This window comes from Miscanthus floridulus, chromosome 18 (assembly GCF_019320115.1).
Source record: "Miscanthus floridulus cultivar M001 chromosome 18, ASM1932011v1, whole genome shotgun sequence".
In the NCBI taxonomy this organism is placed as follows: domain Eukaryota; kingdom Viridiplantae; phylum Streptophyta; class Magnoliopsida; order Poales; family Poaceae; genus Miscanthus; species Miscanthus floridulus.
In genome coordinates, this window is record NC_089597.1 from 105,580,403 (window position 1) to 105,724,581 (window position 144,179).

At 45.9% G+C, this 144,179-nt stretch overlaps 2 protein-coding genes, 2 long non-coding RNA genes and 1 pseudogene across 8 annotated transcripts; all 5 read right to left on the reverse strand.

Moving 5' to 3' along the window:
* Positions 1-26,360: 26,360 nt before the first annotated feature.
* LOC136522436 (uncharacterized) lies at positions 26,361-36,018 on the reverse strand. 3 transcript variants are annotated; one of them, XR_010775896.1, is made up of 10 exons: positions 35,771-36,018; positions 35,644-35,700; positions 33,734-33,810; positions 28,737-28,836; positions 28,419-28,580; positions 28,201-28,341; positions 27,778-27,899; positions 27,446-27,691; positions 27,272-27,344; positions 26,361-27,172 (listed from the first exon to the last, which is right to left on the reverse strand). It is a non-coding gene; the product is annotated as an uncharacterized lncRNA (long non-coding RNA). The 3 variants fall into 3 exon arrangements; XR_010775895.1 differs by having other exon boundaries at positions 33,043-33,810; XR_010775897.1 differs by having other exon boundaries at positions 33,043-33,828.
* Positions 31,660-32,816, reverse strand: LOC136522437 (uncharacterized). Of its 2 annotated transcripts, XR_010775899.1 has the most exons (4): positions 32,678-32,816; positions 32,522-32,577; positions 31,804-32,437; positions 31,660-31,723 (listed from the first exon to the last, which is right to left on the reverse strand). It is a non-coding gene; the product is annotated as an uncharacterized lncRNA (long non-coding RNA). The 2 variants fall into 2 exon arrangements; XR_010775898.1 differs by having other exon boundaries at positions 32,522-32,816.
* Positions 36,019-63,110: 27,092 nt separating the features above from the next.
* LOC136524318 (GDSL esterase/lipase At1g28600-like) lies at positions 63,111-82,731 on the reverse strand (annotated as a pseudogene).
* Positions 82,732-96,967: 14,236 nt separating this feature from the next.
* Positions 96,968-100,787, reverse strand: LOC136520598 (formin-like protein 16). Of its 2 annotated transcripts, none has more exons than XM_066514151.1 (7): positions 100,602-100,778; positions 100,409-100,513; positions 98,252-98,378; positions 98,095-98,166; positions 97,979-98,027; positions 97,489-97,903; positions 96,968-97,390 (listed from the first exon to the last, which is right to left on the reverse strand). In XM_066514151.1, exons 1-7 carry the CDS (start codon positions 100,633-100,635, stop codon positions 97,353-97,355), a joined length of 840 nt encoding a protein of 279 aa, XP_066370248.1. In that variant the 5' UTR covers positions 100,636-100,778; the 3' UTR covers positions 96,968-97,352. The 2 variants fall into 2 exon arrangements, with proteins under 2 accessions (XP_066370248.1, XP_066370249.1); XM_066514152.1 differs by having other exon boundaries at positions 96,971-97,390; positions 97,489-97,906; positions 100,602-100,787.
* Positions 100,788-135,264: 34,477 nt separating this feature from the next.
* Positions 135,265-141,343, reverse strand: LOC136520410 (probable E3 ubiquitin ligase SUD1). The gene is made up of 9 exons (XM_066513913.1): positions 140,960-141,343; positions 139,551-140,228; positions 138,054-138,821; positions 137,743-137,954; positions 137,282-137,653; positions 136,798-136,955; positions 136,523-136,686; positions 136,233-136,379; positions 135,265-136,082 (listed from the first exon to the last, which is right to left on the reverse strand). Exons 1-9 carry the CDS (start codon positions 141,194-141,196, stop codon positions 135,561-135,563), a joined length of 3,258 nt encoding a protein of 1,085 aa, XP_066370010.1. The 5' UTR covers positions 141,197-141,343; the 3' UTR covers positions 135,265-135,560.
* Positions 141,344-144,179: the final 2,836 nt, after the last annotated feature.

The following is a 144,179-nucleotide window of genomic DNA, read 5'->3' on the forward strand; positions in this document are numbered from 1 at the left end:
GCCCGTTGGCCTCCCCTCAACGAAGATTCTGTGGGCATGGCTCGAGGTTAGGATCAAACAAGAAGGTCAAGATGACCCTGTCCGCTTTTGAGTGGATCAAGCAAAGGCCGCTAGGGCTCATTTGTGTTTTCTCCCCTAGCACTGTTCAATGCGAGGCGTCCTCGAGCCCTTCATGGGCTGGCCTTCGAACCTCGGTCGGTCGCCGCTCATGTTGAATGAGATGACTATTGCTTCATGATGTGACGCAAAGCGTTATGATGCAATAATTGCATATGCGATGCTTAGATGAATGAATGCTCATGCACTAGAAAGGTACAGTGGGGATTGGTAAAGTTAGCTCGATGGCTTGAGTGATAGGTTCGGGGAGCTCTTATCGGATATGTCCGAGTGGAATCCGGGTCCATCATTCATGACAGAGTCGGCATAACCCACTAGGGCATCCTACTTGTCATAGAACCAAAAATTTATAAGAGCACCAGTACAAAAACAATCACCGAAACGATCAAATTCTCGCACTTGAGCCCATATAAACCCGGTAGTCAACTGAAACCATGAAGGATTTCAAACCAACTTGCATAGGACCAAGATCATACGTTACAACATTTCACAGACGGCTAGCAAATAGATTACATCACCTCAGAGTCATCGTTATTACAAAACAAGTGTTGTAAAGTATGCGGAAGCAAATAGTTTAACTTACACACCCGAGTTCAAATACGAATACTGGTTTGCTTATCACAACCCGCAAAAGCATTCGGATAAGGGAACAGAGATCATGCCCATGATCTAGTCTTCGTCACCCGCTGGGTGGAGACAATACTTACAGAAGCCCTGATATAGAAGGTCATCTGCAACAAGAGGGAATAAACCCTGAGTATGAGAATGTACTCAGCTAGACTTACCCGTCGGAAACCAAAACAAATGACACCAAGGATCATGCATAGCTTAATTTAGTGGATCTGGCTGACACTCTCTTTTTGCGGAAAAGCATAAGTAATAATGATCAATTCTTAACCTGATCTAGCAGTGACTTTTAGCCATTAACTTGTCATCTATATTAGCACATGTACTAAGCAATCATTTGATTAAGATGCAAACATTAATAACCATAGCAGGTATAAATAGTGGCAACATTATCATCATCATTCATTTAACCATATCATTAGATTAATTGAATCTATGTTGTCGCTGCTTAATCAAGTTCTCACTATGTGGGAGAGACGGTGATTCGAATCGATTCCTATCCAGCTGGAGGGGTATTCCTAAACACAAACCCTGCTTCCCCCGTCAGGGTCGCAAACAAGTCACCTTTGGCATAATTTAGGAGTCGCGAGTTCGAACAGATCGGCATTCTCAGAGAACCACTCTGCCAAGGTTACTCGGGACTCTAACCCGCCTTGGACTTATGCAATGGCTCTCCGCACATCCCTACTACCTCTAGAATGCACGCCACTGCTCGCGTTCCTAGCCTGAGTCGAGCTACTAGGCTTCACGGTCGGAACGACTTATCCGGCCAGCTAAGTGTTAGGCTACATTCAACATGACATGAGGACGTACAGCATATCGGTCCTTAAACGACACAGACGAAGTCACTATGTCCAACCCTGCACAAGACTCCGCCCGGTCTTATTCATTATTACATGGTTCTTTTCCATGATAACAAATATAGCCAACCATGATCCACCTCATCCTAAAGCTCGCAGGTGATATGAAATCACCTGACTTCTACCGCACTAAGCATGGCTAAGCATTTAACCCGTTCCTGAACTTAAATAGGATTCCAGTGCGATATCTGGGCAAGGATGGATATATAATGCAACAATTGGTTCCAAACCAATTCCTATACTTAATGCATCATCAACGAATAAAAGATACTCAAGGTATTTGTAAAAATATGGGAGACTTAATATGCTCTGGGGCTTGCCTTTTAGGAAAGAGAAAGGACAGTGGTCAGGGCACTCGGGCAACTCCTCCTCGGTGGCTGCTTCATCGATTTCCTGCACCTCGGGCTCCTCCTCCTGGCTTGCTCCTTCGAACTCCAGCAGTGTCACTCCCTCCGGCACACCTATTGCATGAATGCACAAGATAAATATCATGGATGCACATGAATGAAGTTAGGGATGCTCAGGGAATGCACATGCTTACTGCAGTCCGCATTTTCCAACATAGGCTCTATTCAAATCATTTTACTTACCAAGTTTATACAATCTAATGTATAATTGCTCACCTTTAGTTAAGGACCTAGCACCTACACCTAAGCATGTTCTCAAGTTAGGCCAGCACCTAAACAATCAACAAGAATATTGCAACAAAGCATGCCCACAAACATTCATATTTCAGCGAAACAAAGACTATACAACGGTACGGTAAAGTGACCATAACTGAAGATCTACAATTCCAAATTACATGAAACAAGACAATTTGGAAAGCTTATGAAATCACCTACAATTCATTTTTAGACCTCAAGGCATGATTCCAAACTTTACTAGGTCGAATTTACAGAATTACATGATCAGGTCCAAACAAGACAGAGAACAAGCAACTCTGTGATCCAATTTTGAATGACTGTAACTCCTAAACTACCAGGCCAAATGCTACCAAATTTCGACAGGAGCTAGATACATAAGTTATCTACAACTTTTGTATTCACCATATTCCCAGCAAACAAATATATCAAGGGGAACTTTGTAAAGTCCCGAGAACCATCCATAGAGACATAATGCCAGGAATTATTTATTAACTTACATTGCAAACAAATAATTGGACAAAACCAACTCTACTCACTTATCACACATGTCACAAGAACATCAGAGAGTAAAGTGCTCACCACCAATTCATTTCTTTTAATGCCTTTCTTAATTTACTTAATTAATTAAGAGAAATGATAAACCTATATGAGAACTACACCATTTAATCTACAAAAATTACAATAGGTACTACATACTCCAAGTAGACTACTATAAAAATTTCACATTATTTGAGCAAGTATAACCTCCTACACAAAAATGACAAGACATAAAGGCTTAAAATGACATAATTAGGAAACCCTAGTGAAAAGTGTCAAGCAACAGATTTTATATTTTTTCTAGCATCCTTAAGGTACTAGGACACTCCCCACAAAATTTCATGGCCATTGGATTCCTAGATAAATTACAAAAATTCACACAAGGATCATTTAATGATAAAAGGAAAATCTATAACTCAAAAACCATACATGCACTGATTCTCAAATTCTTACCAGAGCTTCTACTAAGCAAGAATAGCTCACCAACAAAATTTCATAATTTTTGGAGCACTGGAACCCCAGATATAATTTAAACAATTTTGCTTGAATTTAAAAACACATTTCAACTTCCTATTTAATTCATCCAAAAATTCCACTACAAGTGTTCATGTTATATTTTTGCTAAATACTACACTTCACTATGATCCTAAAAAAATTGGAACCACCCAATTTGGATCTACAAAAATGGAGATACAAATTTTACAAAACAGCATTCAAAACTAGAAATATTTGAACTAGCTTCTAATACTCAGTCACTGACAAGTAGGGCCCTCGGGTCAGATGACCCCACAAGTCAGCGAGAGGAAACAGGGGAGGCGGCTATGACGGCGCGGCAGCGGCGAAGCTCGCCGACGATGGCTTCACCGGTGATGAGGAGGGTACCTCTGTGCTCGCCATGATCTCCCGCATCGATTGACCTACTAACCCTAAGCTCTAGCGGACTCTAGGTAGGGCGGCCATGGCGCACGGTGGCTCGGCAGAGCTCTGGTGGCCGTGCTAGCGACGGCGAGCCCCCATTGTCTCTTTTGAGCTCAGTACAAGCTTCATGAGATCACAACGGAGCTAGCAAGGAAGGAAAAGGAGGATGAGAGGGACACTAGCTATCCCGACCACGGCGGCCTCGAACTCCGGCGAGGTCACGCTCATGGCGGTGGAAGCAGAAGTGACAAATGTGCCCTCACCTCGACTCGATAGGCTCAGCTAAGAGGTGGAGGAGGTAGAGGAGGACACAGCGGAGGTTTGCGCGGGAGTTTGAATCAAGTGGAGACACGACGACGACGGTGTGTGAGCTCGGCGTCAATGGCGGAGAGCTGCGCTGCTGCTTCGGCGCTGCGGCAAGCGAGTGGAGGCGAAGGAGGAGATGAAATGACGAAATGAGACGCTGGGAAACACGGGCGGACGCCGGGCCATATGTTGGCGTGTGGCAGCCCGATGTGGCCAGCGCGGTCAGGCGGTCGGTGATGCACGGCGTACACGCGGCGGTGACACTCTGAAGACGGTCGGGTCAATGTAGCTTTGTTTCAGTGAAACCAAGGGAGCTTGATAGCGAGATTTGATTAGCTTCCAACTCCCAAACGGTGGCTAGTTAGCAAAATCAGCTTGAAGCAAAAATGTAGAGCTATGATAGGGCTACAACAATGTTTGAGAAATTATCAGCTAATTCTCAAAGAATCACGAGTTACATCAAGCCAAAGTTAGCTCCTTCAAACTGTAATTGCAATCCATACTTAGAAATTTTTCTAAGTGCTGAATCAGCCCTCAACACTGACTTGTGGGCCCTTTTTGAGCATGTTCTGCATATTTTCATGAGTTGGTCATAAAATAACTTTTGTTCCTTAGATAATTTACTACAACTTTTCTTTAGGTTGCTCAGACATGCAAACACTCTAAGTTGTGCTTTTTAAACAGTCAAACAAAAGAGTCCTAGGGTGAATACAAGTCAAACCATCACTTGAAAGCATAATTAGACAATATGGTCAACATGAACAATGTTCCTAATGACATTCTAAGTGTAGCTAAATTGTTTAAAAGGATAATTAGCCACACCACATATTGATCACACCAAATCAAGTATCACAAGCATTGAAACAAGGAAGAACACGTGAACTGTTGCCTTTGTTTCAAAGCCATGTTTCATGATTTTGTTGCATAGTACTAACTAACCATGTTTCACTAAAGTGAGTTGCACATGTTGCACTTGAGTGTTGCACACTATTCATTTCATAAAACACACACATGAAATATAACAATATGTTGCAATGTTTCACAAGCATGTTTCATGCAATATAAGCTCATGAATGGATGAATGATGCTCATGTTTATGAAATGCAAGTGCAAATGTGGAAGACAAACTCCTAGGGTATTACAGCCCTCCCCCCTTATAAAAATCTTGTCCCGAGATTTGACAAGCGTACAATTGTTGATAGAATTCCTTATAACCGTCCCTCAAATAATCTTTTCTTTCCCACGTTGCATCGCGTTCACTACCCTGATTACTCCACATGACTTTATAAAACTTGACCACCCGACTCCGAGTCACCCGCTCCCGAGTGTCAATTACTCGGACCGGTTTCTCTTCAAAGGTCAAATCCAATTTTAACTCGATATCTCCTAGTGGAACTCTCTCTTCAGGGATACGAAGACATTTCTTCAATTGGGATACATGAAAGACATTGAAGATAGCACTCATCTCAGGAGCTAATTGGATCATGTATGCTACCTTACCACTTTGTCCAATGATTTCAAACGGACCAACATATCTCGGCGCAAGCTTTCGCTTCACACCAAAGCATTGGACACTCTTCATGGGTGAGACTTTCAGATAAACGAAGTCTCCAACTTTGAACTCAATAGGTTTCCTACGACGATCAGCATAACTTTTCTGCCTAGCTTGAGCTACGGCCATATGGGTTTGGATAGTACGGACTTGTTCTTCAGCCTCTTGAATAAAATCAATTCCATAATATCTCCTTTCACCGGCTTCTACCCAATTCAACGGGGTTCTACACTTTCGGCCATACAAAGCTTCAAACGGTGCCATCTTGATACTCTCTTGATAACTATTATTGTACGAGAATTCAGCTAGGGGCAACCACTTTTCCCATGAACCCTTAGCCGAGATGACACATGCTCTCAACATATCTTCTAAGATTTGATTCACCCGTTTAGTTTGCCCATTGGTTTGCGGATGATAGGTAGAACTTCTTACTAACCTAGTTCCTAATAATCCGTGTAAGTGCTCCTAAAAGCGAGCAGTGAACTATGATCCTCTATCAGAGACAATAGTATGAGGTATCCCATGAAGTCGTACTATCTGATTAAAGTACAACTCCGCATAGTCAGTTGGATAGAAATCTATGCGGGCAGGAATGAAGTGTGCAGACTTGGTTAGACGGTCTACAATCACCCAAATGGAGTTAAAATTTCTCTGAGTAGTAGGGAGTCCAACAATAAAATCCATACTTATCTCCTCCCATTTCCAACCTGGAATAGAGAGTGGCTGAAGCAATCCAGCTTTCATGTGCACCGCTTTGACTCGACAACAAGTGTCACACCTAGCCACATAAGTGGCTATCTCTTTCTTCATTTTGGTCCACCAAAAGCGAGGCTTCAAATCATGATACATTTTGCTACTACCAGGATGAATAGACAATTTCGAGGAATGTGCTTCGGATAGGATTTGATTTCTAAGCTCTCTATCCTTCGGAACCACTAACCTATCCTTAAACCATAACACGTCATTCTCATCTACCTAAAAATACTTGGTTTCTTGCTCTTTCATCTTGCGCTTGATGTGGAACACACCTGGATCTGTCTTCTGTAGCTTGATAATTCGACTCTGTAGAGTAAACTGACAGTGATGTTGTAAAGGACTGTAGGATGTAGGAGTTTCAACAAATGGAAGTCACTTTCAATCAAAGAGTGGCAATGAGATTTCCTGCTTAAGGCATCTGCGACGACATTTGCCTTGCCAGGGTGATAGTGCACTTGGAGGTTATAATCCTTGATCAACTCGAGCCATCTTCTCTGATGCATATTCAACTTAGGTTGAGTGAAGATGTACTTAAGGCTTTTATGATCAGTATAGATATTGCACACATTGCCAAGCAAATAATGTCTCCAGGCCTTCAAAGCATGAACAACTGCAGCGAGTTCTAAGTCATGCGTCGGATAGTTCACCTCATGCTTTTGAAGTTGGCGAGAGGAATAAGCAGTGACTCTACCCTCTTGCATAAGAACACCTCCTACACCTGTACCTAATGCATCGTAGAACACATCAAAAGGTTTCTCGATATCCGGTTGCGCCAAAATCGGAGCCGAGGTTAGAAGAGTTCACAGGGTGTGAAAAGCCACGTCACACTCGACAGTCTAGACAAACTTCATGTCTTTTTGCAACAATCGAGTCATAGGATTGGCTATTTTAGAGAAATCCGGGATGAAGCGACGCTAGTAGCCAGCCAATCCCAAAAAACTCAGAACCTCGTGCACCGAGATGGGAGCCTTCCAGTCCAACACTTCTTGCACTTTGGTGGGGTCCACCATAATTCCACCATCGGACAACACGTGTCCGAGAAAAGGTACCTCACGAAGCTAGAATTCACACTTGCTGAACTTTGCATAAAGCTTGTGTTCCTGCAATCTAGTGAGAACCACTCACAAATGTTCAACATGATCTTCTTCATTCTTAGAATAGACCAAGATATCATCTATAAATACCACCACAAATTTGTCCAACTCAGGCATAAACACCGAATTCATCAAATACATGAAGTGTGCGGGGGCATTGGTCAATCCAAAAGACATAACGAGATACTCATACAACCCGTATCTGGTAGAGAATGCCGTTTTTGGAACATCCTCAGGCCGAATTTTGATTTGATGATAACTAGATCTCAAATCAATCTTGGAAAAGACTTTTGCTTTAGATAACTGATCAGATAAGATATCTATATGTGGCAGAGGGTACTTATTCTTGATGGTGACTGCATTCAAAGGCCTATAATCTACACACATGTGTAGTGATTGATCATTCTTCTTCACAAAGATAGCTGGGCACCCCCACGGGGATGAACTAGGACGGATAAGGCCTTTCTTTACAAGTTCATTCAACTGGGTCTTATGTTCGGCTAGTTCATTGGGAGGCATTCTATAAGGCCTTCTAGAGATGGGCATTGTACCGGGTAGCAACTCTATCTTGAACTCCACGTCTCGATCCAGGGGCAATCCAGGCAAATCATCGGGAAACATATCCGGAAAATCACACACGACAGGGATATTTGCCATAGCCTTTGCTTGCACCGCATTAGCCGTACAAGAAAGATTGATGTCTCTGGGTAGCTGTACTAGAAAACCTTACTGATTACAAGGATCTCTAAGCATGACTACTCTAGTCGACGTATCAATAAGCACTCCATGACTACTCATCCAGTTCATTCCCAATATCACGTCGATACCCAGCCCCGGTAACACTACCAGATCAACCAAATAACTTCGCCCCTCTATTTCAAATTGCATGCCCCCAACTACAAGCTTGGTTGGGATAGTACCACTGGCATCCCTAATACAATAACCCTCACCCTCAATAGTGTATGTTTTCTGCATAAACTTGGATGCAAATGCAGGACTAATAAAAGAATGCGAAGCACCCGAATCAAATAGTACAACTGCGGGGTGTTGATCAACCAGGAACTTACTAGCAGTTACTACCTCTCTTGAAGGAATATCAGCAATATTAGTATGGTTCACCTATCCCTGACGGCCACCTTGGTAGTTATTCTTTTTAGGGTAAGGGCACTCCCTTGCCCAGTGACCTGTCTTGTTGCAGTTCTAGCATGGCATGTTGCTTGGAGGAGCCTTGGAACTACCTTGACTAGTAGTGCCCTTGGGAAGAGCAACTATAAAAGCCTTGTGAAATCCAGTCCTACCTGGATTCTTCTTCTGTGGTGGGTGGAATTTAGCAGCTGATGCTGGAGGGCGGAATGGAGCCCTTTGGGTGACTGGAGCCTTGGATTGTGAGGCACCCACCTCATAGGCCCTCTTACGACTTTTCGAAGCGGCATATACAGCATTGTTGTTCTCTTGTGATAAAGCATCACTCACAAACTCATTAAAATGAGCACACTTGCAATTTCCCATGGTCTTCATCAATTTGGGGCTAAGTCCCCGCTTGAAACTAGCGATCTTTTTGGCATCAGTGTCAACAAACTCAATAGCATAGCTTGCAAGGTTATTGAAAGCCTATAGGTATTCATTCAAGCTCTTATTCCCCTGGGTTAGCTTCATGAACTCTGTATGCTTGATTGCCATGAGACCAGGAGGAACATAATTTCCCCTAAAAGCAGACTTGAACTGATCCCAAGTGATTTGGGCATTAGCGGGCATAGTGGACCGATGATGAATCCACCAAATACTAGCTAGCCCATGCAGTTGGTGAGATGCATACTCAGTCTTCAGCACCTCAGTCAAGCGAAGCAGACATAACTTCTGCTCGAGAGTGTTCAACCACTCATTAGCTTAGAGAGGCTCTTTAGCCTCCTTGAAGATCGGTGGTTTAGTGTCAAGGAAATCTTTGAAGTCGCTATACTGATTTGGTTCTAGTCCTTGGCGTGCACCACGACCATCATGATTTGCAATCGTGTGGAGAGCCTCAGCCATAGTGCGCTGTCCTTCCACAAGAATTGCCATCAATTCCGTTGGTGTGGGTGGTGGTGGTGGTGGAAGATCATCATCATCACCAGCCGCACTAGTGGAACGAGTGCGAGGCATCTGCAATCATGCGCAACCAGCAATTATTGGTGATGTTAGCACATTGGAGAGGAACAATGTAATTACGCCAAACTGAATTTACTGGAGAGAATGAAAACTTTATACAATAAATAGAGGCAATAATTCATTCTCCAATCACCACATCATCAATTAGATTACTAGCGCCATACGCAGTGCATTCCAACATGACAAGTTTTAAACTTAACCAACAAGATACGCATCCCGACGGGAGTGGATTAAAGTACCTTACATGCCAAGTTCAAATTAAAATGTACATCCCACATCAGTCATAGTACTAGGTCCATTACACCAATGACCGCAAAAGCTTAAACTAGTGAGACTTGCTAACTAACTACCCATCGAAGTGATCGCTGTCCACATCAGAGATGCCTTGGACTTCTTCCGCATCTTCCTCCTCTTCTTCATTTGCAGGTTCAGCTACATTGTCATCCATCTGCAAGTCCTCTTCTTCTTCATCGGCCTCAATCACTTGAGGTCCACCCACATTAGGATACCTTGGTATGGGGTGAGGAATAGGAAACAGACGGTTGTTCAGTTGATGGTGTTCAACCTGAAGCTCTTCAAGCTACTCTTGGAGCTCATGCTCCCTTTGGAAAGCATTATGGTTAGCCATGATCCAGCCCTAACGTCTTTCTTCTGCCAACTCTAAAGCTGCATCTCTATGACGGGTCACACGATCCAACTCCTATGCTGCCTCATCTCTGTCTATAGTGAGGTTCATCAGCTCGTTATGAAGCTCGTCTCTCTCGCATGCTGTTTGACCCCACTGTTGCAGGCGATAATTTGCAATACCCCGAATCTCATCTACTTCTTACTGAGCTCGCCCACATGCATCTGCCCTACAGTGATATTTGCGGGCACGTAACCAGAACTTGTGCTGGGCTGCCATTGCCTTGCCAGCTTCTTCTAACACACTAGAAAGGGTGTCCTGCCTGACTCAACAAAGCTTCAAGATGGCCATCATAGCACTCATTCCAGCATTATCGCTCTGAACACGTTCACCACGGCCTCGAACTAAGGCCTGGCTAGCTTCTTGAGTCCACTCAGCCTCAGTAGGAGCCACTCGGGGAATGGATGAAGCTGGTCCACCCACTAACTCATCCCCGAAGCTCTATGATATATCCATAAGCACATCAAAGGCAACAACTTGAGCGGCTCCCCATGGGCTTTGCCCATCAGTCTCAATGCTCCACCCATGCCACAACGGTCTCGTGGGGTTCTGCGGTACTATAAAGGTCACAACGTACCAAGGTACACCTCCCAATGGCACCGCCTGCCTCCACATGTAGCGGGGTGCCTTCGGGTACCCAACTGAACTGAGCACCCTCCAGAGCAAGGTGGGCATACCGAACCGGTCCAAAAAGGTGCTGCTACCAGTAGGAAACACGGGCACGGCCATCTGTATCAGAAAGGGATGCAACTCACGTGAGAGGATTATTTTGTTAAGAGATTGAACTTAATACTTGGGATAAGCAATTATAAGGGAGAGAGTAATGCAATATGAATGACATGAGTGAATATGATGCATGCTCATTCCGTACGTCCTCACAAACCTAAGAAAATTTAAGTTTTAGTGGAATATACGGTGGCATACATACGTTCTCTCAATTAGCGGTAACTAGTCGATCTACATGGTGCGTTGTTAGCGTACCTGCAGAAAACTTCATTGCAGCCCAACCCAACAAGATATAATGCTAATAACAAAAGTAGTAACTAAGATACTCTCCATATATACATCCCCAGATATATATACTTTGGTATCCAAACTACCCAACAGATGTACCCACAATTAAGTACCTTCATATATACATGTATGCAACATGTAAATACTCTAGTAACCACAACTAACTCTCCCCTAGACCGACGGTTGGATGGTCATGCTCTCACAACTCACACTTACCTTAGCATAGTGGCAAATAATCCATACATTACCATTCAAACGAATGGCACCCATGCAATAGCACGCCGCATGGATGACAAAATAGAAACAATCAATTTCCCCCAAGTTAGTAATTATATATAAGCCACCTAGAAGTCCTTAAGTGGGCTACAAGGGATGTGATCACCAGAACACCATAAAATTTTTGAATTTTGAACACTTATATATAACTATAAGTTGGAAAACCGTTTTCATAACAAAAGCTTTTGTTTTAAATACCCGTATGACATGTTTAGTGTTGAATCTAGCTCTGATGCCAGCTGTCATAGAACCGACCAATTTATAAGAGCACCAGTACAAAAACAATCGCCGAAACGATCAAATTCTCGCACTTGAGCCCATATAAACCCGGTAGTCAACTGAAACCACGAAGGATTTCAAACCAACTTGCATAGTACCAAGATCACAGTAATTCAACATAACATATCATACGTTACAACATTTCACAGACGATTTGCAAATAGATTACATCACCTCAGAGTCATCGTTATTACAAAACAAGTGTTGTAAAGTATGCGGAAGCAAATAGTTTAACTTACACACCCGAGTTCAAATACGAATACTGGTTTGCTGATCACGACCTACAAAAGCATTCGGATAAGGGAACAGAGATCATGCCCATGATCTAGTCTTCGTCACCCGCCGGGTGGAGACAATACTTACAGAAGCCCTGATATAGAAGGTCATCTGCAACAAGAGGGAATAAACCCTGAGTACGAGAATGTAATCAGCTAGACTTACCCATCGGAAACCAAAAAAATGACACCAAGGATCATGCATAGCTTAATTTAGTGGATCTGGCTGACACTCTCTTTTTTGCGGAAAAGCATAAGTAATAATGATCAACTCTTAACCTGATATAGCAGTGACTTTTAGCCATTAACCTATCATCTATATTAGCACATGTACTAAACAATCATTTGATTAAGATGCAAACATTAATAACCATAGCAGGTATAAATCGTGGCAACATTATCATCATCATCCATTTAACCATATCGTTAGATTAATTGAATCTATGTTGCCGCTGCTCAGTCAAGTTCTCACTATGCGGGAGAGACGGTGATTCGAATTGATTCCTATCTAGCTGGAGGGGTATTCCTAAACACAAACCCTGCTTCCTCTGTCAGGGTCGCAAACAAGTCACCTTTGGCACAATTCAGGAGTCACGAGTTCGAACAGATCGGCATTCTCAGAGAACCACTCTGCCAAGGTTACTCGGGACTCTAACCCACCTTGGACTTATGCAATGGCTCTCCGCACATCCCTACTACCTCTAGAATGCACGCCACTGCTCGCGTTCCCGGCCTGAGTCAAGCTACTAGGCTTCGTGGTCAGAACAACTTATTCGGCCAGCTAAGTGTTAGGCTGCGTTCAACATGACATGAGGACATACAGCGTATCGGACCATAAACGACACAGATGGAGTCACTATGTCCAACCCTGCACAAGACTTCGCCCGGTCTTATTCATTATTACATGGTTCTTTTCCACGATAGCAAATATAGCCAACCATGATCCACCTCATCCTAAAGCTCACAGGTGACAGGAAATCACCTGACTTCTACCGCACTAAGCATGGCTAAGCATTTAACCTGTTCCTGAACTTAAATAGGATTCCAGTGCGATATCTGGACAAGGATGGATATATAATGCAACAATTGGTTCCAAACCAATTTCTATACTTAATGCATCATTAACGAATAAAAGATACTCAAGGTATTTGTAAAAACATGGGAGACTTAATATGCTCCGGGGCTTGCCTTTCAGGAAAGAGGAAGGACGGTGGTTAGGGCACTCAGGCAACTCCTCCTTGGCGGCTGCTTCGTCGATATCCTGCACCTCGGGCTCCTCCTCTAGGCTTGCTCCCTCGAACTCCAGTAGTGTCACTCCCTCTGGCACACCTATTACATGAATGCACAAGATAAATATCATGAATGCACATGAATAAAGTTAGGGATGCTCGGGGAATGCACATGCTTACTGCAGTCCGCATTTTCTGACTTAGGCTCTATTCAAATCACTTTACTTACCAAGTTTATACAATCTAATGTACAATTGCTCATCTTCAGTTAAGGACCTAGCACCTGCACCTAAGCATGTTCTCAAGTTAGGCTAGCACCTAAACAATCAACAAGAACATTGCAACAAAGCATGCCTACAAACATTCATATTTCAACGAAACAGAGACTATACAGCGGTATGTTAAACTGACCATAACTGAAGATCTATAATTCCAAATGACATGTAACAAGACAATTTGGAAAGCTTATGAAATCACCTACAATTCATTTTTATACCTCAAGGCATGATTCCAACCTTTACCAGGTCAAATTTATAGAACCACCTAATCAGGTCCAAATAAGACAGAGAGCAAGCAAAATTGTGATCCAACTTTGAACGACTGTAACTCCTAAACTACCAGGCCAAATGCTACCAAATTTCTACAGGAACTAGATACATAAGTTATCTACAACTTTTATATTCACCACTTTCCCAGCAAACCAAATTATCATGGGGAACTTTGCAAAGTTCCCAGAATTGTCCACAAAGACACACTACAAGGAATTATTTATTAACTTATGTTGTAAACATATAATTGGACAAAACCAACTTTACTCACTTATCACACATGTCACAAGAACACCAGAGAGTAAAGTGATCACCACCAATTCATTTCTTTTAATGACTTTCTTAATTTATTTAATTATTTAAGAGGAATGATAAACATATATGAGAACTACACCATTTAATCTACAAAAATTACAGTAGGTACTACATGCTCCAAGTAGACTACTATAAAAAATTCACATCATTTGAGCAAGTTTAACCTCCTACACAAAAATGACAAGACATAAAGGCTTAAATTGACATAATTAGGAAACCCTAGTGAAAAGTGTCAAGCAACAGATTTTATATTTTTCCTAGCATCCTTAAGGTACTAGGACACTCCCCACAAAATTTCATGGCCATTAGATTCCTAGATAAATTACAAAAATTCACACAAGGATCATTTAATGATAAAAGGAAAATCTATAACTCAAAAACCATACATGCAATGATTCTCAAATTTATACCAAAGCTTCTACTAATCAAGAATAGCTCACCAACAAAATTTCATAATTTTTGGAGCACAGGAACCCCAGATATAATTTAAACAAGTTTGCATGCATTTAAAACACATTTCAAGTTCCTATTTAATTTATCCACAAATTTCACTACAAGTGTTCATGTTTTATTTTTCCTAAATACTACACTTCACTATGATCCTAACAAAATTGGAACCACCAAATTTGGATCTACAAAACTGGAAATACAAATTTTACAAAACAACATTCAAAACTGGAAATATTTGAACTAGCTTCTAATGCTTAGTCACTGACAAGCGGGGCCCTCAGGTCAGATGACCCCACAAGTCAGCGAGAGGAAACAGGGGAGGCGGCTGCGACGGTGCGGCAGTGGCGAAGCTCGCCGACGGCGGCTTCACCGACGACGAGGAGGGTACCTTCGTGCTTGCCATGATCTCCCGCATTGATTGACCTACTAACCCTAAGCTCTAGCGGACTCTAGGTAGGGCGGCCATGGTGCACGGTGGCTCGGTGGAGCTCCGATGGCCGTGCTAGCGACGGCGAGCCCCCATTGTCTCTTCTGAGCTCGGTACGAGCTTCACGAGATCACAACGGAGCTAGCAAGGAAGGAAAAGGAGGATGAGAGGGACCCTAGCTATCCCGACCACGATGGCCTCGAACTTCGGCGAGGTCACGCTCATGGTGGTGGCGGCGGAAGTGACAAATGTGCCCTCACCTCAACTCGATAGGCTCATCTAAGAGGTGGAGGAGGTAGAGGACACGGCTGAGCTTTGGGCTGGAGTTTGAATCGAGTGGAGATGCGACAACGATGGTGCACGAGCTCAGCGTCAGTGGCAGAGAGTTGTGCTGCTGCTTTGGTGCTACGGCGAGCGAGTGGAGGCGAAGGAGGAGACGAAATGACGAAATGAGACGCTGGGAAACACGGGCGGACACCGGGGCCTGTGTTGGCGTGCGGCAGCCCAACGTGGCCAGCGCGGTCAGATAGCCGGCGACGCACGGCGTACACGCGGCGGTGACACTCTAAAGACAGTCGGGTCACTGTAGCTTCGTTTCAGTGAAACCAAGGGAGCTTGACAGCGAGATTTGATTAGCTTCCAACTCCCAAACGGTGGCTAGTTAGCAAAATTAGCTTGAAGCAAAAATGTAGAGCTATGATAGGGCTACAACAATGTTTTAGAAATTATCAGCTAATTCTCAAAGAATCATGAGTTACATCAAGCTAAAGTCAGCTCCTTCAAACTGTAATTGCAATCCATACTTAGAAATTTTTCTAAGTGCTGAATCAGCCCTCAACACTGACTTGTGGGCCCTTTTTGAGCATGTTCTGCACATTTTCATGAGTTGGTCATAAAATAACTTTTGTTCCTTAGATAATTTGCTACAACTTTGCTTTAGGTTGCTTAGACATGCAAACATTCTAAGTTGTGCTTTTTAAATAGTCAAACAAAAGAGTCCTAGGGTCAATACAAGTCAAACCATCACTTGAAAGCGTAATTAGACAATATGGTCAACATGAACAATGTTCCTAATGACATTCTAAGTGTAGCTAAATTGTTTAAAAGGATAATTAGCCACACCACACATTGATCACACCAAATCAAGCATCACAAGCATTGAAACAAGGAAGAACAAGTGAACTGTTGCCTTTGTTTCAAAGCCATGTTTCACATGTTTCATGATTTTGTTGCATAGTACTAACTAACCATGTTTCACTAAAGTGAGTTGCACATGTTGCACTTGAGTATTGCACACTATTCATTTCATAAAACACACACATGAAATATAACAATATGTTGCAATGTTTCACAAGCATGTTTCATGCAATATAAGCTCATGAATGGATGAATGATGCTCATGTTTATGAAATGCAAGTGCAAATGTGGAAGTCAAACACCTAGGGTGTTACACTACTTCTCCTTACCCGTCTCTCGGTAGTGGCCTGAGCTGTCTGATCAACTTGGGTGACCCGCTGGCCTCTCCTCGATGGAGATTCCACCGGTGGGCCCCTCCAAACCCCTCCTGGGAAGGCGGAGGCTAAAGCTTGGGGTGCGGGTAAAAAACTCTGATCATGTTGGTGAGCAAAAATGTCGTAGCTGCTGGGGCATAGGTTTCTTGCGGTCCGACCAGTTTTACTCAGCGTTTGTTTCCACAAACCTTGCCTTTTGTTTTTAACATGATAAAGGGTCAGGCACAGAGAATGTCTACCAAATAGATATACTCTTATTAGCCCCCGAATGAGGTTCGACTCCTTCCCATTGCTGGGGTCGGGCGTCACTTAAAGATTGAGGAGTCGATAGCAAAATTAATAAGAGAAAACATGCTTAAATTAAGGGTGACCTATCTCTCGGCAGCGGCTTGAGCCATCCGATCGACTTGAGTGACCCACTGGCATTGGACTTATCTTGATGGCTCGAGTGACGGGTTCAGGGAGCTCTTATCGGATATGTCCGAGTGGAATCTGGGTCCATCGTTCGTGACGGAGTCGACATAACCCACATGGGGCATCCTAGCACTCCTTACCTGTCTCTCAGCGGCGGCCCGAGCTGTCCGATCAACTTGGGTGACCCGCTAGCATAGGACTTACCTGCGGAGATACAGGATGAGATCATCCCCCCTAAGAAATTAGTTATGCAGATAATCCAGGTGGCGAACTCGTAATAAGTGGATGAGCTCTTAAATTTCGTTATGGCTTAAACTGACTTTTAGCCATTCTCCCCTTTTTATATAAAAAGGTTAATGCATTCTGGCCCTTTCTGTCATTAAGGCTATAAAGTCCGGGGTGCGGGTGAACAGACTCTAATTACACTGGTGAGCAAAAACATCATAGTCGTTGGGGCGTAGGTTTCTTACAGTCCGACTAGTTTTACTTAGCATTCGTTTCTGCAACCCTTGCTTCTAGATCTTAACGTGAGAGAGGGTCGGGCATAGAGAATGTTCGCCAGGTGGACACACTCTTAAATGCATTCTGAGTCTTTCTGTAGTTAAGGCTTAAAAAGCTCAGGGTGCGGGAAAAAACTCTAATCACGCTGGTGAGCAGAAACGCCATAGCCACTGGGGCGTAGATTTCTTGCAGTCCGACCAGTTTTACTCAGCGTTTGTTTTCGTAAACCTTGCTTCTAGGTCTTAACGTGAGAAGGGGTCAGGCATAGAGAATGTCTACTGGATAGATATGCTCTTATCAGCCCTCGAGTGAGGCCCGACCCCCTACTATTGCTGGGTTCGGGTGTCACTAAAGATCGAGGAGTTGATAGCGAACTCGTGGTTTCTCCTCACCCGTTCTTCTAGGGTCTGCTACACCATTATTAGATCGAGCTATAGCACTTGAACTCCAACGGGATCTAGCACATCACGGCCTTCATCGCGATGTGTGAGGGGTACCTAGGGATCGAGCCCCACTTTGAGCTCTGGACATATTTCTTCTCCATCTCCTTGATGAAGAAGAAGGAAAGATGCCGGGAGACCCCAGTGCCGATGGGATGCGCGTGCATCCACCTCCGAGGGCAACGGGCGGCCGACTACATGCCCTGGTAGCTCTCTAGATCCAACAAGGGGTGGCACTCGCATTAGTTCTACCTAAAGAACGACCCTGCCGCACCCTTGCCTGTCTTCTCTAGGTGTTTGATCGAAGAGGTTCCACCGTCATGGCCGTGGGGGCCACCCGTCAAGGAGAAGAAGAGGATGCGCGACCTCCTTGAGGCCATCGTGTTCCTAAAGACCCATGGCCTCCGTGGGGCCAACGTCATCAGAGGGTATCATGCGAGGAGGGTGGCGCCCCTGATTCGGCAAGCTATTCTTACGCCATAAAGGTAACCTCTAACAAGTTAGAAAAGGTCCTCATACTGAGCTATAGCCAGACCCATGCGGCCATCATAGATGTACTGTAAGTCTTGGATGATCACTTACAGATAAGTCCTTAGGAAGAGAAATCTGAATAATTTAGAAATTAGCTAAACACTCCAGCCCCCTGTTTCCAAGTTGCTAAAAAGTTATGTTTTAATGTTTATTGCATATACCATTAGTCAAGTTACAAGATCATGGTTTGATTGAGCACTAGCAAAGCTACCCAATGCATATCCCATAAGAGACAAGGTATAAGTCTAATTCTAGGGAATCCCTATCAAGGTGACACATGCAATATGAATTAAATGTATTAAAGTTGATAGGAAACAAGGATAATCCCATGCTATACTTACCTTGAACAAAGTGTTCTTGCTGATCCTGCTCGTCAAAGTAGTACTCTTGATCACACATGAAATGCTCACCGTCTATACTCGATAATCACATCAACATACAAGCATCTAGAAGCAATCATGAATAGCAAACAAAAGCTATAGATTAGAACAGTACACCAATTAGCATAAAATCAAGATGAAAAGTTTGTAAAATAAATCTACGTCTTGCTTCGAACACACAGACGCGAAGATCACAAAAATCGAAGCTAAAACAAAGAAGTTATGAATTAAACAAAATTTCCTTTAATAAAATAATAGATTAAATCTAACCTTGAATTTTAAAAGTTGAAAACATACCTAACTATAGTATAAACATGTAGATTACATAATTACGAACCTAATGCAACTTGAACGGATCAAATCGGAGTTAAAACAAAGATTTTAGGGCTAAAACAAAATTAGTGGCAAAACTGTAAATAGAGAAAACAAATTTTAGATCTAATCGGCAAAACTATGTTATCAAATGAAGAAAATGTATTTTAGGAATACGCTTTGGATCGTGGATTAACACATAGAAAACTTCTGGGGTTCTTTTGCAAATAGGCCGGGCGAATCGGTATGGCGAGATAACGGCCGCCAGATCAAGATCGGACGACCCAAAACAGATCGGGAGGGGATGACCGCCGGCGACGAGCAAAGCGGCGGCGGCGCCATGACAGGTCATGAAAACTCACCGACGATCTTGAAGAAGGGCCCACGGGCCATAGAATAGCAAACCAAAGGCACTGGGAGATAGAGGAAGAAACGGCGAGCTCGGCGACTTAGCGAAGACGGCTGTGACTCCGAGGCTTGGGATAGGGCAGCAAGAGCGCGGGCAGCTGGTATTTAAGGCCCGGGGAGCCTTGGGCTACACGGCAAGGATCAAGGCGTAGGTGGAGCGAACTCTGGGGCAGCGGCGGTTGTGTCCGAGGCGGAGACACACGGGAAAGAAGAACAGTGTTGCTAACGCGTGGGGCCGGCTGGCAGCGGCACAGGGCGTGGGAGAGGGGAACGGCGCAGATGCAGCTATGCCGGGCCAGCCTGCGGGATGGACCGCGGGGAAAGCGGTAAGGGCGAGCTGGGCCAGTGAAGGAAGAGAAGGCCGAGCGGGAGAAGTGGGCCGCTTGGGCCAAAAACCGAGAAAGGAAGAAGAAAATAAAATATTGTTTCCATTTTTCTTAACATATTTTCAAATCCAATTTAAATTCCAATTTAGATTCTTTTGTAAATTTCAATCAAACCAAAGCATTACAAATAAAATATGCAGTAGCATGTATGCACATACATATATGTAGACCTTATATTTGATTTTAATTTTAACAAAGTTATTATTTTTCTAAATTTAAATGCTCACAAAATACATAATTAAATCTAATTCACCTATTTTAAAATGATGTAATTTTTAGGGTGTTACGTGGAATGTGCGGGTCTTAACTCTAAGGCACGTCAAGACACTGTGCGCACTCTCGTCAATTCCTCCCGGGTCGACGTTGTCTGCATCCAAGAAACAAAAATGGCAGCAGTCTCTCGCAGTAGCATCCTTTACAGTTAGGACTCGCCAGGGAAGTAATCCATTAACTTGAGATCGCCCAGGACAGTCGTCCTCTCTCTAGATTGGAAAAATGGTTGCACAATCAACTTAAGAGGCATGCTTTAGCACTGTCTTCCCTGCAGCGAACAGTAGCGAGAAGTCGCTCCCGGATTAGCTGGCTCAGTGAAGGGGATGCCAATACAGCCTTGTTCCACCTGCATGCCAGACATCGAAAAAGGAAGAACTTCATCAGTAAACTTATCACTGACGATGGTTTGGTACTCTCCAAGCATGAAGATAAACAACAGGTTGTCAATGACTTTTACAGTAATCTCCTGGGTGTTGGTCTGGACAGAAACTTCACCATCAACCTGGAGGCCCTGGATATTCCTTCTCACGATTTAACAGAACTGGATGCCCCCTTTTCAGAGGAAGAGGTTTGGAAGACAATTAACTCATTGCCATCAGATAAAGCTCCGGGTCCTGACGGTTTCACCAGCAAATTCTATAAAACCTGTTGGCAGATCAAGGTGGATATGATGGCAGCAATATCAGCTATTTGGAGTTGAAAATTTTGTAACTTCGAACAACTCAATTCTGCATATATTACACTCCTGCCCAAAAAGGAACAGGCCACAAGTGTCAAAGATTTTCGGCCAATTAGCTTGGTACACTCATTTGCAAAACTAATTACAAAACTTTTGGCCAATAGGCTTTCGGGCCGGCTGGACCAAATGGTGTCACCCAATCAGAGTGCATTCATTAAAGGTCGCTTCATACAAGATAACTTCATGCTTGTGCAGCAGACTGCCCGATACCTTCACCAGCAAAAACAAGCTCGGATTTTACTTAAATTGGATATCACAAAGGCCTTTGATTCTGTGTCTTGGCCTTTCTTATTGGAGGTCATGAGACACATGGGCTTTGGACCTATTTGGTGTGATATCATCAGTGGGTTGCTAGACTCTGCCTCCACACAGGTGCTGCTCAATGGTAGCCCTGGAGAAACAATATTACATCGACGGGGACTTCGCCAGGGTGACCCGTTGTCCCCAATGCTCTTCATATTGGTCATGGATGTCCTGTGTTTTATGTGCAAGAAAGCATCTGGTGAAGGCTTGTTGCAACCACTCGCCAGACGGGCCTTGCAACACCGCATTTCCCTCTATGCTGATGATGTGGTAATTTTCTTACGGCCTTCAGCTAGTGACATTGGTATCACTTTGGATCTCCTGCAACTTTTTGGAGACGCCTCCGGGTTGAGAACAAACGCACAGAAGAGTAATGTCTTCCCCATACAGTGCTCCGCAGAGGACAACACCACTATACAAGAACATCTCCCCTGCTAGTTATCTGATTTTCCCTGCAAATATCTAGGAGTTCACTTGGCTTTGCGCAAACCGACAAAGCAGCAGCTCCAGCCAATAATTGATCGGATTGCAGACCAGCTCCCTGCTTGGAAAGTAGAGCAGGAAGGAAAGTATTGGTTCAGTTTGTATTGACATCCATGCTTGTATATTTGGCTATGGCAATGGATCTTCCCCCTTGGGCTCTCAAAGCCATTGATAAAATTAGGAGAGCTTTTCTTTGGAGAGGAAGAAAAGATGCGAGGGGTGGCCATTGCCTGGTGGCTTGGCCTAAGGTTACCCGGCCACCTGAACTTGGAGGACTTGGGATTTCTAGTTTTCAGCAGCTAGGATGGGCTCTCCGGATGCGATGGTTGTGGCTGCAAAAAATTGAACCTGATCGGCCATGGGCAGCCTTCCAGATTCAAGTCCACCCATCAGTAAAGGCTTTCTTTGCGGTGGCCATAATTTCAGAAGTTGGCAATGGCAGGAACACTGTTCTGGACTGACCGATGGTTGCATGGTCAGAGCTTAGCTCAACTTGTGCCTAATCTCTATGGTTCAGTGCCTAACAGAGCAAAGAAGAGAACAGTTTTTGAAGCAATGACAGAACTGAGATGGGTTCGAGATATCAGAGGGGCTATTACAGTGGCAGTTTTGGCAGAATATTTTAGGATGTGGGATCTCCTTTCAGAGGTGGTGTTGCAACCTGATGTTGATGACTCTCATGTTTGGAAATTTTCTGCCTCAGGTTCTTATTCAGCAAAATCAGCGTATGAGGGGTTCTTCAATGGTGCTGTACAATTCAGGCCATGGGAAAGAATTTAGAAGAGTTGGGCACCAGGCAAATGCAAGTTTTTCATGTAGCTGGTTGCACATAATAGGTGCTAGACCGCAGTCCGCCTTGCTAAAAGGGGGCTGCCTCACCCTGAACGTTGCCCATTGTGTGATCAGGCTGAAGAAACAATTAACCACCTGTAGGGCCTTTCTCCCCAGCCCGAAGACATCTCCTTTGATGACTGGTGGGCAGGCACGAACAGTGGAATCGATGGCCAGGCAGGAAAGGGGCTAAATTCTCTCATCATTCTAGGAGCTTGGTCTATTTGGAACCACCGTAACAAATGTGTGTTTGATGGGATTCAACCCGGTCTTAATGGAGTTTTAGCTGTATTTAAGGACGAACTTCACCTCTGGAGTTGGGCCGGAGCTCGAGGAGTTTCCCATCTCCTTGCTCTTGAGCCAGCCAATGGGTGAGTTCTCCAACTACTAGTGGTCGAGGGTCAGGTCTTTGTTCAGAGAGAGATGGATTGTGCCTTGTGAAGTGTGTTGGGGTGTGTATGGCATTGTAAGGGGTTCCTAAACCCATTTTTTTCTTCTTATTTTTTCTAATACATATATATATATATATATATATATATATATATTCTTTAAAAAAAAGTAAGAGCTCTGACGTTCAATTAAGGAAGAAAAAAGAGGTTTAGGTACGACTGCACCCTAGGTGCCAAACACACTGGTCATAGGGAAATCTACACGCCGTCTAGCGGACAGCGCGGTAAGGGGAAAAAGTTCAAGTCCCTGTCGTCGCCCATTTCTAGCTTCAAAAGAACACAAGCATGGAGAGAAGAGGAGAAGAATCTTGACCTGCAAAGAACATTTGCAGATTGCCGATTCCACAAACAATCGACACTTGCGAGCTCGCGAAAGTGGAAATGGGCGGAGAGCGAGTGAAGATGTCCGCTCAAATCGAAGAGGATGGGGAGCCATTGTTGCGGGAACAGGGGCAAGCTCCGCCGCCTCTTCTGTGGCAAGCTGCTGCCGCCCTGTAGACAAGCAGATCAGCTTCGCCGATGTGGCGACCCAAGTGCAGCAGGCCGCGCGCCCTTCCATGGCGGAACAGACAGGCCACAGCGCTGGAGGATCAAGGGCTACAGTGCAGCGCTGAGAGAATACTGTAAGTGTCCATCTAAATATTTTTTTTGGGAACTTGTGTTCCAGCACTTGTTTCGGATTTTGAAAATGACAACCTAAACACATGTTCAGCTAATTTGTCCAACTGAAGACAACAGGCATGTTAGGCTGGTATTAAAGTCGGCTGATAAGCCAGATAAAACTGTTTTTGCTGTGAGAGAAAAACACTATAGCACTAAGTTGTGGACTAATTAGACTTAAAAAATTCGTCTTATAAATTAGTCTCAACCTATGCATTTAGTTTCGTAATTAGTCTATATTTAATACTTCATATATGTATAAAATATTCGATATGACGGGGGCTAAAATTTAGGTGGGGAAAATAAACAAGGCTTAATCATTGTGTTACATACATGTGCATCTATCAGTCTTTGCATTTCAGATCTGAAAAGGCGTACAGTGTGATGGTGGACTGGATGTCGAGTTTTAAAACTTACTGCTTGTAGCCTTCAATCCAAAGTGAGTTGCCCTGGCACTCAGATCTTCATCAGTGCTTTGGTCAAGACTTACATCTGTAAAATGGCACCAGGGTTAATTACTAGGTAAAACCCCGTGCTCAGCAGAAATGAAATGGCGAAGAGTATTATACCTTTTGGTACATGAGAAGACGAACATCATCGTGATGAAAGTTCTTTATCAATATACATGTCTTACATCTTAATTCATCAGTAGCTTGAGGTACTTTCCTGCTAAATGTTTCAGTGTATTCTTCAAATGCTGCGTGTGCATCAAATGCTCCCTGGAACTAATATTAAATGTGGCAAGTTATACTGCAAGAACAATTTAATTATCAGCACAATTATGGCTGACCTCTATCCTCCTTGTTTGATCTTGTGATGAGATTTCTGAACTTTGAACATTTACAAACTTTTCATTCCGAAGTTTCGAAGTATGCTGCTGTTCGGTTACTGGTGAGTCATTGATAAGAATTGAAGACCTCCTGCGTGGATGAATCTAAAGGAAAAATTATACTTGAGAATGATCTAGTTTTATATGACATTCAGAGAATAGAATACAGTGGACATTTTACCTTGCACCGTCCAATGACATGCTGCTTCTGCGGTCAAATGAAAGAAGCTCTGACGCAAGGCGGGGTGTATACTTGCTAATCCTTGGTAGTATGTCGTGATGTGGAGTCATAAATCCAAAATTTAAATTATATAGATAAAAGACCTAACCAAAACAGAAAAATCATAAGCAAGGAAATAAACACACGAGCAGTTACTTTTCAGCTCATTTTATCAATTGTTAGTTGCAAAGGGAAAAGAGAACTACCGTATGTTCGTTTCGGCTGGATTGACTTATAAGCCATGGCTAAAAGTATTGCTGGCTGGTTTGATGTGAGAGAAAAATAGTTCAAGCCATAGATTATAAGCTAGATACGAGCAATCCAGCCAAAACGAACATGCTACTGGCCACCAGAAATAACAAACCACCCTCAAGAATTACAGACTTGTTGGCGAGCATAAAGGATATGTACTGGTATGTAGTACATCAATTGTACGACGGGGGCGTGGAGAAGAATTGGAAGATAAATCCCGTTCGCTTGGAGCGATTTTGGAGAAATTTAAAAGAATTTAGATGAATTTGTGAGAGAAAAATACGGTTTCGGATGAAAAAAAAGAAGCGGATCAAATCAGGTTTAAGAGCACACGAGCGGGGCCAAGAACTGTGTGAATACAGTAAAGGATTTGTACTCCTAGACTAAAAAAACAGCCTAAGGGACATATGTTGAAGTTTTTTTTAACTCCACATATTTTGAAGTGTACGTAGCAGTACTCCCTCCATACTCAAAAATAAAGTCGTTTTGAATAGCGATACAGTCTCCAAGTATTACTTTACTCCTTGTTTTTTATAAAAATATTTATCAAAAAGTGATATATGTATATTTTTATGAAAGTATTTTTCAAGACAAATCTATTTATATGGCTTTCACATTTCTAAACTGAACAACTTAAAAGTTATTCATGATTTATATTTTCAATGTTTAACTCAAGCCTTATAAAAAAAATGACTTTATTTTTTAACACGGAGGAAGTACAATTTATAGAGTTATGCTGTTCTCCAACTTATGTACTTGTATGAGTTAAGCAAGTGAAATGACATGAGATGGAAATAATTCAATTCAATAAGGGGGTGTTTGGTTTCTTAGTTCAGATTTTAGTCCCTATCCCATCGAATATTTGGACACATGTATGGAGTATTAAATATAGATTAAAAAATAGCTAATTACACAGATTGCGACTAATTTGCGAGACGAATTTTTTAAGCCTAATTAGTCTATGATTTGATAATGTGGTGCTACAGTAAATATGTGTTAATGATGGATTAATTAGCCTTAATAGATTCATCTCGTAAATTAGTCTACTCCTGTGTAATTAGTTTTTTAATTAGCTCATATCTAGTCCTCCTAGTTAGCATTCAAACATCCGATGTGACACGGACTAAACTTTAGTCCCTGGATCCAAACACCCCTTAAATTCCCGTTGGACGACCATGTGGACATGTACAGTCTGTATGTAGCTGAAATGAAAGGAGCTAGGCCCCGTTTAGTTCCCAAAAAATTTTGCATAGTAACCATCACATCAAATCTTACGGTACATGCATGGAGTATTAAATGTAGACGAAAAAAAAAACTAATTACACAGTTGATCAAGAAATCGCGAGACGAAACTTTTGAACCTAATTAGTCCATAATTAGACACTAATTACCAAATACAAACGAAATGCTACATTGAGCCAAAATCCAAAAAATTTTGGATCTAAACGCACCCCTAATGCCACTCACACTAACGACAGCTAGGACTGCTTAAGTACACTGCAGATGTACTTGACTTAACAGGGCCTCATGGCCATTGACAGTAGCTGGAGGACACAAGTATGAAGTACATGAACACTTCTCCATGAAATATTGCTAGGGGAAGAACCACATAACATTACTATTCAGACAGTGCACCAACAACGTCCACGTTCGTCAATGATAACATTTTCAATAATACTACGATATTCTTCTTAAGACTAGTGAAGTTACAAAAGAAAGAGAAAAAATCTCAAAAGCTACTACTAAGATACTGAAGGTTCAGTAGTTTCCCCGTTTAGATCCAAATTTTTTAGATTTTGGCTACTGTAGCACTTTCGTTTGTATTTGGCAATTAGTGTCTAATTATGGACTAATTAGGTTCAAAAGTTTCGTCTCGCGATTTCTCACCCAACTGTGCAATTAGTTTTTTTTCGTTTACATTTAGTACTCTATACATATGCAGCAAGATTCGATGTGATGAGTACTACGCAAAATTTTTTGGAATCTAAACAGGCCCTTAAACAAATTGACCGACGTAGTAGGGATGCTACTCATCATCAGTACAAGATGCAGCGTGCACCAAAATAGTAGTCTACAGTGACTGCTTATATTGTAGTCATCGATGGTGATGGTGAAGTTGACAGGTGACTTCACGTGATTGTCAGAGAGGCACATCAGTTCATACAGCATCAGCTTCTTGAACTCAACAAATGATTCCTGAGGAAAGAGAAGAAGGCATTAGGACAATTATTAGATTAATTTCAAGTCTAAAGATTATAGAAAATCGCACAAATGACATTGCAGTTAGATAAATACCCTATTAGAATTGCGGATCTTGCAGCCATCAAATTACCGAATGTACAACAGAGTCAAAAGACATGTCACATCTCTACGAAAATGAAAAGAATTCAGTAATCACATTCTTCCAAATTCTTCACAACCAAGAGGAAATTTCAGGTATTATAACTGAAAAACGAAATAGGAGCTTACGAGGTTGGATCCATAACAGTCGGCTGTACAAAATTTATAATCTAGTCCTGCATCTTATGATGCCAATTTTCAAAGAACATTTCAATACAGTTACAAACTGATGCTGCCGACATTTGGATGATGCAATTGTTCAAAAATCAATGATTGATCTTTGTTGTATACAGGGTCAATAACATGGACACATTTGTGTTTGAAATCAAAGAAGTAGCACGACCAGTTCAGCAATATAAAGTCAGGAACGACTATCTGCAAAATGGATGGATGAATCAGTCCAGGAGGAAACTGTGGAACAGAATTCTGGTTGCTCATCATAAGATGATTAAAGGATTTACCATGCGGCAATCTTCAAGCCGATATGCTATAGAAGAACCAATGAACTGCTCTATGATAGATTTGTGGTTGTATGGTTACTCACCAGCCAAACTGAATTACAGATATTAAAGCATGAAAATACCTGACATTCAAATAAAAGTAAGGTACCGCAAACTCAAATTCACGTATATGACGCCAATGAGCAGCAGAGGTGTTTGCATGTGGGAAGCAGAAGAGCTAAAACGTTTTGCAACCAGATCAATTGTGTCCTGCTGTATATTAAGCCTCAATTGATGATGATGATGTGTGCATCTATCATGGAAACAACTAAGTGCTACAGGTTGCTCGGGTGATAGCTTGAAAGGACAAATAGAATGGACCATTATAACCCACCATGAGTTAAATAATAAGCTAAATTGCAACTTAGAAAGTAATGTGCATACCTTGTCTCCAAACTTGTTCCTCACAAAATTTCCGAAGTCTTTGATAATATGATTCTCAATGTATAATTCAGTGTCGCCTTCACCAATAAATGTATGTGAAGCCAATTGAAATGATTCATTGTTTGCATTAGGCAAACGGCACTACACTCAGAAAGGAAAATGTATGAACACAATGACATGTGGTATAAGAACGCATACTTCCTAAACTCTAAACATACCACACTGCTAGCCCAGGTGCCATTTTCGGCTCCAGATGCAGGCGAAGCTTTGTCTACAGCAATCATTAGGCTCAGTGACTTGGAATCATAGACTTTAACACGAGGCAAGATTCCTCTTCGTCTATTCAGAGTACCCGTCTGGATAGATTCAAAATACAGAATCTGCAAAAAGAAAAGATCTAAAAGTAAGCACAAAAACACACACATCTTTCAGAGTACCATTCATTTTAGTGAGCTAACAATATATGATTCCAAAAATAGTAACATTAGCTGTCTATTGGATAGTAATGCCAAAAAAAATATGGCACTGAGCCTCACCTTGCCAGCTAAGTCAAAGAGGATATACAGGAGCACCAGATGTCAATGCCACATCCTCTGCCCCAGCACCAACAACCACATCAGCAATAATATTTTTTCCCTATGCAAAAATCAAAATCAAAGAGTTGGTATTAGCACTAAAGGATCTGAAAGATGCCAGATTTATGTATAAAAATAGATCAACCTCGTTGGCAAGAAAACACTGATCTTTGATGATGCACGCCCACCGCCGTTCCATGTTTCAGCACAGTAAAAACTACTTCTCTCGGCAACTTTAACATTTCTTATTCACATAATTCGATGCAGATGCCAATGGTACCCGTGGTAGTACTAAAAAACGCGAGATCGGACCAGCAAACAGGTAATCTCCAAATCCAGTTCCAGTTTTTGTGTAAGTTGCCTCTACATTTTTAGCAACTTATCATCGACCAACTGGTTGCTGCAGAATGCATCTATGCATTTAACGCACTCATCTGTGAGATTTGCAAAAGCCGTACAAGATATAAAGCAACCACACAAGGATGCTATTGAGGCTATGGGATTTGGGGGGCTGCTTCATATGCCAGACGTGTCTCATGAGAAACATGAAACTGGACCTTGCAGACGCATACCAAGTCAGCAACCAAAGTTTCAATATATGTGATCAAAATATTACTATTCATCCAGAGGATGTCAGTAATATAATGGGACTACTGATTGAAGGCTATGGTGTAGACAAATATGTAAAGAAAACAATGCAGAGTGAAGAGAAAACTGTGAACATTGAATTGTATAAGAGGTATGCCAATGGAAGACACAAGCTCGAGTTAAACCGGCTGGAACAAATGATTTCTACATCAAAAACTCTGGATGATGACTTCAAAAGAGCCTTTGTCTTGTTCACAATCGGTGTCATTCTAGCACCAACTACACAAACCCATGTTCATTGGAGTTATATACAAGTTGTTCGAGAAGTATCAGTTTCCAAAACTGAATTGGGGCCAATTCACTCTGACCCATTTATTAGACTCATGCCATAATTACAAGACACGTAAACAAGCCACCCTACAGAGCAATTTGACTCTTCTACAAGTCAGTTCTATATGATACAACCAACACCTATAAACAGTGTTTATTTTCGGTCTTACGTATTTTCTTCATAGTTTTGGTACTGCGAGCGTGTCATTGTGGCCAGCAAATACGGGGTCAAGTACGACAAGATAATCCAACCACCACTGATGGTGATCTTGAATGAAACCAATGCTATTGCCCGAATGAATGTTTTTCTGAAAGGAGGGGATAAATGGAGGAACTATAAGTTTCCAAACATAGCATCAATATGGTGTTGTTCTTATGCGTACAATCTAACTATCTTAATTGTTTGCATCTTGTGGTGCCCCCTGTTGGTCACACCACCCAGCAAAAAAATGAACCAACGATTAGGGATCGAACACTTCACCTTCTTCACAAACCGCATCCTTCGCCTCCACATTTACCTCGCCTAATCCTCCTCCGCCTCCTCATTCATCTCCCCTCCTCGTCGTCCTCCTCCTCCACCGCTATCCGAGATGACAAAGTCAGCAAAGTTAGTCGCCGCGAAGTCATCCTCCTTGGCCGCGAAGAAGAAGCCCTCTTCCTCGGCCACGAAGAAACCCGCGACCTCTTTCTAGGCCGCGAAGTATAAGCCCTATAAGACCACGACGAAGCCGGCGCCCTCATCCACCGCCGGGGGCACCAAGAAGCCCGTGAAGAAGCGCGAGCCGCAAGAGATTACTGGCGGCGGGGATACCTCATGGGGGAGCGACTGCGTCGCGATGTGCCGCAACTGCTTGAACGAAGATTTGCTGTCTGAACTGGTTGAATGGTGCCGAGAAATGCATGCAGACAAGCTCCTCGGAGACGAGCTCCGACGCGTCAACCTACAACGATGTAATGTCTCTGAATTATCTGATTGAAAGAGTAGGGTTAATTACTGTGCTCAATTATGGAACGGCGCCGGGCGTCCATGGCTTGAACCTTGACATCCAAATGAGTCTACAGAACCAAATGAATGTGGCAACTTTGGGCTTAAGTTTTAACTCTCTTACAAGATAGCAAGTTCCATACCAAAAGGGTTGTAGGTTAAAACTTAAGCTCAAAGTTGCCACATTCATTTGCTTCTACGGACTCATTTGGAAGCCAAAGTCCAAGACATGCACGCCCGCCGTCGTTCCATGTTTCAGCATAGTAATTAACCCTACTCACTCAATCAGAGAATTCAGAGACATTACATCATTGTAGGTTGACGCGTCGGAGCTCGTCTCTGAGGAGCTTGTCTGCATGCATTTCTCGGCACCATCCAACCAGTTCAGACACAGTCCGTTCAAGCAGTTGCGGCACATCACGACGCAGTCGCTCCCCGATGAGGTATCCCTACCGCTGGTAATCTCCTGCGGCTCGTGCTTCTTCACGGGCTTCTTCGCGCCCCCGGCGGTGGACGAGGGCGCCAATACTCCGCGGCCGAGAAAGAGGCCGTTGACTTCTTCGCGGCCGAGGAAGAGGGCTTCTTCTTCGTGGCCGAGGAGGACGGCTTTGCGGTGACTAATTTTCCTGGCTTCGTCATCTCGGACGGCGGCAAAGGAGGCGGAGGAGGAGGATGGGAGATGAATGAGGAGACATCGGAAGAGGATTAGGCGAGGTAAATGTGGAGGCGGAGGATGTAGTTTATGAAGAAGGTGAAGTGTTCGATCCCTAATCGTTGGTTCATTTTTTTGCTGGGTGGTGTGACCAACAAGGGCACCATAAGCTGCAAACAATTAAGATAGTTAGATTGTACGCGTAAGAACAGCACCATATTGATGCTATGTTTGGAAATTTACAGTTCCTCCATTTATCACCTCCTTTAGAAAACCATTCATTCGAGCAATAGCATTGGTTTCATTTCAGAACACAATCAGTGGTGGTTGGATTGTCTTGTCGTACTTGACCCCATATTTGCTGGCCGCAATGACGTGCTACCAGTACCAAAACTATGAACAAAAGAAAGAAAATACGTAAGACCGAAAATAAACATTGTTTATAGGTGTTGGCTATACCATATAGAACTGACCTGTAGCAGAGCCGAATTGCCCTACAGGGTGGCTTTGTTTACGTGTCTTGTAATTATGGCATGAGTCTAATATATGGGTCAGAGTGAATTGGCCCCAATTCAATTTTGGAATGACTGATACTTCTCGAACAACTTGTATATAATAACTCCAATGGACATGGGTCTGTGTAGTTGGTGCTAGAATGACACCAATTGTGAACAACACAAAGGCTCATTTGAAGTCATCATCCGAAGTTTTTGATGTAGAAATCATTTGTTCCAGCCTGCTTAGCTTGAGCTTGTGTCTTGCATTGGCATACCTCTTATGCAATTCAGTATTCACAATTTTCTCTTCACTCCGCATTGTTTTCTTTACATATTTGTCTACATCATAACCTTCAATTAGTACTCTCATTATATTACTGACATCCCCTGGATGAATAATAATACTTTGATCACATATATTGAAACTTTGGTTGCTGACTTGGTATGCGTCAGCAAGGTCAAGTATCATGTTTCTCCTGAGAGATGTCTCTGGCATATGAAGCAGCCCCCAAAATCCCATAGCCTCAATAGCAACCTTGTGCGGTTGCTTTAAATGTTGTACGGCTTTTGCAAATCTCACAGGTGAGTGTGTTAAATGCATAGATGCATTCTGCAGCAACCAGTTGGTCGATGATAAGTTGCTAAAAATGTAGAGGCAACTTACACAAAAACTGGAACTGGATAGTGAGATTACCTGCTTGCTGGTCCCATCTCGCGATTTTTTAGTACTACCACGGGTACCATTGGCATCTGCATCAAATTACGTGAATAAGAAATGTTAAAGTTGCCGAGAGAAGTAGTTTTTACTATGCTAAACATGGAACGGCGGCGGGTGTGCATGACGGCCTACCTCCCCCGATTTCCCCTTCTAAGGCAGCCGGATTTGGAGAAGAGAGGGAGAGGCCGGAGAGAAAGGACGCGCGAGCAAGGAGAAATCGAGTGTTCGGAAAACATTTTCTTGCGTTAAATATGTAGTAGAACATCGCCAAGCGCCGCCACCGCCAGCCGCCCCAGCCATCGCCCCGCCACGGCGCGGTAGGGTGTGGACGGAGCTCCGACCACCACTACCGCGGCCACCGGAGCTCCGTCCACACCCCACCACGTCCGCGGTGACCGCCATCCCCCTCCACCCCACCATGAGGACAGATCAAGAGAACCTCGGAAAATCCCATCCTAACCACATCAAACAATACCAAGAGAATGCACGATGGTTACCTCGGAAAACAGATCAATCAAAGGTGATCCATCAGCAGCACCTTTCTTGGACGGATCCATCTCGAACTATATTGTAGGAACTCGAAATAGCCAACCATCTGAGCTCCGTGAACAGGAGGTGCCGAAGAAGAGAAAGTGTCGCAGGAAGAAGATAGCAAGTAGAAGGTGGGGAAAGTGCAAGGCGTGCCTAAATGAGGACGACGCCGAACTCTTTCTATACCTAAAATGCCCCGACCAACTGATCGGGTAGGAACAGAAACTATTAAACTCTCCAACTGTACCAACTAACATTGTGGGTCCCGCAGCCGAGATGGACGGTCAGGATAGCCCATGCGGCCACATACACAAGCGGCGACGCTTTTCCCGGGCTACTTTGTGTCTCCCACTTCTAAAAGACATGGATGCAGCCAAACTATAAAATTCAGCAAATAACTTGAGTAGGCACTGCGTATTTCAAAAACAAGTGAAAATAGGTGCAGAAAGTAGAACGTAGTTTATTGCAGCACAACATAATTTAGGGGGGAATATTGAGTGACAGGAAATGCTAAGTGATCAACTTTAGAAAAAAGCACCATAAAATAGATTAGTGCATCAGCCTAAACGGTTCACAAAGAAGTAGTCATCTAGAGGGGAAAAGACTGTCATTTGATAACGATGCACCTGGCTGGAAAACCCTCAGCTCCAAACCAACCTTATAGGTAAGCAATTCAACATCTAGCAGCCTTCTTCAAGATCATCCAGTTTCAGAGCTTTGACAACAATAATTTCCTGAAAAAGGAAAACAGCCTAATCAATCAGAGCATAAAAGCATATTTTACCATCTTGCAAAGTACTCCCTCCGTTCCAAATTATAAGTCGCTTTGACTTTTTTGGTTCACCCATTTTGCTATGTATCTAGACATATTATTTATCTAGATGCATAGCAAAATGGATGTACCAAAAAAGTCAAAGTGACTTATAATTTGGAACGGATGGAGTAGTATACTTCTAAGATCTATATCACCGACACAAATAATGTAATGTTCTTCCCAGGTCCACAAGATAAAGTTAACTACCAAAAGAGCAGACTAAAGTAAGCAGAATCATTATTGCTAAGCTTGTCAGCAACATTATCAGTATAATATTTCTAGTCTAAAAGCTCAAAGTGTCTCTTACACAATCAAAGGAGTGTTTGCTGTTCTTGAAAAACAAAGACAAATTTATTTAAAACAAATTCATCAACCAATCAGCATTGCAATGATTAAATGCTGATTTGCTTTGTCCATGTAAAACCTCCACAATCTGGGTACCCTTTTCATTGATATCAAGAGTAGTATTCAAGACAGTGTGAAGCCTTGAAACTCAAATAGCAGAAATCACATCTAAATAACACCTTTCGTCAACTGGTTAGTCAGAAAGAAGAAATTAGCAATACAGAGAGATCAAAATAGTTGAAATTCACGCCCTCCCAATCCAACGAAAATTTTAAGGTGTTAATTAAGAAATATGAGCAATTTTGCCTCATCGTGTCAACTTCCCTTCAAAAGTTACATCTAGGTTCAACCAACCCTAGACTTGATACAACCTGTGGCTGTGACCTCTGGTTTCATCTTAGTACCTTTTAACTACTACAAAATTCTATGGTGTTTCCAAAGAAATGTAGCAGGAGCTATCTTATTCCATAGAGAGTTTAAAATAGGTAGTGGCACAAAAGGAAAACCGCTTATCGGTTGAAGAGTAATTATTGCCAACTTGTTGCAAATATGACAAATGGCCTGTCACTACCGGATACACAAGAGCCATTTGATTGATGTGCTGATGTTTGGACAACTTTTGCAAGGGCTTCTCTTCTGATTTTTTTAATCAAAACATAAAGTGTCAGTTAAAACTTCTTGCTGCCACAAATCCTTATGATTTCTGAAATCTGCAGGTGTGATCTGCAGGCTGACAGTCTGACACATGTTGATAGAAACCATTCTCTTTAGCTGGTAGACATATCATTCTTTCAATACCCATAGCATGTTGAATTTTATGAGTGGGCAGTTCACCTAATAGCTTAAAATTTTAGGGAAATTTTGATGAAGTAACCGAGTAACCATGGTTTATACCCAATACAAAAATGAGAAAAACAAACAACTGTTTCTGAAGGGTTCTTTTAGAGCTAACATTTTCATTTCATAGTAATTCAACAAAGCAATGCCTGTTACTGAACTTTTCTGCAGTTCACAGTTATTAACTACTCCATCCGTTCCAAATTATAAATTGTTTTGACTTTTTTGGTACATCCATTTTTGCCATGCATCTAGATAAATAATATATCTAGATACATAGCAAAATAGATGAACCACAACAGTCAAAACAACTTATAATTTGGAACAGAGGGAGTACAGTAGAACAACGAGAGAAAATAAGAGAATTTCGTACTGCACACAAGTTTTTTTTATATAGAGTTAATAGAGAAAGTCAAAAGAATGACCACATGTGCAGGTAGCTGGTAGATAATCCACCCGTACAGAGACAGCCAATATAACATGTGCACATCAATCAAACTAACACATAAACCGAACAAAAACACTTGCACCAAATCAATTACGAAGGATGTCCTGCGCTGAGATTACTTACAGATCAAAATCCTGACATTGGTGCTATTAACCAGCACCAGCAGTTTTGCGCAATCCTCTGAAAATACAACAAAATATTAGAATGATAAATACTTTGATCAGATCAATCTCCTAGGGATTAATTATACCTCCCAAGACGATTGGCATCGTATCTGACTCTGAAAGGGGACGAGCGGCCGCCATGGGCCATGGCCATGGTCGACTGCGTGGGCGAGGTGAATCGCACCGGCTTTGCGCTTCTGGGTTCTGGCTGAAACGAAACGTGGGGGCTGGGGAGGGTGGCGGCGGGGCGAGAGAGACGATCTGGGCGAGTTTATTTATGGTTCTTTTAACGGAGCGATTAATAGTCTGACCCAAATTAGGGGGCCGTTTTGCAAATATTAGGATACGGTTAGCAAACGACCTAAAATAGTGTTCGGAACTATAAAATACCCTGATCGCAATAAATAATCACGATCCGAATCAGGAGCCTATTTTGAAAATACACGCAACATGGCTGAAGACCATCTAGTTCCATTCAGAAATTTGGCAATTACAGTTTCCCGAAGGAAAAAAAAAGAGCGAATCAGGCAGCGCATGCTATTGGTTTTTCCTGTAATTGCAAGGTATTGTATGCTTTAAGTTCTGTATCACCCACACGAATTGATGGTGTAACGTTTTTACAGAACCACAACCACTAGAAAAAGTTAGCACTACGATTCTACTGAAGTGAAAGGGAAAAGTACAAAGAAGCTTGTCAAAGACTCAAAGTTCGCATCACATCATTATTTAATTTGTTCAGGAAGCCTGTCATGAACATTATCAGATCTTTCCCGTCTAAAGGCCCAAAGTGTCTCCTGCACTAACGAAGACATGTTCCTTATTCTCTCATAAAAACAAATTAAATACAAGCATACTCCTATTTTACTTGAATTCACAAACACATGGACACCACCTGGATTGACTACTAATTTGCCTTTTCCATGTAAGATCTCTTGTGTTGACGTCAGATTGATCTCAGATCACACGCCAGCTAGGGCTATGTCGCTCGGGCTGCCACGGACTGAAGAACGAAGAACACAGCAAGGATATCACACTTACGTGGTGAGTCGTCACGAGAGGTTTATGAGCAAACCACCAAAGAATAGCTATTGCGCTTACGTGATGAAAAACAACTAGTTTTCGAGCAAACCATAGCAAAGGAACCGTCGAAGCACTCGTCCGGGACAGACTCCGTGGGGGCAAGGACATCGCCAGGTTGCCCTAGGTCGGCCGGCAAGCCTAGGAGCCATCTTTGGTTGTCAGATCAAGCGATGAACAGTAGCATGAGGTTGGAAAAGACGTAAAGGAGTTGTAGATGAAAAAAGATGATAGATTGTTGGATGTACTCAATCGCCCATGATCCTATCATATATAGGGCGGGATGGTCAAATCCCAGTAGAAAACCCTCCCAAAACTTATTTTTCAAGTTTTCCACAAGTTTGGAAGAGTTCAGATCGGAATCCATAAGTCCAAATCCGAACAAAGTCTTTTTTAGTCGTTCGGAAGTACTTGTCGGAACTTCTAGCACTTGTCGGGACTTCCGACATAAAGATGACCACGGGCACTTCGCGTAGGTTTGTCGGAAGTTCCGGTGATTGTCGAAACTTCCTGTCGACGAAATCTGGTCGGTAGTCTACCAAGAGGTATACCCGCGGTAGTAGATGATCGGTGGAGGTGCGCGTAATACAAATCGGATGGTGACACAAGGCGAAGAGACAACGATTTAGACAGGTTCAGGTACGTCATGTGTCTTTGTTGGATTGTATTGTATATGAGATGAATTCGAGGGGGTCCCTGCCCGCCTTATATAGTCTGGGGGAAGGGTTACAAGTCGGTTAGATCTAGATCTATTTGGTTATATGGTAAGTATTTACAAGGAATACAATATCTATCATATCTGAACAAATCATTCTCTATCTTCAAGATTCTTTCCTGAAACTATATGAAGCATGCTGATCGGTGTCTTATGTCACACGCCTTCTCCTTATGGGTTGGACCTACCCTAGTGGTGTGGCCCATGTCTACTGCCGTGGGTACCTAGGGTTATATCCCCCACAGCTAGTCCCCGAGCGTCTTGTATCCGCTAAGCAACGCCGTCTTGAGCAAGTTCGAGAAGTTTAACTTGGAGTCAGCCAGCAAATCTAACAATCTCACCACTTTAACTAATAATCCAATCAACAAAACAAAGTGCTGACCAGTTTAACTAGAAATCCGATCAGTTTGACTAGTGATCCGATCGGTAGAAATTAAAGCTAGCCAATTTATCAGGTGACCTGATCTCGGACTTTAGCCAAGCAAGGCTTGCCAGAAGGATGTAAGGAGCTCAAGTTTAAAATTTAAAAATTCTCTGCCTTAGGTGAAGTGTACACACTTAGGCTTCGTTGGCAAAGTCAGATGATCATCATCCATGACTTAGGCAAAGAGGGTATTAGTACTGATATATGCACCGCAAGGTGCAATATATACATTATAGTCTTTGAGTCTGACAGGAGGTGAAGAATGCCCCTGGTGTCAGGGTCAAAGAATATCAACGACTGAAAAGAAAAAAAAATAAGAACTTAGCCAACCATTAAATTTGATACCAGCACCGTGTGGCAGAACCGCCTAATCTAACGCCTCTTAGGAGTACCGTCTTTCATTAGACACTAAGCACCCAAGGGAAAACACCAAGTTACTCGATTCCGTCGGGCACACCCCAGGAGAGAACCCGAAAATCCATATTTTTCCATCAGGATCACAAATAAGAGAATAAAGTTTACATCATTCTTAACCATTTCTTACATCACTTTTAATACAACATCAGAGTATAATATTTATTATTATAACAGCGGAATGTAATCATATTATCAGAGTTATGAATAATTTAATTAACAGCAGAATATAAACATGTGATCAGAATTATAGCAGAAATAATTATCTATTCATGGTATGATGAAGCATTGATAAATAAACTATGACAACAGATTATAAAACTTTCCTTTATAAAATATTTGGTGAGAGTTATAATTAAAAACTACGATCACAGCGTAAAGAAAATCCTCTCTGAGCCCACCAGGAGAAATCCACACACAAGGGTCAGCTCTAGCATCCACCTATCACCTGCAATAGGGGGAATAAAACCCTGAGTACTCAATTGTACTCAGCAAGACTTACTCGACAGGAGGAAAGAAAAAGACTCCAAAGATATGCATGGCTATCTGGCTTGTGGGTTTATTGCATCTGCAAGAGCATTACTATAAGTGTGTCCTTATATTCAATTTTTATTAGCAGTGCATTAGTTCATTAACTAACCATTCTATGTAAGCACGTGTGCTACTTTCAAGCAGGTGGTAAGCAATCCGATTTTCTTTTTTCATCTTCCATCTTTTATCTTTCAGTTCTTACTACGATGCTAAACCGTAGACAAGTCGTACCGGATCGCCCGGCGATTCGTGAATCAATGCCCCAGCGGGGTACCCTAAAAACACACGTCCTGCTTGTATCCAAAGCACAAGCAGGACCAACCCATCATCCTCCTGTCCTGGATGTCTAGGTCCCCGTTCAAACTGGGACTTGGGCCCTGGGTCCTGGACTCAGTGCGGTGCAAGGACCTCCTAACCCAAAAACCACTAAGACAGTCGGTCCGGAAAAGAGTCGGATCCACGACAAGAGAGCAACAAGTCTTCTAAGCGCCCATACCCAAGTATGTGCTCGGGATAATAAGTCTGTGACTTGCCTAGAGCCTTATGCAATGGCCGGTCCTTAACTGACACAGACAGGGAAAACAGTGTAACCAAGCCATGCCCCGTGTCTACGGCGACAACCTCTTACACCCACCAATACCCAAACTATATCCCTGGCCGGTCACAATTTTTCCTTTCCACCATTTATATTTATTCCAAGTGATAATAATCCAATAATATATTTCCTATCTCTCGCGAGCGACAGCCATCACTCGACTTCTACCGGAGTCCTGTAGCATTGCAATCTACATGATCCTGTCATACTAGTAAGACTCATAGGATAAAGATATATATATGCAAGTGGATTTCATTCAACTCCTTAAAACTTAATGCACAAATATAATTTAAACTGCAGAAAAGTAGGGGTTATGCACCAGGGCTTGCCTGAGTAAAATATAACTAAAAGTTAGTATCTGCATCTTTAGATCATCCACCGACAACTGAATAGAGAACCCATTGCATCATCTTCTGGAGAGAATACCATTACACCATCTTTGGGTTCCCATTCATCCTTCAATTGATCTGTTGATCCATCATCGTACCTATATGATATGCATTGATGCAAATGCATAGATGTAAATAACCAATGACAGCCGAAACGCTTAGAAATCCGATCGCGCCTCACAAGCTAACAAGATAGCTCTAACGATGACCGTACTTAGGCTACATATCTATGTTGTCGAAAAAGACGTTATTTCTCAATAATTATTTTAGTTATATAAACTCAAGTTGTTTCTTTATTCGAAATAGGGCATCATCATCTATCTAGCAACTAATTATTCTGGAGCTACAAAAATTACAGTGAGTACCTAATATTGCTAAGAGCCTACTGTAAAAATTTTAGATCCAACACTATTACCAATTTATCACAACAATTCCTACAAGTTTATGTTTTTACAATATTAAGTACCTTAATTTAATTATATAGCTTCTAAGAATATTATCAAACTATGTGAACAAAATATATTAACAGGTAGATCATGATTTTAGAAACTCAACAAAACTTGTTTCACAATTTTTGGATTCCTATACCATTTTATATTGATTTTACAAGTTAAACAAGAAACTAATTTTAGAAAAGCATTTCGGAAATGAAAAGGGTCGGCGGCCACTAAACTGGCCCAGCTGCCTGGTTGGCATCGGCCGGCCCGTGCGGGCGAGCCCAGCACGGCGATGCTGAGACCGCGCGCGGTGACGGTGCCCATAGGCCAAACTGCCTGAGGCCAAGCTCGTGCACGAAATTTAAAGCACGTGCGAAAACCCATCTAACTCATTTTGGGTTCAATCATCTAAACTACGCTCAAGAAGGTGCATCGGACTATCAACCAAAGCTAAAACATGCCACTACTCATTAATTAGATTTCACGAAATAAATTCATGAACTTGGTGTCGTCAAACCGTTTTTAACTTGAAAGTTTTCTAAATCTTCGAGCTGGGTTAAGAAACACTGGCTAACCATATTATGTTGCTAAAACAAAAGTTGCATTATTTTCTACAAAATTTATACTTTAATTTTTATTAAAATCCCAAACACACGTTCTATATTATTGTCGCTCTATAAAAATCACTTTTCAAATATGTTTTAAATCGAAAATCTGAGAAACTCATTTCGAAAAATTTTCTTAGGCCTAAATCGCGGTGCTAAACAAGCTTGTAACACTAGGGGTGTTACACACTGCTAGGTGCAATGTATACATTGTAGTCTCCGATCCTGACAGTAGGTGAAGAAGACACCTGGTGTCAGGATCAAAGAATTTCAATAATCACTTTAATCAAAACAATCAATTTCTAGCTTAGCCGTGCACACAGCTAGTCCCCAGCTTAGCTGAAGAATCAGTAAGAAGAAAAAACAGTACATTCACCGCAAGGTGAAGTGTACATACTTAGTCTTCAAGCCTGTTGTAAGATAGAAAATATCTTGTAGCAGGATCAAAGAATTAAGTGTAAAGGACGAAGTCCCCACACTTAGCATTGGACATCTGGAGTAAAACTTGATAATATCGAGTAGTAAAACATGAAGAAAACAAAAAGTGCTTAGCACTAGATTGTTACGATAGATATACTTATCGAAGCCTTTGACGTGCCGCCCAAGATCAGCACCCTGATCTAGACAGTATGGAAAACCTTGATATCACACATAACATGCAGCGTCGGCAAAACATAGTAAGCCAACAAGCGAATCGGCAGACGAAGTCCCAGCATAGCTAGCGAGCCCCCAGTGTAACTGACGATGAAACGATAGACAATCCGACCAGTTGGTTGGCGAAGAATCAAGTACCGAGTATCCCAACCAACTAGTCGGCAGCGAAGTGAGCGCCGAGTAGAAGTGAATGTCGAACGGTCCGACCAACTAGTCGGCGATGAAATCATGAACCCAGTGATCCGACCAGTTGATCGGCGAAGAAATCCGAAGGCCAGATGGTGCGGCCACCCAGACGATGATCCTGCAATACAAATATGTAGGACGGGTAGTACATGGTTTAAAAATAAAATATATCAGGAGCAATATATCGGTGAATTTTATATCCTGCAGAACAGTTTATGTTTATTTGGAGTTTGTTCATATTTGTAAAAAGAATAAAATCCTTAAAATTTGGAGAGTGCTGAGCACTTAAAAATGGAGAAAAATTGGAGAGCACAGAGAGCATTGGAGAACCATGGCGAAAATAGAGAACATAGCGAAAATGAAGAACCATGACGAAAATTGGAGACCGTGGCGAAAATTAGAGACCGTGGAGAAATTTGGAGACCATAGTGAAATTTGGATACCGTGACAAAATATGGAGACCGTGGCGAAATATGGAGAGTGCTTAGCACTATACTGTGGCGAACATTGAAGAACATGGCAAAATTTAGAGAACATGAGGAAATTTGGAGAACATGGAGAGTGCTTAGCACTATACCATGGCAAACATTGGAGAACATGGAGAAATTGAAGAACACGGAGACATTTGGAGAGCATGGAGAGTGCTTACGACTCAAGCGACTCGCTTAGCAGCTCGCTTGGCGGCTCGGCGGCACGATGGCTCGAGCGGCTCGACGGCACGGCGGCATGGCAGCACGGCAGCACGACGGCTCGAGTGGCTCGGTGGCACGGCGGCATGGCAGCATGGTGGCACGGTGGCTTGAGCGGCTCGACGGCACGGCAGCTCGGCGGCTCAGGGGCTACATAGAGTCATAGGCAAATGGGCGTAATCGGAGCCTGGCAGAGTCAATTCATGTGGGGAGGCGAAGACCTTGAGCGTGTTCGACCGAGGCGAGGGCGCAGTCTGATTTGAATGGCGATAGTATACATCATCTTAAAGATGTTTAGCATGGAGAAATAAGTAATTTGAGAAAAAAAATATGGAAAACAAATGGAGAAAGCATAGGGCCGCCGCTGCTGTTGACATCACGGATAGAATCATTATTGAAATGCATATATACATAAAAATGTACATATCTTTAGTAGAACGTCTCAAGGATAGAAACACCTAAGGTGTTCAATGCGCCATGAATTAGGGGTGTCGACGCCGTCTTGATCGCAGAGCCTATATGACACTAGTCGGGTCATAGCTTTTATATGTATGGACCTTCTTAGAGTCGGCGATGCAAGCCTCCATTCTGGCCGAGAGGTCCATCGCTTCGGCGATGGTGAGTCCTTCTCTTTCGCATTTGTAGGCAGTGGAGACGTTGATGCGTAGGGTGAGGACTGGCAAGGTGATCTGCACGCACTCAGTATGGAACTGGTGGATGCTGCCAAACTAGACTGGCAAGGTGATCTGGACCAAAGGTTGGGATGCTCTGCTAGGTACAATACCCCAGAATGGAGAATCAATAGGAACGAGATCATCCTTAGTGAGTCCTAACTCAGTTAGGGCTCAGGCAAAGAGGATGTTGAGGGCACTCCTGCCATCAATTAGGACCTTCTTGAACCGCACGTTGTGGATGGTTGGATCTAGCACGAGTGGGAAATGCCCAGGGTGGGGATATCTACCCACTGGTCGGCCCTACTGAATGTGATAGGATGCTCCGACCAGTATAGATATTTAGGATTAGCGACTGTGTCATACTTGGTGACCGACATGACCTACCGAGCGGTGAGCTTCTGCTAGCGTTTGCTCTCGGAGGCAGCGCATCCTCCGAAGATTGTGGCGATCATCTTGTTGGCATCTTGGAAAGCAAGTCATGCATCCATAGGATGTTCCTCCTCCTTGCCATCATCAGACTCGTCGTCCTTGTGTGTCTGTCGTTTCTGCTGTTCATCGCGGAAAGCTTTGGCCATGCCATAGCATTGCCGCATGGTGTGCTTGCTATTCTTGTGAATTGGGCATGGACCATCAAGGAGCTTTTCGTAGGTAGCATTAAAATTGCGCTTAGCGTGTGGCTGCTCTACATTGTTGATGAAGTTTTCTGGTCGACGGCGACGTGGCTGTGCAGTCCTCGATCCCTCTGGGCGATCATTATGTCGGTGTTTGTGATCATCATAATGCCTGTCATGATCTACATAACGCCGTTCTTCACGGCGATCATCATCACGACGTGGGTGCGATGCGAGTGGGAAGCACGAGCAACATCATCCTTGAACTGTCGATCAACTTCTTCAAAATCTATGTATGAATTTGCAACCTTGAGTAGTTCGCCGATGGTCTGAGGCCTCTTGCGGTAAAGTTTGGAGCGCAGCTCCTGATGATGATGGAGTCCTCTGGTGAAAGCGAAGATGGCCTCGCTGTCCCCGATGTTGGGGATGGTGTTCCTTGTTTCAGAGAAGTGCCTAATGTAGCTTCATAGAGGTTCCCCAGAGGTCTAATGGAGTTTCTCCAGATCATATTTTGTACCAGGCTATTGGCACGTTGCCATGTAATTCTCAACAAAGATTTTCTTGAGATCATCCCAAGATTCGATGGAATCCTCCCTTAGGCCCATAAGCCAATTGTTGGTAGATTAGGAGAGCATGACAGGCAAATAATTTGCCATTACGTCGTTGTTTCCCCCGGTGGCACGTACGGTGATCTCATAGAGCTGCATCCACTGCTCGGGATTAGCATTGCCATCGTAGGGATCGACCCTAAAGATCTTGAAACCTGTAGGCCACTGTATAGCTCGTAGCCTTGGGGCGAGCTCCCATTGGCTCAATAGCAGGGAGTGGTCGGAGGCTAATGGGGTCGCCATGTTAGTCGTTGTACTGCTGTCGGCATTGGAGTTCTACCTGATGTCACTGGGCATGACTGTTCTCAATGCAATTGTGAACATCGAGATTGGCGTTGATGCGGTCATAGGCATCACCGCACGGGGGTTGATTAACCTCCTGGTTGGCGTTATGAGCTCATCGGCCATGCTGATTTTGTGGTCCTTGTGATCTAGGATTGATGGCAACATTTCCCCTGAACCCCCTTGGACAATCTGGCCACTATGGTAATGACTCTCCCCATCATGACGAAAACTACGGGGGTTACGACTACGTGCAGTCGCTGTCGAATAAGACAGAGTTGGGTTCTAGATGTCGTTGACTTGGACCTAAGCTGCTTTAAGCAGTGCTAGAATCTTTAGTACCTCCGGCATTGATGGGAGTTGAGCCAACTCATGGATAGCCACAGCCAGATTGGCGCTCGGCGTCTCCTCCACTTGCTGGTTGTCCACCACGATGAACTCCTATTGGAGATTGTCGATGAAATATGGTCGGCAGTCTACCTAGGGGTATGCCTAAGGTAGTAGATTGTCGGCAGACAGATGCGCAAGCTACAAACAAGATGGTGACGCAAGATAGACACAAGGTTTTATCCAGGTTCGGCCGCCGTGAAGGCGTAATACCTACGTCCTGCGTCTGATTGTATTGCTGTATGTCAATGAGATATATTTTTTAGAGGGGTCCCTTGCCCGCCTTATATAGTCTGGGGAGCAGGGTTACAGATCTGGAAACTAATCCTAATCGGTTACAATTGCTATAGCTGGCCAGATAAGGATTCCTATTCTAACCGACTAGGATCTTGCTTGATCTCCAAGTCTGTCTTGACTCCTTGCGTGGGACTCTGAACAGATCGGCCGAGCCACACGTCGTCTTCCAGTGGACCGAACCCCCTAAACTGGGTCGGTCCAAGCCTAGCCGTAAGGGTATAGGGGTTAATACCCCCATAGTTAGTCCTCGAGCACCATGTATTATGTTACGACACGCCGTTTGATCTTCTTCGGCTAAGGCAGTCTGTCTTCATGTCATCTCCAACTGGCTGAAACATCGACCAAGCAAATACGCTAGTATTCTGGTCCGCACAGAGGGCAGTAAACCACGATTATAGCCAAAAATTCCGGTTGTCCGAAGAATGCATGGCGCTCTAAAGAAAAAATAAAAAGATTTCTTTCCTGATCAAGTGTGCCCACTTGTATTTCTGAAAAGAAATGTAAGTGACCCTTGTACAATAGTTGTTATGGCCAATAGTCAGAGCGTAGGGGTCGATAAAACAAACACATTCACCGCAAGGTGAAGTGTGCCCACTTAGTCCCTGACCTTGGTAGTAGGTGACGCAGGCACGTGGTGCCAAGGTCTAAAAAGAATTCCCAATTAAGTTGAAAATCCAATCATAATACAAGCGATACGAGATGCACCGGCAGGTGCATCATACCGATGTAGTCCCCGAGCTTGCTGGAAGGTGAGGTATCAGCCTTGTAGCAAGGTCCAAATAAATGCCTCTTGACTGTATATGAGTACAAATCACATGTAGCCAAGGAGAGCTGTCTCCGAGCAATGTTCGGAGAGTGATCAGAACGGTCCCTGAGCACGATAGTGGTCTGGACAATCCCCGTGCATGATGGTGGTCTGGATAGGCTCCGAGAACTACAGTGGTCTGGACAGTCCCCGAGCACAATAGGTGGTCTAGACAGTCCCTGAGCACAACGGTGGTCCGGATAGTCCCCGAGCACAACGGTGGTCTGGACAGTCCCCGAGCACAACGGTAGTCTAAACAGCCCCTGAGCACAAGAAGTGCGGCGAAAAACCATATGCCACTTGTACAATTATTTTGTGTATTTTTTATTTACTCGCTCTGTTAAATCCAATCTAACATGTCTGGTCAAAAAAGTAGACGGGTATAGCACGTCATACTGCCTTCTTGTCTTTTTAAGCAAACTGTTGCGTGGCACCTATAAGTAGGTGCGTCAGTGTGGGCCCTCTCACACTGGTAACGAAGAGGCGCATACACTGATAACGAAGAGGCGCATAAATTGGCGTAGATCTCGAGGCTGTGAAAACAACTGTCTACGGCGTGTGCGCACGTCTCCCAAGAATCTCGGGCAGACGAAACGGTAGAACTCTTGGTTAAATACAGTATAGAATTGGAAGTTACTTTTTACTGAACCCCATTACCATTCACAGCCGTAGCCTTCTTCTTCCTCTTGCCAACCCTAATACCTCCGAAATCACCACCAATCAATCCTCCATAGTTTCCTCGTTCATCAGCAAGGCCAGATTCATGGCGAAAAGTGACGCACAGAAGAAAGCAGGAGTCATGGCGAAGGAGTGGTGGAAATCGAGAAGCAACGAGCAGACCATTGAAGACCTCGTCACCATGGGAGTACTCCACAACAAGGAGCTCATAGGATGGCATGCACCGAAGGGCGAAGGGTACCCCGATCCACAACCAAGTGAGATCGTGGTGTTCGAAGACTTCTTTAAGCAGGGATTTGGGGTTCCGGTACATCCTTTCCTTCAGGGGCTCTATTTGTACTATGAGATTGGGATTTGCAATCTGCATCCCAACTCGATCCTCCTTGTCGCCACCTTCATTCACCTTTGTGAAGCATATGGCGGCTTCCAGCCCCATTTCGATTTTTTCGCCATCTTTTCTGTCTGCGGAAGAAAGGAAGCGGCGGCTCAAAGATAGCCAGAGGTGTGTACCTCAACCTCCATGACGGAATGAAGCCCCAGTACCTGCACTGCCCATGGAACATGTCGCTTGACGACTGGTATAAGAAATGGTTCTACATCCGTGAAGAGCCAAACAAGATCACACTGTGCGACGTGGGATTCATTCTGGAGAAGAAGACAAGCTGGTCAGAGAAACCCGAGCACCCGGAATAGATTCTAGAAATATTTGGGATGATCCCATGGAAGAAACTGGACGGTTTGAGCGTGGTCGGGAGCTTCATCAGCCGATGGATCTAGCCGTGCCAGAGGAGGGTACATCCTGGCTACGAGTACCAAGGTAGCGCAGACCCGATGAGGACGAGGCCGGAGGCGCTTGACAAGAACGAAGTCAAAGCCAGAATTGGAGAGCTATTTAACTTAGCTGATCCAAATTATGTTAGATTGAGCGACATCGAGCATGCTTTCAAACTCGCCTGACCTCCCCCAAAGGTAACTCATCTTGCCTTGTACCCGTAGTCTTATATTGTAGTAGAAACTTACTGTGTTATCTCCTATTTGTTTCCCAGATTAATGGTCGGGATAGAGCGATAGTGTTTGTGTCGCCACCCCCTGGTGTAAATTGGCTGCAAGTTGCTGACCTAACCACCCAGACCAGCGTTGGGGTCGAGGACGTCAACTGGGACATGCTCGGAGTTGGAGAGGAGGCAGTGGCCAAAGCTGCTGGTAAGCGGCCGACGGCCAGCAAGCGTCGTCAGGCGATCTTTACTTTGTCGGACGATGACATAGAGGAGGGAGAGGATGCAGATATCTTCCGACTCATCCCTCAAAAGAGGAGGAGGCAACTAGAGTCGTTGGAGCAGGGTGGCTCCTCCGTGCCAGTGGGACCTACATCGCCGACCACTGCAGCGCGAAGGACAAGCGGTGGAGGGGTCGAGCACCAAGGCCCAGCGGTGGTGCTAGATGTAGAGGGAGATCAGGTGTCACCCGCACAGCACGTGGAGCAAGCACGGCTGAAAAGACGCGCCTTTGCCATATCATTCCATGCTTCCAACATGTAAGTATTTGTGATCTTGATGTAAGCTAGCAATTTGTATTGAATATGGTTGCCTTCTGAACTTATCTCGGATGTACTAGTTCGACGTCCACCGAAAATCCAGACCAACTAGCCAAGAGCGGTGTGGCTCCACCATCAATTTTAGAGAAGACTGCCTAGTAGCCGGCCATCGAGGAGCCCATAGCAGAAGGTCCGTTAGGGCCCCAGCAGACAAGCAGTTAGACAACAGTCCCCGAGCAGGGGGTCGAGGGAAGAGCTGAGCCAAACACAAGTGCTCCAAGCATTAACCCTGCTGAGGGCAACACCTCAACGCCAAGGATAACAGAACAGACTGAGGAGCAGCGGCCGGAGGCGAGAGTACAGAGCACATTTGTCGATGCTGCAGCCCGTGGGAAGGCCATAGTGATCGCAGAAGCTGCTAACTCCAGACCAGCACCGATACCCAAAGAAGAGCCCGAAGAGGACGAAGTAGAGGAGGTCCTGGGCCGTCCACATGACAAGCGACAACATGTGTATGTGTCGCGTTGGCGGAACGACCAATGGGTTGTTCATGAGGAAATCCCAGAGGTCGAAGAGACTAAGAAAGTTGAACGAGCGGTGAAACGACTGGTGACAGAGGTCTAGGTATGCCTTGCTTCACCACCTGATTTTGCTGTCTAGTCAAACTTTCTTATCTTTTTGCACACAGGACTTAATGAAGACCGCAAGGTACCGTAAGAAATGCTTCGACCAGATCGAGGCGATCACTGCAAGCAATAAAGAGCTAACGGCGGAAGTGGAATGCTTGCGCCACCAACTTGAAGCCACCAATCATGAGAGGACAGAGCAAGAGTCTTAGAACCAGAACCTGGTCGTCCAGCTCAGTAACAAAGAGCAGGAAAGAACAAGTAAGTAGTCACTTTATCACAACGAGTGCATGACAAGTGTTGTTGCGTTGTTGGTAGTAACAGCTGTAGTGCAGGCTTAGAAGCCGAAGTGGTCCGTCTCCAAGAGGAGAATAGTCGTGCGGTCGTGGAGTGTGACCGCCTGAAGGAGGACAACAAAAAACTGGTGCACGACCAGTCGCAGCTCCGGGACCACATGACCAAGATGAAAGAGGAACTGAAAAGTAAGTATTCCAAACCCCTTTGCTCACTTTTGTTGCCCGCCTTATCTTGTCGTGGTATGACGTTTTAATAGCTTGTACGGTTTCCAGTTGTAAAAGTCAATGCCAAGAAGCATCTGGAGGCCATGATAAAAGACCATGATGGCTGGAAGGCGCAGTGCCAAGAGATCACCAAGGATCAGGACACATGGAAAAACCGGTGCCAGGAGGTGGCAACGGGCATTTTGCTGGTCCTCAACCTCATCGATCCAGCGCTTACAGAGGACGTGCTAAGGACACCACAACTTGGACTGGTCGATAGATGCCGAAAGGCATGGGGATGGTTCCAGGAGTTCGTGAAGGAGGCAGGTGAGTACATAGGCGCACATGTGCTAAGCATGGTACGTGCTCACTACCCCTTGATCGATCTCAAGCGCCTGGAAGCTGGATACCCGAAGGAGGTAGATCCAGACAAGGCTGAGGAGCTACGGATGGCCCAGCTAGACTTGTCGGCGAAAATAATTGGCGACATTAACCTATGTGGAGGTGCGACGTCATCCGTACAGGGAATGCCATTGACAAGTCAGCTGGAAACGCCTTTAGTTTCAAGCCAACCGGTGAAGCCTATGGTCTCGACCAGCCAGGCATCGGTGGGGCCATCTTCTTCAGCTCGACCAGTGCAAGAGTCCTCGAGACTTGAGCACGATGTCAGGCCCAGCGAGCAGTAGGTGCCACGTGCCCCGACCAGCCATTAGTGTAGGCTATAGCTGTAGAAGAAGATGTAGTTGTGTTATTGTAAACTTGGTCCTTTTTAGGCAAGCTTGTAATAACGTAACTGTATATCAGCATAAGCTTGTTTGTTTTGTAGAAAACGTATTTAAGCTTGGATATCATATTGGTGTAACTAAGTGAGAACATGTTAACATTATGTTTAGTTGTACCAGTTTAGTCAACATGTCATCCTGAAGGGTTTGTATGGCTCTGGTTTGTCTTGTGGTCGGGGTGTGAGGTGCGTAGCTCATGCACACGTAGACACACACAAGTCAAACCAGAGGAGACCTGCCGATCACCCGTAGCGTAGAGAGCAGATCTCATACACGCATTGGAAAGAACCGAAGACAGGGCCTGCTCCAAAAACCTGAGAAGGAATGGTGGTCGGTTTTAATGGGTTGAGTTAGAATAACAATAGACTTCGAAGTGACACATTAGAGTGGTCGGAGAAATCATAATAGCTTTATTGAATTAAATCGAAAGTACAAGAGGAGTACATATCTTAGTAGTTAGGCATAGAAACGTCTAAGCTTGTCGATGTGCCATGAATTGGGTATGTCTGTACCGTCTAGATGAGCTAACCTGTAAGATGTTGGGCGTGTAACCTCCTTGATCATGAAGGGCCCTTCCCATGGGGTTGCGAGTTTGTGGACACCAGCCTAATTCGTCTTCCACTTTAGGACCAGGTCCCCAACCACGAAGAACCACTCCTTGATGTTCTTGTTGTAGTACCTGCGTAAAACAGCGAGGTATTTGGCTGTACGTATATAAGAATCAAGTCGCTTATCTTTTGCACTATTCACTTCTAGCTCTCGTACTTCATTGGCCTTGTCTTCGTCGAAGTTCTCTACCCATGCTGATCTGAAGGCTATATCTGCTGGAAGCACTGCCTCAGCGCCATAAACCATAAAGTATGGTGATACATTGGTATTGCGACTGGGCTAGGTTTTGAGACCCCAGACCACGGCTGGTAACTCTTTGAGCCATCTTTTAGGAGCTTTATCATTTTCCCTGTACATCCTTTTTTTAAGTGCGTCCAAGATCATACCATTTGCCCGCTCAACCAGTCCATTAGCTCTAGGGTGCGCCACCGAGATGTATTTTACTACTATGCTCCTTTCATCGCAGAAGTCCCAAAAAGCGTTCCCAGTGAACTGAGTACCCAGATCAGTGATGATGCTGTTGGGTATGCCGAAGCGGTGGATGACCTAGTCGATGAACGTGACAGCCTTTTCTGAAGATGCCTGCACCAGAGGCATGTACTCTATCCACTTGGAAAATTTGTCGATCAGGACAAAGATGCATGTAAATTTCCCAGGAGTTGATTTGAAAGGCCCGATCATATCCAGTCCCCAGCATGCGAAGGGCCAAGAGGCTGGTATCGTCTGAATCTCATGTGCTGGTACGTGGATCCTCTTGGCGAAGAACAGACAACCTTTACAATGGCGGACTAGCTTCTCTGCATCGGCTACGGCTGATGGCCAATAGAACCCTGCTCGGAAAGCCTTGCCAACCAGTGTTCTCGAGGCCACGTGGTTGCCACCGGAGCCAGAGTGGATTTGGTCTAGGAGACGTTCACCATCCTCCTAGGTTATACACTTCATTAAGATTTCCTCCTTCGCATTCTTGCGCCACAATTTGCCATCGATGAGCAGATACTGCTTACTGCGATGCATCAAGCGTTCGTTTTATGTCCGATCGGTGTAACCGCTACCATCTGTCAGGTCCTTGATGAAAGGTACTCTCTAGTCAGGCTCCTTAGTGGTCGGAGGTGGTTCGGTGGTGTTAAACGCCGGAACCGTAGCCACCAATAGCTGGTCTAGAGGCTTGTTGACTGCAGGATCTTCTTCTTTGATGGAAGGTGTGAGCAGGTCTTGAACAAATACACCATGTGGGACCTTGGCTCAGGATGATCCTAACTTTGACAGCGCATCTGCTGCTTGATTTTTGTCCCAGACCACATGTGTGTACTCGATGCCATAGAACTTGCCTTCCAGCTTTCTGATAGATTTGCAGTATGCATCCATCTTTTCGCTAGTCGTATCCCAGTCCTTGTTGAGTTGGTTGATGACCAAAGCCGAATCTCCATAGACATAGAGACGTTTGACATTGAGCTTGACCGCAATGCGTAGACCATGTAAGCATGCTTCGTATTCGGCGGCGCTATTAGACGCCGGGAAATGAATCCTGAGGACGTATCGGAGCTGCTCCTTGGATGGTGATACGAAGAGGACTCCTGCTCCTACGTCGTTGATGTTAAGAGAGCTGTCGAAGTACATCTTCTAATACTCGTCGGGCCCCTGAGAGGCAGGTGTGCTTAAATCTGTCCACTCGACGATGAAATCGACAAGTGCCTGAGACTTGATTGTAGTATGGCTTGCAAATTCCAAGGAGAAAGGGCATAGCTCCATTGCCCATTTGACGATGCGCCCATTCGCATCTTTGTTGCGAATGATGTCTCCCAGAGGGTACCCGGTCATGACCACCACACGATATCCATCGAAGTAATGTTTCAACTTTCAAGATGTTATCAGTATGGCGTAGATCAGTTTCTGAATCTGTGGGTACCTGGTCTTGGACTCATTGAGTACCTCACTGATGAAATAGATTGGTCGCTGTACCTTATAGACGTGGCCGGGCTTGTCGCGCTCGACCACCATGGCAGTGGAGACCACCCGATTAGTTGCCGCAATGTAAAGCAGGAGGGTTTCGTCTTCTCTAGGAGCAGTGAGGACCGGAGGTGATGTAAGGAACTGCTTCAGCTGTGTAAAAGCAGCGTCTGCCTACTCCGACCACTCAAACTTCTCGGTAGCTTTGAGCAGCTTGAAAAACAGCAGTCCTTTTTCGCCTAATTTTGATATGAAATGACTTAGGGCAGCCATGCATCCGGTAAGCTTCTGAACATCCTTCACCTTTTTGGGCGGCTTCATATCAAAGACAGCTTTGACTTTCTCTGGGTTAGGGCGTATGCCGTCGTGACTGACGACGTTGCCAAGCAGTATACCAGAAGGAACATTAAAGATGCACTTCTTTGGGTTTAATTTCCATTAGAATGTGTTAAGGGCTGTAAAGGTACATTGGAGGTCATCGACAAGGGTGTATGCTTCCTTGGTTTTAACAACTACGTCGTCAACATAAGCCTCGACGAGGTCGTCTTTTATCTCGTCGTTGAGGTAGGCCTGTATGGCGCGTTGGTAGGTAGCCCCGGCGTTCTTGAGCCTGAACAACATGGTCGTGTAGCAGTAAGCGCCGAAGGGCATGATGAAGGATGTCTTGATCTAGTCGTCCTTTTTGAGAGCGATCTGGTGATAACTAGAGTAGCAATCGAGAAAGGACAGCAACTCGCAACCAGCAGTTGAATCTATGACCTCATCTATGCGAGGTAAGCCGAAGGGGTCTTTAGGGCAATGTTTGTTGAGATCAGTGTAATCAACGCACATTCTCCATTCATTATTCTTTTTGCGTATAAGAACCAGGTTGGCTAACCACTCCGGATGATACACTTTGATAAATTCGGCTGCCAAAAGCCGTGTAACTTCTACCCTAATAGCCTCTTTTTTGTCACGAGCGACCGTCGTAGCTTCTGCTTGATAGGTTTGGCCTTGCCGTCGACATTTAAGGAGTTCTCGATCAAGTTTCAAGGTACACCGGGCATGTCTGTGGGTTTCCATGCAAACACACTCACGTTGCTCCTCAAGAACTTGACGAGCGTGTCTTCCTATTTAGGATCTAGGTTGGCCCCGATAAGGGCCGTTTTGCTGGGATCACCATCGACCAGCTGGATCGTTTTGTGCTCTTTGGACTTGATGTTCTTACGTGGGGCCTCGAGCTCTGGGATCTCCAGGTGGTCGGCTGGCGTCTTCTTGGCGTCGAGCATGGTCTTGGCCATGCGAATAGAGAGGTCATGAGCCTCTGCTATTTTGAAGCTGTCATCCTCGCAAGTGTAAGCTGCGTACACGTTGCCCCTGAGAGTTAGAACCCCCTTCTCAGTAGGCATCTTGAGCACCAAATACCTGTAGTGAGGTATGGCCACGAACTTGGTGAGCGCTGGTCAACCAAGGATAGCATGGTAGGTGCCTTTGAAGTCAGCAACCACGAAGTTGACGTAGTTGGTGCGGAAGTGGTCTGGAGTACCAAATTGCACAGGTAGCGTGATCTGCCCGAGAGGTGTAGAGCTCTGTCCGGGGAGAACACCCAGAACTATGCCTCATATGGCTTGAGATCAGCCTAGGTTATCTTTAGGGCTGGCAAACTATTCTTGAACAGTATATCGATGGAACTGCCGCCGTTAACCAGCACTCTATCGAACTGGACCCTGTTGATACAAGGATGGAGGACCAGAGGAAAATGTCCTGGCTCAGGTATTGTGGCCCATTGGTCCTTTCTGCTGAAGGAAATCTCGCGGTGAGACCAAGGAGGGAGCCACAGATCGGTGATGAGGTTGTCGGCGTTGGCCACATTCAAGCAAGCATGGGCGAGCAGCTTGCGTTCTCGTTTGGTCTCGATGGACACTTTGCCTCCAATGATGGTGTGGATGTGATCGGTTGGCTTGATGTACTTGTGACGGGGATCTGCGTCTTCATCATCGTTGTCCTTGTTGCGTTGTTCCCCTACGTCGTTAGGCTTGTCAGACGTATCCAGAGCCTGTTGACATGTGTAGATAGACTTGAGAACGCGGCAATTCTCCATGGTATGGTTCGACTTGTGGTGGAGCTGGCAAGGTCCTTTCAATGCTTTGACGTAGTCTTCTTCGTAGTTGCGACGTCCGCCACCTTTCTTAACGGTGTTGACCTCGCCATCGTCTTTCCAAGCACGCTTGCCCCTGTAATCGTCACGGCGATTACGCCGCTGATTACGCTGGTCGCGGTGGTCGCGGGTGTCAATGCGCTGGTTGCGGCGATCAAAATTGTCGTTTCGACCACGGTTGCCGCGGTAGTCGTCGCGGTGTGGAGGGTGGTCAGAGCGTGGAACCCTTGCTGCTTCTTCGATGATTATCTTTTTAGCATCGTCGGCATCCGCATATTTCTTGGCAGTGGCCAGGAGCACTGTGACTGATTCAGGTCTCTTGTGGAGGAGCCTGTCCCGTAGGGCATCATGGAAGCAGAGACCAGTGATGAAAGCCTCAATTGCCTCATTGTCAGAGATTGACGGGACCTTGATGCGCATCTTCGAGAAACGCCGGACGTACTCGCGTAGTGGCTCATCTTTCCGATCTCGAATCCACTGCAGATCATATTTGTTGCCGGGTTGCTCGCAAGTAGCAATGAAGTTGTCGATGAAAGCTTACTTGAGCTCTTGCCAAGAATCAAAGTAGTTCGCCGGCAAGCTGACCAGCCATTGGTGGCCTGCATGGCCGACAGCAACTGGGAAGTAGTTAGACATGACGTGCTCGTCAGCCATGGCTGATCTGCATGCGGTTTCGTAGAGCATGACCCATAATTCGGGGTTCTCCTTGCCGTCGTACTTCTGAAGTTTTTCGAGCTTGAAGTTCTTGGGCCATATGACTTGGCGAAGGTGCGGAGTAAACTGCTTCAAACCCGGAGGGCCATGGGTAATATCATATTCCATAAGGCGATAGCTTTCATGGGATGCATGATCGTTGGTTCTTTGGTTAATGCGATCGCGCAGATCGCGTTCTCCGAGGTAATGGCAGAGATCGTTATTGCCATCACGGCGATCCCGATTGCCACCCTGATTAACCCTACGATCGTGGTTATCGCGGCGATTATCGCGGTTGTCTCGGCGGTTGTCGTCCCTGTAGTCGCGGTGGTTGTCGTCCCGACCACCATCATGGCCACCGTTTTTGCCTTGACGTTTGTCTGATGGGTCGTTGTTGCGCGAGCCACGTTGGTTGGGTGGCTGTGAGCGACTTGAGTACTGGCGGCTGTGGCTTGATTCCACTGATACGGATGGAGCCCGGGCTTGATTTATAATCTCTGCGGTCTGGGCCATAGTAGCCGTTAGGTAAGCTTGTATATCATCACAAACTGCCTAAGTTTCCGGGGTATTGGGTAGTCGTTGCATTATCGCCATAGCAACAGCTACGTTGGCGCTTGGAGTCCTGAAGACATGCTTGTCCCCCACCCTGTCAAAAGGCATTGTTAAGGTCACGTGGCTGGACCCTTATGCATCGGGCCTCCTCTTCTGCCTCGGCTTCGATTTGTCAGCGATTAAACCGGTCAATATTGCGTGCTTCGCGTGCTAGCCTTTCTTGTTCTGTTTCACCGACAGCCGATGGTTCATCATTACTGACAACATTGATCAAGTCTCCTCGCCTTGGTGGGAAGGATGGGAATCGTGGAAATCCCGGGGCGTGGTCTGGGATATCCAGATCATATACAACGCCTTCATCGTCATGATGCTGGAGCTCGGTGTGGATGGAGGCATTAGATGCGATGCCGGACGAGGAGCTTGAGCCACCTTCTTGAACTATGTGGACCGATCCTTCTTGATAATCCTCAATCCGGACCATGTTGATGAAGTGGCGCAGGCCGTAGGACTGGGCCTGGTGGTTCTCCATCGAGGCTTCGTACTTGGAGAGCCAGAGACCCGTCGCGGGGGCTGGCTGGCGACGAACGGAGCACCCTTCAGGAGTAGATGTGACCATGAGATCCGTACCGAGTCATGCAGGACGACTGGCCCGAGACGGTCGGGTAGATCTATTGTGGGTAGTAGTTACCTGCTCATTGGGTTGACTTTGAATCGAACTTACCAGAGCCAGGGTTTCGACAAGTTTGGTGCTAACCCAATCGATGGAGTCAAGCAGGTCGGTGTTGTCGATCTGCCTCCCTTTGTAGAGAGGAAGCGGACGACAGGTTGTCGGCGTGGCTGAAGACGATGCTGGCGTGGTCAGAGCCGGATCCACCGTGGTCGGAGCCATAGCCGATGCAGGTGAAGCAGTGGTCGACGCAGATTGAACCTGCGCCTCCTCCGGGGTCATGGCGATGAAGCCGTTGGAGCCAGTGGTCTAGGTGATCTGGCCGATGGTGAACGTGAGGCCATTCGGCGTGGCCATGGAACCGGGGATGATGACCATCTTGTTCTCCTGGAGAGCAGTACGCATACCCCCTACCTGGCATGCCACTGTCGATGAAATATGGTCGGCAGTCTACCTAGGGGTATGCCCAAGGTAGTAGATTGTCGGCAGATAGATGCGCAAGCTACAAACAAGATGGTGACATCAGACAGACACAAGGTTTTATCCAGGTTCAGCCGCCGTGAAGGCGTAATACCTACGTCCTATGTCTGATTGTATTGTTGTATGTCAATGAGATATATTTTTTAGAGGGGTCCCCTGCCCGCCTTATATAGTCTGGGGAGCAGGGTTACAGATCTGGAAACTAATCCTAATCGGTTACAATTGCTATAGGTGGCCAGATAAGGATTCCTATTCTAACCGACCAGGATCTTGCTTGATCTCCAAGTCTGTCTTGACTCCTTGCGTGGGACTCTAAACAGATCGGCTGAGCCATGCGTCGTCTTCCAGTGGACCGGACCCCCTGGACTAGGCCGGCCCAAGCCTAGCCGTTAGGGTATAGGGGTTAATACCCCCACAGAGATTACGAGCGAGAGGCGGCGGGGCACCTCCGGTAGCTTGGATGGCATCTTCTGCTTCTTCATTGCAACGCCGTTGGTGATCGGCGTTCCTGGTTTCACGTTCACGACGTTGGACACTGGTCTCTCCATTGATAGCAACGCTATCATGGCTAACCATGAAGAGCTCTCTCCCAAAGCCTGGAGGGAAAGGTGGGCAGGTGCTGGTAGAGCCCTCGAAGTATGGCTCGGGGCTTTCCTCCAGGATTGTATGTTGTGTGTCATCCAAAAGATCTGTTCGGATTTGCACCATATTTATCATTGGCGCAGGCTGGTCGGCCTCAAGGAAGTCGATCTAATAGAGGTTGTCGACGCGGCTGCGCTCGGCGTGGTCAGCGAAAAGATGATGCACGATGTCCTGACAGATCAGATCTGCACCCACTAGCCCAAAAGGATAAGGCCTCGACATGCTCTCAGTTGGGGCAGGGAGTGGTCGGCGTTGAACGGTATGCCCTTTCGGAGTTGCCATGATCACCAAATCTTCATCTTGCCATCTCGGACGACGTGCACGAGCGGGGCGCTCGGCATTAATGGCATGGTGACCTTGGAGTGCAGGAGGTTCCGCGCTTGCTCTAGATTGATCTAAGACTGAATCCATGAGGAGCTGACATTCCGCTAAGTGGTTCGTGACCCAATCAATAGCTTCAATCAGATCATCATTGCTGATGGATCTCTTAACCCAGCGGCGAGGCATCGGGATCGGAGATGTTATTGTAGATGTTGGCATGATCGGCGCAGGGTGATCCTACACCGCCTCCATGATTTCCCCGTTGCCATCGGGGCCAATGACCCAAGTCATGGATCTGACCGTGAAGATCTAGAAAGGTCATGGAGCTCGGGAAAGTGACTATCTGCTTGGCCATGGAATCAGCACGCACACCCCCTACCTGGCGCGTCACTGTCGATGAAATCTGATCGGCAGTCTACCGAGGGGTATACCCATGGTAGTAGATGATCGGTGGAGGTGCGCGTAATAGGAACTGGATGGTGACACAAGGCGCAGAGACAACGATTTAGACAAGTTTGGGCCGTCTGATCGACGTAATACCCTACGTCATATGTCTTTGTTGGATTGTATTGTATATGAAATGAATTCGAGGGGGGGTCCCTGCCCGCCTTATATAGTCTTGAGGGCAGGGTTACAAGTCGGTTAGGTCTAGATCTATTCGGCTATATGGTAAGTATTTACAAGGAATACAATATCTATCATATCCAAACAGATCATTCTCTATCTTCAAGATTCTTTTCCGAAACTGTGTGATGCATGCCGATTGGTGTCTTGCGTCACACGCCTTCTCCTTATGGGCTGGACCTACCCTAGTGGCGCGGCCCATGTCTACTGCCATGGGTACCTTCATCTGGACCATTTTTCCGAAAGCATAACCCCTTCATCTGGACTTCGAATTGGATGTTTCATATATATATATTTAATCATCTCGACGAAAGGAACGCAATGGTGAGGTCCATTTATATTTTGACAACTTCAAAAAATGGACAATTTTGGTTGTCAACACTGAATAACCTTTTTCATTTACGTCAAAGATAATCTACAACAGTCGGTTTAAAATCTTGTACCTCAAACAGTACTTTGTTGCCAATTTTATCAACTGGTTAATTAGAAAGCCAAAAGTAAAGCAACATGGTTACATGGAACAACAATGCCGGATCATAAGAGTAGAGTTGTATGCATGTTTACTGATTCTACTTTATACTAACATCTTCTGGGGTAACCCATCAACTTCGACGCTCCCACCCTGTCGAAGCATAGGTTTCTAGTAGCTGGTGCAGTTTCGTCCAATGGGAAAAACTCCTTGATCAGTGATCACCCTACAATGACTGGGATTGAGGTCAGTGAGGTAGTAGATCTCATCGCCAAGCCCTGTTCGTGGACGTCGTCACTGGTGCGTTGTCTCCAGCATCCCAAGACGTTGCATTGCATTAGGGAGCACTTCGTCGTGCTTGGATGCTGGAATGCGCGACAGGGACAGGCCCTGCTCAGCCCAGCAACGACAGAGCTGAATTGGACCGCTGCTTGTCCATGTGCTCAGCTGGAGCAGGACTGCAGGAGTGATTGTGTTTGTGTCTTGACTTCAACTTCAGCTGGAGCAGCAGTATTAACATTTTTTTTTTGGTATACCTAGCACCCGGACATCCGGCCCCCTTACGGCGTCCGGACGTTGGTCCCAGATAGCGCCCTATCCCCCACCGCGCTCATATCTCCGTTCCCCACCGTGCCCCTGTCCCCCGTTCCCCCACCGCGCCCCGTTCCCTCCACGGCGCCCCCGTTCCCCACCACGCCCCATTCATCCACCGTGCCCCGTTCCCCACTGCGCCCTGTCCCAAGAACACGAAACACTTCGAGCGCAACATCTCAAATTATGGGAAAACTATGTAGTGCAACATCGGAATATAAATACTGCAACATCGCAAAAACTATATAGTGCAACATCGAAAAAAATGTACTGCAACATCGAAAATTATGTACTGCAACATCGAAAATTATGTACTGCAACATCGAAAATTATGTACTGCAACGTCTCAAACAGCAAAACTGCAACATCGCAAAATCAACCATGAAACATAGAAATGAAAACATCTTCAAATCACCTTTCAGTGCTGCAACATTTGAAAAAGGTAATTCCAACAATTAAAATCCCCTATTGCAACAATCCTAACATTAGAACTCCCTTTCTACAACACATGAATCACCTATTGCAACATTCGAAAATCATCTGTTGCAACAACCCAAAAAAACCATTGCAACACGAAGAAACAGCAAAAAGGACGTACAAAAACAGCAAGGGATGGGTTCGAGGTGCAGGCTGCTCCAGCTCATAGCCCATCACCTTCGAGCTCGCGCGGAACCCTAGCCACCGCCACGTCTCTCAGATCCAGAGGAGGAGGAGGGCTCAAATTCAGATCCAGATGAGGAGGAGGGGGGGCTCAGACCTAGAGGAGAAACGACCTACCTCGTTGGAGCCACCACCGCCGCCATGGAGTGGGGGGAGGGAATGCCATGGAGACCGCCGGACTTGAAGGAAGATGCACGTGGAGGACGGGTGGCTGGATCCATGGAGGGGAGGGGAGGAGGCTTGCTCGAGCCGCCATGGAGTGGGGGGGAGCGGCCGCCATGGAGTAGGGAGAGAGGGTCGCGGCCACAACGGTGGAGAAGAAGCGGTGTGCGGTGGAGGAGCTCGCAGCAGCGATGCGAAATGTGGAATGATGTCGCTCTATTTTATTCGTTGAGGAACTCTGTATGTGAGCCGGTGGCAGGCCCAGCTAGCCGCGTCCGACGCGGGATGGATGCCCGCTAAGTAGCCTTATCTTTTTTTTTTTAGAATAGCAGCAGTATTACTGAACGGGCGGGCCGTGAGCTCCTGCTGTATTGGGCCCGTGGGCCTACGCATATGTTTCAGGCCACCAAGCCACCAATTTTGCTTCTTCTCCAATCGTCCAAACCCAGCACACAGCTCTGTGGCTCTGTCGCAATGGCTTGCCGGGGCAATACTCAAGTGAAGTCTCACTGGACACTATTGGTGCAATGGTGCTCCCCAACATGAAGCTGGGCTGGCCGGCGCATCTCGCCTACATAGCTACATGGTAGGCCAGCCTAGCTCCCCTCAAACAAACAAACAAAAAAGGTAGGCCAACGCCAGTAAATGGACAATGGCCATCGCCTACACCAGTACACCACACGTCTACACACACATGAGTGGTGTGTATGTGTGTGTTAAAAAGCAGTTGAATTGTAGTTTTGTCCGACCGATCCGTAAATGGACAATGGCACAAGGGCGCAGCTCTATATTTTCTGTGCTAAAATAAATACATATATCGTATTTCAACGAACTAACCAACCTCAAGTTTAATCAAATATATAAAAACCATTATATTTTTGTGACATTATACTAAATAATAAGTATTATTAAATCAATCGCAATATACATTTTTATAGTAAATCTATTTAGAGATATAAATATTGCTATTATCTTTCTATAAATCTACTTAAATTTGAAAATTAGTTGAGTTTTAGAAATACAAGATATGGATTTATTTTAGGACAGAGGAAGTAAGATGCATGATAGTGGTTGTGGGCCTAGTTTGTTATTGGAGGAGGGGCAATTTTGGCGCTCGAAACACACACAAGAACATATATCTAATTATATAGGGCTTTATTTGTGGGAATCACTTCACATATGCATATCGCACACATACACTCATCTCTATTGACACACACCGACTCTATGAGCATTGCAGAGACTGAGAGACTAAGCTAGCACTAGTTAGTATGATATTCTAAGCTAGCACTCATCTAGTTAGTAGGATTTCTTTTGCGAATCACACTAGATGTGCAGATACTTATATATATGCACATACACACTCAGCTATATGCATACAACAATCACATGCACCTTACCAGTCGGAGGGTGAATCGGATTTTGGGGTAGGGAGATAATTTTAAAAGGTGATACTGTAGCTATTGCCAATGGCTGGCAGGCAGGCAGGCACGACTCTCCATCGCCTGCCTTTTTCTCCTTCCCTGCCGTCAGTCATAGCTAGAGACCTAGAGTGCTTGCCGTTCGCTGGTCTGGTTTCCATACCAGCCGGCTGGTTACGTCTCGTAGCGGCACTATTTATCAATCAGCAGCTACAGTATTTCTCTCTCACACAACCAGCCGCTACAGTGTTTTGGCTTCTTTTTTTCAGCCAAGCGAACGGGCCCGGCTATGCCCTACTGCACCAGTCCTGTCTTTTATCCTCTCTGTGCAAATCACGATCCCTGTCTTTCCTTGTTGCACTAAATAGCCTCAGGGATTTGTGAACTTGTTCACTCTTCTTTTGTCAGTGGCAAGGGGAGCAAACGCCCAACTTCGTCTCAGCGAGGCTGCACCCTAGCACTGAAAGACAGAGGGCCTCTTTGGTGGCTCCCACCTCTCAACAGTGAAAATGGCAGGTGGGAGCCGGAGCAAGAGAATTTGTACCAAAGATGCCCTGAGACTAAACCGTCTCGCTGTCAACGATTACAACGCCTATCATTGGAAGAACAACGCTATTAAATCTTAAAATAAATCTAGGAAAATATGGGCACCTGCGTCAAGTTAAGGACTTAGAACCAGGATGGATAGGCTATATCATAATGAATCCAGCTAAAGCAAGGTACGCATGAATTTGATGAAAGTGACAACCAAGGATTATAAATTTGAAAGAGTGGCATTCAAGGAAAATTATCAATTTCAGGATCCCCACGCGTGCGTGTGAAATTACTTTCAGAGAAGTGACACACTCCTTACACCCTTTTATCGGTGAGGAGACAAACATTTGATCTTCAACCATACTTCTTTTATTATATAAGAAGACAACTAAGGGAATGTAGTTGTACAATTACGTCTCAAAAGGACTTGTCTTCAACAGATATTCCAGTCTCACTTAGATGTGTGCATGAACTGGCGGTGGTAGCAATCGGTGGTTGTGTATGAGAGCCTCGTAGAAGGCTCATCGCAATCACCATGTATACAGTTCTGAAGGATGCAGACCATCCCATGATCCATGCGTTTCTGGGTTATGACATAATTTTGTTAATGTTGATCTCATCTGACTCGGCCCCACGGTCGAGTTGGGCCTTGATCCAGTACCCTGATCGGGGGCATCCAACCAAATCGAGGTTGGTGGGCCCCCGTCGTGCAGCACTATATAGAAGGAGGTGGGGGCTAGGGCGCAGAATAAGGTACACTACAGCCGCCATGATCCCCACTTACTGCCCTAACCCTACGATCAAGGGAGTGCTGAAGCGGCGGGAAGTGTCACCACCAGACCGCTGCACCTCGCCTCGTCGTCGGTCACCGTCACTGCACTTCATCGCCGACAAAGCCGCGGGCGCACTAGCTACCAAGGTACACCAACAAGATGTTTTACCCGCTAGATCTGCACCTAGAGGTCTTATAGAATCAAACAATGGTACCAGAGCCAGGTTATCCTAGTGTGTAGATCGTAGATCGGGGTAGAAAAGTGAAACATAATTAGAACCGAAATACTAACTCTAAGGAAGAAGACCGCCGTTGCGTGGGAAGAAGACCAAGCCGCTGCTTCGATGGCGTGCGAGAAGGAAGCCACCCTGAGCCGCTGTCGGCACGTGGGGTAAGAGAAAGAAAGAAGGAGATGATTCGATTCAATTCGGACAAAACCCTAACCCCAACCCAGAACCCTAAGCCCAACCCTAATCCAATGAACGAGAGACAGAGGGCACAGGGGCCTACCAGGGCTCACATGTCGCCGTCACCACCGCCGACGTCGCGCGGGAAGCAGCTCCTGGGCCACCATCCGGGGAGGCCACGCCATCGTGGAGCCTCTGTCTCAGGCTTGAGGGTCAAGGGCAACGTCGTAAGGCCGCTCGACGGTGGCGCGCTCAGCCTCGGACGAGCGCGAGGCCCCGCGACGGCGCCACCACTCCTTTCCTCCGGCCACCACGGGCGGCCGCCGTCGGTTTTCCGTCTCGGCACAGAAAGAAGTAGAGGAGGGGTAGCCGGATCTCCTTCGACGAGGCTTTTCCTCACCGACGCCGACGGCCACCGTTGCCGGCGCTACTGTCGCCTCTGCGGCGAAGATAGAGGAAGGGAGAGAGAGCCGGCTGCCGCGGCGTAGGGAAAGAAATGGAGTTAGGGTTCGGGGAGCTGTGTGGCGCGCCGTTTTTGTTCGGTCGATCTACGCACGTAGTCGTCGGATGAGATCTGATGGTCACCGCTTAGTGGACCGAAAACGGCCCAGGTAGGTAGGAACTTTGCCGGCCCAGGCCCAGGTTGCGGCCTGGACGAGGTACGAGCAGTGCGCGAGGTAGGTCACAGGCCGATTTTGACCGCTGGGCTTTTCTGGCCAAAATGCACAGCGTCGGTTTTATTTTTGGTTTTATTATTTTTAGAAGTGATGTTAAGTTTTGATGTTTAAATCTCTGTTAAAATTTTGGACCAACTGGATAATTTTTTCCACAGAGTAGATGAGTATAGTAAAATGCTTCTAAAAAGTAGATAAATTATATTTTTTATGTTTTTGCTGCAAAGTTTAATGTTGATTATCTTCTAATTAAATTCGAACCAACGAGAGAATTTAATTTGAAGAGCAGTTACATTTAGTAAATTATGATTATATTTATCCTCTAAGTAAATTAGAACCAATGTAAAATTTTAAATTAGAGAAGTAGTCCGATTTGTTTATGTTAGATTACGATATTGTTATTTTCTGACCAACGTTGATGATAACAATATTATAATGAGTTCAAGTTTGAGGTTTAAATCTCTGAATTTTTTTTGCACCAATATGGTCAATTTTTCATAGAGTAGATAAGGACCAAGAAATGCTTCTGAACTAATAGAAAGTATTTTATTATCAAGTTTTCGCTGCAATGATGTTGATTATCTTCTAATTAAATTCGAACAAATGGAAGAATTTAATTTTAAAGAGTAGTTATATGGATTTCAAGTTAGTTTATGAGTTTTATGTATTAATTCTATTTTTTGTCCAATGGTGATGTAGAATTGATGTAGAAGCATATTGTATATTTTATTTTTTTACCGACGAGATCACTCGGCTGTATGCCAACAGGCTGCAATGCTGGGGTATGTGAATAGAAAGGCTTGAGTCAAGTCAGTTCAGGACAGTTTTTTTGTTAGTTTACCAATTTTCTGATTAAATTGGAACCAACAAGAAGATTTAATTGGAAAATGAAGTATAAGTGAATGTTTTAGTCGTCATGACTAAGTTTTCGTATAGATGTATCCCACATGGGAGAAGTTTTGGCATAGTACTTATGCTAGTCAATTCTGCATGGCAGGAGAAGTTTTGTGATGATTCACATGTTTTGTATCCCGCATAGCAAGAGAAGTTTGGGTAGCTCTTATGTTGTCCTAGTATTGACCTTGGCACAATAGAAATACATCGTCATGGTCAATACTAACTAAAAGATAAGAAAAGATGCAAGTGTGACTTGTAAAAACACTGCTAATGAAAGACCTCGTTGAGTTCTCGAAGTGAAATAAGGAAAGTGTACTCCTATACGAATCAAGAAATAACTATGTTCGCATGACATAATCATGTGAATGAAGTAAGTTATATATGTCTCCTCACTCACGGGTTTTCTTAATGGTTCTCAAAATTATGGCAATAAAGTTCATGCCATATTTCGAGGGAAGAATATTAAGAGTGATATAAAGATTAATTAAGAAAGACACTCTTCATTAAGAGTGATATAAAGATTAATTAAGAAAGATACTCTTCATTAAGAGTGAGATAAAGATTAACTAAGATGTATACGACCGTCGGAGGAGTACAACGGTCACAACAATGATACCCCTAAGCAGAGAAATAACTAAATTTCTAGACGTTTTAAGTTCTGACAGGAAGATAGCGTAGTCAGCCTCAAAGATGTTAAGGTGGTGCTTAAAGTGCCATATGAGGTTTTAACAAATTAAACCCAAAATAAGATATTTGAAGATACAATATCTTTAGAAAAGATGGAAAGATCTAGGGGAGCATGGTATGTAGAGGTATGTAGAGACCTAAGACTTGAAGAGAAGAGGGACTGCGTGCCCACTCCAGTGACTCAGGAGCAACAAAATTCTCAATACCTGTTGATGTTGTATGACTAATACAGCACATGTTGTTAGCTCTTCGAAGAAGATGAATAATGTAAACAAGAATCTTGTAATACAGGAGCCTGTAGAATCAATTGCCTCTTGGCAATGAAGAGCAACAATAGCCCCATATAAAAGTGCCAGTAGCTGAGGCTTCAGAAGGTCTCAAAGAATTAGTAAACCAGTTTTTCTAATGACTATGAAGTCTATGTTACTAAAGAAATTCAAATGGAGGGTGATCCCACCTCATTTGTCACACCAAATTTTAAGAACAAAAGAGGATATATAAAAGTCTTATGTGCACCCCAGGAACGGTCGCACACATAAGTGGACAAATTGTGAATTGTACCAACACAATGTTTATTACATAGCGAATAAATATTCAACACATAGTCTCAAACGTAGATATAATAGCTGCTAAGATAACTCTCTTGCGCAAGCTCCAACAGGGACGTCAACTGGTGGACACCTAGCCTAATACTCATCACGGTAATCTTCAATCCAATCTTGATCTGTTACCCATCTGGGTTTTTTTTCCAACATAAAAGATAAAGCAAGGCATAAGTACATGTCGTACTTAACAAGATAACTAAGGGTTCATGAGGCTCAAAAAGCTGACACTGGTTTACTGCGGTTAGCATTTAAGTCATCATCAAGTTTAGCATTTATTAACATCAAGGTAGCAATAATCCCATACACATGATCATTAAACGTGAGTAATAAATATCTTAAACAATTAACATAAATGATCATCTTAACAAGTAAAAGTCATTATCCCTTAATGTAAGTGTTCCAAGGTCGCTCGTATCCGTGAGCACGGCTATTATAACAGTTTTACACTCTGCAGAGGTTGTACACTTTCACTGTGAGTCATGATTTCCAAATGTATGGGTTTGCAAGGTCCAAAACACCAGAAACCATATAAAGCCACCCAAGAGCTCGTCTAACCAGCTAGGGCCGCAGGGTCATCAGATATAGGAACCCCCCCCCCCCTTCCAATATTATAAAAGGCCGCTTCCATAGCTAGGCTCAACAGGACAGAGGCTGTCCTATACCCAACTCGCAGACCTCTAACCAGCTAGAAAAGGGTTTCTCAAGAAACTAGAGCCAGAGCCATATAGCCCTCACAGCTGTACGTTAAATCCCGGATAATCAGTTACAAGACAAGTCCTTTTATTGCTAAAAAGTCATCTTGTTTATGTTTATAGCATATTCATTAATCAAGTTTCAAGATCATGATTGTTGCACTAGCAATAGAACTACCCAATGCAAACCTCCCAAGGTGACAAGGTAATTGAGTATTCAAAATATAGGAAATCCTACCATAGGTAGCAAGGACGACACATGCATATGTATTTTAGTGAGCATCATGAATAGGACAACAAGGAAGGTCCCTAGCTATACTTGCCTTGATCAAAGTTCTCCTAAAAGTCTTGCTGGTCTTGCTGGTCGTAGAAGTTCTCTTGATCACCAACGTAAACCTCACCGTCTGAACTCGATCAACAACACCAAGCAGCAACATACAATCATCCGAGCAATCATACACGAAGCAAACAAAGGCTATAATTAGAACAATACACCACCAGCAAGAAAATAGTTTGAAAAGTGTATAAAAACATTCTACTCGTCACTACGATCACATAGACGCGAAATTCACCGAATTTGGATCTAAAACGAGCAAGATATGAATTTTCCAAGTTTTCCTATAAACTATTAATGCATTAAACATGAACTCGAAATTTAAAGCTAGAACTGAGCTAACAAGGACACTAACACGTAGATCATGAGATTATGAATCCAACGCAATTTGAACGGATCGAATCGAAGTTAAAATGAGCATTTTATAAGCTTTTGAAATTAGTGGCAAAACTGTAATTAGATGGAACTTGATTTTGAATCTGTTAAATGAAAAATACGTTTTCCAAAAGAGAAAACGTATTCTCTGGAATACGCTTTGGACTGCGGGTTCAAAATCTAAAGAGCTTAGGGGCTCTTTAGCAATTATTCCCCACGAAAGGGTACCGGCCACTGCTGGCCATCCGATCCAATAAGGACGGACCAGATTAGATGAGGGGCGACGGCCTGCCGGAGAAGAAACAGCTGGCGGCGGCGCCATTGCTAGGAAAACTGAGGACCTCGCCAGCGAACTCATACTGAGCGCTACAGGCCACGATTTTCAATGATTCCGGTGCCAAACGACAAAGGAGGAGACGGGGATCTCACCAAGCAAGAAGATGTGGTCGGGGAGGGACCGAGGTGAATGGCTGGCTCGCGACGGCGGACCTACAAGTTTGGCAAGACGGTGAGAGCAGAGCAAGGCGTAGGACGATGAAAGAAAAGAACTAGCGGCTTCACTAAGGCAATGCAGAGCTTGTCCAGGAGCTTATGGGGTCGGCGAAATCACACGAACAACAAATCGCGTGCGGCTGTGGCGATTAGGGTTTCCGGCGGCTCTCCTGCTCAAGAGCGAGGTGGCGGGTCGCTTAGGGCTGCAAAGGGCGTCGCGGACGTAGTCGTTCGAGCTTTATAGGGACCCGGACACGCGGATTGCACCAACGCGCAAGGAAATCATGCGGACGGGTCGGTGCCGGGTTCGGCTCAACTCCGACTCAAGGAAGAAGGCGACGCTGACGTGCGGGCCCGATTTGTCAGTGAGACAGATAGGAGAAAGGAGGTGGGCTGCTACCGCTAGCGCTCGTGGGCTGACGCTGCGCGGCTGCTAGGCTTTGGCTCGGCCCAAGAAGAAAGCGGCGGCGCTGCTGGACTGGGCCAGAAGAACGGCCCAGAAGACCACTGCGGCCAGCACAAGGAAAAGGCCACTCGGGCCAAAGTGAGGGAGAGGCCGAGCAGGCCAAATCAAGGAGGAATGGGCCTCACGGCTAGGAACAGTAAGGAAAAGAGCTTCTCCCTTTTCTTTTTTATTTCTAGAATTTTTTCAAAGCAAATCCAAATAGAATTTAAACTCCTTTTCTCTTGCAACAAAAACTAGGCAATCACAAATAACATATGCTCCAGCATGAGTGCATCAACATGTTCCTAAACTTATATTTAATCTTATCTTCACAAAAACTATTTATTTAACTATATTGACAAGTTCACAAAATCACTAAAAAATCAAATTCAACTATTTTAAATTGATGCAAATTTTTGGGTGTTACAAATCTACCCCCCTTAAGAGAATCTCATCCTCGATATTAGGCTGTGCTTACTCAAACAACTGCGGGTATGTCTTTCTCAATTCATCTTCTCTTTCCCAAGTTGCCTCTGCTTCCGAATATCGATTCCACTGAACCTTGCACATCCTAATCGTTATGCTTCTCATAACTTTCTCAGCCATATCCAAAATCTTAATTGGAAACTCCTCATATGTTAGATCATCTTTAACAGCAAGTTCCTCTAATGGTATTTGCTCCTCAGGCACACGCAAACACTTCTAAAGTTGAGACACATGGAACACATCATGCACACTAGACAGGTTCTCAGGCAATTCTAATTGATAAGCCACTTCTCCACATCTCTTTAAAACTTTAAACGGACCAACATACCAAGGTGCTAGTTTACCTTTCATGTTGAACCTTTTCACACTTCTCATAGGTGATACTTTTAAATAGACAAAATCTCCTTCAAATACCAAGTCTCTTCTTCAATTATCTGCATAGCTCTTCTGACGGGTTTGTGCCACTCTCAGGTTCTCTCTAATCTTTCTCACTTGCTCTTTAGCGTTTCTAAGCACATCTGGTCCAAACACTTGACTTTCACCTGTTTGATTCCAAAATAGAGGTGTTCTACACTTACGCCCATACAAAGCTTCAAACGGTGACATCTTGAGACTCTGTTGGTAACTGTTGTTGTATGAGAACTCTGTGTAAGCCAAACTCTTATCCCAACTAGTACCATACTGCAACGCACATGCTCTCAATGAGTCTTCTAAAATCTGATTAAGTCTCTCTGTCTGTCCATCAGTCTGAGGATGGTAGGCTGTGCTAAAATTCAACTTTGTGCCCAGCGAAGTGTGTACCTGTTTCCAAAAATGAGAAGTGAACTGCGAACCTCTATCAGACACAATCTTCTTTGGAACACCATGCAGACTCACTATCCTTTCCATGTATAGTTCTGCTAACTTTGATCCTCTATAAGTGGTCTTGACAGGTAAGAAGTGAGCAACCTTAGTCAAACGATCCACAATCACCCATATCGAATCATAACCTCTCTGAGTACGTGGTAATCCCACTATGAAGTCCATACCAACTTCTTCCCACTTCCACTCAGGTATCTTCATAGGTTGCAACAGTCCTGCAGGTCGCTGATGCTCAGCTTTCACTCTCTGACAAGTATCACATATAGCAACATACTCAGCTACATCTTTCTTCAGACCATACCACCAATACTTCTCTTTAAGATCCAGATACATCTTAGTACTGCCAGGATGGATAGAATAAGTTGAATCATGTGCTTCACGTAGAATTGCATCACGAATGGCTTTCACTTCAGGCACACAGATTCTTTTCCCAAACCATAGAGTCCCATTCTCATCTATGCTGAATCCTGGAGCTTTCCCAAGCGCTACATTACCTGCTATCTCCCTTAGTTTCTCATCCTCCAACTGACCCTTATGTATCTCAAGCTCTAGGGTAGGTGTCACTTCTATCTTCATAGCATTATAAACAATACCAAGGTTCAAGTGCTGAAACTCTTCCCATAACTCTTCTGGCACAGGCGCCATCTCAAGCTCATTGGCATATCTCTTCCTACTAAGTGCATCAGCCACAACATTCGCTTTACCAGAGTGATAGTGCACCTCTAGATCATAATCCTTGATCAGTTCCAACCAACGATGTTGTCTCAAATTCAGATCCGTCTGAGTGAATATGTACTTCAAACTCTTATGATCGGTAAAGATATCACTCTTATGCCCAATCAGATAGTGTCTCTAGATTTTTAATGCATGAACCACAGCTGCTAACTCCAAATCATGAGTAGGATAATTCAACTCATGTTTCCTCAGTTGTCTAGATGCATAAGCAACAACTCTACCCTCTTGCATAAGAACACATCCCAAACCTTGACGAGACACATCACAATAGATAGAGAACTTCTTATTTAGATCAGGCAAAATCAGCACTGGAACTGTTGTCAATCGCTTCTTTAATTCTTCAAAACTAGCTTGACACTGATTAGACCACTCAAACTTAGCATTCTTCTCTAATAGGGCTATCATGGGTTTAGCAAGCTTGGAGAAACCTTTAATGAATCTTCGATAATAACCAGCTAAGCCAAGAAAACTGTGGATCTCACTTACATCATTAGGTGGCTTCCAATTCAGTACATCCTTCACCTTGCCTAGATCCACTGCTATACCACCATTAGAAACCACATGTCCAAGAAAAGAGACTTCTCTTAACCAGAATTCACACTTACTATGCTCAGCATACAGCTTATGCTCTCTAAGCTTCTGTAGCACCAATCTCAGATGTTCAGCATGATCATCTTCAGTCTTAGAGAATACCAATATATCATCAATGAATACTACCACAAACTTATCAAGATACTCCATAAACACCTTATTCATCATATACATAAAGTAGGCAGGTGCATTGGTCAAACCAAACAACATAACTGTATACTCATATAACCCATACCTCATAATAAAAGCTGTTTTTGGTATATCAGTATTCCGAATCTTCAACTGATGATAACCAGAACGCAGATCAATCTTAGAAAACACACAAGCACCTCTCAACTGATCAAACAAGTCATCAATTCTAGGCAACGGATACTTATTCTTGATAGTTACCTCATTAAGAGATCAATAATCCACACACATACGCTGTGTTCCATCCTTCTTGTCAACAAAGATCACAGGCGCTCCCCAAGGTGATGCACTAGGATGTATGAACCCTTTTTCTGACAACTCTTTCAATTGTTTCTTAAGTTCTTCTAATTCGTTAACCCCCGTTCTATATGGTCTCTTAGCTATAGAGCAGTACCAGGTAATAATTCAATTATAAACTCAATGTCACGGTCAGGTGACATACCTGGCAAATCATCGGGGAAGACATCTGGAAACTCCTCCACAACACAGTCCTAAGGATTAGCATCATTATCTAGTTGATTCACTATAGCTGTTGGTGGTGGTTGCACTGTCACGCCAACACTGATTCAATCTCCCTTTGGTGTTGTCACTACTACAACTCTCTCCTGACACTGAATCATAGCTCGGTGTTCTTTCATCCAATCCATACCCAGAATCACATCGATCCCAAAAGTTCTCAGCACAATAGGACTGACTGTAAAGTCTACCCCCTTAAGGTAGGACTTGCTGAAGGGCAACAATGTGCAGCTGGTATTGATCCCCCCGGTGAATTTACTAGCATTTGAGTCTTCATTGCAATTAAAGGTATGCTATGTGTTCTAACAAATGCTTGTGAAATAAAAGAATGCGAAGCTCCAGAGTCAAAAAGAACATTAGCGGGGATAGAGTTGATGTTGAACGTACCCATCATAACTTCTGGTGCTCCAACCATAGTCTCAGGCGCCACATGGTTCACTCTTCTAGTGTTGTACGCGGGCTTCTAGTTGCTATTCTGCCTCTGAGGTGTCTGTTGATTCGGCTTCTGAGGGCAATGGTTAGCATAGTGTCCCACATCTCCACACCGGAAACACCTATTGGGAGTACTAGGTGCACTGCTCTTCATCGGGGTGTTGTTGGGCGTTCCCTGGCATGGAATCTGATTGCCCATTTGCTGCGGTGTACGCTGGTTCCAATTCTGCTGTTGGTTCTGAGGGTGTTGTGGAAAATGACCACAGTTCCACTGACTGACTGGACCTTGATATCTCTGCTGATTATTATAGCGCGGGCGTGTGTTGCTTCCGGTGGCATGTCCCTTCATCTTTCTCTTCCTGTCCCTCTCCAATCGCATATTGTCAAGCACAATAGCGCGATTCACCAACTGCTGAAAATTAGCATATGTGTTACCAGTCAACTGCAACCTGAGATCATAGTAAATTCCCTTGAGTAAGAGACATTGCTTTTCTGCATCCTCCCTCACTTCATTAGGAGCATAGCGAGCCAACTGAGCAAACTTGTCATGATACTCACTGACAGACATGGAACCTATCCTGAGAGATCTGAATTCCTCCTGCTTGAGCTCTATCAAACCATCTGGAATATGGTGTGCCTTGAAATCCCTCACAAATTCTAGCCAAGTGATAGTAGGAGCATTGTTGGGACGAGCAGACTGATATGACTCCCACCAAGTCTGAGCTGCTCCCTGAAGCTGTCTTGATGCATACAACACCTTTTGTTGATCATCACACTGAGCGATGTTGAGTTGTTTCTCCACTGCGCATAGCCAATCATCTGCCTCCAAGGGGTCAGCGGCATGAGAGAAAACTAGGGGATGTCCTTGCATGAATTCCCTCTGCTTGTCTCTTGGTGGTGGAGGTGCTGGTGCTCCAATAGGTTGGTTCTGAAAGAACTGCATCATGGACTGCATGAACTATCCTTGCATCGCCAACACCTCTGCTGCGGTCATGGTTGGTGGTGGGGGTGGCGGAGCACCTCTCCCACGTCCTCTACCTCTTCCACGGCCAGACATCTATAATCCAACATGACACATCACCAATATGTAAGAGATAGGCAATTCTAAAAATTTCTAGACATGATGCAGAATCAGTAGGTCAGAAAAACTGTCATAACTCGAGTTCCAGATATCCAAATAAGATGATCTTTATACGGTTGGAAATCTTAAGAAATTATCTACAACTTTCATTTATACCACATTTTCTGATTCTGACGTTACGTTAATCAAAAACAGACCACAACAGAAACTGTCCTCAGATTCCAGACAACACAGAAGTTCATATTGTGACAGTCATAACTCTCAGGTACGAACAGATAAAAAGGAGATTCTTGTGTCATTGGAAAGACACAAAAGTCTATATACTCCCAGTAAAATTTCATGACCATTGCTCGAATAGGTGAAAAGTTATAACCAAAACATCACTGACTGCTCCAGAAAACAGCAAGCAAAGAGACAGGATAGACCAACCCAAACTATTTATTATAGCACTTTTAACCTTACTATTTTTAACTAAGGAACTCGTGGACATGCCCACAAAGTTCTAGCACTCATCACAAAGATCCAAATCACACATAAATCACAATAATAATCCAGCAAGCACACCAATAGTTCACAAACACTTAAAAGACTCGACTCGACTCATGATACTAAAAACGTGCCTATTACAATAGTTTCATAAACTTAAGGGGCGACGTTCTTCTTGGTGGAGGGCTCATCTAACTTCTCAAACAGCTTGGGACGGCCTAACTCGGCGTTAAGGCCATCAATCTCTTTCTGGTATTCTTTGATCATGTCTTGTGCCTTCTTTAGCTTTCCTTCTAACTCTCCCACCTTATTTGTAAGTTCACGGTTTAACTCAACGGTGGCCTCAAGAGTCTTCGTTCCTTTTACCACGACCTCTATGGTCCAACTATTTTCCTTCAGAAGATAGCATGGGTAATACAAGAGTCCATCGTCCTTCTTATCATCAGAGAGACGGCCACGGTAGTAGGCAAGTGCAATGGAAGCAGCATCCTCCATGCTTCTTTCCGCGGTAGCTCGACTTACATGGTGGGTGACAACTACATCTATCTTGCGAGTATTTGGGGTCTTGATCAGCAACCGAGTATCCCAAGATGAACCAATCAGAGGATGATTGTGCTCCGTAGTGTGATACTCCAGAGTGGCTTGCAGGTCTGGATAATAGCACTCCAACATCATTGTCAGCAAGTCATGGTAGAAGGCATTGTCATCAGGCTTCTTGATGCTTAACTTGCTAGTCCAACCTATACGAGGCAGTGGCTAGAGTACTTCATCTTCATCATCATTGGTCCAGTCAATGGCCTCCACACGTGCTGGGGATTGAGCTATCGGAGTTGGCGAAGAATGGACCTCTTCTCCAATCTCATTCTTCCATTTCTTCCTCTGGGCGTCCTCTCTAGGTTCCATTGGCTCATACGCAACACGCTGTGGTTGAAAGCATCCAACGTACAAGCAGGCAGACTTGCGGTCACGTGTCATCTATAGAAGTTTCAAATCATTTAGAATAGAATCAATTGATTTTATAATAGAATAAGACAAAAAAACACAAAACTTAGCAAATAACAAGATTGAGGTGGAAAGCATGAAACAAGTGAAGCAAAAGAAACTCAAAACGACCATTCTAACTAGGCTTGCGTCCTACAGTCAACACTGCTCTGATACCAATCTGTCACACCCAATTTTAAGAACAAAAGAGGATGTATAAAAGTCTTATGTGCACCCCAGGAACGGTCACACACATAAGTGGACAAATTGTGAATTGTACCAACACAATGTTTATTACATAGCGAATAAATATTCAACACATAGTCTCAAACGTAGATATAATAGCTGCTAAGATAACTCTCTTGCGCAAGCTCCAACAGGGACGTCAACTGGTGGACACCAAGCCTAATACACATCACGGTAATCTTCAATCCAATCTTGATCTGTTACCCATCCAGGATTTTTTGTTCCAACATAATGGATAAAGCAAGGCATAAGTACATGTCGTACTTAACAAGATAACTAAGGGTTCATGAGGCTCAAGTATCTGACACTGGTTTACTGCGGTTAGCATTTAAGTCATCATCAAGTTTAGCATTTATTAACATCAAGGTAGCAATAATCCCATACACATGATCATTAAACGTGAGTAATAAATATCTTAAACAATTAACATAAATGATCATCTTAACAAGTAAAAGTCATTATCCCTTAATGTAAGTGTTCCAAGGTCGCTCGTATCCGTGAGCACGGCTATTATAACAGTTTTACACTCTGCAGAGGTTGTACACTTTCACTGTGAGTCATGATTTCCAAATGTATGGGTTTGCAAGGTCCAAAACACCAGAAACCATATAAAGCCACCCAAGAGCTCGTCTAACCAGCTAGGGCCGCAGGGTCATCAGATATAGGAACCCCCCCCCCTTCCAATATTATAAAAGGCCGCTTCTATAGCTAGGCTCAACAGGACAGAGGCTGTCCTATACCCAACTCGCAGACCTCTAACCAGCTAGAAAAGGGTTTCTCAAGAAACTAGAGCCAGAGCCATATAGCCCTCACAGCTGTACGTTAAATCCCGGATAATCAGTTACAAGACAAGTCCTTTTGTTGCTAAAAAGTCATCTTGTTTATGTTTATAGCATATTCATTAATCAAGTTTCAAGATCATGATTGTTGCACTAGCAATAGAACTACCCAATGCAAACCTCCCAAGGTGACAAGGTAATTGAGTATTCAAAATATAGGAAATCCTACCATAGGTAGCAAGGAAGACACATGCATATGTATTTTAGTGAGCATCATGAATAGGACAACAAGGAAGGTCCCTAGCTATACTTGCCTTGATCAAAGTTCTCCTAAAGTCTTGCTGGTCTTGCTGGTCATAGAAGTTCTCTTGATCACCAACGTAAACCTCACCGTCTGAACTCGATCAACAACACCAAGCAGCAACATACAATCATCCGAGCAATCATACACGAAGCAAACAAAGGCTATAATTAGAACAATACACCACCAGCAAGAAAACAGTTTGAAAAGTGTATAAAAACATTCTACTCATCACTACGATCACATAGACGCGAAATTCACCGAATTTGGATCTAAAACGAGCAAGATATGAATTTTCCAAGTTTTCCTATAAACTATTAATGCATTAAACATGAACTCGAAATTTAAAACTAGAACTGAGCTAACAAGGACACTAACACGTAGATCATGAGATTACGAATCCAACGCAATTTGAAGGGATCGAATCGGAGTTAAAATGAGCATTTTATAAGCTTTTGAAATCAGTGGCAAAACTGTAATTAGATGGAACTTGATTTTAAATCTATTAAATGAAAAATACGTTTTCCAAAAGAGAAAATGTATTCTCTGGAATACGCTTTGGACTGCGGGTTCAAAATCTAAAGAGCTCAGGGGCTCTTTAGCAATTATTCCCCGCAAAAGGGTACCGGCCACTGCTGGCCATCCGATCCAATATGGACGAACCAGATTAGATGAGGGGCGACGGCCGGCCGGAGAAGAAACAACCGGCGGCGGCGCCATTGCTGGGAAAACCGAGGACCTCGCCGGCGAACTCATACCGAGCGCTACAAGCCACGATTTTCAATGATTCCGGTGCCAAACGACAAGGGAGGAGACGGGGATCTCACCAAGCAAGAAGATGTGGTCGGGGAGGGACCGAAGTGAACGACCGGCTCACGACGACGGACCTGCTAATTCAGCAAGCTGGTGAGAGCAGAGCAAGGCGCAGGACGACGAAAGAAAAGAACTAGCGGCTTCACTAAGGCAATGCGGAGCTCGTCTAGGAGCTTACGGGGTCGGCGGAATCACACGAACAACAAATCGCGTGCGGCTGCGGCGGTTAGGGTTTCCGACGGCTCTGCTGCTCAAGAGCGAGACGGTGGGTCGCTTAGGGCTGCAAAGGGCGTCGCGAACGCGGTCGTTCGAGCTTTATTGGGACCCGGACACGCGGATTGCACCAACGCGCAAGGAAATCATGCGGACGGGTCGGTGCCGGGTTCGGCTCAACTCCAACTCAGGGAAGAAGGCGACGCTGATGTGCGGGTCCGGTTTGTCAGCGAGACAGAGAGGAGAAAGGAGGCGGGCTGCTGCCACTGGCGCTCGTGGGCTGACGCTGCACGGCTGCTGGGCTTTGGCTCGGCCCAAGAAGAAAGCGGCGGCGCTGCTGGACTGGGCCAGAAGAACGGCCCAGAAGACCACTGCGTCCAGCACAAGGAAAAGGCCACTCGAGCCAAAGTGAGGGAGAGGCCGAGCAGGCCAAATCAAGGAGGAATGGGCCTCACGGCCAGGAACAGTAAGGAAAAGAGCTTCTCCCTTTTCTTTTTATTTCCAGAATTTTTTCAAAGCAAATCCAAATAGAATTTAAACTCCTTTTCTCTTGCAACAAAAACCAGGCAATCACAAATAACATATGCTCCAGCATGAGTGCATCAACATGTTCCTAAACTTATATTTAATCTTATCTTCACAAAAATTATTTATTTAACTATATTGACAAGTTCACAAAATCACTAAAAAATCAAATTCAACTATTTTAAATTGATGCAAATTTTTGGGTGTTACATTTGAAGAAGCCATGAGAAGCGTTTACTTGTTTAAATGGCAAGAAGCTATGTAAGTTGAAATGAATTCGATGAATACCAACGATGTTTGGGACTTAGAAGTAATTCCTAATACAACCAAAACAGTAGGTTGTTAATGGGTCTATAAGACAAAATATGACTTCAAAGGGAATGTAGAAAGATATAAAGCACGACTTGTAGCAATATGCTTTACGCAAAGAGAATGAATAGATTACAATAAGAGTTTTCTCTCTAGTTTTATGCAAGGATTCTTTTAGAATCATAATGGTGTTAATGGCACATTACGATTTAGAGTTATATCACATGGATGTGAAGACGACATTCCTCAACAGGGATTTATATGAAAACGTTTACATTGCACAACCCAAAGGTTTTGTCGAGGAAGAAAAAATGTATAGGATGCCGCCTGTAGAAATCCTTTTATGGGTTAAAAATAAGTCTCTAGACAACAATATTTGAAGTTGATGAAAACGATAAGAAAGTTTGGGTTTTAAAGAAAATGAGAAGGACAATAGCGTTTATGCGAAGTTCAAGAATGGAAAATTCATTTTCCAGATCATGTGAATATATGACATTCTACTCACTAGTAGTGATGTTAATCTGTCATTAGAGAAGAAGTTTTGTCCTCAAGTTTCAATGTGAATGATCTTGGTGAAGCGTCATTGGTTCTAGGAATCGAAATTCACCGAGATAAAAGAAAATGGGGTATTAGGACTATCATAAAGGCATACTTAGAAAAGATTCTAAAGAAATAAAGTATGCATGCGAGTAAACCTACGCCTGCTCCTATAGTCAAGGGTAATAGATTTGAGAACTTTAAGTGTTCCAGGAACCGATATGAGATCGATCAAATGAAAATTGTTCCATATGCTTCAGCTGTTGGAAGCTTGATGAGTGTACAAGTACAAGTAAGAACTTACCCTGACGTAGTTTATGTATCCGGGATATTTTGGCAGAAGGCCACTCCAGATATAGATCACTGGAATAGAGTTGAGAATATCTTGTAATTTTGTAAAGTATCATAGGCCTCATGCTGAGTAAGAAAGGGCAAATACTCTCAAATAGTTGAGGGTACAAATGTTAAGTCTTGGAGATATGTGTAGTGAAATCCACAGCAGTTGATAATACTCGTAGTTGAAGTATTATTGTGGAAAAGCTCCAAAGAAACAGTTGTGGTGTCATCAGTGATGCATACCATAGTATAGCTTGACATGAGGCTTAAGGAACAGGCAAAAGGAGGTTAAGGGAATTTGTACCTAGATTTAACAATGGTAGTCAACAACAATAACCATTTAAAGTTAGTTAACTCCTAAGACAACAGGTCAAGTGTGCTGCCAAACACATTGACACTAAGTTATATATTGTAAAGGAGAAAATCCAGAATCATTTTGAAAGCATTGAGCACATAAGTACCGAGTAAGTACTTATGGATCCGCTTACCAAAGGCTTACCACCCAGTGCGTTCAGAGAACACACAGTCGACATGGGTTTACGGGAAAGACTATGATTTTTAGATACTAAGGGTCTAGTTGAGTATCTGTTTCAAAATAGAGAGGTGCATTGTAGCTGTTAAATCTAATGGCAACTGACCGTGACGATGAAGCACGCTCTATGCACTGATTTGTGATGGAATGGAAAAAAGATAAAGAAAGTTAAGTTTAAGTATAAGGTGAGATCAATGGGGAGATTGTTAATGTTGATCTCATCCGACTCGTCCCAACGGTCGAGTCGGGCCTTGATCCAGTGCCCTGATCGCGGGGGGGGGGGGGCATCCAACCAAATCGAGGTTGGTGGGCCCCCGTCGTGCAGCACTATATAGAGGGAGGTGGGGGCCAGGGTGCAGACTAAGGTACACTACAGCCGCTATGATCCCCACTTAATGCCCTAACCCTACAGATCAAGGGAGTGCTAAAGCGGTGGGAAGTGCCACCACCGGACCGCTGCACCTCGCCTCGTCGTCGGTCACCGTCACTGCACTTCATCTCCGACATCGCCGCGGGCGCACTAGCTACCAAGGTACACCAACAAGATGTTTTACCCGCTAGATATGCACCTAGAGGTCTTATAGAATCCAACAAATTTGTATTCTCCACTTCCACATCTTACATCCTGGGACACACCATAGCGTCCTCCTCCACCACAACAAGCCACCAAGGGATATTCGATTCCTGAACCTCAATCGTTACAATGTTAACCACAATGTAAGTATGAAAGTAAATTTTTAGGAAACATATGATTTATCTTAATTTCTAATAAGGTTCTAAACAGTATCCACTGAAACCAACTAATCTGTTAACCTAGAGCTCAATGCAAGTGGCATGATGCTAATACTATTGATATCATATATATACTATGATTGCATCAGAGATATAAGATAAAACTTTTAGACTACTTTATCTTATATCCCAAATTAAATGCAATTGGTCATTTCACTTTCTACTATGAAATGTTGTGAGGTGAATTATTTTTGAAACATCTGTGGAGACGGTCAAAAATTATTTTAGAGGCCTGTACTATGTTTTTTGTCAAAAAAGTAAAAGAGATATATTTGAACTCACCGTATTGTTGCGGGGAAACAAAAACCTCCATAGCGGCTCCATAGTAATCAGCATAGATGATGGTCACGCGAGGATGGAGCTTACGCAACTTCTCCAATTCCTCGATGAGAAGCTTGTTATGATACCGTGCAAACTCGTTCAGACATTTAACGCAACCTGTCCCTGGCTCGTAGTCTTCTTTCTCGTCACTCTGGAATGCCAACAGATACACTGGGATGCATCCAATCGGGAGATTCCCTGGAACCACCAGAGTCTTTGGCTCCTAGCCTGATCAACTCCTGCAAAAATCGGATGCATTTGCACTACTATCTGTACAATGTTAGTGATAATGTACGATGGATATAGAAAACAAATACTACTCACTGTGATAGATGAAGAGATTTTGGCGATAACAGCTGGAGCTAAAGTGAGAACATTCTCAAATGGAACTCTTTCCAGAAGGGGTAGGTTGTAGTCATTGCCTCCAATTTCTCCAACTATGAAAAGGGATTGGTTCATCATGTCCGAGCAACCTGTGCAATATCAACATGGCTCTGTTTTCTGAATTAGTACCAAAGAGGAACTATGATCGGTTGATGGTGAGGTTACTGAGATTTTCTTAAGCATAGGTCACATCTATACCAGTTGAATCAACAACTAGTTGTACCTCATATGAATATGTCCATATATCATACTAGTTTTGTGTTCATCGACCTGTAGTCCAACTGGTTAGAGCGTCCCGGCGGCACTCCTCAGGTTCTGGGTTCGACTCTCCGTGGGAGCGAATTTCATGCTGATGTTAAAAAAATCTCCTCGTCTGTCCCACGCCTAAGCACAGGTCTAAGGACCGGCCCGTTCTCACAGGGCGACGGTGCTGCTGTGTAAGGGTGGGGTAAGGATTCGGAGATTTTCTGGGCCTGCGTGAGAAGATCTTCTTCTTAATACAATATCTGGGGGCAATCATACCCTCGTAGGTCCAGTTCATCCAATGCTCACGGCAAGAAAAGAAACGTTAGCCAGTTACCGCTGGCTTCTGAATTATGATCCCCACTAAAACAAGAGTTCATCATACGCTACAAAAATATCTGCAGCTGATGCTCACGGCAAGAAACAGTGACATACCTGAGAGTGAGAGGTCGGCGGGGCAGAGGAGGCTGAGCATGTCCCGGAACCACTCCAGCTCCATGTCGAGGTGCACTACGTCGCCGACGTCAAAACCCCTGTCCCGGAAGAAGTCCGGGGCGAGCGCCGTGGCGCGATCCACCGCGAAGTTGGCCCCGTGCAAGAAGTCCTCGGCGCGCTGCCCCCTCAGGTAGGGCGGCACGAACGGAAGCCCCAGCGCATCAGCTGCAGATTTATTTTGAATGAACCACGATGGCTGGTGGATGGATAGCAGTAGCAGGGGGCATTGTGGCTGATGGCGTACGTACCGATGAAGTTGAGGGCGATGCGGCCATCGGTGAAGCGGCCGGTGGCGCGGTGGAAGAAGGTCTCGCCGTAGGGGAGCCGGAGCACGGGATCCGAGTCGTTCCTGTAGAAGAAGCGGTAGTTGGCAGTGTCCGCCAACGAGTCGCCGAAGCTGAACACGCGCGAGTAGCACGCTGAGGACGGCGCCGCCCCAACTAGTGCCGCCGCCGCCGCCACCGCCACCACCATCGGGAACAGCAGCCGTGTTCCTCCTCCTCCTCCCCGGGAAAGAGAGGAAGCCATGGTTTCTTCTGATCTCGTCGGTTTCGGCGGCGCTGGAGACGGACGCCGCGGAAGAATGAAACTGAACAAGCGCGATGGCGGTTCTCTTGTCGTAGGTAAACGTTAGGAGGACATGCAAACTGAAACCGAAAGGCAAGGAATGGAGTCTATCGATCAAATAGGTAAAGCGCAACACTCGTCCATTTGGAATTGGGCTTCGGGCGTCAGCAAGACGGCAACAAATGAATAAACTAATCCATAGAATTATATTTTTTTTTAGATAAAGGATATTTCATATCCGACTTCATCTATCAACTGATAGAATCAGACCAATTATTACAAAGATCCGGTCGAAGGCCCACACTCCAACTTCCAAAAATTCAAGTTTACATGCAACCGAGCAAATAACTGAACGAAATAAAGTTTTGACTAAGCATGACCAATATGTCTTGTTGACAACCACCCATTCGAACCAAAGAACTGCAAAGCCGACGATTCTAGATGCTGTGCAGCTAGTGTGAGCTGATCTCGTAGATCGTCATGCCGCTGCAATCTTGCCCATTGGCGGAGCCAGTGCGTTCCCCTGAAGAGAACCTGCAAAAAAGATTTTGGTCTGCATTTGTTAAAAACCACCTCATTCCGCGTTATCTAGACTGCCCAACAAAGTGCAGATGCTGCTGTTAACAACAATAAATTATACTTCTTATTTAGCAATTTAGACCATCTAATGAAAAGGTCATCCATATCACTAGGCGGCGAAATTCCAAAAAGAATATGTACAGCGCCACAAGAATTTAGCATAAAAACAATTAAAAAAAAGGTGTTGAATGGTTTTCGGAGAATGACAGAAACAACATTTTCTGTCACCATTCCAGTTACGTCTAGCCAAGTTATCCTTGGTTAGAACCACACCTTTTTTTAGATACCACAGAAAAACTTTTATCTTCATAGGAACTTTAATTTACCATATATCTTGTGACACCCTTATCCCATTGTTAATTAACGCAGCGTACATGGACTTAACTGTAAAACTTCCGGATGCATTAAGCCCCCAAACAAAAACATCCCTTTCCTCCAGTAAGTTAACATCCTGTAAAGAAGCAACAATTCTATGCCAGTCCCTTAGGTTTGCACCCACCAAGTTTCGACGAAAAGAAATATTTAGTGTGGGTAGGCTAAGGACTTGAGCCACATAATCTTGTTTTCTTCTTACAATATTAAACAACGAAGGAAATTTGTCTTTAAGCGGTTTATTTTTCAGCCAATTGTCTATCCAGAATCTTGTTTGTGTCCCATCTTTTACTCTAAACGAACCAAAGCCCATAAAAGAGTCTTTGATATTCATTAAACTTTTCCATAAATGAGAGTCTGTTGGTTTTTTGACATGGCTCCCTAAGGTCTTATCTTTGATGTATTTGTTTCTCAAAAGTTCTTGCCACATCCCGTCTTCATTTAATAATTTATAGAGCCATTTACTTAGCAGGCACTTGTTCTGTATATCCAGATTTTGTATGCCTAACCCGCCCTGATCTTTGGGTTGACATAAAATATCCCACTTGGCTAATCTATACTTATGTTTATGTTGGTCATTTTGTCAATAAAATCTTGATCTGAAGCAGTCTATTTTTTCTAGTACGCCCTTCGGTAGTTCAAAAAAGACATCATGAACATGAAAGCACCGAGTTTATCAAAACCAAACATCCCCCCACCGACAGCAATTTTCCTTTCCATCCACTAAGTCTCTTTTCGATTCTGTCTTCAATTATTTTCCAGTCTTTGTTGTTTAGTTTTCTCATATTCATAGGTAGACCAAGATAACGGAAGGGATATTTACCAATCACACAACCAAACAGCTGCAAATAAAACACATCATGATCTTTGGCTTTGCCAAAACAAAAAAAATCACTTTTGTGAAAATTAATTTTAAGCCCTGATAGTTGTTCAAAGGTGCTAAGCAAAAGTTTCATATTTACTGCCTTTTCAACATCATGGCTCATAAAAATCACTGTATCATCCGCATACTGAAGGATAGACAGCCCATCCTGAATTAAATTAGGAATCACCCCCTCCACCTGCCCGCCCTGCTTCCTTTGCTCTAGCAATCAGTATGGCCAACATGTCAGCCACTATATTAAATAGTACAGGTGACATGGGATCACCTTGCCGTAAGCCTTTTCTTGTCTGAAAGTAGGAACCTAATTGGTCGTTAACTTTAATATTAACATTGCCCCCTGTGTGAATTTTTGGACCCATTCGCACCACTTTTGTGAGAATCCTTTCATCCTTAGCGTTTGTTGTAAAAAGCTCCATTTAACCTTATCATATGCCTTATATGAGTCACTTTTTTCTTATAATTGACTAAATTTATATAGAGGGGCACAAATGTTTATGACAATGAATGAGCATACTATAGAAATATATTTTATGACATATCTAATTATACTAATTTGATTTTATAAATCTTGTATTCTCTTCTATAGGCTTGTTGATAATTCTAGGAATTGGTTTATTCAGGGATGGAGGGAGTAGTTAATTTTTATAGCTAGGTGGTAGGTAAGGTATTATGACTTGTTTACATATCATATAATAATAGTTCCTCCCTTCATTTTAAATTGTAATTGTTATAGCTAGATGGTAAGACGTAGAGTTTGCTACGCACTTAGATATATAATATATCTACACACATAATAGAAACTATGAATTAAAAAAGCTAAAATAAGTTACAATTTGAAATAGAGGAAATAGCTACTAAAATTAGTTGAGATCTTGTTTGGATCCTCAACAAGGCAGCTAATATCTTAGCTACCACCTTGCTATTAATTGCAATTAGCTGATTTCCTCTCAATTACGCGACTAATAGTTAGCTGGTTGGTTCCAAATATCATCTTACTCACTTATTATTTGTATTTGTTATAATTATACAGATTTTTTTTTCTGAAAAAAATGAGGCGACTTGTTTCCTGCAATTTCCTGCGGTTGATCGGTTGTACTTCGTGCCTTGATTCTCAAGGACTTTTTAGCTGACCGGATATGTAGATATTAAAAGTAGACCTTTATTTGCTTCATTAATGATTTAGGGATTTCATATTACAGTATAGCATTTGCACTACACAACTACATTCTTATGCGTGAATGAGGCAGTAGATTATGGGGACCTAAGAACTGTATGTCGGGTCACTTTGCATGTTAGAGTGAGCTTAGCTATATGGCTTAGTTTCACATCTAAAGACAATAAAGATTTTTTTTTTCAATTTTTTAAATAAAGAATAAATCATGTACATATCTAAATAACCTTTTCGTAAATCTAAGCAACCCTTTCGTAAATCCAAACAACATTTTCATAAATCTAAGCAACTTTTTCATAAATTCAAATAACCTTTTCATAAATCCAAACAACCTTTTCGTAGGCTTTCTCGAATAGGCCCGGGGGCTCGAATTGATTATACAAACATGAGTTTAATTAATCGATTTATTAGCGAACAAGGAAAACTATTATTCAGACGAATAAATAGATTAACCTTGAAGCAACAACGATTAATTACTCTTGCTATAAAACAAGCTCGTATTTTATCTTTCTTACAATTTCGTAACTATGAGAATGAGAAGCAATTTCAAGCCCAAGCAATTTCAATAATTACTGGTCCTAGACACAGAAAAAATAGACATATTCCTCAATTAAAACAAAAGTTCAATTCCAATCGAAACTTAAGAAACTCCAACCAGAATTTAAGAAACAACAATCGAAACTTAAGTTTCGATTGTTGATGTTTTATTCGAAAGGCTCATACTCATATATAAAGAAAGTAATCCAATTTTGATTCTTGTGGTTGTTATAAGAAAGAAAAATGGGAAAAAAAGAAATAGTTTTTTTTATTTATTCCAACATACTCATTGATTCCTACCACTTAATCTTAATTTATTGTATCTTACTGGAGAGGTCATGTTTGGATCCATAGAACTAACCAATAGTTGACTAATTTTTAGTCCCTAAGTATCCAAACGTACATACTAATTCTTAATCCACTAGTCATGACCTAGTTGTTAGTTCACTAGTTCACTCATAAGAGCTAACAGGACTAGTTGTTAGTCCTAGGCCAAACAGCCTTAGTTCTTTGTAGTGTATCTCCTACAACTAAAAAGAACAAAAGTAAGAAAATTTTTTGGTGCGACTTTTTTTTGGGGTCGCTCCTCCCTTTCGGTCGTGCGATACCCCGCGCGATAGAAAAAGAAACTGCGATCCCCGCCTGCTTTGAAGGAAATAAATCGATCACCTGAGGCCACATGCATGGAAGCAAACAATAATCATGCATGGAAGGAAACAATCATGCGATGCCCCTCTCTCGCTCGGTCAGATATCTTTCATCTCCACGTCAATCGGATCATCGATCGACGCCAGGCCAACATCGACGCGCCCCTCCTGTCCTTCCCGTGGTGCGCTCTCGCGAATTCACGCCACCCCACAGAAGACGCTGGACACCACAACGCTCCATCGCCGCCACACGCCAGGCACTCGTCGACCGGACGCCACGACGCCAATCCGGCCCTCAGACGTCGTCGGAACGCCCCCTCCTCATCCGACAGCCATGCCGTCAACGCCGACCGCCATCAGACGACTGCAAAGAGGCCCTCGACGATGCTGCGCTAACAGAAGGCGACTGCAACTGCTTTATCAGGTGCGGTTTATGATTTCATCTTATTCTGGATGATAACTTTTTTTCCTTCAATTTCCTTACTCAGCCAATGATTTCATGATAATCATGAGAAACACTACTATAAGATGATTGCTGCATATTTGAGATTATGCAAATTTTATTTAATCATGTCCCTGTGTGAACGAGGTGCTATTGGAACCTGCTCATATGACTGCATCCTATATGTCCCTATCCTCACCGTTGCTATTAAGATCTCCTCCGGCGCCGTCCTCCTCTGCGATGCCCTCTCCACCGGGGCGAGGTCCATAGGATCCAGTGGCAACAAGGTTGCGGGAGTCACGTGGTAGCGAGATCCATCAGCAAGCATCCTGGTTCTGATGTATTATTTGATTTATTTCTCAATACACTGCTACGAGGGATTGTACTAAACCGTGCGTTACTACAGATGGCTCCTAGTGTATTCTTGTTCGATCCTGCTGGACAAGAAGGCCTGAGTGGCGACAACTCAGGCGACGGAATTGGTCTGCCATCGTGGAAGTTTAGGATCGACGCTGACTTGCTTGACGTAAGTGTAGCCGTCATTGCCTTTTGTTTCAATTCTCAGACTAATGGTTGTTTGTTAGAGTTCAGCAAATTCAGTTCAGTTGTGCAATAAATTTAGTTTTTCACTATCATCAGTCATAAGATATTCATAATTCGAATTTGAATATAAATAGTATTAGGAGTCTATATACTTGAAACAATGTGCAATACATTTTCATTCAGCATTGATACTCATCAATCAAGGACTCCACAGCTGGTGGAGGTTGCGGAATAAGTGGTGGCACCAGCTCAGGTGCTCCCCACGGATATTAGGGTGAGCTGGATGGGCTAGAGAATCTGTATGTCAAGATGTCCATGCGCAGGGTCTCAGGCAGCCAACTGTTTTTTACTATTATTGAATTGCATAAACTATTTTTTTGCCAAGAAAATGAAGTTAAGAGAATTAGTTGATTGGGATTATCATTTACTCTTTTTTCAAATAGTGGTCTTCATTTCGGAGCCCTTCATGCAGTTTAATAATGGCTGAGGAGCTAGGCTTGCGAGAACTTACTCTTAATTGGGTTGCGAGCTAGGGATGTAGCACTTCAATGGGTGTCTTGGTTGAGTTCTACAATTGCCAAAAATTGATGGTGTTGAGAAGATTGACAATCCTGTAACTCTGCAGTACCTTTCTTTTTTTCAAAAAAAGAGGGCAAATGCTACTTATGATCGAATCCATGTTCTTTTTGTTGTTTTGATTTGATGCCCACAACCCACATGTTAACTTTCAGATGTGTTTGTAAAGAATCAAAAGGAGTTGGCCTAATGCCAATCTTTCTTGTCGTCTTTTTCATTCTTTATATTTATATAAATTCTCACCAACAAGTACATTGCTAGGTAATGGCCATAATGCTGCATCCTTTAGCCAGTGTGCCCCTTGAGATCTACTGACTGCTAGCTTATGCATATTATCTTTTATTTGCAGGGTAGAGAGCTGTACAGGAAACATTCAACAGTTTATTTTGCAAGCTATATTAGAGACTTTAATTCATGTCTTTTATTTGCATCGAAGAAAACTCATCCTAGGATGAGATTGTTGGCCTGACAGAAATATTCAAAACACGATATGAATTTTTAAAATACTATTGTTCTTCAAAGAATCTTACATCTTATACATCCTTTCCTTGCCTGGAGGTATATATTATTCAGATTTTCTTTGCTACTTGATCTGTGCAGTTCTTTTTTCTCTTAGAAAAAAATCATTGAACTTTATACTTGAGACCCAATTGATCAGGCATCATCAATGAAAGCCTTTCAACCAACAATAATTAATTCAGTAGAGGTACCTAAACCTTTAGTTACGCATACTACAGTTTAAGTTTCTAACACGAGAGAGAGGGAGGGAGGAGGGAACATAGTGCTATGCAAAGTGAAGTATAGCAAAACTGAATCGTCAACTTCACACAAGAAAATTAGAGCATGTTGATGAAACTTAAGCAACATTTGTGGCACTAAGAGTGGACACATCTAGATATCAGTTGCAATCTGCATTTTCTACCATATTTGTAGTTTTCTGAAGGGTAGACCTTCAGAACTTTTCACAGCTAATATGTAGGGCTGGAGCTAGAACAGTAGTGGTAGTTGAAAAGTTTGGAACATCATAGGTCCTAATAGTCATAGATGATTGGACTAAATATGCTTGCTTGAGAACAGAAAAAAAACAGAATCTCTAAGTTGTGGATTTTTTGCCTATTGATGTAGTCTGTAGATTGTCTTTCCAAACAACATGGGAAGAGATCTTCATTGATATGCACCAATCCAAGAGCACAATGTGAGATTTTTATGGAGTAATTCAACAGAATTCAACATAAGATTTTGCAATTTATTAGTTTCAACAGGATAATTGTTTTTTTGTGTGTGTAAATGTTGCAGCTCCTTTCAGATTATGATGCAGTGGCTTCTGGTGCACCTTAGCTTGTTGAAGAATTTGTGTGGGAGAAAGCTAAAGCAACTGCAGTTAAGCCAAAGATATGTCTCAATAGCATGTAGAATGCCAAATTTACTTTTCCTACACAATTATCGTCGACGTGCTAGGTTACCAGTTGTGCTATAGGTCACTACCATTACCAGAAATAGTCGCTTTGTCGTGTGCCACAGGCACTCGACAAAGCCCAAAAAATACTCGGCAAAGGATTTGTCGAGTGTAACACTCGATAAACAGCACACGGCATCTACGGTGTCGACAAACGGCTCTTTGCCGAGTGTTTTTTGTCGGGCACTCGGCAAAGACTTTGCCGAGAGCTGAAACCGACACTCGGCGAAAAAAGTAACGTGATGGAGTGGAAACGGCCACGACGCGTTTGCCGTGTGTCAAATCTCAGGCACTCGACAAACCTTCTGTATTATGATCCTCGGATACCAAGGTAATGAATTTTGATTATGGATTGAATGTTGTTAACTAGATTTTGTATATGCTTGGTAAAAGAATTGTTGGGGCAGTACAAAAGGCACAATCCAAATTATTCCATGGATTAACTAAACTTCAGTTAAATTTTTAGCAGATGCAGAGATAGTAAAATGAGAATTTCTGTCTAATATTTTGGGGCTCTTTGCTGTCACTTAGAAAAAAATTATGTTGTCTCATAGAACAAAAATATATTCTATGATAAAAAAAAACTATGCATGTGCATGTTCAATACTTAGGTGAACTACATGATGGAGTTAACATGTCGGTTACAACAGTTCATATGGTATTGTCCATAATTTGGAGGGTATTAAATTTAGGCTGAGTGCATAGTAGGCTACCTAGCTTTATTCTTACAACTTCTACCTCTTTATGTGTTAGTCTTTGCCAATGGTATAATTTGTTCACAAAGGTCAAGTAGACAATTGGCAAAGATCAAGCAAGACGATTCAATGAGGTTGGCCCTTAATTTTAGTGTTTTCAGTATGCAGACCTAAAATTAAAAAGTGGCTGCTCCTTGATAACATCAGTGATGCCAAATAAAAGATCTGCATGTTATACATTGTGAGACTGGTGAACCTTCTGCAATTTCCTAAACGAATATTCCCACCATTAGTATATAGGTCCATTCTCCTGCGTTTCTTCGTGCTCCCATTAGCATATAATATGAAAGTATTGTTGTGTTCATCACGACTTCCAGTTGACTACTCCCATTAACATATACTTCCTCTGCCCTAAAATATAAGTCGTTATGGAATACGTGCAGGTCAAACTTTCTCAACTTTGACTAGGTTTATAAAAATGCGCGCAGCTCCTCCATCTGCTGGGGGACCGCGAGCAGTCCACGCCCGCCCCAAGCAAGAGCTCTGCTGCCCACGCCTGCCCACGTGAGGCCATGAGCTCCTCCACCCGCTGGTGAGGCCACGCGCGCCCGTGTGAGTCTGCCAGCCATGAGCAGGACGCGAGCTCCGCCTCCTCTGCCCCACTGTGCTGCACGGTAGGAAGAACAAAGAGATGGAGATCTGACGTGTGCGGCTCAAGTGGTGATGAGATAGAGAGAGAGAGACAGGGAGGTGGATTTAGTTGAATCCTATATTCAGATTCACTTTTTTTTCAATAGTGGAGCTGTACCAAACAGATCGTGTGTCCAGCCAACTCAGTGGCTAGGTCTAGGGTTAGGACCAGCCTTCAGCAGTAGTAACACTACCAGGGGCCACACCGGTGGCAGTTACAGTCTGCGTGAAGTGCTCTGTAACGCTAAGGCTAGCTGTCGTTGAGTTTCGTGCTAGCTCGCATTCTTCCCTGCAATTTGAAACCTGACCTTCCGTGGTTGTGTGGGGGCTTCTTGCTGCTGCAGCATCCTACTGTGCCTCAAGCGTAGGTCACAGTGTGCCCTGTGATCTGTGCAGCGGCATTGTGTCTCCGGAAATACACCTCGCGACCTCGGCAGTAGAGGGGTGAGTCTGTTTTTTTGGGACAACGCCTTGTGCGTGTCTTGCCTTGTGACTACTTCGTCTATACCGGCTGTAAGAACGATTTAACTTTCTTTCATATTTGTTGCAATTCTATTCTAGGAACTTTATTTATTGTACCGTGTAAGAGATGAATTGTAAGGATGGTAGGATATGATTGCTCGATGATGATTAAGGCCCCGTTCGGCTTGTCGAAACTTGGCTAAAAAACACTGTTCTGACTGAATTATTGTGAGAGAAAAACATTATTCCGGCTGAAAAAACAAGCTGAATAGTGCGGATTATAAGATAAGCCGAACGGGCCTAAATCTCATACAAAGGCCGGACTAGCCATAGATTACATTGTAGAGTTAACTTAAATATTTTGGGCATGTGATCTGAATTCAATAGAACTACTAGCTGTATTGATTGCATTGAATTCCTAGAAGTGTATGTTTTTTTTAAAATTTTAAGAGCAACCATCTAGTATACTTGCTGCTAAGTAAACAACCTATTGTCTACTTATTTACTTTAATACTCATTGTCATATGGTTGTGCTTTTATACAATCTCTACAGACTCTGCTATTGAAATATGTCGGATCTTACACTTAGTTAATTCTCGATATATGTTGAGTTGTTCGGGCAATGAAGTGTTTACTTTTGGGCTTGTAGGGGCGCATGACCTAGTAGTCATGGGCCAACTAAGAACTTAATCTGAGAGCAAGTTATGATAAATCTAAACACTTGTAGATTTTTATCTAGTGTTTTACCTACATGTTCATGGCTATGTCATACTCTTTTTATGAAATATGAGTTATATAGATTCTCTTTTTCTATATCAAAGTTTAAATGCTCATCTTAATAAATTATCTGATGTGTATGGCATAACTTGACAAATATTTAATTTTGGAATATTGCAATTCATGTTTGCTAAATTGAGTCAATTTGTACAATAATAAAAAAACAGATTATTGGTTAAAAATGGTTGGTTCATCAAACACTGTTAAACCTACTGAAACTGAAAAGTTAGTCAATGTTGATATTGATGTGATAGCTGAGGAGTTGGGAACACTCCATTTTGATGAGTCATGATCTCCCAACTCTCAAGGAATATTCGATTGGGATATGGTGGATCTAGTTGATAACCTGGAGGGGTTTAAGTTGCATGAGGGTGATTCCTCTAAGCCCAAACCCACTTAAGAGCCTGGATGGTTCTTAACTTAGATAATGTTCTTAAGAATGCCACAAAGGTAGGGTAACCCCGGGTGATTCCTGAGCAGCACTATATGGCATATTAGAAAGCTACGAATATCACAAGTGTAAATGACCACTTTGAAGTTGATGCTAGGAGGGTTCATGCTATTGTTCTTCTTGAAGGAAGAGCTGCTGGGAATATTCGATTGGGAGATGATGTGATAGCTGAGGAGTTGAAACATTGTTAAATTGACTATCCACACACATAGCAGATGATGTGTTCTTTGTTTTTCTTGAAGAAATGATGTGGAACACGGGGAAAAACTTCTTTTCTTCCTTCTTTTCCTTCTTCTTCATGTGACGCCTGCCCTTCTTGCCATTAGAGAGATTCCCAGCAGCTTGTCCTTCAAGAAGAGCAGCAGCCTGAACCCTCCTAGCATCAACTTCAAAGTGGTCATTCACACTTGTGATATTCATAGCTTTGGAATATGCCATATAGGGCTGCTCAGGAATCACCCGGGGCTGTCCTACCACTGTGGCATTCTTACAAACATTATCTAAGTTAACAACCAGTCGGGCTCTTGAGTTAGTTTGGGCTTAGAGAAATCACCCTCATGCAGCTTAAACTCCTCCAGTTTATCAACTAGATCTACCGTATCCCAATCAAATATTCCCTGAGATTTGGGAGATCCTGACTCATCAAAATGGAGGTTTCCGAACTCCTCAACTGTCACTTCAATATCAACGTTGACTAACTTTTCAATTTCAGCAGGTTTAACAGTGTTTGATGGACCAGCCATTTTTAACCAATAATTTGTTTTCTTATTATTGTACAAATTGGTTCAATTTAGCAAATACACATTACAATATTCCAAAATTAAATATTTGTCAAGTCATGTCATACACATCAGATAATTTATTAACATGAGCATTTAAACTTTGATATAGAAAAAGAGAATCTATATGACTCATATTTCATAACAGAGTATGACATAACACTAGATAAAAATCTACTAGTGTTTAGATTTATCATAACCTGTTGTCAGATTAAATTCTTAGTCAGTACTACTAGGTCCTGCGCACTATCTCCAACAGCCCCGACCCAAATACGGAACGCATTCCTCGGTTTAGGTCGTGCACAGGAAAAAGGTCGGGGCACCAAGACTTCACGTTTCCAACAACGGACGCAAAAGTCCAAGCGCCGCCCGCTCCTCGCCTAGCCGCGCCCCGCCGCGGGCCCGCCTCGCCGTCGTCCGAGGAGGAGCTTGAGGAAGAAGGGAGTGGCTGCCGGTGTTGAGGAAGAAGAGGAGCGGGGTCCAGGGCGGCCACTCCCTTCCCCTTCCTTCTTCTGCGACAAACACGCAAAGGAAAAAAAAACAGAGCACCATTAGCAACATCACCCGCAGAGGCAGCAGATCGGGCGGCGCCCAGCCGCGACCACCGCCGCAGATCCGAGCCCAGCCCCAGATCTGGGCACAACCAGCTCACCTTCTCGCTGCCGGCGGGGGGAACCGACGCCGCGGCTTCAGCGGCGGGGGGAACCGACGCCGCGGCTTCAGCTCCATGGGCTCCGGTCCTGGCGGCGCCTCCATGGTGGGTTGGACGGAACGGTCGGTCGGCCGGTCACACGCCACCGAGAAGGCCGAGGAGGAGGCGGCTCCTGCTTGCTTGCTTGCGGCTGCGGGCGGGGTGGTTCGCTCGCTCGCTCGGCTTTGGGGGGTGGGGAATGGGATGGTGGGGTGGGGTGGGGTGGAGAAGCAATGCTTTTGACCGGTCGCAGGCGGCGGCGGCGTCCGTGCCGCACGCAGCTCCGAGCGCGCTCCCGCGCAGGGGCGTGGAGGGGAGGGGGGAGCAGCAAGGGGAGAGGAGGAGGAAGAGAGGAGCGCACGGCCTCGCCGTCGTCGTCCGCGTACCGGTACCGGAGATTTGCGTCGTGGAGAGAGGCGACGCTTATTTGCATTGCGATTCGCCTGCTACCCAAAATGGGTGGTCTATTTGCGTCGTCCGTTGGAGGACGTTTCTTTCACCGAAAACACTGTAGATGACGTATTTTGAGTTTGCGTCTTGTTTTGCCAAGTCTGTTGGAGATAGTCTTACAAGGGCAAAGTAAACACTTCATTGGCCGAACTAGCTCAACATACATCGAGAGTTAACTAGGGTGTAAGATCTGAAACATTTCAATAGCAGAGTCTATAGAGATTGCATAAAAGCACAACCATATGACAATGAGTATTAAAGTAAATAAGCAACCAATAGGTTGTTTACTTAGCAGCAAGTATACTACATGGATGCTCTTAGAATTTCAAAAAAACATACACACATAGGAATTCGATGCAATCAATAAAGCTATTAGTTCTATTGAATTCAGATCACATGAATTGTTCCCAAAATATTTGAGTTAAGTCTATATTGTAATCTATGGCTAGTCCGGCCTTAATATGGGATTTAATCATCATCGAGCAATCATATCCTACCAACCTTGCAATTCATCTCTTACACTCTACAATAAATAAAGTGCCCAGAATAGAATTGCAACAAGTACGGAAGAAAGTTAAATCGATCTTACATCCGGTGTAGACGAAGTAGTCACAAGGCAAGGCACGCACAAGGCGTTGCCCCAAAAAAAAAAAAAAACAGATTCACCTCACCTATTGCTGAGGTCCGCGAGGTGATGTTTCCGGAGATACAATGCCGTTGCACAAATCACAGGGCACCTACGCCCGAGGCACAGTAGGATGCTGCAGCAGCAAGAAGCCCTCACGCACGTGGTGCGGTAACCGGCAAGGCAACACAGAACCGGCAACGTGCGTAGACACGTTCACAACCGGCCTCCGCGCTGTGGTCTGCTGCGATGTTCAGTTTACAGAACCAGACACCACAGCACTCCATGATCGCCGACGCAAGTAGCAGCCTGCTTCCCGGTTCGTCGGAGTAGCCGCCGGCGGAGCCCCACACGACCGACCACACCTCCGCAAGGGCCAAGGGAGGCACGGGATGGCAACACGGGTGCTACCACACCAGTGGATTTCTCTTGGGTCAAACAAGCAGGATGAACACTCGACGAATCCTCAGTCACCAGAGTTTTCAGAGGTGGAAGATGAGTTTTTTTTTTCTGCGTACTAGGAAGAGGAGCTCCCGGTCTGTTTTATCGGATCAGCTGAGGGAGAGGCGAGCGCCACCACCCTCCGCAGCTTTCGCACACGCACGCGCATGCGCAGACTGCGTCACGCCCGGGAAGGGCGGAGTGGCAGGCGAGCGCCGCCGCTCGTCCGACGGTCCGAGCGAGCGAGCCCTCTGCCCCTTCCTCTGCTCTCCCGATGGGGAGATGCACTGCCGGCTGGGCTGCACAAACCGTGGGCCAAGTTGTGGCCCAGCACGATGAGCCCTTCTTGTTTTTTTTAAAAAAATTGGAATTTATTTTATTTTAAATCTGAACACAAATTTAAATAAGAAATTCAGGGAAAACCCCCTCTAATTTCCAACAAATATTTCCCTTAATTTAGCAGAATTGCTGACGCTGGTTGGTGATGCGTCGGTGGCATCATCGGTATGGACACAGACGATGGATGCATCGAGTCCGTCCCTTGCCGACGACCGGGGAGCGCCACCGCCGACCTCGCCGTCGGCCATCAACAAAGTACGCAGTTCAGCGGGGAAAAAAAAAGTGAACAAACTGATGCCGTGCTATAGGGATTAGGGATCTAATGACATGTGACGTGCTATACTATGCACAGATGTAAAGCATTAAGCATGTATCGATGGCGAAGTACTGATAACATACGTACTATGCACAACGTACTTGAAACTTTCAAAGGCCTGAAACATAGTACAATGCTACCACCACCACCACATCAAAGTTCAGCATCGATAAATCCATGTGGCAGAGAAAAGAAAAGGCATGGATATACCACTTCCCGAACCACACCACACGTTAACAGCTTTCATCACCGAAACAAATTTATTGACTGTTACAAATACATTCAAAGTTTCAGCACGAAGGTGTCCTTCACCGAAGCAAATTTATTGTTGTTTTGGAAAAGCAGACTTCACAGGTTACGCTGCTATGTACAATTGTGTGGTCACATGAACAGTCAGACGTGATTCCAAGATATAAGGAAGCTGGGTCTGTCTAAGCCAAACCCACTGCGAAGCAATATAGGATGGGTTTGATTGACACAATCTGCAAGCTACTAAATAACTAGAAATAAAGAATCCACACTGAAGCGCAGCATATCACATAGCATCAAGGCTGTTGTTTGTTGCTTTTGATGCCTCTACCTGAGATCATTACTGAAGCTGCTATATCAATAGGGTCTTGGTGGATAAGTACCAGGGTAAGGTGCTGCAAAGATCAAACGAGGCAAAGGGAGGTGATCTAGTTAGAACACTGACTGATATCATGAAAAAGAATGGATTTATCTCTGCTCAATTGCATCTCACCATGTGGATACAGGGACTGTGCTGCCGGCGGGGGCGGGTATGGTTGTTGCCCATATGGTTGCGGTGGGTAAGATTGCTCATATGGTTGCGGTGGATAGGATGGAGGGTATCCAGCGGGTGGGGGTTGGTATGGTTGCTGCGGAGGTGGTGGATATTCTGCAGTGGTATATGGTGCATGGCTAGGAGTAGGGTAAGCAGGGTATGCGGCTGCAGCAGGATACGCTGAAACAGGTGGATATGAAGGTGTGACTCCTGTGTATGGAATCGCTGATGCTAGTGCTGGTGCTGGAGCAGGGGCTGGGGCAGGGGCAGGGGCAGGGGCAGGGGCCGGAGCTGGAGCTGGGGTTGGGACTGGCATTGAAAGTGCTGGAACAGGATGTGCACTTGATGCGGCGACACTTCTACCCATCTTGTTCTTCTGTCTGACACAATAGAATCAGGCACAAGACAGGGCTAAGAAAACAACAAAGAATAGTAATCAGTCTCTCACCATTGCTGAGACATCAACATGCATAATGAGCTTCACTTCCCCAGCAGATCTGAAAATTTCCAACTGTCAGAAAGTTCACGAGACCAGTGCACTCAAGTTATATGAGATTGGAATACCTCATGTGGCGTGTTTGAAGTGGCCATGAGGAGTCATCATAGCCATTTGTGAGCACCTTGTGCAGATATACTCTACACAAAAGCACAGCCGAAAGGTTACTCACTAAAAAGTAGAAGCCATTTACCATATTGATGATGAATGCTAAGAGCCACAAACCTGCCACTGCCAATGAAGTCATCATGGGTTAATGTGTTGCTGTTCCATACGATAACATTCAACTCGCGGAGTCCTTCAATGAGGGGTATATGGAACTTCTCATCGAAAGTTGGGTTTCTTCCCCCATCTAGCATCAATATCACATTTTAGGTTGAAAGAAAGGAGAAATATACTAAGAGATAACAAAGGGGAAATATCATAAATTTAACCTTATATAATTAGCATATTTCTGTAGAAACCTGATTGTACAGAAAACTCTTAGTTTCTGGAGGTAAATAATTGGCGAAATGAACGTATCATCACTGTTCATAATGTGTGGAAACTTCCTTGCTTAGAGTTCGAGAAGCGATTGATCTCGTCTATTAGTAGATAAGAAGTAAGAACCTTATTTGATGCTGGAACCAATTAAAGTATTATGTATCAGTGTTCAGAAAAGTTCAGTGCCACGGCAGACAGTTGAATACCCAAGACTGTATTACGAGGCTTTTATAACAATACTTGGTAAATCAATGAGGTTTTGATTGAAGAATCCTGGTTGCAACAAGCTGGTGAAAGTTAAAACAGTTCTAGGTCCACTCCTATTGATGACCGTCCTCTGCCCCAGCACTCAGCTTTTATTCACCTAGAGTTTTAGGAGCTGCCTTTTCATGAAGAAATAATCGAAATCAAGTTTGTGCTAATTGCTCATAAATTTGTACAGCCCAGGATGAATTGGCAATGACCAGACAGAGAATGGTGGTCCATTCAAGTTCCAAAGCAAATCGAAAGCATAATCTACATAAATTTCTCTACTTCCTTCATTACTGTTAAGTGCGCAAATGCAATTAGTCTTTCAAAACCTTGGAATCACAACCCAGTCATATAGTTAGATTCCACATAGTAGACATAAGGAAAAAAAAAGGAACAAGCACTTTTAGTACCCAAAGTAAGTGATTTAGTTGCAGCAGGGTATGTTCATGTTTTCACAGTAGTTGTCAGCCATTAATGATTAAAAAAGATTAACACAAACAAAATGGCGTGAGTGGTACTCGTTCCAACATATTTTAGTCCTAAATGAACGAAAGTCAAGCATAATATGCTGATTGGAAGGTCCCAAGATTCCACTAGGGGCATATAGAGTATCGACCGCATACATAAATCAGGCATAAAGACACTATGCAAAGTTAGAAAGAATCAGCCCAGCTGGTCGGCTGGCGGTGTCTGTATCTAAGCTGTGTACCATCAGCGGTATTCGTTCATTACCTATGGGCCAAAGCACATTAGCTGTGAATACTCGCATTAGTAGCAGCGGGGTATGTTCATGTTTTCACGGTAGTTATTACCCATTAATGATTAAAAAAGATTACACAAACAAAATGGCATGAGTGGTACTTGTTCCAACATAATTTAGTCCTAAATGAACGGAAGTCAAGCATAATATGCTGATTGGAAGGTACCAAGATTCCACTAGGGGCATCTAGAGTATCGACCACATACATAAATTAGGCATAAAGGCATTATGCAAAGTTAGAAAGAATCAGCCCAGCTGGTCGGCTGGCGTTGTCGGTATCTAAGCTGTGTACCCTCAGTGGTATTCGTTCGCGTATTAGTCATTACCTATGGGCCAAAGCACATTAGCTGTGAATTCTCCCATTAGTTGTTGTTTTCCTTTGCCGTCTCTTCTGTGACCGTTTGTTTTGGCTGTCTTGCTAATGGTTTTCTAGCGCCTTTGTTCCCTGATTTCTTTCTCTTTTTCTTACCGAGTCTTACAGAGTGAGCAACAAGGTAGGAAGGAGCAAACCCCACATCGAGATGAACGAGAAGCGGCGGCAGCTGGGCCATTCACCTACCGACCTAATAGGTCGTTAATACCGAGAGTTTGCCCAATGGCTGAAGCCAAATAAACCTAGCGAACCTTGAACGAGTATGTCCTAAACGTTTAATCAACATCGTAGGCCGGCGAATTCCCTCCCTCTTCACTGTGTGAATTAGGATGGGTTGGTGGGTATGCGAAATTGTCTGACGCCGGTTCGATGTCGACATGTTATATAATAACAAAAAGAAAACAAATTAAGCAGTGCACGCAAGTCGCAAACAAACTGGTGCCATTAGTTAGTAGTTTAGTACAGCGAAGACCCGGGGCGGCCGAGGGGGGAGGAAAAGGGGGAGATTACGGACCGGTGCAGGTGCGGGTGCGGAGCTTGGTGGTGGCGTACTCGAGGACGACGTAGGGGTCCTGGCGGGTGAAGAACTCCGTGTCCCGCAGCTTCCGGCACCCGGTGACTGCAGGCAGGGTTACATGAGGAAAAATCAAAATTCAGCTACCAGTAGGGACGAGAGAGACGGATTGGGGAGGAGGGAGGCAAGGGACCTCTGACTTCGAGTATCAGCCCATGGATTGACATGCGGAGGTGGCCGGAGTGGGGACTGGGGAGGGAGCAGGAGCGGGCGGGAGCCGGGAGGAGAAGAGGGATCTCGTCTGGGAAGGAGACCGTGGAGGGAGCGGGGGTCTGATGTTGATGCGAGAGTCGGTCGATGACGATGATCTCGGCCCGGTGACCTGCCTGCTGGTGCCGTCTTTATATTGGTTGGATATTGGAGTCCTGTGGGCTTTATATTGGTTGGATATTGGAGTCCTGTGGGCTGGGCTGGGGCTGGGGCTGGGGCTGCTTGACCAAGTTATTTGCGTCGTACTCTAATTGAGTCTTCTTCTTTGGATATGGTTAGACCTACTATACTATTTATATAGTTTATAAGCAACTCCAAAATCTTTTTATATCTTTTCTTATGGTTAGGAGTAAAAAAAATTCGGTCAACAGTTTTTTAATTAGATTTTTAAATATTATCATTCTCTATTCTAAATTTTTCACTAGCTAAAGATAAATAGCAATGTTAGAGCACCGTTTGGTAGGACTTCTCTCCGGCTCCAGCTCCTACGAAAGAGCCATACCAAACGGTTTAGTAAAGGAGTTGTTTAAAGTTATTTTTCAGTGAAAAAAGAGGAGCAAGAGCCATTTTGGAAGGATAGCTCCTCCAAAACGGTTTCGGCAACTTCTGAAGGGCCTTGAGGAGAAGCTCTACCAAACACGGTCTAGATAAGTTGTTGGAAGATAGAAAAATATAAAGAATAATTTTTATTTAAATAACTTTTCAAATGATGATTTAGAATGGGTTTAAAAATAATTTTTTTTGGAAATACTCGGAAATACACTTAAATTGCGTGTTTGCGTTCCACGTCTTGTTGTGTCGTGAACTACTAAAACACGATGAATGTTCCCATAACTTAGAGCAACGGCTACCTCGTAAGCACCGTGTAGCCCAAGTTGACCTTTTTTTTTGAAGAATCCAATTTGACTATTTTAGAGGGGGGAAATCATTACAACAGAGTTGACGTCCGTTCTCTAAAAATTCTCACTTGCTATCGCGCATAGAGACATATTGGCTAGAGCATCTCCAAGAGATGTTGTATAGCTCTCCTTGATTTCTGATTTAGCAATTTACGTGTGGGCCTCCAACAGCCTCTTCATCTACTTCTCCGGTTTTTCCGATCCTTCATCCTGCAATTTTCACTCGCAAGAAAAGGCGAGTTCGTCGCTCGCCATCTAGGGTCGCTCCTCCCTTCCCGCACACCCTATCTCCTGCACGCTGCTCTTCCTTTCCCACACACCCTATCTGCTGCGCGCGTCACTTCTCCCGTGCTCCGCCCCTTCATGCGCCGCCCTATCTTCTGTGTTCGACCCTTCCTTGAGGTCAACTCTGAGGAGGTCACAGTCGCTGGCAACCCTAGCCGGACGGAGCCCCCCTTGGTTGGCTGAAACTTTCCTTGGCGGACGAATGATGTATATAGTACGTAGTATATATTTAATATATTGAAATAAAATTTAAAAGTCTATATGCTTTGCATCAGCCTATTCGGTTGGCTGGTTCGTATCGTTGTTGGTTCGTGAAGAAGTACTATTGGCTGGTTTGTGTGAGAGAAAAATACTGTTCCGGCTGGAAATTTACGATCGTTTACGACAAGCCACAGCCAAACGAACAGGCTGCATAAGTCCAGCAATTAGAAATTAGCTTCTCCATTAATATAATTGATCGTAACAGTGAGTATATTGATTGTCGTAAATTACCTAGCAATAGCAGTAGCAGTGTTCGATCATGGCTCCGTTGGTCGTTCTGCACGTAATAATGATGACGCACGTGATCGATGCTTCATAACGGCTTTCTCACGGAAGCATGTGGAGACAAACGCGTGGTGCCTCGAGGCAATTTTAACAGTACTCACAAACGCGGCAGGACTGACCTTTTTTTTTTGAAACGGTCGGCAGGAGCTCTGCCGAACTTGTATCGATAAAGGCCCAGTTCGCATTGTCAAAAAAAAAAAAAAAAAAAACCCAAACACTGTTCTGACTGAATTTTTGCTAGAGAAAAACACTATTCTACCAAAAAAATAAGCTGAAAAAAACGGATTATAAGATAAGCGAACAGGCCCAAAGAAGCGACAGGACTGACCGTTGCCCAGCGTTTTTTTTTCTTTTTATTCATTTTTTTAATTAGAAAAACAGGAAGGTTTTCAAGAGACCCACACGGCCACACCACAGGGTACAGGTACTAGTAATGCAGGAGTGCAGGACTCTCCGTAGGTCAAGCCGCGTCTCATGTGCAACAAACCGTTGGCAATTGCGCTCCATGCCCTGTTCTTCTGGGGCAGACCGGGAGGCGAGGGCGGAGAGGCCTGAAACCGTCGTCGATTCATCCCACAGGTGACGCGTTTGCTAGTCACGTGGAACCTTGCTAGTTGCTTTTACTTGCTTTGCAGCAATGTCGTCTGGCTGGGCATTTGGGCAACGTTTGGTTGTTCTTGACTTAACTGCCTGCGCACTGCGCCACATACATTCGATCGAGTTCAGATGCCTGAAGACGTACCGATTTCACATGCATGGCCCAAATCTAGCTCCATCTGCTACTTCGTTCGATCGCCATTGCCGCCGCGCTTCGCTTTACAGCGCCCACGGCAGCGCAGAGACGTCTCCAACTATCCAGCACCAACCCAACCTGCATCCATCCTTCCAAGTTCCAAATGTACGCACGTGTGTTTGTAAAGGATGCTCAACTTGCACCGCATGTTCGTGCCCACTGCCGTTGCGAACTTGCAATGCTCTCGACGAGGCTCGGATTATCCATGAGGATCAGATGATTGACCAGAATCGATTCCAAGTCACAGAGAATCCAAACGCACCTTGGCAGTTGTGCGGAACAAATTCGTGCAAACCGCGGGAACCAACGGACCACACGTCTTCAGCGGGTGGGCCGTTGTATCCATTGGCAAATGGTGGCGAGTGGCCACCAATCGATGGACCCACCACAGAGCTGGAGCCGTGGAGGTGCTGCCTGCCTGAGCGTCGCAGTCGCAGGTGCGACTGCCTTGGTGTTTTCCCCAGGTCAACAAGGTCGAGGTCTTTCGTTTAAAAAAAAAACGGAAACAAGGTCTAGGTCGTCGTTCGTTAAAAAATCGAAAACAAGGTCAGAGGCAAGCGAGCAAAGACGGCTACCAGTCGCAATCGCGATCGCAGGCAATCCAAATACCCTTTGGACAGGCGAGTAGTATTTGCAAAGCAATTCAACAAAGCTTTCAGACAAGCCCCCTAAACTAAAATTTAAGAAGTCAGCTAAAAAATTTCAGTTCCACCAAGCTCCCTATTCAAGCTATTAAATTAGGGAACCTCTCAAATCGCACCCTTCGGTCCTCGTTCTCACGGACATCAATCGTGGCCTATCAGGCGGTTCGCCGTTCTCTTGCTCCCGCATCCGCACTTCCCCTTCCCTTGGGCAGCCCCAGCTCAAATCCTCCAGCTTCCTCCTTCTCTTCCCTTCTTGTTGTGCCCTTGACGCGGCCGCTCCTCCCTCCGGCGCACCTCTCTTGGTCGTGTCACCCCTTGTCAACATCCTGTCGAAGGAGAAGGGCACGGGCGGTACCAGGAGCGACAAGAGGGTAAAAAGTGAGGTTGTCGGTCCAGTGCGGCTGCTTCTCGGCGTGGCTCCTCCTAGCGTCTGGGATCTACCGGCAAGATCTGCGTAGTTCATAGCTCAGTTGATTAGATTGACGAGTGGATCTCGTATGTCGTTGTCTACTTGAATAAATTTGAGGTATTTGATTTGAGACCTACTGTTAGAGTAGGTGTAAAAAACCTAAGCCCTCAAAAATAGGAGGAACTCTCAAATTAAAAGTAGAGAGGCCTGATTTGAGAGCTTCTACTGGATTTACTCTATGCATGTTTTGGTTTTGTACCCACACAAGGTGTCAGTGTTTCGAACAAACATCAACTAGTAAATTTATAATTGTTGCACGTTGGGCTCGGATGGTGCACAAAAGGACACAAGGTTTATACTGGTTCGGGCAGAATGTCCCTACGTCCAGTTTGCTGCTGCTCGTGTTATTAGTATCGAAAAAGGTTCGTAGTAGGGAGTACAAACGATTGAGAGAGGGACATGTCCCAAGTCTCTGATGGAAAGATCGAAAGGACGCCAAGAGCTCGGTTGCTGCTTGGCTGTTTGTTGTATGTCAAAACAATCGGTCCCCTAATGGGGTGTCCTGCCCTCCCTTTTATAGACCAAGGGGAGCAGCGGTTACAGATAGGAGAAAGAGAGAAAAACCCAAGGAAGAAAAGGTCCTTCGAGGGAGCCAGGTCTTCCTTTTTCCCTGTGCCTGCCCTGCTAACATGGCATACCGTGTCAGGGATAGTATGTTTCGTTGATCCTGATAGGGCCGGGCTCTGGCTTCGTCTCAGCGAGTCGTCATGTCCCATCCTCTCCCGACGGACGGTGCAGTGTGTCAGGGCGCCGAGCCATGACTCTGCGGGGAGTAGATGGGGAAATGACTATACACCTGTTGCTATAGATGATGTGAGTTCATCCTTGGATTGTAGCGGTTGTCGTATGCGCGTGTTAGTATCCGCGTCCGAGGGCTGATGGCGGCGCCTACAACACTGTGGGACCAAAGTCGGCGCCTACAACACTATTCGGGCTCTATCAGGTCGGAAAGGGCCTAAAGCACCCGTCCCGTCGTATCCTGATAGTACCTTCCTGCAGGCATGTAGGGCATGGCCTTCGGTACTGCGGTTGACTCGAATGTCTTGTCGTACCCTGTGCTCATATTTATGAAGGAACAGGGTGTAGTCGTCTGGCGAGGCAGAGCCAGCCCTCAGCCGTCGGGTGAGCAGAGCCAGCCCTCAGGCGTCGGGCGAGACGAAGCCTGTCCTTAGCCGTCGGGCGAGGCAGAGTCAGCCCTCAGGCATCGGGCGAGGCGGAGCCCGCCCTCAGCCGTCGGGCGAGGCGAAGCCAGCCCTCAGGCGTCAGGCGAGGTGGAGCCAGCCCTCAGCCGTCGGGCGATGTAGAGTCTTAGCCCTCAGGGGTCGGGCGAGGCGGAACCAATCTTCCGTTGTTTAGGCAAAAAGCGTAGCAGCGTTCTTGTTTGACTGAAAGCGTCAACGTTCGATGGTTATTAGTTCCACCTCATTGGGTATCCCGGTATTAGATCCCCGACAGTAGCCCCCGAGCTCCCGGGTGATTCGGATAGAATTGCCTGGGGGGTATTTTGACTTGCCAGAGGGTGCGCGCGAGCGCACCCGACAGGTGTAGCCCCCGAGCCCCCGGCGATTCGAATAGAATCACCTAGGGGGTAATTTTGGACCCTTCGCGGGTATGGCTGTGAGATCTAGTTTTTTGTTAATCTGGACAGTTTGAAGGAAATCCTGGTATTCCGTTTGTGGGGATTCACCCACGGTTTGCCCGGTTGGGATTTCATTGCGCATCGAGGCTCCCTCGAGGCTTGTGTGCCTGAGTCCTGGTCGTTCATGGGCCCATCCCTTGTTGGGACGGTCGTTGAGACTGTTGGGCCAGCCCTTGGACTCCTAGGCCCAGGCAGGCTGGAGAAGAAGCTTTTTGACCTGCATCCCCTCTGTGGGAAAAAGAGTCCTGGTTTGCTTGGGATGGCGAAACGCCCAGTGCGATTTTGGTGGGAAAGGATAGGGATCGCGGGCACATATCCCGCGACATGACGTGGTGGTGTATCATGGTGGGCTTGGAGACCGAGGTGAACGGTTGCACTTCTCGCATCTGTCGCCCCTATAAAACCACGGGGTTCGCCCCTAGGGTTCCGTACTTCGCCTCCTCGCCTTCGCATCTACAACCTCTGCCGCCAATCGCCTGAGCCTCCCACACCCACATTGCTACCGCCGTCAAGCTCGCATACACCCCCTTCCCCATCATTTCAATGGAGCTGTGGTGCAGATCCACCATCACTCCTCAGCACCTAGAGGGCCTCGTTTGCTATGGCCTCCTTTGCTCATTGACCGCCGTCAAGGAGTGGCGGCTACCGGGCGATGAGTATGAGCCATCACCGCCCGAAGGATATGTTGTGTCCTTTGCTCACTTCCATGAGCGGGGATTCACCGAACCTGCTCATAAGTTCCTTCGAGGGCTGTTGGATTACTACCAAGTGGAGTTGCAGCACCTTACTCCCAATGGGGTCTAGCACATTGCGACGTTCGTCGTCCTGTGTGAGGGGTTCCTAGGGATTAGTCCCCACTTTGATCTATGGCGGTATCTCTTCGCCATCAACCTGTCGAAGAAGCGGGTCGGGAAGCAAGAGCTGAGCATGCCGATGGGATGTGCCAGCATTCATCTGCACAACAACCGGGTGAACGACTACCCATCGATGCGTCTGTCGACCTCCAACAAGGGGTGGCATTCGTAGTGGTTTTACGTCAAGGACGATGTGACCGCCCCTTGCCGGTGTTCTCCGAACGTGTCATCGAAGAGGTCCTGGGGTCGTGGAAGTGGGGTGTCCTAGACAAAGATAAGAAGAGGATCAAGGACCATCTCGCCGCCCTCTAAATTCTGAAGGAGAGGGGCATGAAGGGATCAGGGATCATCGGTGCCTACCATACGCGGAGGGTGGCACCGCTGATGAGCCGTGCGCTCCCCCTGTTCTTGATGGCGCCCGGGGCGTTGCCTGAAGGGACGACGCTCATCGATGAAGCGCTCCCCCTACCATATGCGTTGTCCTTGATTTCATGTATCCGGTGCCAGAGCACCCCCCGATGTGGCCGGAGCCGGGGTTCATTGATTTCGTAAGTTCCCTTTTCCCATGCCTCCTCTTTACTTGAATTTCTGACCCCTTGATGCTGACCTTGGGATAGCGGGACCAGCCGAAGAGACTCGTCCTTGGGGATAGCCTGGCTCTGCATGCTGAAGGGTGCCGTCTCCTGACATCGCTCCTGTTTCAGGCAGGATCGGAGCCAATGTTGCAACCTCGTCGACCGATCAGGCGCCGCCCGTGGTGGCGCCCGTGCCCTCGGTGGGTCAAGCAGGCATCGAGGCTGAAGAGGCACCCTCGGGGGTTGCCGAGCAGACGATGGTGGACGTGACACCACCACCTACATTAGAGCGGACGGGGCTACCGCCCATGCTTGTGGCGCCCTCTATGGTGGGCGCGGTGCCGCCAGTCAAGGCCTCGGGGTCACAAGTGGAGGTGGCAGTGATCGCGCCAAGCCAAGAGCAGCCGGACGTAGCCACAGTGGTGTCTGAGGGGCCGGCGCAATCTGTGCCTCCGGCGGCCCAAGTGACGGAGCCTGAGGCAGGCCGGATGGAAGAGGACACAACCGGTGGGTCCTCAGGCGCCGTGGTGGTGGTGGAGAGGACCAGCGGGAGGTCACCCTCGGCCATGATGTCAGGGGGGTAGCCGCTCGCCCGCGCGGGGCAAGCTGCCGCTCTAGTGGATGGATCCCCGAGATCCAACTTTGACCCTTTTCTCGCTCGACGATGCTACCAAGAGCGTAGAGCGAGGGAGTCTCGACGAAGGGATCTTGGTGATGATGGATGTCCTGGATCAGGCTAGGGTCATCCTGCATGACGTCATCGTTCCCAATGGCTAGGTATCCGCTTGATATTTCCTTTCACACTCTTCTTTCTTCATGTATTTTTGTATTTTTGACACTAGTCTTCTCTTCAGTCTCTCATTACTCGTAGCCGGGAGAAATCTCGGTTCCTCCGTGAGCAAAAGACGGAATGGGACCGCCTCACCGAGGAGGCCCAACTGCGTGGAGATGTGGACGCCTAGCTTGCTACCGCCCAACAGCGGGAAGCCGAGGCACGTCGGGACGCGGAGGAGGTCCATGGGATGTTCTAGGATCTGTCGGTGAGGGTGCGGCAGGACGAGGAGGCGGCCGCTCGGATCCAAAAGGAGCAGGATGAGTTTTATAGGCTATTCACCCCCCTCTAGCCATTAGGACCTTTCAAAAGGTTGAGATGATCCAATCCGCCTCAATGCGGGTTGGGTAAAGACCGCTGAGGCTCATCTGCGTTTTCTCCCCTGGCTCTTATTTGATGCGAGGTGGCCTCAGACCCTTCGTGTGTCAGCCTTCGAACCTCGGTCTCTCGATCTCGAATTGAGCGGCTCGAGCCCCCAAGCCCCTTAGGGTCTGATAGGGGTTGGCCATGTTTCACGCGTCACCCCATCCTCGGTTTCGACAACCGAAGGGGCTGAGTTGATGACACTTGCCTCGATGGCTCGAGTGTCACGCTCAATGAGCTCGCTATCGGGTATGTTCATGTGGAATCCGGGTCCATCATTCGCTGACAAGGTCAGTAGAGCCCTCATGTGGCATTCCACTACTTCTTAGCTCGCCTCCCGGCAGATGCCCGAGCCGTTCGGTAGGCTCAGGTGGCCCGTTGGCCTCTTCTCGACGGAGATTCTATGGGTTTGGCTCGAGGTTAGAATCGAACAAGAAAGGTCGAGATGTCCCTGTCCGCTTCTGAGCGGGGTCAGGCAAGGCCACTAGGGCTCATCATGGTTTTTCTCCCCTGGCTCTGTTTGACGTGAGGCGGGCTCGAGCCCTTCATGGGCCGGCCTTTGAATCTTGATCAGTTACTGCTCATATCGAATGAGGCGGGCACTGCTTCATGGCGCGACACGAAGTGTTGAGATGCGAAGATCATATATGCGACGTTTGGATGATGGGATTAATGTACGATTTAATTGAAATGAAAGCGGGGGTTGGTAATGTTACCTCGGTGGTATGAGCGATGAGAAGCTTTTTACCGGACATGTCCATGCGGGGTTCGAGTCCGACGTTTGCGATGGGGCAGGCGTGACCTGCATGAGCATCGCAATTTTTCGTTTGCGACGGGGAACTGTGGATTCGATTATGCTGGTGAACAAAAACACCATAGCCGTCGGGGCGTAGGGTCTAGCGGTTCGTTCAGTTTTACTCAAAGTTTTACACCTGCACCCCGCGTCTCTGGTTTTTAAAAGTAAGGATGGGTCAGGCGATGAGGATGTCTAAACGAGTAGACAGCCTTGGTAGCCCCCGAGCAATGTCCGTGCCCCTGCCGTTGCTGGGGTCGGACGCTCAGTAATGAAATTAACACGCAAAGTAGGTAAACAGAGGTGCTTATCTTTCAGTGATCGTTTGTTCATTGTTTTACCTGGGCCGTCCGATCGACCTAGGAGGCCCATTAGGCCCCCTGGACGGGGGGTAACGTCATCGGGTCGTTCCATGGTCTTGCCTAGGGAAGCGGAGAGTCGCCTGCATGCGGGTACGCCCTGATTCGCACGCCCGGCATGCGGTAGTGGTGGGCCATTCCCAGGCAATGTCCTATTTTGACTAGGTGATGTCACGTTGATCAGAGTACATCCCATTGGTCCAGGCGCGTCCCCTCGGATTCTCGTCAGCATCGATTTCTCATCTGCATTGAATAGGGGAAGGAAGAGAGTTTTTTGTCCCAACCTTTCGCCTTTCCTTAGCTACTGCGCCTCTTCCTTAAATAGGGAGGGGGAGGGGAGTTCTTGTCCCATTCCTTCGCCTGCTTCTGAGTCACTACCTCTTCTCCTTCCTTTCCACCGAATGCGTTCGTGCGTCGCAGCGGTTCCTAAGTGAGAGAGGGTAATGTCAGGGAGAGAAAAACACACAGATCCACTCATGAATTCAGAGCGTGATGTCGAGCTAGAGGTCATCCAACATAGATGAGATGGTGTCGGCTGCTTTTGCCGAGAAGGGGCCGCTTCCACCGAAGGAGGAGGTGCACTAGAGGGTGCTGAGCGTTGTCGGTTTTGCCGTATTTCATGGTGGCTGTGGGGGTATTAACCCCTATACCCTTACGACTAGGCTTGGGCCGGCCCGGACCAGGGGGTCCGGTCCACTAGAAGACGACGCGTGGCCCGGCCAATCTGCTCGGAGTCCCGCACAAGGAATCAAGGCAAACTTGGAGATCAAGCAAGATCCTGGTCGGTTAGAATATGAGTCCTTATCCGGCCACCTATGGCAATTGTAACTGGTTAGGATTAGTTTCCAGATCTGTAACCCTGCCCCCCAGGCTATATAAGGCGGGCAGGGGACCCCTCTCAAAAGACATCTCTCATTGACATACAGCAATACAATTAGACGTAGGACGTAGGTATTACACCTTCATGGTGGCCGAACCTAGATAAAACCTCGTGTCTGTCTTGCGTCACCATCTTATTTGTAGCTTGCGCATCTGTCTGCCGATAATCAACTACCTTGGGCATACCCCTAGGTAGAATGCCGACCATATTTCGTCGACAGTGGCATGCCAAGTAGGGGATGTGCGTACTGCTCCCAAGAAGAACAAGATGGTCATCATCCCTGGATCCATGGCTACGCCTAACGGCCTCATGTTCACCATCGGCCAGATCACCTGGACCACTGGCTCTGACAACTTCATCACCATGACCACGGAGGAGGCGCGGATCCGATCTGCGTCGACCACTGTTTCACCGGCATCGGCTACGACTCCAACCACGTTGGATCTAGCTCTAGCTACACCAGCATCATCTTCAGCCACGCCGACAACCCGTCGTTCGCTTCCTCGCTACAAAGGGAGGTAGATCGACAACACCGACCTGCTTGACTCCATCGATCGGGTCGGCACCAAGCTTGCTGAAACCCTAGCTCTGGTAGATTCGATTCAAAATCAACCTACCGAGCAGGTAACCACTACCCACAACAGATCTACCCGACCAGCTCGGGCCAGTCGTCCTGCACGACTCGGTACGGATCTCGTGGTCACGTCTACTCCTGAAGGGTGCTCCGTTCATCACCGATCAGCCCCCGCAACAAGCCTCCGGCTCTCTGAGTGCGAGGCCTTGATGGAGAATTACTAGGCTCAGCCCTACGGCTTGCGCAACTTCGTCAACATGGTTTAGATTGAGGAGTATTAAGAAGGATCGGTCCACACAGTTCAAGAGGGCGGCTCAAGCTCCTCGTCCGGCATCGCATCTAATGGCCCCGTCCACACTGAGCTCCAGCATCGTGACAATGAAGAAGTTGAATACGATCTGGATATCCCAGACCACTCCCTGGGGTTCCCACGATTCCCATCCTTCCCACCAAGGCGAGGAGGCTTGATCAATGTCGTCAGTAATGATGAACCACCGGCAGTTGGTAAAACAGAAAAAGAAAGGCTAGCACGTGAAGCGCGCAATATTGACCGGTTTAATCACAGACAAGCCGAAGCCGAGGCAGAAGAGGAGGCACGATGCATATGGTTCTAGCCATGTGACCTCAACAATGCCTTTGATAGGGTAGGGGAAAAGCAGGTCTTCAGGACTCCAAGCACCAACATAGCTGTTGCTATGGCAATAATTCAATGACTACCCAATACCCCAGAAACCCAGACAATTCATGATGATGTACAAGCCTACCTGACAGCTGCTATGGCCTAGACCGCAGAGATTGCAAACCAAGCCCGGGCTCCATTCGTCTCAATCGAATCAAGCCACAGTCACCAGTACTCAAGTCGCCCATAGTCACCCAACCAACGTGGCTCGCGCAACAACGACCCATCAGACAACCGTCAAGGCAGAAACAGTGGTCATGATGGTGGTCGGGATGACAACCACCGCAACAACCGGGACGATAATGGATGAGACAACTGCGACAATCGCCATGATAACCATGGTCGCAGAATCAACCAGAGGGGCAATCGGGATCACCGTGATGGCAATAACGATCTCCGCCATTCCCTCGGAGAACGCGATCTGCGCAATCGCATTAACCAAAGAGCCAACGATCGTGCATCCCACAAAAGCTATCACCATATGGAATATGATACTACCCACGGCCCTCCGGGTTTGAAGCAGTTTACCCCTCACCTTCGCCAAGTCATATGGCCCAAAAACTTCAAGCTCGAAAAACTCCAGAAGTATGACGGCAAGGAGAACCCCGAGTTATGGGTCATGCTCTATGAAACCGCGTGCAGATCAGCCATGGCTGACGAGCACGTCATGTCTAATTACTTCCCAGTCGCCGTCGGCCATGCAGGCCACCAATGGCTGGTCAGCTTGCCGGTGAACTACTTTGATTATTGGCAAGAGCTCAAGCAAGCATTCATTGACAACTTCATTGCTACTTGTAAACAACCCGGCAACAAATATGATCTGCAGCGGATTCGAGATCGCAAAGATAAGCCACTGCGCGGGTACGTTCGACGCTTCTCGGAGATGCGCATCAAGGTCCCGTCAATCTCCAACAATGAGGCAATCGAAGCTTTCATCACTGGTCTCCGCTTCCACGATGCCCTAAGGGACAAGCTCATCCGCAAAAGACCTAAATCGGTCACAGCGCTCCTAGCCACTGCTAAAAAATATGCGGACGCCGACGATGCTAAAAAGATAATCATCGAAGAAGCAGCAAGGGTTCCACACTCCGACCACCTCCCACACCGCGACGACTACCGCGACAACCGTGGTCGGAGCGACAATTTTAATCGCCGCAACCAGCGCAACGATTCCCACGACCACCACGACCAGCGTAATCAGCGGCGTAATCACCGTAACGATTATAGGGGCAAGCGTGCTCGGGAAGATGACGACGAAGTCAACACCGTTAAAAAAGGTGGCGGACATCGCAACTACGAAGAAGACTATGCCAAAGCATTGAAGGAACCCTGTCAACTCCATCCCAAGTCAAACCATACCATGGATAATTGCCATGTTCTCAAATCCATCTACGCGCGCCAACAGGCTCTGGATAAATCTGACAAGCCTAACGACGTAGGGGAACAGCGTAACGAGGACAATGATGATGAAGACGCAGATCCCCGTCACAAGTATGTCAAGCCAACCGACCACGTCCACACCATCATTAGGGGCAGAGTGTCCATCGAGACCAAGCGAGAGCGCAAGCTGCTCGCCCACGCTTGCTTGAACGTGGCCAATGCCGACAACCTCATCGCCGATCCGCGGCTCCCTCCTTGGTCTCACCGTGAGATCTCCTTTAGTAGAAAGGACCAATGGGCCGCAATACCTGAGCCAGGGCATTTTTCTCTAGTCCTCGATCCTTGTATCAACAAGGTTCAGTTCGATAGAGTGCTGATCGATGGTGGCAGTTCCATCGATATAATATTCAAGAACAGTTTGCCAGCCCTGAAGATAACCTAGGCTGATCTCAAGCCATATGAGGCACAGTTCTAGGGTGTTCTCCCCGAATAGAGCTCTACACCTCTCGGGCAGATCATGCTACCTATGCAATTTAGTATCCTAGACCACTTCCGCACTGACTACGTCAACTTCGTGGTCGCCGACTTCGAAGGCACCTACCATGCTATCCTTGGTCGACCAGCTCTCACCAAGTTCATGGCCATACCTCACTATAGGTATTTGGTGCTTAAAATGCCTACTGAGAAGGGGGTTCTAACTCTCAGGGGCAACGTATATGCAGCTTACACCTGCGAGGATGATAGCTTCAAAATAGCAGAGGCTCACGACCTCTCTATTCGCATGGCCGAGACCATGCTCGACGCCAAGAAGACCCTAGCCGATCACCTGGAGATCCCAGAGCTCGAGGCCCCACGCAAGAACATCAAGTCCAAAGAGCACAAAGAGATCCAGCTGGTCGACGGCAATCCCAGCAAAACGGCCCTTATTGGGGCTAACCTGGATCCTAAATAGGAAGACGCGCTCGTCAAGTTCTTGAGAAGCAATGTGAGTGTGTTCGCATGGAAACCCGCTGACATGCCTGGTGTACCTCGAAACTTGATCGAGCACTCCTTAAATGTCGATGGCAAGGCCAAACCCATCAAGCAGAAGCTACGATGGTTTGCTCGCGACAAAAAGGAGGCTATTAGGGTAGAAGTTACATGACTTTTAGCAGCCAGATTTATCAAAGAAGTGTATCATCCGGAGTGGTTAGCCAACCCGGTTCTTGTACACAAAAAGAATAAGGAATGGAGAATGTGCGTTGATTACACTGATCTCAACAAACACTGCCCTAAAGACCCCTTCGGTTTACCTCGCATAGACGAGGTCGTAGATTCAACTGTCGGTTGCGAGTTGCTTTCCTTTCTCGATTGCTACTCTGGTTATCACCAGATCGCTCTCAAAAAGGACGACCAGATCAAGACATCCTTCATCACGCCCTTCGGCGCCTACTGCTACACGACCATGTCATTCGGGCTCAAGAACGCTGGGGCTACCTACCAACGCGCCATACAGGCCTACCTCAAAGATGAGATAAAAGACGACCTCGTCGAGGCTTATGTTGATGACGTGGTTGTCAAAACTAAGGAAGCATATACCCTTGTCGACAACCTAGAACGCACCTTTGCAGCCCTTAACACATTCCAATGGAAATTAAACCCAAAGAAGTGCATCTTTGGTGTTCCATCTGGTATACTACTCGGCAACGTCGTTAGTCACGACGGCATACGCCCTAACCTAGAGAAAGTAAAAGCTGTCTTGGACATGAAGCCACCCAAAAAGGTGAAGGATGTTCAGAAGCTTACCGGATGCATGGCTGCCCTCAGTCGTTTCATATCAAGATTAGGCGAAAAAGGACTACCATTTTTCTAGCTGCTCAAAGCATCCGAGAAGTTTGAGTGGTTGGAGGAAGCAGACGCTGCCTTTACACAGCTGAAACAATTCCTTGCATCACCTTCGGTCCTCACTGCTCCTAGAGAAGACGAAACCCTCCTGTTTTACATTGCGGCAACTAATCGAGTGGTCTCCACTGCCATGGTGGTCGAGCGCGATGAGCCTGGCCACATCTACAAGGTGTAGCGACCAATTTATTTCATCAGTGAGGTGCTTAATGAATCCAAGACCAGGTACCCATAGATTCAGAAACTAATCTACGCCATACTAATTATATCCCGAAAGTTGAAACACTACTTCGACAGATATTGTGTGGTGGTCATGACCGAGTACCCCCTGGGAGACATCATTCGCAACAAAGATGCGAACAGGCGCATCGTCAAAGGGGCAATGGAGTTATGCCCTTTCTCCTTGGAATTTGCAAGCCGTACTACAATCAAGTCTCAGGCACTTGTCGATTTCATCGTCGAGTGGACAGACTTAAGCACACCTGCCTCTCAGGGGCCCGCCGAGTATTGGAAGATGTACTTCAACGGCTCAACATCGACGGCGCAGGAGCAGGAGTCATTTTCGTATCATCGTCCAAGGAGCAGCTCCGATATGTCCTAAGGATTTATTTTCCGGTGTCTAATAATGCTGCCGAGTACGAAGCATGCCTACACGGTCTGCGCATTGCGGTCGAGCTCGGCGTCAAGCGTCTCTATGTCTACGGAGACTCGGCTCTGGTCATCAACCAACTCAACAAGGACTGGGATACGACCAGTGAAAAGATGGACGCATACTGCAAATCGATCAGGAAGCTAGAAGGCAAGTTCTATGGCATCGAGTACACACATGTGATCCGGGACAAAAACCAAGCAGTAGATGCGCTATCAAAGTTAGGATCATCCCAAGCCAAAGTCCCACATGGCGTATTTGTTCAAGACCTGCTCATGCCCTCCATCAAAGAAGAAGATCCCGCGGTCGACAAGCCTCCAGACCAGCCATTGGTGGCTACGGTTCCGACGTCAAACACCACCAAACCACCTCCAACCACTAAGGAGTCCAACTGGTGAGTACCTTTCATCAAGTACCTGACAGATGGTAGCAGTTACACCAATCGAACAGAAAACGAATGCCTGATGCGTCGCAGTAAGCATTATCTACTCGTCGATGGCAAATTGTGGCGCAAGAACGTGAAGGAGGAAATCTTGATGAAGTGTATAACCCAGGAGGATGGTAAATATCTCCTAGACAAAATCCACTCTGGCTCCTATGGCAACCACGTGGCCTCGAGAATGCTGGTCGGCAAGGCTTTCCGAGCAGGGTTCTATTGGCCGTCAGCCGTAGCTGATGCAGAGAAGCTAGTCCATCATTGTGAAGGTTGTTAGTTTTTCGCCAAGAGAATCCATGTACCAGCACATGAGATTTAGACTATACCAGCCTCTTGGCTCTTCGCATGCTGGGGACTGGATATGATCGGTCCTTTCAAACCGGCCCCTGGAAAATTTGCATGCGTCTTTGTGCTGATCGACAAGTTCTCCAAGTGGATAGAGTACATGCCCCTGGTCACGGCATCTTTAGAAAAGGCTGTCGCATTCCTCAACCAGGTCATCCACCGCTTCGGCATACCCAACAACATCATCAATGATCTGGGTACTCAGTTCACCGAGAATGCTTTTTGGGACTTCTGCGATGAAAGTAGCATAGTAGTAAAATACGTCTCGGTGGCGCACCCTAGAGCTAATGGACAGGTCAAGTGGGCAAATGGTATGATCCTGGATGCACTCAAGAAGAGGATGTACAGAGAGAATGACAAAGCTCCTGGAAGATGGCTCAAAGAGTTACTAGCCGTGGTCTGGGGTCTCAGAACCCAGCCCAGTCGCAATACCGGCGTATCACCATACTTTATGGTTTATGGCGCTGAGGCAGTGCTCCCAGCAGATATAGCCTTCAGATCAGCACGGGTAGAGAACTTCGACGAAGACAAGGCCAATGAAGTACGGGAGCTAGAAGTGAATAGTGCAGAAGAGAAGCGGCTTGATTCTTGCGTACGTATAGCCAAATACCTTGCTGTTTTGCGTAGGTACTACAACAAGAACATCAAGGAGCGGTTCTTCATGGTCGGGGACCTGGTCCTGAAGTGCAAGACGAATCAGGCTGGTGTCCACAAACTCGCAACCCCATGGGAAGGACCCTTCATGATCAAGGAGGTTACACACCCTACATCTTACAGGTTAGCTCGCCTAGACGGCACAGACGTACCCAATTCCTGGCACATCGACAAGCTTAGGCGTTTCTATGCTTAGCTACTAAGATATGTACCTGTCTTGCACTTTTGATTTATTTCAATAAAGCTATTATGATTTCTTCGACCACTCTAATGTGTCACTTCGAAGTCTATTGTTATTCTAACTCTACCAGTGAAAACCGACCACCATTCCTTCTCGGGTTCTCAGAGCAGGCCCTATCTTCGGTTCCTCCCAACGCGTGCATGGGATCTGCTCTCTACGCTATGGGTGATCGGCATGTGCTCTCTGGTTTGACTCATGTGTTTCTACGTGTGCACAAGCTACGCACCTCACACTCCAACCGCAAGACAAACCAGGGCCGTACAAACCTTTTAGGATGACGTGTTGACTAAACTGATACAACTAAACAGAACGCCAACACGTTCTAACTTAGTTACATCAACATGATATCCGAGCTTAAACACGTTTTCTACAAAACAAACAAGCTTATGTTGATATACAGTTACATTATTACAAGCTTGCCTGAAAAGGTCCAAGTTTACAATAACACAACTACATCTTCTTCTACAGCCATTGCCTATACTATTGGCTAGTCGGGGCACGCGGCACCTACTATTCGCTGGGCCTAACATCGTGCAAGGGTCTCAGGGACTCTAGCACTGATTGAGCTGAAGAAGATGGCCCCGCCGATGCCTGGCTAGTCGAGACCGCAGGCTTCGCCGGTTGGCTTGAAAATGACGGTGCTCCCAGCTGACTTGTTGATGGCGTTCCTTGTACGGGTGGTGTCGCCCCTCCACACAGGTTAATGTTGCCAATTATTTTCGCCGACAAGTCCAGCTAGGTCATCCGTAGCTCCTCGGCCTTGTCTGGATCTACCTCCTTCGGGTATCTAGCCTCCAGGCGCTTGAGATCGATCAGGGGGTAGTGAGCACGTACCATGCTCAGCACATGTGCGCTTGCGTACTCTCCTGCCTCCTTCACGAACTCCTGGAACCATCCCCATGCCTTTTGGCATCTCTCGATCAATCCCAGCTGCGGCGTCCTTGGCACATCTTCTACTAGCACCGGATCGATGAGGTTAAGGACCGGCAAAATGCCCTTTGCCACCTCCTAGCATCGGCTTTTCCAGGTGTCACGGTCCTTGGTGATCTCTTGGCATTGCACCTTCCAGCCATCACGGTCTTTCATCATGGCCTCCAGATGCTTCTTTGCATTGACTTTTATAACTGCAAACCGCACACGCTATTAAAACGTCAGACCACGCCAAACTACGGCAGGCAACAACAATGAGCAAAGGCGTTTGGACAAATTACCTTTCAGCTCCTCTGTCATCTTGGTCGTGTGGTCCCGGAGCTGCGACTGGTCTTGCGTTAGTTTTCTATTGTTCTCGATCAGGTGATCACACTCCACGACCGCACGACTGTTCTCCTCTCAGAGACGGATCACTTCAGCTTCTAAGCCTGCACTACAGCTGTTACTACAAATAATGCAACAGCACTTGTCAGTAGTCGGTATGATAAAATGGCTACTTACTTATTCTTTCACGCTCTTTATTACTGAGCTGGACGACCAGGTTCTGGTTCTAGGACTCTTGCACCGTCTTTTCATGATTGGCGGCTTCAAGTTGCTGGTGCAAGCGTTCCACCTCTGCCGTCAGCTCCTTGTTGCTTGCAGCGATTCCCTCGATCTGGTCGAAGCATTTCTTGCGGTACCTTGCGGTCTTCATTAAGTCCTATGTGCAGATAGCTAAGTAAGACAACTACGACTAGACAGCAAGACCAGGGGGCGAAGCAAAGCTTACCTACACCTCCGTCACAAGCCGTTTCGCCGCCCGTTCAACTTTCTTGGTTTCTTTGACTTCCGGGATTTCCTCATGGACAACCCATTGGTCGTTCTGCCTACGCGACACATACACATGTTGTTGCTTGTCTTGCAGATGGCCTAGGACCTCCTCCACCTCATCCTCTTCGGGCTCTCCTTTGGGTTCTGGTGCTGGCCCGGCGTCGGCATCACCTGTGATCACCACAGCCTTCCCATGAGCTGTGGCATCGGTAAATGTGGGCTGTGCTCTCACCTCCGGCCGTTGCTCCTCAGTCTGCTCCGTCACCCTCGACACTGAGGTGTTGCCCTTAGCAGGTTTAGTGCTCGGAGCACTTATGCCTGGCTCGGCTGGTCCCTCGACCACCTGCTTGGGAACTGTTGTCTGACTGCTCGCTTGTTGAGGCCCTGATGGATCTTCTACTATGGCTTCCTCGGTGGCCGGCTGCTGGGCAATCTGCTCTGAACTTATTGGCGGAGCCACGCTACTTCCGGCTAGCTGGTCCGGACTTTCTGTGGACACCGAACTAGTACATCCGAGATAAGTTCAGAGGGCAATCATATTCAATGCAAATTGCTAACTTACATCAAGGTTACAAATACTTACATGTTGGAAGCACGAAATGATGTGGAGAAGGCGCGTCTCTTCGGCCGTACTTGCTCCACATGCTGTGCGGATGACTCTTGTTCTCCCTCTACATCCAGCACTATCGCTAGGCCTTGGTGCTCAACCCCTCCGCCACTCGTCCTTCGCGTTGCAGTGGTCGGTGGCATGCTCGGTCGAGTTGTCGCTCCCATCGCCGGTCGCGTTCCTTGCCCAGGTACTCCCGAGGTCGACCCGGCTGCATCCTTCACCGCCGTTGGCGATGTAGGTCCCACAGGCGCGGAGGAGCCACCTTGCTCCATCGACTCCAGTTGCTTCCTCCTTTTTCGAGGGATAAGTTGAAAGATGTCTGCATCCTCTCCCTCCTCTGCGTCATCGTCCGACCAGGCAAAAATCACCTGCCGACGCTTGCTGGCCGGGTTCTCCTCCGGGTCCCCCTCGGCCTCATTGATATTTAGCGCCCCCCCCGGTGAGCAGGGTGGTTACTGATCTCTTCTTCGACTGTCTGGGGGCAGCCGGCCGCTTACCAGCGGCTTTGGCCGCTACCTCCTCTCCAGCTCCGAGCACCGCCCAGTCGACGTCCTCGTCCTTGATCTCGACGCTGGTCTAGGTGGTGAGATCAGCTCCTTGTGGCCACTCTACTCTAGGGGGTGGCGACACAAACACTGTCGCTCTATCCCGACCATTAACTTGGGTAACAAAAGGGAGTGAATACAGTAAGTTTCCACTTATCCTACCATAATATAAGACTACGGGTACAAGGCAAGACGAGTTACCTTTGGGGGAGGTCAGGCAAGCTTGAAAGCATGCTCGATGTCGCTCAATCTGGCATAATTTGGGTCGGCTATGTTAAATAGCTTGCCAATTCTGGCTTTGATTTCAATTTTGTCAAGCACCCCCTTCCTCGTCCTCGTCGGGTCCGCGCTCCCTTGATACTCATAGCCAGGATGTACCCTCATCTGGTAGGGCTAGATCCATCAGCTGATGAAGCTCCCAACCACGCTCAGACCATCTAGTTTTTTCCACAGGATCATCCCTAATATTTCTGGAATCTATTCTAGGCGCTCGGGCTTCTCCGACCAGCTTGTTTTCTTCTTCGGAATGTAGCCCACATCACACAGCATGATCGTGTTTGGCTCTTCGTAGATGTAGAATCATTTCTTGTACCAGTTGTCGAGTGATGTGTTCCATGGGCAGTGCAGGTACTGGGCTTTCATGCTGTCACGGAGGTTGAGGTACACTCCCCCGGCTATCTTCGAACCACCGCTTCCTTTCTTCCGTAGACAGAAAAGATGGTGGAAAAAATCGAAATGGGGCTAGAAACTACCATATGCTTCGCAGAGATGTATAAAAGAGGCGACAAGGAGAATCGAGTTGGGATGCAGATTGCAAATCCCAATCTCATAGTAAAGACAGAGCCCCTGAAGAAACAGATGTACCGGAACCCCAAATCCCCGTTTAAAGAAATCCTCGAATACCACGATCTCACCTAGTTGTGGATCGGGGTACCCTTCGCCCTCCAGTGCACGCCATCTTGCGAGCTCCTTGTTATGGAGTACACCCATGGTGACGAGGTCTTCAATGGTCTGCTCGTTGCTTTTCGATTTCCACCACTCCTTCGCCATGACTCCTGCTTTCTTCTGCGCATCACTTTTCGCCATGACTCCAGCCTTGTTGGTGAACGGGGAAATAGCGGCGGATTGATTGGTGGCGATTTCGGATGTATTAGGGTTGGCGAGAGGAAGAAGAAAGATGCGGTTGCGAATGGCAATGGGGTTTAGTAAATAGTAACTGACCTATCATATACCGTATTTAACCCAAGAGTTATGCCGTTTCGTCTGCCCGGAATTCTTGGGAGACGTGCGCATGCACCGCAGACGATTGTTTTCATAGCCTCGAGATCTACGCCAATATATGTGCCTCTTTGTTACCAGTGTGGGAGGGCCCACGCTGACGCACCTACTGATAGGTGCCACGCAACTGTTTGCTTGACAAGATAAAAAGGCAAAACGACGTGCTATACCCGTCTACTTTTTTTACCAGACGTGTCAGATTGGACTTGACAGAACAAGTAAATAAATAAATAAATAAATAAAATAATAGTACAAGTGGCATATGGTTTTTTGCCACACTTTTTGTGCTTGGGGATTGTCTCGGCCACCCTTGTGCTCGGGGACTGTCGCGACTATTCTTGTGCTCGGGGACTGTCTAGACCACCATCGTGCTCGGGAACTGTCCAGACCACCATCGTGCTCGGGGACTGTTTCGACCACTCTCGTGCTCGGGGACTGCCCCGACCACTCTCCGACCATTGCTCGGAGACCGCTCTCCTCGGCTACATGTGATTTGTACTCACATACAGTTGAGAGGCATTTATTTTTTCTCACTTAGACCTTGCTACAAGGCTGATCCTCGCCTTCCAGCAAGCTCGGGGACTACATTGGTACGATGCACCTGCCGATGCATCTTGTATCGCCTGTACGACGATTGGATTCTCAACTTAACCGGGAATTCTTTTTAGACCCTGGCACTACGTGCCTACGTCACCTACTACCAGGCTCGGGGACTAAGTGGGCACACTTCACCTTGCGATGAATGTGCTTATTTTATCGACCCCTACGCTCTGACTATTGGCCATAACTACTACTGTACAAGGGTCACTTACATTTCTTTTCAGAAATACAAGTGGGCACACTTGCTCAGGAAAGAAATCTTTTTCTTTTTTCTTTAGAGCACCATGCATTCTTCGGACAACCAGAATCTTCGGCTATAATAGTGGTCTACTGCTCTCTATGTTGACCAGAATACTGGCACATTTGCTTGGTCAATGTTTCAGCCAGTTGGAGATGACATGAAGACAGATCGCATTAGCCGAAGAAGATCGAACGGCGTGTTGCAACATAATACATGGTGCTCGGGGACTAGCTGTGGAGGTATTAACCCCTATACCCTTACGGCTAGGCTTGGGCCAGCCCGGACCAGGGGGTCCGATCCACTAGAATACGACGCGTGGCTCGGCCAATCTGCTCAGAGTCCCGTGCAAGGAATCAAGGTAGACTTGGAGATCAAGCAAGATCCTGGTCGGTTAGAATATGAGTCCTTATCTGGCCACCTATGGCAATTGTAACTGGTTAGGATTAGTTTCTAGATCTATAGCCCTGCCCCCAGGCTATATAAGGCGGGCAGGGGACCCCTCTCAAAAGACATCTCTCATTGACATACAGCAATACAATCAGACGCAGGACGTAGGTATTACGCCTTCATGGCGTCCAAACCTGGATAAAACCTCGTGTCTGTCTTGCATCACCATCTTGTTTGTAGCTTGCGCATCTGTCTACCGATAATCTACTACCTTGGGCATACCCCTAGGTAGACTGCCGACCATATTTCGTCGACAGTGGTCTTTCTTCAGTGGGAAACACCCCCTGTCGAGACGTCGTTGTCAGGGTTGCGGCTGATCACGATGGCATAGTCCCTGGATGCCCCGATGGAGGTGCCGTTGTTAGGGTTGCGGCTGATCACGATGGCGTAGTCCCTGGACGCCTCGACGTAGGTGCCATTGTCAGGGTTGCGGCTGATCACGATGGCACAGTCCCTGGATGCCCCGGCGGAGGCACCACAGTAGCCGACGTGGTGCTCGACGTTGCAGATGATGGCACCCTCGAGGATCCCCCAGAGCGGTAGGACGTCGCTGATGGAGAGCATGGCACGGCGACCGTTGTAGTACTCATAGTAGAACTGGTCAAAAACTGTAATCGAATAAGTTTGTGGGGGAGCCCCTGAGTGAACAATTTTTGTATTTATGAATACATCAGTCCTTTTCGTGATGAAATTACTTTGTAAGCGATGAATTTGTGTGAAAAATAAATAAGTTTTCAACTTTCGTTATGGCAAACAGCTTTTTGGCTTTTCTCCCTCTTTTTGTAAAAGGGGTTTGGTGCCTTCCGACCCTTCTCATAGTTAAGGTCGCAAAAAACTCAGAGTGCGGGAGAGCCAACTCTGATCATGCTGGTGAGCAAGGAGGCCGTAGCCGCTGGGGCGTGGGTTTCCCACAGTCCTACCAGTTATACTCAGATTTTTGTTCCCAAAATTCTAGCCTTTAGGACTTACCATGAGAAAAGAGGAAAAACACAGAGAATGTTTGCAAGATAACACAAAGGGTGTTTGTAAGGTGAACATACTTATATCAGCGCCCGAGTGAGGTCCAACCCTTCGCACTTTGCAGGGGTCAGATGTCACTAAAGATCGGGGATTTTTAAGACAAAAACTGATAAGAAAAGGTATGCGTTTATTTAAGGGTAAAAACGGCGTAGCTGCTCAATGTTCTAGGCGTTGGTGAAGACCTTTCTATCGATGGTTTCCAACTTATAGGCGCCTGGCCGGAGTACCTCCACGATGACATATGGTCCCTCCTAGGGCAGGGAGAGCTTGTGACGGTCCTTGTTGCCCTATATGAGGCGGAGAACTAAGTCCCCAACGTTGAAGGCTCGGTCCCGCACCCATCGGCTGTGGTACCGACGCAGCGTCTGCTGGTACTTAGCCGAATGGAGGAGGGCGATGCCGCGAGCTTCGTCTAGCTGGTCCATGGTGTCTTCGTGGGATGCCTCGGCTCCCTGTTTGTCGTATGCTCTGATTCATGGCGCTCCATAGTCAAGGTCGGTTGGGAGGACAGCCTCAGAACCATAGACCATGAAGAAAGGCGTGTAGCTGGTGGCCCACCTGGGAGTCGTCCTTAGGCTCTAGAGCACCACAGGGAGCTCGGCGACCTAGCATGCACTGAACTTGTTCAACCGGTTGAAGATCTTGGGTTTAAGGCCCTATCAGAGCATGTTGTTTGCACGCTCGACCTGCCTGTTCATCCGGGGGTGCACGACGGTGGCCCAATCGACTCGGATGTGTTCTTCATCACAGAATCAAATGAATTTCTTACCGGTGAACTGCGTGTCATTGTCCGTGATGATGGAGTTTGGTACTCCAAAATGATGGATGATGTTGAGGAAGAACATCATGGCTTGCTTGGACTTGATTACGGGGATCGGCCGAGCTTCGATCCATTTTGTGAACTTGTCTATGGTGATAAGCAAGTGGGTGTAGCCCCCAGGTGCCTTCTTGAGAGGCCCAACTAGATTGAGCCCCCAGACCGCAAAGGGCCACATGATGGGGATCATCTAGAGTGCCTGGGCCGGAAGGTGAGTTTACCGAGCATATTACTGGCACCCTTCGCTGGTGCATATGATATGCTCGGCGTTGGCTACTACAGTGGCCCAGTAGAAGCCCTGTCAGAATGTGTTCCCAACCAAGGTTCTAGGTGCGACGTGGTGACCGTAGATCCCCCCGTGGATATCGCTCAACAGAATCTTCCCCTACTTGATGGGGATACAGAGCTGCAGGATCCCGGTGTGGCTCCATTTGTAGAGTTCGCTTTCTACAAGAACGAAGGACTTGGCATGATGTGCGAGCCGTCGAGCTTCCATCTTGTCCATTGGCAGCGAGTCACAGAGGAGGTAGTTGAGGTAGTGTTCTCCAGTCGTCCAAAGGGTCGGGCTCTATCGCTGGTTCCTTTTCAAGCTCCATGACCTCGGGGCTCGAGGAAGCCGTTGGTTGGTCAGCCACTGGGGCTAGATCAGACGGGCCATCGTTGGCCCATTCTGACCCTTCATAGCGTATCAAGGGCTTATGTTGGTCGCTGGTGAAGACGGCCATTGGTACCGACTCTTGATCGGACACCACTTTTGCAAGTGCGTCGGCTGCCTCGTTGAGGCGCCTTGGGATGTGATTGAGTTCGAGGCCGTCGAATTTGTCCTCCAGCCGTCGGACCTCCTGGTAGTACGTAGCCATCTTGGCATTGTAGCAGCTAGACTCCTTCATGACTTGGTTGACGACCAGCTGGGAGTCGCCTCGGATGTCGAGACGTCGGATGCCCAACTCGATAGCGATTCATAGGCCATTGATGAGTGCTTCATACTCAACCACATTATTTGATGAGGGGAAATGGAGCCAAACCATGTACCTCATGTGGACCCCGAGGGGTGATACGAAGACTAGCCCCGTGCCAGCGCCCTTCTTCATTAGCGATCCATTGAAGTACATCATCCAGTACTCTTGATCGACGACCGCCAGTGGTGTTTGGACCTCGGTCCATTCCACGATGAAGTCAGCCAACACCTAGGACTTGATCGCCGTTTGGGAGGCATATGTGATGCCTTGATCCATCAACTCAAGGGCCCACTTCACGGTTCTTCCCGTGGTGTCCTAGCTCTGGATGACCTTGCTGAGGGGGAACGACGTCACAACCGTCATGGTGTGTGATTCGAAGTAGTGGAGTAGCTTCCTCTTGGTGATAAGGACGGCATACAGGAGCTTTTGGATTTAGGAGTAGCGGGTCTTGGAGTCAGATAGTACCTCGCTGATGAAGTACACAGGATGCTGCACTTTGAGTACATGCCCCTCTTCCTCCCGCTCTACTACTAGGGCGGCGCTGACCACTTGCGTGGTGGCCACTATGTATAGCAGGAGGAATTCTCTATCGCTTGCTAGAACAAGGATCGGGGGCCTTGTTAGAAGTAGTTTGACCATGTCAAGTGCCTCCTGGGCCTCGGACGTCCACTCGAAGAGGTCGGGTTTCTTCAGGAGTCGATAAAGGGGGAGACCTCGTTCGTCGAGGCGCGAGATGAATTGGCTAAGGGCGGCGAGGCGCCCTATGATCCATTGAACCCCCTTTATGTTCTGAATTGGGCCCATCCTTGTGATGGTTGAAATCTTCTCTTGGTTGGCTTCGATGCCATGCTCGAAGACAATGAAGCCGAGCAGCATGCCCCTCGAGACCCTAAAAATGCACTTCTCGATATTGAGTTTGATGCCATTCGCCATGAGTTTCACAAAGGTTTGCTCAAGATCAGCGATGAGGTGGTCAGCCCATTTGGACTTAACTACAATGTCGTTGATGTAGGCCTTAATGGTCCGCCCGATGAGGTCCCCAAAGCATTTGAGCATACAGCGCTGGTACATAGCCCTAGTGTTCTTCAGACCGAACAGCATTGAGACATAGCAGAATGGTCCAAAGGGGGTGATGAAAGATGTTGCGAGCTGGCCGGACTCTTTCATCATGATTTGATGGTAGCCGGAATAGGCATCAAGGAAGCAGAGGGTTTCGCACCCCGAGGTAGAGTCGACTATTTGGTCTATGCGTGGCAAAGGAAACGGATCCTTTGGACATGCCTTGTTGAGACCCATATAGTCTACGCACATCCTCCATTTACTGCTCTTCTTTTCACACGAGAACAGGATTAGCTAACCACTCCGGGTGGTTGTACTTCCCTGATGAATCCGACGACCGACAGTTTTGCTATCTCTTCACCGATGGCCCTACGCTTTTCCTCATCGAAGCGATGCAGGCGTTGCTTCACCGGCTTAGTGCCTAGATGGATTTTCAAGGTATGCTCGACGACCTCCCTCGGAATGCCTGGCATATCCGAGGGTTTCCACACAAAGATATCTTTGTTGCCACGGAGGAAGTCGACCAGCGCGCTTTCCTATTTAGAGGAAAGCATGGTACCAATGCATACCATTTTACCCTCAGAGCTACTGGGATCTATGAGGACCCCCTTGGAGCCCTCTACTAATTCGAACGACCCGGTTGATTTCTTCACATCGGGTGCTTCTTCAATGACCTGCTCCTTGAGGGCGGCGAGTTCCCCAGAGGCAATGATTGTTGTGGCGTGGCCGCAACACTCGACCTCGCACTCGTAGGCCCGCTAGAAGGAGGTGCCAATGGTGATGACCCTATGGGGGCCCAGCATCTTCAGCTTGAGGTATGTGTAGTTGGGGACGGCCATAAACTTCATGTAGCAGGGTCATCCTAGGATGGCATGGAAAGTTCCAGGGAACCCAACCACCTCGAAGGTGAGGGCCTCAGTCCTGTAATTGAACTGATCTCCAAAGTTAATGGGTAGATCGATCTGCCCGAGTGGCATGGCCTGCTTCCCGGGCACGATGCCACAGAAAGGCGCTTGGGTTGGGCGGAGGCGCGTCCGGTCGACACCCATTACATCATGTGTCTTGGCGTATATGATGTTGAGGCCGCTGCCTCCGTCCATCAGTACTTTGGTGAGTCGCTTTGGGCAGACGATCGAGTCGACCACAAGTGGATATCTCCCCGGGTGCAGGATGGTATCCGAATGGTCGGTCTGATCAAAGGTTATGGTGGATTCCGACCACCAGAGGAAGGGAGGTGTGGTCGATTGGGCCGTGTAGACTTCGCGGCGTGCGACCTTCTAGCGGCGTTTGGAGTCATAGGCCACCGAGCCTCCGAAGATCATAAGGCAGCCATCCGGTGTTGGAAAGTTGTCATCCTTCTCCTCGGTGTCGTCCGTAGTGGGGGCAAGTTCCTTCCCCTGCTCCCCTTTGTGGGAGCTTCCGAACAAGAACTTCCGCATGAGGCTGCAGTCCTTGAGCAGATGCTTTACGAGAAAGGCGTGGTTCGGGGACGGCCCCTTGAGTAATTTTTTGAAGTGGTTTGGAGTGCCCACCATGGGCTTCCAACCACCCTTATGATCAGCGGCGGCCACGAGCGAGTCCTCGTGCCGTTGCTTCTTGTTCTTCCTTTTGGTAGAACGATTAGAGGTGCCTTTGCCGGCACCCTCGTCCCACCTTGCCTTGCCCTCAAGGCGATCGAAGATCGCTCCGACCACCTCTTCTCCCGAGGCATGGCTGGTGGCGATGTCCAGGAGTTCCTTGGTGGTTCGCGGGCCCTTGCGTCCCAGCTTATGAACCAAGGACTCAAAGGTTGTCTTGGACAGGAAGGCTCCTATCATGTCGGCATCGACGACGTTAGGGAGCTTGTTGCACTACCAGGAGAAGCACCGGATGTACCCACGGAGGGTCTCACCGGCCTTCTGATGGTAGTTCTTAAGGTCCCATGGGTTCCCAGGGCGCTTGTACATGCCCTGGAAGTTTCACACAAAGATCTTCAGATCCGCCTAACTCTAGATTGCGTTGGACGGTAGGTGTTCCAACCATGCTCGTGCCGAATTGGCCAAGAACAGCGGAAGGTTGCGAATAATGAAGTCATCATTATCCGCACCACCGGCTTGATAGGCAAGCCGATAGTCTTCGAGCCAAAGTCTAGGGTTTGTCTCCCTGGAGTATTTAGGGATATTGGTAGGTGGTCGATACCTTGGTGGGAATGCAGCGTTGAGGAGGCCCTGGTAGGCCAGAGCTTGGGCTTCGGTCCTTGCCACTGTCGTAGCGTCCGCCACATCGAGGATGATAGCCGTAGCGGTCTCCTTCTCTTGGGTCACTGTAGGTGCGTCTGCAGGCATCGATGGTGCTGCGTGCGTCGTGGTTGCGGCCGAGACACTGATGTATCTGGGCCGCAGCGCGCTACCTGCCGCCTTGTGGTGCTTGGTGGACTGATGCGTCCCTGGTAGGATGCACCGAGGGTGTACGCTGGCTGGTGTTGAGCTCGCATCATCGGGACAACGAGCTTTTCGCCTGCTGCGTCGCCGCACGCTTGAGCAACATGCGTATTTTGCGGTGGGCCCAACGATCCTCGGGCGTTGCGGCCTCTGGAAGGCCATGAAGCAAGGCCGTTGCGGCGGCGATGTTCTGGCTTACCCGAGCGAAGTGAGGAAGGCTTTCATCGTCGGCGATGATCCTTCGATTTATGTCACGGGCCACGGCGCGTGCACGCCCACCGTTTTCGCGACGTTCAATCTCATGATCAACCTCCGCGTACTTCTAAACAAACTATTGTCTGGCTTCATCTATCTCCCGCTTTTGGGCTCTCAGCTGCTCCACCCCTATGTGAGGCGTGGCCGTGTCCCCCTTTGGTTCCACCGTCAAGGTTGCCTACCGGAGTAGTCTCCTCCATGGAGACGCTTTCGACGTGTCCCTCCGGGGTTTCCGTCATGAAACATTCCCAGGAGGGGTGATGGCTCCCCCTGCTAGAGTCAGAGCCAGAGTCCAACCCTGGCCCCTCTGCGAGGAGGCCGTGGAGGGATTCCGTGACGCTTTTGATCATCCCCACGAACTCGCTGTTCACGGGAGATGGGATCGCGCGCTGTGCCACAAGGTGGCTTATGGTCGCTGCGGCGTTGCGGAGACCGAACGGAAGCACCGTCGGGGCGCTCCGTGCGAAGTGTTTTAGAGAGAGGGTGAGGCAGCGCGGGTCCTCCGTGGACAGCTGGGGTCCAAGGGAGATGCTGGGCTAGCGCTCAAGCCTCCCATAGCTGAAGTCGATGGAGGGGAGAGATTGGATGGCGACGTGGGCCAACGCCAACTCTCCTCCCACCGTAACGATGAAGTCCAGGTCACCGAAATGCACGTGTGCGCCCAGGACATGGCTGATTGCGTGGCTAGCCATCCGAGGTCTGATTTGGAACGCGCAAAGGCCCCTACCTAGCGCGCCAACTGTCGGTGTTTTGAACAAACACCAACTAGTAAATTTATAATTGTTACGCGTTGGGCTCGGATGGTGCACTAAAGGACACAAGTTTATACTGGTTCGGGCAGAATGTCCCTACGTCTAGTTTGCTGCTGCTCGTGTTATTAGTACCGAAAAAGGTTCGTAGTAGGGGGTACAAACGGTCGAGAGAGGGACAGGTCCCAAGTCTCTGATGGAAAGGTCGAAAGGACGCTCAAGAGCTCGGTTGCTGTTTGGTTGTTTGTTGTATGTCAAAACGATCGGTCCCCCTAGTGGGGTGTCCTGCTCTCCCTTTTATAGACTAAGGGGGGAGCAGGGGTTACAGATGGGAGAAAGAGAGGAAAACCCAAAGAAGAAAAGGTCCTTCGAGGGAGCCGAGTCTTCCTTTTCCGCTGTGCCTGCCCTGCTAACATGGCAGACCGTGTCAGGGATAGTATGTTTCGTTGATCCTGATAGGGCCGGGCTCTGGCTTCGTCTCAGCGAGTCATCATGTCCCATCCTCCCCCGGCGGACGGTGCGGTGTGTCAGGGCGTCGAGCCATGACTCTGCAGGGAGTAGATGGGGAAATGACTATACGCCTGTTGCTGTAGATGATGTGAGTTCTTCCTTGGATTGTAGCGGTTGTCGTATGCTCGTGTTAGTATCCATGTCCGAGAGCTGATGGCGGCGCCTACAACACTATGGGACCAAAGTCGGCGCCTACAACACTGTTCGGGCTCTGTCAGGTCGGAAAGGGCCTAAAGCGTCCGTCCCGTCGTATCCTGACAGTATCTTCCTACAGGCATGCAGGGTATGGCCTTCGGTACTGCGGTCGACTCGAATGTCTTGTCGTACCCTGTGCTCGTATTTATGAAGGAACAGGGTGTAGCTGTCGGGCGAGGCAGAGTCAGCCCTCAGCCGTCGGGCGAGGCGGAGCTAGCCCTCAGGCGTCGGGCGAGGCGGAGCCAGCCCTCAGCCGTCGAGCGAGGCGGAGTCTTAGCCCTCGGGGGTCGGGCGAGGCGGAACCAATCTTCTGTTGTTTGGGCAAAAAGCGTTGCAGCGTTCTTGTTTGACCGGAAGCGTCAACGTTCGATGCTTATTAGTTCCACCTCATCGGGTACCCCAGTATTAGACCCCCGACACAAGGTTATCTAGCTCAAAAGATATAATCTCACACGTTCTTGTTATCGGAAAAAAGATCTCAAGCGTTCTTGGGACTCTAATTAAATAAACGGGTACATACTTCGTTTGCTTCCCTAGCTCCCTTAGGCCCCGTTCGACTTGCTGAATTTTGGCTGAAACTGACTGAAAACACTGTTCTGGCTGAATTGTTGTGAGAGAAAAATACTGTTTCGGTTGAAAAAAAAGCCGAACAAGCTGACTTATGGGTAAGCCGAACGGGCTCTTAATTAGGGTTTTCTCCGTGAATCCGTTCTATTTGTGTCTTATATTCTGTATTACTATAATCTACTGTCTATGGTCGGCCGCCTATGTTCCTCGACAAACACGTAATGGAAATTCTAGATTTCTGGTGTTGTACGAAGGACTGAAAATATAGGATAGAGACAAACCGAGCAGCTTCGATTGCTTGATGTAGCTGTTAATCATGCCGAGGTGAGAAAGTGTTTTTAGCACCCCTCTTACCTCAGTTCTGACTCTTAACCTTGATTGAAATTTATTAGTATAAGGGCACTTCCAATGCAGAAATCACCATAGTTTTTATAGACATTAATTGTACTGCCACCTAAACGTTTTATTGTTGTGGCAGGGTAGTTATTGAAGAGAGAGCAAAAATTATAGAAACCGGGTCTAAGTTAAAAACTATATCTACACGAGAACTAAAATATGAAAGGATATGATTGGTAGAGAGTGAAGAGAGAATGTATGTGATTGGGTAAAAAATTGTTATGTAGAAACTATCCATTGGGACTATAGTTTCTATATAAAGTGTCTATTGAAATTAATAGGTACAGAAACTATAAGTAGTTTTTAGTATTGGGACTGCCCTAACCATGCATCGTAGCTAGATTAGCCCGGGCTAAGTCCGCCATCACGTGCTGTGAGTATTACTAATATAATCCAGGTACATTTTGGTTGGGGAAGGGAGATGGACCTCCTACACCTCGTCCATTTGATGATCTGATCCTCACAAGTCACAATGCGTTGGCAACTACGTGGAACTAGGAAGAGACATAAGAACCAATGGTGAAAGTTTATAGGGAAAACAATGTGGAAATTTGATTTTAGTTACGATCACTTGTTTGATTCATGGACGTAAATAAAAAGAGAGGTTGAAGAGAAAATACATCTCTCGTCTAGTGAAAATTTATAAGATAAGTCATGATGAACTATGAAGGTACATTTAAAATATCCTGTTTAGAGGCGAGTTTTTATTTTATTTTTAAGTAAAAAAAGGTAGGATAGGTCATAGCGAACTATAAAGATACATTCATATTCCACTAAAAATACGATTCCCACTCAATTACCCGCCATTTCCCTAGGGATTGATTGGTAGCAGATACATTCATGTTCCACTAAACATACAATTCCAACTCAAAATTACCCGTCATTTCCCTAGGAAGTGATTGGTAGCAGGTAGTTGACCCTCTTCCCTTCCCACCAAAACTTCCATTATCAAAACAAACAAAGTACTTTTACACTTCTAGCTCAGAAATCCTTTTCCTGCTTTCAATTACCACCAACCAATTGGTTCCCAGATCAACTTGTTCCTATTCCGTGATGCAGCCAGCAGCCCACATCCGAGCTTAGTTCATTTTGCACTAGAGGTTTATTAACTTTTGAGAAGGTGTCATCTAGGTCCATCAACTCTTAAACTGTATTTTTAGGTTCTTAACTTTCTAAGTAGTTCAGTAGAGGTCCATACCTCTTCGTTTATGTTCGTATTTTACAGAAACCTCCCTCTGTTTCTTTTCCTTTCACACGCTTATCCTTCTTCATCTTCTGAGCGCACGGGGCTGGCGGGAGAGCGCAGCGAGCATACATCGCGGTGTACTGAGCTACCATATGTGTACTATCGCCGTCTCTGTTCATCACGCGCTCGCAGCACAACGTGGACTGCGAGGCCGCAGCCACCAGCACTGTCTCAGACGTCGAGGTGAGGCGCTGCCTCGGAGCGGCGCACTCTGTGACTGCGCCTATGCACGACGCCACCACCGCGTGATGACGCCATGTTGGCCATGTAGTTCGGGACGATGCCGTGAATTCACATAAGCTTGACATCGGACTTGGATGTGAAGGTCGCGTCGTCAAACAGGCCGCTGAGCGTCCGTGCACTTGCATCTGTCAGCATCGACGGGTTAGGGAGACCTTCTGGTACAGCTCAGGTTTCGTCAGCAAGCCTGCCGGAGACCTTCTGGAACGCCAGGCGCCGGTCTGCCATGTGCTTCGGGTCGTTCCGGGAGGACGGCTGTTCGTGCTGCTGGAGGTGTTGATCCTCAGGAAGGAGCGAGTGCTTGCCCGGATGCGTCGGCCTCGGTCGTGTGTTGCATGCGTTCGTGAGGGGCTGACGACGGCGGGGACAGGAATTCGAAGAAGGCCGCTACGGCTCGAAACGTGTCCACGCACCGAACCGAGACGTGTGCGCGCACAAGTGCACCGCGCCGCGCGCCAACTGGCTTCCGCTTCCAGATGGACAGCTCGGGCGTAGCTGAACTTCTCCGCCTCTGCCAGCACTTGTCAATCACCAGCTGCAGGTCGTAGCTGAACCCCTTGCACTCGCCAAAAACCAGCTGCAATTCGGGCATTCGGCTTAGCTGAACTGCTCCGCCTACTGTCCCGTCGCCCCGTGCCCTTCTTCTTCTCCATCTCTGCCAGCAGTATGGCCAGCAGGCCCCCGGCCGTAGGCCGACGTCGCACGGCCCTCGGCGGCTATTTTCTTGCTCCGCCTGATGGACTCCCTGCTCTCTTGCACTCGGGCATGGGCCTCTGCTGGCGACGTGGCGGTGGCCGGCGCCTTTAGCAGGTCGACCCTGAAGAGACGCACGAAGTTGTACCTAGACGACGACAGCTTCCCACCCACGCCCACCACGGCGGAGCTCGCCTCGGCGCGGCACCTGCCCACAGAGTTCGTCTCGACATGACTCACCACTACCGGTGCGCTCAGAAGATGAAGAAGGATAAGTGTGTGAAAGAAAAACAGACATATGAAGGTTTCTGCAAAATATAAACATAAACGAAGAGGTATGGACCTAGTGAACCAATTAGAAAGTTGAGGGAATTTTCTGTGTGTTATTAAAAAATATCGTAATGCTCTGTGTGTTTCTGGAAAAGTTCAGCGGTCTTCAGCGCCACTGCTCCAACTTTTCTGTACCCTTCATGCCACTGCCGTTAGTTTGGGCTCTAACGCCGTCAAACTGCAGGTGTGAAAAGTCGAAAATACCCTTAAGCCTAAATATGTCATTAATTTTTTTGAGCATCTTAACAACTTTAAAAGAAAAAAAACTCAAAATTAGAAAGTTGTAGATCTCGTCGAGATCTATAATTTTCACATAAAAATTATCTTTATTTAATTTTGCAAAAAAAAAGATATGATTTTCTAAGATATATTAATCATATCAAATCATTTTTTTTTGCATAAATGAAGATAATTTTTATATGAAAATTATAGATCTCGACGAGATCTACAACTTTCTAGTTTTGAGTTTTTTTCATTTAAGGTCGTTAAAATACTTAAAAAAATTAATAATATATTTAGACTTAAGGGTATTTTTGACTTTTTTCACACGTGCAGTTTGACGGCGTTAGAGCCCAAACTGACGGCTGTGGCATAAAGGGCACAAAAAAGTTAGAATAGTGATGCTAAAGACCGCTGAACTTTTTCAGGGACACAGACAGAGCATTACGATTTTTTTAATGGCACACAAGAAATTCCCTCTAGAAAGTTTAAGAACCCAAAAATACAGTTTGAGAGTTGATGTAACTAAATAACACCTCCTTATAAGTTAATAGACCTCTGATGCATTTTAGTCTTTCAAGCCGTTGGCATGCTCAAACAGAATGCAATATTGCAGTTGCCAAGAAACAAAATATTGCACCAAAAAAAATGGTGAAAGCGATATAATCTAGTATCTCGTATCTACCCAACAGTTCAACTTAATTCATTAGTCATTACAAGAGGATCACAACAAACTGAGTTGGCCTGGTAATGCTCTATCAAACGATATTTACAGTCAGCCAAGACTACCCACAGGAATGGGAGTTTGCCACTAGTCTTATAGTCACCAACCACTTTATCTTTCTCCCAGGCTTCGTCGTAGAACAGTCTTTAGACTCTTCCCTATCACTAACACAAACTCACTCTACAACGCCCAAAGCTGCATACCAGCTTATACCATGATGATGAGCTCCTTTTATCCAAAACTACTTCCTGCTTATAAAGCCAGCCTGGGTTGTTGGTTTGCACGCATATTATTGCGCCTCATCCTCAACCCCACGTCCTCTTCCTGATCTTGCAGGACAAGAGCTCGGTCCTGGTCATCTGACCCTATAGTTGCTCCAGATTCACTTGGCTCGGGTGAGTGTGAGTCCTCGCCAAAGTTGTGCAGCCTCCGGCCAATCAGATAGCGGTCATCCCTGATGGAGTTGTGGAGGTTGGTGAACCAGACATGGAATCTCTTGCCACAAAAGAACAGTGCGCTGAAGATCAGGCATCCAAGCCAGGCAAAGCGGTACACTACTGAGTTCACGATGAGTGGGTAACCCAGCACCGGGAAGATGCCCCTTGCAAGGACGTATGGGACACAGAGAGCGGTAAGGAGCTTGGTGACAATGGGCATTATAATTTCATGGAGGACCCATAGACCCCTTAAACGGGAGAAGCCATCATCTCTAACTCTCTCAAACTTTGACCTCCAGCTTTCATCAACCAAAGGTGCCATCTGATCCAACATAACCTGGAAAGTCTCATAATAGTAGGTTGGTCAATCTACTCAATCCTATTCTATGCAAATATCCAAATAGGTAACTAACCTATAGGAACAAGATTGATAAGTAGCTGGCAAATTAATAGTGAGGACACAAGAATCAGAGATCTATAATCTTACCAGTCTAGTCCATATTTTCAAGAATATTAACCCCAGTGCCCAATCCTGGTACAATAGGAAGACAGGGCTCTCATCAATAGGCACCCTCATGGGTACGATGACCAGCAGCTCAAAAAGGAGTCCAATCAGCACAGGAATAACAAATATCTGAAAGAAAAGATTAATGCTGCTGGTTAGATCCATAATAACAATGAGTTACATAGAAAACAGTACTACCGCAAATCAGAGAACTCCCACAAGTTCAAAATGGGGATAGTTGAAACAGTAGAAGTTCAGTTTAGAAGAATTACCCATATTGACAAGAGAAAAGAGCTCTTCAAAACAACTGAGCACCACTTGCAGATCTGTTGTACCAGAAATCCCAGCTGTCGTGATCTGATGTAATCAATCGCATATCTGGTCCCAGCCGCCACACTCCAAAGAATATAGCACCCAATGCTAAAGGAGAACAGATCTGATAGAATTCCAAAAGGTGTCAGCAAACTTGTTATACAACTGATCTCGTTATTCGTAAACATGAGGTTATATAACATCAATTCAGATAACAGAATCACATGTAAATTACCATTGCACTTGATGCCATGTGTGATTGGCAGGCGGGGAACAGCCTCAAAAACCAGACGGCCAAGCGAGATAGGAATAACTATCATTCCAGCATTGAAGATCAGTAATGTCACCCATGCCAGTACAAGCAAGAGCACGATCCGAAGCACAAAGCCATACCTTAAAGATGGGAAAAAAGTCAGATAACAAAACCATAGTTTATTATGTTGATATACTCAGTAAAATACACTCGAGTATTTGTTGTAAAAATGGATCATTACTCAATTATGTCGATATATAATCTATGTGCCAAATTTGATTCAGAAAATTGGTGCAGATAATTGAACCACAGTTGTTTTCCGTTTTTTTTTCTAAACAAACTCAGTTATGTACTTATGTTCAAAGCTGTTCGGTTATTTTGATAGTGTAATCTGTATAGTTTGCAAAATATATGGAAAGATAGGCCATAGGTACTTCTTTTCCACAAATCTAGCGATTATACTTACTCAGAGTCTCCCTGATCATCTACATCAGATTCTTCAGTGGCATCATTTGCTTCATTTGCATTTCCCCTGCCATTATCTTCTGCGGCAACATGTTGTATCATGCGTTGTTCAACCTGTGGGGCAACCATTTCCCGCCCACCATGTACCCTGTCTCTTCTTTCTGCCCTGCCATTCCAATTTTCCTGCCCACCGTTTTCTTCAGGTTTTGGCAGTAAGAAATCGGTTAAGCCAAGAGCCCAACCAACCGCAGCAAACCAATGATGTAAAAGAGATTTAATGGTTGCACGAGGCTTGAAATGCTCAATAGCGAATGGTATGCATATTTGGAACAGAAGGACATCAACTGGAATCTCAGTAAATGGGTCAAATATGCTGCAATTCCACAGGAGGCAAACAATAATTAGGATTGGAATTACAAATGACAAAAAGAAGCAGAATATATGTTGGGTAAGCTAACTCACGTGATGTCCAGAGGAAAAATTGAAGGAGCTACTCTCATGGCCAGTTTTACAGGTAAGAAGACCAACATCACAATCAAACTTCCATACACTGCAACTGACAAAAGAACTCGCCGGGCATGCTTATGCACAGGATCGTCAATCAAATCCCTAAATGGATTGTAATTTGGATCAGCAGGGTCCCGCAGAAAGTAAAGAACTCCATTGCGCAGCACCTACCACAATAAGGTAAAAAGAAAGTGAGATCAGTGGGACCTAGGAGAATTTAAATGCTTGAGTGCTGTTGCTCGAAATATCAAGTGGCTGAGCAATACCCCTCGAAGAAGGCTGACAAATATGCTTATTTGAAGCATATACACAATCCCAACTAGCCAATGGATAGATGAGCTCGCCAAGGGTGACATTGTAAAGAATTCAACTCTCTGCGCAATTGTTGTGCCCAGCATCTTTAGAGTGCAAACATCAAGCCACCAACCACACATAAGAGGAAATACACCAAGCTCAATGACCAGAAGGAATGCAACTTTGACCATAGTCATAAGGTGCTTCATTCCAGCAAAGAACTGCCTGCATAGAGAAGGGATGGCCTCTAATATGGTAGTTATACCATAGAGTCTTCCAATGGTGAAACGTTCTCCCCTGGCATATCGAAGTAAAGCCAGTGATCCAATGTACAAAAATACAAGGCAGAAGATGAACATATATCCAACAGCAAGAGTTGTCAAATCCGAAAGATAAGATGAGCCAATTGTTGTTCCTTTCATCAGACTGCTCTTCCCAGTGCCTTGAATTACAATAAGACCAGTGGCATTTATCTTCAAGGATTGAGTAACAACCTCAATCACATGCCCAATAACACCTTCATTATTACTGTCGGAAGAAAAATTCTTCACAACATTAAGTGCGCTCTTCAATGTATCATTAGCTATAGAAATAGCTGTTTCTGTGAAGGGCATCATTTTTGCCAGCATAGGAGTAGAAGCCGAAGAGAAAAACCATGATAGATAGTACAGGACAATCCTTCCCAATGAGAATGGAACAAAGATCACAACGATGAGGAATATAGCATTGCTGGCCAAAACCTGGAGAAAAGTCATTCCTCTCAGTGTTTTGAAATATAAGAGATGCAACTGTAATAAAGGTTGGAAAAGAACATGCAACTTACTAGAAAAATAATAATAAAAATTTTATGGTAATAACCATATGAAAGTACATTCAACTATGAATCTGATGATACAGTGTAACAAAATTTTATCAAGCTGCTCTCGTGCCAGCCACTTTCATTTCGTGTTTGATATGAAATTTTTTAAAACCAAAACTTGGGTAAATGATCTTAAGAATATCAACAATATGATATTCAACATAAAAGCTCCTTGAAACTCTATTTCAAAGGGCCCTACTAGTAAGACTACTTATCACTAAATTGGACATGATAATTATTTCCTCCATTCCAAATGTTGTAGTTATAAAATTCTGTAGTCAAATTTCTCCAACTTTGACTGTATTGTTAGAAAAAAAGTGCACCAACATATAAAACATCAAATTACTTTCATTAGATCCAAAATGAAACGTCTTTATGGTGCATTTATTTGGTGTTGTAGATGTTAACATATCTTTCTGTAAACTTGGTCAAAGTTATAGAAGTTTGACTTAGGACAAAACAAAAATGACCTGCAATTTGGAACAGAGGGAGTGGAAGAGTTCTCAGTGTTTTGCAGTAGCATGGCAACACAACTCTGAAACTAAAAATAGTTATGCCAACATATGTAGATCTACAAAAAAAAAGTATTGTAGGGAAAAATAGTACTCACTGTTATTGCGTTCTCAACCAAGTGGAAGACAGGGCCTTGCATGCCAACAAGTTCATCAAAAGGAACGTCCTCTGCACCATCTGCATCATCCAGACCATCAAGCATCTGCTCAACCTGAGCCTCAAGTCGTTCTAATCGAGCAGCAACATTTTCAGCATTTCTCCTCAGAAGTTCACCGGGACCAATTCCTTGGGCTTCTGCTAATTCATCAATATTTCCATCTGCAGGAACCCTATTATTAGGCCCAGCTAGCCTCCTGACAGCCCGAGCGCCATGCCTTTCACGGCCTCCATCATCCCTCTCAGCATCATGTCCACCAAGTTCACGCAAATGCCTTATGTAGTCCCGTAATGAGGTGGCTCCGAGAAATATAAGGACAATGATAGCTGAGAGAAGGAACCCATGAAGGCAATCACTAAGGATCAACTGAGCACTAATGTGACTGAGGAACAGCCTTTGCGCTTCACCAAGACTTCTCACAAATGTTAACCGCCATATCCAATAGGTAATGAATGGGATAATCATGAGCCAAACTGAGAGAACAAAGGCAAGCCGAAGGATGAATTGGAACACATGGCATGCTTTCATTCCAACACCAACTATCAGTTCCTGGAAAGGAAGTCTTGTTGGAGCATTCTCAGCGTACACGGGTGAGAAGGAGAATGCATGTTTACAGACCTGCAGTGCACATATGCATAAATCAGAAATTATCTAGAGAAAATGGGGTGAAGACAAACAAGACACGCACATTATCATCGTCATGAGCATATTTTTTTCCTTTGCAATACAAGACATTACTACCCAGCCGTAGAGTTGTGCTTGGAACCCCCAACTAAAACTTGTTCACTCATTTGCCCTAGACTAACAAAATGAATTATTCAAAAGGAGGTTAGTTCTAATGATTCCAAGCCTCTAGAATTCCTCCAATTTTTCATTTGTTCCGAAGGGGGCCTAAGAGAAGACAAGGCAACCGAAACTGCAAATCAGTCGTCAATACAAGTCAATAGTCTCACTGCTAAGAAGCACAAGCAGACGCTGCAGGTTAACAAAATTATTACACCTCTGAATTCTGAAAATACTCTGAACCCACAACAGCAGCGGAGCATTATGAAAATACCTTTGCTAGTTGAATAATCATTAAAACCATCCAATTGTCCTGATTCTCAACCCTAATCCCCTAATTATAGCAACTGAAAAGGCATAAATAATAGCCCTATCCATTATGAACGCCTATTAACATAGTTTTGACCCAATCTACACGTCATAACAAAGAAACAGCACCCATAGCACCAGCTCAACATTCAATTAATCGATTCCACCCCGGCAATCGAACTAATCAATCCCTAGAGCAACGACCCAGCGGCGCCCCATCCGCGGGGTGAGGGCAGGGGCGGGGGCGGTTTTATTACCTCGCACTGGCGCGAGTTGCTATGGTCGAGCCACTGGAGGAGGCAGTCCTGGTGCACGAACTTGATGCTTCCGCTGCAGGCGCACGGGTACCGCAGCGGGTGGTCCTCGTCGCCGCGGTTGCGGCAGATCCGGCACACGTCCCCCTCCTCCTCCTCCTCGTCCTCCTCCACCCCGTGCGGCGGCCGCGGCTCCTCCGGCAGCTCGCCCACGACGGCCCTCTCGGCGATCTCCGCCATGGCTGCCTCGATGGGGCGGCGGCGAGGTTAGCCGCGTTCGATCGATCGCCCGGGGGTAACGCGGATAGGGGATGAAGGGGGTGGTGGGAAGTTGCAGCGAAAAGAGGAAGAAAAAACGTGGGTCTTTTTTCGTAGCCTCGTTAATGACGCGCTGGTGATGGCGGTCGGCTTAACGGGTCTCGATGGGACGGATATGGTCGGTTTGGAGATCCGAACTTCTCTAGAGTGTTCAATTTATCAAGCCCAGCCTATTGGGTCTACACCGCTTTTTTAAAAGAAAAATACGGAGCAAGTGTAGGGTTTTTTTGTTCACATAGACAATCATTTTCCAAGTGAACGACTATATTATCGGGATGAAAACGTTCCAAAACGATCGACTTATACAAAGAAAAATATCTTTTTGTTTCAAGTATGGTTCATTTTTTATCCTTTATGATTATGAATAGTATCTAGTATACTTTTTCTTATTTACTTTTTCATATAAATTAATGTTGTAACTTTATAGTTAGACAAATGGCGTGTCCAGCAGTCCGGACGCCCGCGCCTACCCCGCCTGCTGTGCACGCTACTGCGCTTGTCCATGCCTGTTGTGCTTCCCGCCCGCTCGCACATGCTATTACGCCTACCTGGCGTTCGTGCGCTCGTTAGGTAGGGTTTCCCCGCCGAGCTCGAACTGTCACGGCGAGACGAAGGGAAGGGAGGGGGAGGGAAGGTAGAGGAAAGGAAAGGCCGAGGCGCGCCGCGCGAGGTAGGAGCCGAAGCCCTGCGATAAGCCATTGTCCGCCAGCCACCGACATCATTGCAACATGTGCAACACCAGATCTATTTTTAAAACATCCAGATGAAAAAATGCAACATAAGTTTGAAACAGATTAAACACTTGAAATATGCTCTTCAAACATGCGAAGTGTAGCCGTTACAACATGTGCAACACCAAGAACTACTTTTGAAACATCCTGATGAAATATTTTCAACATACGTCAGAAAACACCTGAAACACTTGAAACATAAGCTTGCAACATGTGTATTTTGTCATTACAACAAATGCAACATCCTAGATATATTGTTGCAACATACAAATGAAACACAAAAGTTTGAAATGCCTGAAACAATTGAAACACAGCGTTCGCTTGTGAGGCCACGGCCTACCTGGTGGCGAAATGCGTAGATTGGCGAGGAGTACAGGGAGCAGATGGAGGCCACCCTGGGAGGCGCTGGAGTGGCAATGGCGAGCCCTAGCCGAGCAGGGAGGCCAAGCTAGGCCGCTGCCCAGAGGGGCCCGCGAGGAGAGCCATCTCCCAGGTCACCCCCGACGCCATGGGCTGCTACGGCACCCTCGCCACTGCCGACAACACATACCCCATTGGAGCCGGCCAAGCAGCGATGACACGGGGGATGGGACGCGGCGGTGTGTGTGTGGGTGGGAAGGAGATGGGGCGTGCGATGAGGCTCAAGATGGAGCGCAACACGAGAATGGGCAGCCATGCATCGCCGGCGGGCGTGTGCGTCTGAAAGGTCCTTGTTTGGTTTTGGTAATTGAGTGACAATCTAGGTGGACTAATTATGTTTATATGAGATACACAGGTAATTAGTCCACAAGTACATGTGTGTGAGCAACATATGCCATGAAGGTGAAAATGGCTTGGAGATGTTGCAAAGCTCACACATGTGATGATGAAGGAGCTTAAATGCACATGAGACATGACATTGAGTCATGTGATCAAGGTGGAGAAGATCAAGACAAGACTTGGCTTGATGGACCAGTTGCAAGAGTGAAGGGCAAGTCGGAGGCTTTGGAGTGATGGACCGCGTGGTGGTGAAGCTTGAGCAAGACTTGGCGCCGATAGACAATGGCAACGGTGAAGAGCAAGTGAAGTCAAGATCGATGAACCAATATGATCACGTGATGATATGAAGTGGATCATATCATTGTTGATCGTGTTGGTGCATGTGTTGCATCGACGTTGGAGGAGATGGAATGGAATACGCAAGGCAAAGGTATAACCTAGGGCATTTCATTTTACCGGTCATAGGTGTGTAGAGAAGTTTATGACCGGGTTTAGGATAGATGGCCGTACTATCAAGAGGGGCAAACTTGTTTGCATATCGGTCATTTAGTGCCACTCGAGTGATCTAACTTTGCATCGTCGCTAGGATCGAGTGACGTGGCAAGTTGAGTGGCTAACATCCTTTGGGAAATGATTGTGAAAAGCTAACACACATACACATAGTGATGTACACTTGGTGGTGTTGGCACATTTACAAAGGAGATGAAGTTGGAGTTGATGTGGATCAATTCGGTGAAGAAACAGAGATGAGAAAGGTCCCACAGAGTGGACCGGACTCTGGTCACGTAGTGACCGGACGCTGAGGCTCAGCGTCCGGTCAGTAGTGGCAGTCAGCGTGCAGCGTCGGTCTGTCGACCAGACGCTAGGTCTGAAAGCATCGAACGCTGGCAGCGTGCGTCCGGTCGAACTGGTCGGTCGGCACAATACCTAGGGTATTGCACCGGACGCTGGTCTGGGTCCGGTCAAGGTGGACCGGACGTATCTGGTCGAAGAAATACGCCTTGGGGAGCTTACTAGAAACGACCGAACGCTGGGGCTTCAGCGTCCGGTCAGTTTTGCCGGTGCGTCCGGTCAGAATATGACCGTTGAGATCAGAAGAATGCCGTTGAACGCAGGTGACACGTGGCTGTCATCGGGCGACCGAACGCTAAGGTCCAGCGTCCGGTCGACCCGACCATTGCCCAGTGAAGGGGTAACGGCTAGTTTAGCCACTGGGGCTATAAATAGAAGTGGCCCTCGGCCATGGCTAGTGCTGAGCACCTAAGGGGACTTAGTGTCCATGCTTGTGAGTGCTTGGGAGCCTTCCATCACACATATACTTGATAGTGATCATTCGATTGTGTGAGTGAGCGATTCTAGTGCGATTGCATCGTGAGGTTGCATCGAGTGGCACTAGGTGATCGAGTTGCAAGCCG

What these genes read in the sequence shown, in the direction of transcription:
- LOC136520598 (XM_066514152.1), bottom strand. Translation starts at nt 100,635, where the DNA reads ATGTCAATCCATGGGCTGATACTCGAAGTCAGAG. An exon ending in CTTCAAACACGCCACATGAG is followed by an intron (nt 98,028 to 98,094) that starts GTATTCCAATCT and finishes GGAAATTTTCAG; the next exon opens with ATCTGCTGGGGAAGTGAAGC. An exon ending in ATGTTGATGTCTCAGCAATG is followed by an intron (nt 97,907 to 97,978) that starts GTGAGAGACTGA and finishes TGTGTCAGACAG; the next exon opens with AAGAACAAGATGGGTAGAAG.
- LOC136520410 (XM_066513913.1), bottom strand. Translation starts at nt 141,196, where the DNA reads ATGGCGGAGATCGCCGAGAGGGCCGTCGTGGGCGAGCTGCCGGAGGAG. An exon ending in GCAACTCGCGCCAGTGCGAG is followed by an intron (nt 140,229 to 140,959) that starts GTAATAAAACCG and finishes TGTGCACTGCAG; the next exon opens with GTCTGTAAACATGCATTCTC. An exon ending in ATTTTTCCTCTGGACATCAC is followed by an intron (nt 137,654 to 137,742) that starts GTGAGTTAGCTT and finishes GTGGAATTGCAG; the next exon opens with CATATTTGACCCATTTACTG.